General features: G+C 41.6%; 2 protein-coding genes across 2 annotated transcripts; one reads left to right on the top strand and one right to left on the bottom strand.

Moving 5' to 3' along the window:
* Window positions 1-70,546: 70,546 nt before the first annotated feature.
* Window positions 70,547-71,783, bottom strand: LOC123390832. The gene is made up of 2 exons (XM_045075666.1): window positions 71,638-71,783; window positions 70,547-71,536 (listed from the first exon to the last, which is right to left on the bottom strand). Exon 2 carries the CDS (start codon window positions 71,499-71,501, stop codon window positions 70,686-70,688), a length of 816 nt encoding a protein of 271 aa, XP_044931601.1. The 5' UTR covers window positions 71,502-71,536; window positions 71,638-71,783; the 3' UTR covers window positions 70,547-70,685.
* Window positions 71,784-90,774: 18,991 nt separating this feature from the next.
* On the top strand, window positions 90,775-142,362 carry LMNB1 (lamin B1). Its single transcript, XM_004737438.3, has 11 exons — window positions 90,775-91,440; window positions 115,041-115,197; window positions 115,814-115,939; window positions 118,783-118,953; window positions 120,308-120,433; window positions 126,716-126,936; window positions 127,774-127,999; window positions 129,816-129,920; window positions 133,434-133,553; window positions 138,962-139,069; window positions 141,573-142,362. The coding sequence occupies exons 1-11, from the start codon at window positions 91,082-91,084 to the stop codon at window positions 141,612-141,614; spliced, it is 1,761 nt and encodes a 586-aa protein (XP_004737495.1). The 5' UTR covers window positions 90,775-91,081; the 3' UTR covers window positions 141,615-142,362.
* Window positions 142,363-144,179: the final 1,817 nt, after the last annotated feature.

Genomic DNA, 144,179 nt, shown 5'->3' with positions numbered 1-144,179 from the left:
CTTGAACCACAAACCCAGAGCCTGATGCTCAGTCTCACCCCCTCCCACATCACAGACCCTGGATAAGTTGCCTCTGTCAGGGCTCTCAGGGGAGCGACCAGGCCTGGCTAGTGGACCGCATGGCCACAACACGCACCTAGTGAGAAAGCGCTCCAAACACCAGGCAGACGCCCAGCCCGAATCACCGCCCAATGCCAGCCAATTCTCATGAGCTTTCTGCCCAAATTGGGCAGAAAGCTCATGAGAGTTGGCTGGAATCCCCGGGACAACTCGCTCCCGGCAGCGGGGGCCTTTGTGGGAGCACCTGGGCCTGGCCCACAGTTCCACTTGGTGGGAAACAGAAGCCTGCAAGAGAGCACTATAAATGCTGAGCCCACACAGAGCCTGGATCTCCTCCAAATGCCTACCAAACCTCCCTCAGATCCTTCCTGTACTCCCATATTCTCATGAGACTATTCACAGGGCATATTCTGGGAACAAAGGTCGTGTAAGGGACATAGGAACCTCTGGCACTTGTTCTAATGAGAATGTGGGAGGTCAATGGAGTCCCAAGCCATAGGCCATCTCAGAGTTTGTCTGCAAAGACACAGTTGGAGGCAAACCCAGATGCTGACAGAGGGTAGAGGAAGGTGGGAAAAGCTAGCCTTTCCCATTGCAGCTGCACAAGTGGCCTAGGCCAGGCCCGTACCAGTGCCACAGAGGACTCAGGAAGCCAGGTGCTCCAGAACATTGCAGAGGGCTCAGTCAGACTCATTCTGAAGTCCACACATGCTAGATCCTCCACTAACTCAGGAGAACCCTAAAGTGCTCAGGTTCTTGGCCTGAACAAGATGACTCTCTGTGTGGTACAGAACCCACAAGATATACCCACCAGGCAATGGGGACTGACTCAGTCAAACAATACCTACATGGAATTCAACCACAGACAAACATGTGGTGGGAAGCTCAAGGCCTCCAGAGACATGAGTGGGGGGGGGGGGCGGAGGGAATTTCTGAGGCCTTAACGATTGGCCAAGCTCACTATCATCTTTTCTTCCTTTCAAGTGCAGGGGTGGGGGTCAGGCAGGCATCTGTGAGAGAGATCTACTCCAAGCAGAAAGGACAGACAGAGAGACAACGAATGACAACCTTGTGTGACAAGTGCCACAACAGGGGGCACTCAGGAGGACACGGGATGTGCAGGCTTGCCCAGACCGGGGCGGGAGGGGGGCAAGGCAGGGGGACCAAGGGTGCTCCAGGACGAGGTCACAGCTGTTTCCTTGTGTGGCTACACGTGTCAGTGTGACCAGGCACTGGCCAGACCGGAAATGACAGCACAGGCGAGGTGTGGTGTCCCTAAACTGTCTTCTGCAAGGCAAAAGCTCAATAATGAGATTTCTTTCAGTACGATTTCACGTCACATGCATCCATGAGTCCATAAAGCTGATCATGTAGAACATGAAGTATGTAGTTGGCCATGGCTGTCAAACCTGAGGTACCGGGGCGGAGCACACTTGGTCTTTCTTTTGGCTGCTTTCAGAGTAGGATGAGCTTTCCCACCTTCATCTCTGACCCCAGGACAGGGAACAAGGGCAACACAGATCCACACATCAAAATGTCAGCAGAAATCTGCAAACCCAAGTTCTCCCAGGAGCGAAAGGTTCAGGACCAGGGTGACAGAAAGGGGAGGCCAATAGCAAGGAACCAAAGGAACCCGTCATGTGCATGGGAGCTGGCTCACTTCTCTACCTGTCTGAAGCAAGCCGTGCCTGACAGGAGGGAGTCCCACCTGCGCCTGGTCCGTCTGTTTGCTGCCCTTGAGCAGAGCGGACGATGGGCTGAGCTGGGTGTGGCTTTTGGGGGCAGATGGCCAGCTGGCCAGAAATGCTACCTGCCAAGTCCCCGGAGAGCTACGATGATACAATAGTTACGTTTAGTGATCTATTTCCGGGGACAGGTCATGTGCTCAGTGCTTTGGTGACAGTATCCTCTCCCATTATGTTTTTTAGAAACACTTTAGGCAGCTAAGATTGACATACAAAAAGCTGTCCCTAGTTAATGTATGTAACTTGACCCTGACCCAAACCCTAATATCTAGTTAAGAGATAGTCCATGTAGAATGCCGCTCATAAATTAGCGGATGGCTTTTAGGAGCTAAGGAATTCAGGGGCCAACCTTTTTTGGTCTTATTTTCCCTTGAATCCCGTCAATCAGAACCGATGCGGCCACGAGCTATCCGGAGAGTGGCCACATGGGGGCAACACTGAGTACACAGCGCCCCAAACCCCACCGCAAAGTCCATTCTTCCTTCATCCTGTCAAACCTTCTTCATTCAACGTTTACATAACGTGGGAGAGAGGAGGAAGAGTGTCACTTGGTGGAATGTTTTAAAAACCAAACTAATTCTTTTGACCTGTTGAGAATAGAAGATATTTCCTCAAATCTCAGACTTGGAGAGCACATGAAGACCCGGGGCCTAGGAAAGAGCTATGACTGTGGAATCTATTCAGGTCTACTTAGGAAATAAGCCTGCTTCTATGACACTTCTTTTCAGGAAGAATTTGTGTCAGTTGATAGGCCTGAATCCACACAAAATAGTGTAGCACCAAGGAAACCAAAGGAACCAGGAAGACAAACCACTAAGGCTCTGCTCAGGTCAATTTGCATTTCTGCAGAACCTCTGGGGCTAGAATCCCCCAGGGCCCCAGGGGTCATGGGTCAGGCCCAGCACACACCCTGTCGCTGCCCTGTTGGACCCCGTGACGAACCTCCTGGTCCCTTCTTCCATGAGACACCGCCTATCCCCTGATGACTCCAGCCTGCTTCTTGGATCTCCCATTCCCCTTTCAGACCCATCATTCACTTTTCCCATCACTGCCATCATACAGAGTACATGGAACTACTTAACTGTTCTGTCATTTAAGTGTTTTTTGTCATGTTTGCTGGGAAAGGATACCTTGCATCATCTACCCTGAGGCAGAATCCCTTGTCACATTGCATGACTTCTCTGTGGACTCCGAGTGCCCTCACAGTGTCATGGGGCTAGTGTCCCAGGCCAAGGTCCTCAGTGAGCTGGCTCAGCTGTAGCAGTGAAGGCCTGATCCAGGCACTGCTATCTGTGTGCAAGGAAGGCAGCACAGCCAAAAATTTGGTCTGGGTTCAGAATTGCTCATGGCCCCTCGGCCACAACACATGGCCTGGGGCACACCTTGAGGACATGGGCCAGCCCAGTGTTGCCCTGGAGAATCTCTACAGAACAGCCCTTGTGTCCAATGGGGGAATTCCATAGGCGCGGGGACCATGGGAGTCCGAACTCCTGAGGTAGGTAGGGGCCTAGGAAAGAGCTATGACTGTGGAGACTGCCCTGAACTTCCTAGGAGTTCATTCCATTGTCTTGAATCAATCAATTCATCTAAACACATTCCCTCATGTGAGAAATAATGAGCCTCAAGCTGCAGGGTAGGGACTCTCCTAGGTTGTCTTGGTACAATCAGCAAAAGAGCTGGACTGAGATGGGAGATGGCCTCCAGCATGATCCCCCGGAGTGGCTTTAGCTAGAGCCACAATCACCCATTGATCTTTCCTACATGCCCAGACTCTCCGGGGACTCTTCATGGGGCATATTCTGGGGACAAAGGTCATGTCAGCTCTGACACTGGGTATAACGAGACTCTGGGATGTCAATGGAGTCCCAAGCCATAGACCATCTCAGAGTTTGTCTGCAAAGACACGGTTGGAGGCAAACCCAGATGCTGACAGAGGGTAGAGGAAGATGGGAAAGGCTAGGGAAGGAGGGGATGCTCACGTCCCATCTGGCCCCTGAGTACACGGTTCTGTCCAGCAGGGCAAGCCCTTTAAATTCCCCCAGCACCTTCAGTTGTCTCACCCCTGAGGTTTGAAGCTGAGCTTCATACTTGGGTTATGAGCACTCTGGCTAGGTCACAAGTGTGACACAGGACTTAGTAGAGCCAGAGCCTTGACAGATGTCTGTTCATGGAGCAAAAACTTTCTCCAAATATATTCTGAGGGTAAAGAATTCATTGATAAAACATGGATATTTTTGATTAAAAAGGAAGCCATATTTTTTTAAAAAAAATATTTTATTTATTTGACAGGCAGAGATTACAAGTAGGCAGAGAGGCAGGCAGAGGGAAAGAGGAGGAAGCAGGATCCCCACTGAGCAGAGAGCCCAACGTGGGGCTTGATCCCAGGATCCTGGGATCATGACCTGAGCCGAAGGCAGAGGCTTTAACCCACTGAGCCACGCAGGCGCCCCAGGAAGCCATACTTTTTAAATTAATAAATATTTATGGAGTATTTACTTAGTGTAAATTTATAACTCTAGTCCCACCTAGGAGCTTGCAAGGATGGTGGGACATAATCAAAGGATCAAGGATAGGAAGGAATGCAGGCTAAGGGCTCAGAGAGCCATTCTTTTCAGAGAGGCCCATTAAGTAAGCCACTGAGAAGATGCTTTTATCCAAGAACAGAAAGACAGAGCCAGCGAATTCACTTGGAAGAAGACTCACAGAGCAACTCGATTTTTAATTATTTTGACCATAAAACATAATGTAAAAAAATATTGTCTTATGTGTTGTTTTGGAATATTTGGTTCTTCTCCATAACTATTTGGCTTACATGCTAACCTTGACTCACTATAAAATGTTCTAGGAAAATGTCTTATTTAAACACGGACATCTTATATTAAAAGGCAAATAAATTCACCCTAGCAAGCCCCTAAACCATAACCCTAATCGCTGACCCTAACCTGTGACCCTAAACCTGACCCCAACCCTGACCCTATTTTGGGCTCGGAGGTTTCTATCCCCAGAGACCTTGTGCCAAAGCTCCAGGGACTGGGGACGCCTGAGCAATCCAGATTCCTCTGCCTGCCACCCATTTGGAACTCTAGAAACAGTTCAGAGCAGGAGAAATCTGCATGCCCACCTGAGGCCACCCCCACATTCAATGGCTGCTGGGGCCTAAAACTCACCCTGGCCAATGACCTCAACTCAACCCTCTAGGAGTCTTGCCACACACCTGGCAGGTTGAACCTGCCATGATCCTAGGCCCCAATCCTAACCCTAGGTAGGCTTTTTTTTTTTTAAAGATTTTATTTATTTATTTGACAGAGAGAAATCACAAGTAGATGGAGAGGCAGGCAGAGAGAGAGACAGGGAAGCAGGCTCCCTGCTGAGCAGAGAGCCCGATGCGGGACTCGATCCCAGGACCCTGAGATCATGACCTGAGCCGAAGGCAGCGGCTTAACCCACTGAGCCACCCAGGCACCCCTAGGTAGGCTTTTTAAAGGACCACTCCTGGAGGTCTGGCTCCAAATCCCCAGGGAATGCTGCCACCTGAATGAAGCAGAGGGCTCATCCTACAACAAAGTCAGAAATCATGCCTTTTGGAACTCTAGAAAGTATTTAGAGCAGGAGAAATCTGAAGACATCTTGAACCAATCCCTCCCTGTTTATTCTTTCATACCATACGGAACACCAAGCCTAAACCTGATACTCTCTTTAACTCTAGCCCCCAATTCCGATGTCTCTGAAGGTCTCCATACCTAAGAAGATCACACCTTTTATGCTCCTGGGACTACATAGGTGAAAACATGTACACAGCTTTCTCCCAAAAGGACATACAAGAGACCAAGAGGCACAAAAAAAGCGCTCCACATCAATAGCCATCAGGGAAATACAAATCAAAACCTCAATGAGATACCACCTTACAACAGCTGGCATGGCTAAAATCATCAAGGCAGGGAACAACAAGTGTTAGTGAGGATGTGGGGAAAGGGGAACCCTCTCACACTGTGGGTGGGAATGCATGCTTGTTTAGCCACTCTGCCAAATGTTATTGAGTTTCTTCAAGAACTTAAAAATAGAGCTACCCTATGGCCCACAATTGCACTAGTAGGTATTTACCCCAAAGATACAAAGTAGTGGCACCTGCCCCCAATGTTTACTGCAGCATTATCCAACTGTAGACAAACTATGGAAAGAGCCCAGATGTCCACAGACAGATGAATGGATAAAGAAGATGTGGTTCATATCTACAACGGAATATTATTCAGCCATCAGAGAAGATGAAGACTTACCATCACATCCACCTGGCTGGAACTGGTGGGTATTAGGCTCAGGAAAGTAAGTCTATCAGAGAGACAATCAGCACATGGGTTCATTAATATGTGAAATAGGAGAAACACCACAGAGGTTCAGAGGGTAAGGGAGGGAAAACTGAATGGGAAGTCATCCAAGAAGGAGAGGGAGAAAAACCACGAGAGACTCTTCATTACAGAAACAAACTGAGGGTTGCTGGAGGGGAGGTGGATGGGGGATGGGGTATCTGGGTGATGGGTATTAAGGAGGGCACGTGATGTAATGAGCACTGGGGGTTATACACACCTGATCTATTACTGAACACTACATCTGAAACTAATGATGTACTCGAAGTTGGCTCATTGACATTCAGTTAAAAAGAATTCAAGCAGACACTCCTAAAAATCTGTATGGAACCACAAAAGATAACAAACAGCTAATGTATTGTTAAGAAAGAAAAACAAAGCTGGAGGAGTCACAATTCCAGATTTCAAGTTATACTACAAAACTATAGTCATCCTAACAGTATGGCACTGGCACAAAAATACACACAATGACATAAGGAACAGGATAGAAGCTCAGATATAAACCCACAATTGTGTGGCCAGTTAATTTCCCCCAAAGCAGGGGCACCTGGGTGGCTCAGTGGGTTAAAGCCTCTGCTTTCGGCTCAGGTCATGATCCCAGGGTCCTGGGATAGAGCCCCACGTTGGGCTGAACACTCCGCGGAGAGCCTGCTTCCTCCTCTCTCTCTCTCTCTGCCTACTTCTGATCTCTGTCTGTCAAATAAATAAATAAAATCCTAAAAAAAAAAATTTTCCCCAAAGCAGGCAAGAATATTGAAAAGGAAAAGGACAGTCTCTACAACAAATGGTGCTGGGAAAACTTGACAGCTACACACAGAAGACTGCAATTACTCTGCTTCCTTACGCCATACAGACACATAAACCAAAACAGTTTCAAGACCTCAGTGGAAGACCTGAAACCATAGCAATCCTATAAGAGGACACCAACAGTATCTTCTTGACATGAATCAAAGCAACATTTTTCTAGACTGTCTCTTGAGGCAAAGGAAATAAAAGCAAAAAATCCCAACTGGGACTATATCAGAATAAAAAGTTTCTGCACAGCAGAAGAACTAGGAAGAAAGAAGTAATAATAATAAGACAACCTACTAAAAGGGAGAAGATATTTGCAAATATCATATGCAGTAAAGGGATAGTGTCCAAAATACATAGAATGAATACAACTCAACACCCAAAAAACAAATAACCCAGTTAAAAAATAGTCAGAAGACACAAACAGACATTTCTCCAAAGAAGAAATACAGATGGCCAACAGACCCATAAAAAGATGTTCACCATCACTCCAGCTCAGGAAAATGCAAATCAGAAGTATAATGAGATATTAGCACTGTCGGAATGAATCCCATCAATGGCACAAGGAATGACAGAGGCTGGGAGGATGTGGAAAAAGGGGAGACCTTGTGCACTGTTGATGGAAAAGCATTCTGCTGCAGCCACTCTGGAAAACAGTTTAGAGGGTCCTCAAGATGTTAAAAATAGAGCTACCCTAGGATCCAGCAACCACACTACTGGGTATTTACTCAGAACATACAAAAACAATAAGTCAAAAGGATACATGTGATCCCTATGTTTCTTGCAGCATTATTTACAAGATCACAATATGGTGATCAAGTGTCCATTGATAAAGTGATAAATGAGCTGAGAAATGTGTACACACACACACACACACACACAGTGGAATATTACTCAGCCATAAAAAGAATGAAATCTTGCCATTTGCTGCCACATGGATGAATATACAGAGGATTATCCTAAGTGAAATCAGTCTGTCAGAGAAAGACAATACTATAAGATGTCACTCTTGTGTAGAATTGAAGAAACAAACATACATAAAGGAGAAAAAAGAGACAAACCAAAACACAGATTCTTTTTTAAAATTTTTAAAAAAATTTTATTTATTTGACAGAGAGAGAGATCGAGATCACAAGTAGGCAGAAAGAGAGAGGGAAGCAGGCCCCCTGCCAAGCAGAGATCCCAAGACCCTGAGATCATGACCTGAGCTGAAGGCAGAGGCTTAACCCACTGAGCCACACAGGCACCCCCCAAATACAGATTTTTTTTTTAAAGATTTTATTTATTTATTTGACAGACAGAGATCACAAGTAGGCAGAGAGGCAGGCAGAGAGAGAGAGAGAGAGAGAGAGAGAGAAGCAGGCTTCCTGCGGAGCAGAGAGCCCGAAGCGGGGCTCGATCCCAGGACCCTGAGATCATGACCTGAGCCAAAGGCAGCAGCCCAAACCACTGAGCCACCCAGGCGCCCCCAAATACAGATTCTTAACAACAGAGAACAAGCTGATGGCTAGCAAAGCAGAGGTGGAGGAGGGATGGGTGAAACAGATGAAGGGGACTCAGAGCACCCTTATCTCAGTGAGCAGGGAGTGATACCAGAATTACTGACTCATGCTACTGCACACCTGAAACTAATACAACACTGTATGCTAACTTGACCGGAATTAAAATAAACAATAAACAAGATTTTCTTTCAGTAACCCATCTGAAAAAGCTTTGGTACACAATGTTCCTATGTCCTACTGGGGAGTATTTTCTTGACAATATTTATTCACTCTGTGCCTGGAATTCAAATTTCACTGAATTCCTACATTTTACCTGTTAATCCCAGCCCAGAGGAGCCATGGTCCCTTTCCATCCAGGGTCAGCACCTATGCATTCAACAGAGTGTAAGTAGAGAAAGATGCCATGTCATAATCCAGAAAGCCATTACTGTGTCTGTGTTAGTAGGAGATGGTCACAGAGTGTGGGACAGGTTTCAGAGCTGGTTTGTTCTCTATCCTGGATCACTAATTCAATGATTGATACTTGGATCCATTTGGCTACTAAATTTCCTGTGGGCAAGCTTGCTTCCAAGCACATCCATGGAAGACATAAAGGTGGGTGGGCTCAGTGCGGGATAGGAAGAGGGTCAAGTAAAGACAAGGGTACGATCCCTCCCTGATCCAGGAACTGCCATGGGTGCAGGTATGGGACAAAGAACCAATGGGAAACCACCAAGCTCACCAGCTGAATGCAGGAGGCACAGGTCAAGGGATCTCATGATGTGGGTGTGGAGGCTGCTCTGAGCTACCTCTGGGAGTGAGAGGGGGAAGGAATAAGAAAGAGGAACTGCCTGCCCCTGGCCCATGCCACCTGCCCACCACTCCTGGCACACATCAGTCTACACAGCTGACACAGTCTGGGCTCAGGATGGGCTGGCTCCGGCCCTTCAGCACTCAGTTGGGCAGCTGTCTCCAGGGCTCAGGGACATGTGGTGGCAGGAAAGGCTGGCCCTCCAAGGTCATCCCCTCTTAGAGAAGACAGCCCTGCAGGACTCCTGAAAACCCACTGAGAGATTTGAAAGACATTCCATGGAAGAACTAAGGCATGGAGAAACACAAAAGAATATTGGTTTTTAAGGTAAGAGCTGTCACTTGACAAAGTATTACAGCTTCCCTGAGGAGGACTGAGGGGAGGGCAGGCCAGCCTGAAAAGGAAGACGTGGCTCTCCTGACTGGGAACCTGCTGCCTCCCCTTCCAGGGCAGGCATTGTCCTCACCTTGCAGGGATCCGATGGATGTGTTCCATCAGGGGACTGACAGAGTTGCCTCTTGAGAAGGCTACCCTGGCATCAGCTTGCACAAGACAGAGGATGAGGGCCAGATGGAGGGAGATCAATACTTCTGGGGGCTATGGGACAAGAGCAGAGGCTCATGACGATGAAAATGATGAAAAATAGGAGGTGGTAGCATGGGAGATCTAGCATGAAAGTGCCACGGGCACAGTGCCCACAGCTACAGTGACTGGGCGCCTTCTGTGCCAGGCATGGTTCCCTTCAGTGGACTCCAGTTTAGTGCTGACCACAACCCTAGGAAGTGTGCACTGCCACCTCCCTCCTCTGTCCGTGCTGCTGCTAGGAGTCACAGTCACCAGATCCTGATCAGTTTTCATGGAAATAGAGCACTGGCTCCCACCACACACTGCCCCTCCAATGGCGGTCTAGTGTGACGTTTGTGCCTGGCCAGAGACTGCTGTCTACCTGTCTCCACACAACTCAACAGATGGGAGGGTGTTCCTGAATTCTACAGGTTCTGATGAGACAGACAACAGGCCCAACTTCCCCACCCACCACCAACACCCCGTGGGTCACTTAGGACCTTAGTTATTGTCATGAAACTTACCATGCCCTGTTTCTGTCACTTCCTACAGAAAGTCAGGTTCTGATCCCCCAATTTACCATACCTCCTGCTTTATGACTTGGGGCCATGCCATGAACCCACATGGCACCTTTCTGTTGGAGAAGGCCACCCTGAACCTCCTGGAAAATGTTTCTAAGGAAGTACAAGTCCATCAGGGCTACAGTGTGAACAGTAGTACACAATCTGCATGGTAGTAATCAGTAATTCTAACAAGGGTTCACCATCCCCTCCAGTCTCTCAAAACCTCCCTCTGTCCCCATGGAAGTTGTGGTCTGCCCTCAGAAAAGGAGGGGCACCTGGGTGGCTCAGTGGGTTAAGGCCTCTGCCTTTGGTGCAGGTCATGGTCCTGGGGTCCTGGGATCGAGCCCTGCATTAGGGACTCTGCTTGGTAGGGAGCCTGCTTCCCCGCCCCACCCCCCACCTGCCTCTCTGCCTACTTGTGATCTCTCTCTGTCAAATAAATAAATAAATCTTAAAAAAAAAAAAAAAAAAGGAAATACCCAGGAAACTAACCTTTAAACTGAATGCTCCCTTCATGCTCTGGGTCAAATCTTGTCCAACCACAATAGTATGAAAGTGGGAATCAGTCACAAGAAGATAATGGAACAGTCACAAGTATGTGGAAATTTAACAACATGCTAGTAAAAAACCAATAGTCAAATAAGAAATCAAAAGAAAATTTAAAAGTACCTTGAAACAAAAGAAAAAGAGACCCTATTAAAAGTTATGGGATGCAGCAAAAATGGTTCTAAAGGAGAAGTTCATAGAAATTCAGGTCCTCAACAATCCATCTGAAAGTTCTCCAATAACCAACCTAATATACACAGGAAAGAAGTGGGGGAAAAAAACCAACAACCCTCAAATAAATATATAGAAGGAAATAACAAAAAGGAAAGTGGAAATAAATCCAATGGAGACTAAAAAGACAAATTATCAATGAAAATACAAGATGCCTTTTTTTGAAAGATAAATAAAACTGACAAACTTTTAGCTAGACTCACCAAGAATGAGAAAGGGCTCAAATACAATCCTGTCTCATATCAGAATCCTAAAGGAGAATAAAGATAACAACCTCTTCAATCTTGGGCACTGCAACTTCTTGCAAGACATGTTTCTAAAGGCCAGGGAAACAAAGGCAAAAATAAGCAATTGAGATTCCATCAAGGTAAAAAGCTTCTGGACAGCAAAAGAAACAATTAAGAAAACTAAAAGGCAACCTACAGAATGGGAGAAGATACTTGAAAATGGCATGACATATAAAGGTCTGGTATCCAAGATCTATAAAGAACTGCTCAAACTCAACACTCAAGAAACAAAGAAACCATTCAAGAAATGGGCAGAGACAGGATGAGACACTTCTCCAAAGAAGACACACAAATGGACAGCAGTTCATGAAAAAATGCTCCACATCAATTGTCATCAGGGAATTCAAAACCACAATGAGCTACCACCTTCCAGCAGTTAGAATGGCTAAAATTAACAGGACAGGAAACAACAACTGTTGGTGAGGATGTGGAAAAAGGGGAACCCTCTTACACTGTTGGTGGGAATGCAAGGTGTTGCAGTCACTCTGGAAAACAGCATGGAAGTTCCTCAGAAAGTTAAAAATAGAGCTACCCTATGACCCTGCAATTGCTCTCCTGGGTATTTACCCCAAAGATGCAGACGCAGTGAAAAGAAGGGGCACATGCTACCCAATGTTCATAGCAGCAATGTCCACAAGAGCCAAACTGTGGAAGGAGCAGAGACGTCCTTCAACAGAGGAATGGATAAAGAAGATGTACATTCATACCATAGAATAGTATTCAGCCATCAGAAGAGATGAGTGCCCATCATTTGCATCAACATGGATGGAACTGGAAGGGGTTATGCTAAATAAAATCAGTCAAGCAGAGAACGACAATAATCATATGGTGTCACTCACATGTGGAACACAAGGAATAGTGTGGAGGACCACAGGGAAGGAAGGGAAAACTGAATGGGAAGAAATCAGAAAGGGAGACAAACCATGAGAGACTCTTAATCATAGGAAACAAACTGGAGGAGAGGTAGGTTAGGGGGGCGGGGTAGTTGGATGATGGGTATTAAGGAGGGGACATGTGGTGATGAGTCCTGGGTGTTACATACAACTAATGAATCACTGACCATTCCATCAAAAACTATATCTTGTCTAATTGAATTTAAATTAAAAATGTGAAAAATTTAAAAAAAAGAAAGAAACTTGAGTTATTACAAGGAATTCCACAAAAATACAAAGGATCGTTAGAGAGTTCTATGAGCAAGTAGAAGGCAACACCTTGGACAGCCTAGAAGAAATGGACAAGTTCCTGACAATAACATAGAATGAACTGTGAAGGAAAAAAAAAAATCTGAACAGACTTGTCACCAGTAAAAAGATTGATTTGATAATCAAATCCTCCCAACAAACAAATGCCCAAGACCAGACACTTTCACTGAGGAGTTCAACCAGATGGTAGAAGAATTAATACCAACCCTTCCCAAACTGTTTTTACCAAAGGAGAGAAGGGCATAAGTCCAAACTCATTATGTGAAGGCAGGAGTACCCTGCTACCAAAACAAGGTAAGGATGCTGCAAGAAAAGGAAAGGCCAATATCCCTCATGAACAGAGAGGCAAAAATCCTCAACCAATTATTGGCAACATCAGTTCAACAATCCACCAGGAGACTCACACAATGTAATCCAATGGAATTTATTCCAGAGATGCAAGGATGATTCCACATCTGCACGTCCACCAATAGCACACATCAGCTTAACAAAATAAAAGATAAAAACTCTATATTGTTACAATAGAACAGAAAGAACACTTGACAAGATTCAATATGCATTTATGATAAAGACTCTAAACTATCTGGGTACTGAGGGAACACACCTCAACCAAACAGAAACCCTATGTGACTAGCCCACAGCTGACGTTATACTCAAGGGTGAAATGCTGAAAACTCCCACTACCAGCAAGAACAAGATAAAGATGCCCACTCTTTTTTTTTTTTTTTAGAATTTTAATTTTTTATTTTTTATAAACATATATTTTTATCCCCAGGGGTACAGGTCTGTGAATCACCAGGTTTACACACTTCACAGCACTCACCAAACCACATACCCTCCCCAATGTCCATAATCCCACCCCCTTCTCTCAAACCCCCTCCCCCCAGCAACCCTCAGTTTGTTTTGTGAGATTAAGAGTCACTTATGGTTTGTCTCCCTCCCAATCCCATCTTGTTTCATTTATTCTTCTCCTACCCACTTAAGGCCCCATGTTGCATCACCACTTCCTCATATCAGGGAGATCATATGATAGTTGTCTTTCTCTGCTTGACTTATTTCGCTAAGCATGATACGCTCTAGTTCCATCCATGTTGTTGCAAATGGCAAGATTTCATTTCTTTTGATGGCTGCATAGTATTCCATTGTGTATATATACCACATCTTCTTGATCCATTCAAAAGATGCCCACTCTTAACACTTTCATTCACCATTGTATTGAAAGCCCTTGCCAAACCATTTAAACAAACAACAAAAAATCTAAATAGGAAAAGAAAATGGTCACTATTTGCAGATGACAGGATACTATATGTAGAAATCCCTTAAAAAGAAAGAAAGAAAGAAAGAAAGAAATCCCTAAGGAGTTCACAAAAAAATAAATTGTTTTATTAAAAAAATAAACACATTTGAATAAATTAGAACAAATAAATTCAGTAACGTTGCAGGATACAAAGTCAATATACAGAGACATGTTGCATTTCTTTTTTTTTTAAAGAATATATTTATTTGACACAGAGAGAGAGAGAGAGCATAACCAGGGGGAACAGCAGAGAGTCAGGGAAAAGCAGACTCCCTGCTGAGCAGGGAGCCTAACGCCAGACTCATTCCCAGAACCCCAGGATCATGACCTGACCTGAAAGCAGACACTTAACTGACTGAGCCACCCACATGCCCCAACTTGTATTTCTATATACTGATGACCAACTTCCACAAAAAGAAATTAAGAAAGCAATGCCATTGACAATTGCATCAAGAAAAAAAAAATCAAGGAATAAAAGTAACCAAGAATAAGGAAGACCTGGTATACTGAACACAGGGTGGAAAAGGAAGGAAAAATATGTGCATGTTGGTAGGTAAATGTATGGGCCAAAGATTTAGAAGATGAAACAAATGAATGGAAGCATGTTATACTCATTAACTGGAAGACTTAATAATGTTAACATGTCCACCATATCCAAAGCAATCTGGAGAAAGAGGAGGAGAGAGAGAGTCCAAGTTGGCAGAGGAGTAGGACACCTTCATTTCATCTGGCACAAGGAATTTATCTAGAGAGCTATCAAACCATTCTGAACACCTGCCAATTCAAGCATATATCTGAGAAAAGAATAGCAACTCTACAAACAGAAAAGCGACCACTTTCCACATGGTAGGAAGTAGAGAAAAGGGAGTCTAAGCTGATACGTTGGAAGATAAACCCTGGGAGAAGGGAGACTCTGTCAGTGGCTACTGCCAAGTGCTAGGGGCAGCAGAACACAAAATTGGAACTTCTGGAAGTCTGCCCTGGTGATGGATGTCACTCTGGCAGCTGGGCAGGGGGTGGGACCCTCGATGGGACAGTGTGGTCTCAGGCTCCTTGGGGTCCCAGGAAGACCAGGGGCACTTGAGAGCAGCACAGCTCCCAGGCATCAGAGCACAGAAGCCGGCTGCAAAAAGTGAGCTCAGGAGTGGGCTCGAAGCTGAAGGTTGCCAGAAACTGTGATCCACAGCACAGTCTGGCCACTGCTCTTTGAGAAGGGGCCCAAGAAGCAGCAAAAATGGGGAGAGCCCCCTTCCTCCCCCAGGAAGAGTGGTGTCTGAGCATGCTGCGGGAGTCTGCTGGGTTTGGGGACTCCAAACAGGGTTGTGTGCCAGAGACTGAAATGCTTGGTCACAGGACCAGTGAGCATGGAATGTGGACAGAGACCAGGGAGACATGAAGGATTGAATGCTTTTCTGTGAGGGTGCACTGATGAGTGCAGCCTTGAACTCTCAGCTCCAGGGCCAGATATTGGGAGGCCACCATGTTCATTCTCATCCCAGAAGACTGATATCATTCCCCTGCATATTTTCAGACCACAATGCTTTGAAAATGAAACTCAATCACAAGAGGAAATGTGAAATGAACTCAAATACATGGAGGCTAGAAAGCATCCTACTAAAGAATATATGGGTCAACCAGTCAATTCAAGATGAATTTTAAAAATTCATGAAAACAGGAGCACCTGGGTGGCTTAGTGGGTTAAAGCCTCTGCCTTCCACTTGGGTCAGGATTCCAGGGTCCTGGGATCAAGCCCCACATCAAGCTCTCTGCTCAGCAGGGAGCCTGCTTCCTCCTGTCTCTTTGCCTCTCTGCCTACTTGTGATCTCTGTCTGTCAAATAAATAGATAAAATCTTTTAAAAAAATTTTCATGGAAACACAGGAGAATGAAAACACAACAGTTCAGTATCTTTGGGATGCAGGAAAGGTGGTCTTAGGAGGGAAGTATATAGCACTACAAACCTTTCTCAAGAACCAAGAAAGATCTCAAATACACAACCTAACCCTAAAGGAGCTGGAGAAAGAAGAGCATAGAAAGCCTAAACCCAGAAGGAGAAGAGAAATAATAAAGATTAGAGCAGAAATCAATGAAGTAGAAACTAAAAGAATGGTAGAACAAATCAATAAAACTAGGAGGTGCTTCTTTGAAAGAATTAATACGATAGATACATCCCTCGCCAGACTTCTGAAGAAGAACACAGAAAGGACCCAAATCCATAAAACCATGAATCGAGAAGGAGAGATCACATCCAACACCAAAGAAATACATACAATTATAAGAACACAGGATGGCAACTCTATGTCAAAAAATCAGGCGGTCTTGAAAAAATTGATGCATTCCCAGAAACATAAAAATGACCAAAACTGAACTGGGAAGAAAAGGAAACCTGAAGAGACTCATAATCAGCGACTATATTGAAGCAGTCATCAAAAATCCTCCAGGAAACAAGAGCCCAGCGCCAGATGGCTTCCCAGGGGAGTTCTACCAAACATTTAAAGAAGATTTATTACCTCTTCTTCTGAAACTTTTCCAAAAAATAGAACTGGAAGGAAAACTTCCAAACCCTTTTGATAAGGCCAGCATTACCTTGGTCCCAAAACCAGACAAAAGCCCCACCCAAAAGGAGAATTACAGACCACTCTTCCTGATGAATATGGATGCAAAAATTCTCACCAACATACTAGCCAATAGGATCCAACAGCCCATTAAAAGGATGATACCCAAGACCAAATTGAATTTATACCTGAGCTGCAAGGGTGGTTTGACAACTGCATATCAATTGATAGAATCCACTACCTTAATAGAGAAAAGAACAAGAACCATAGGATCCTCTCAGTAGATGCAGAAAAACCATTTAACAAAATAATGCACCCCTTCTTGATCAAAACTCTTCACCGTGGAGGGATACAGGGTACATACCTCCACATCATAAAGACCATCTCTGGGAAACCCACAGAAAACATCATTCCCAATGGGGAAAAACTGAGAGCTTTTCCCTTCAGTTCAGGAACATGACAGGGATGCCCATTCTCATCACTATTGTTCAACATAGTACTAGAATTCTCGGCCTCAGCCACCAGACAACAAAAGGAAAGAAAAGGCAACTGAATCGGTAAAGAAGAAGTCAAATTCTCACCCTTTGCAGACAATAGGATACTTTCTGTGGAAAACCCAAAAGACTCCACCCCAAAATTGCTAGAACTCATCCAGGAATTCTGCAAAGTGGTAGGATATAAAAACAATACACAAAAATCACTTGTTTTTGTCTGCAGCAACAATGCGACAGAAGAAAGAGAAATTAAGGAGTCCATCCCATGTATAATTGTACCCCAAACAATAAGATACTTAGGAATCCTTCTAACCAAAGAGGCAAAGGATCTGTACTCAGGCAACCATACCAAAGTCATGAAAAAAATGGAGGAAGACACAAAGAAATGGAAAAATGTTCCATGCTCATGGATTGGAAGACCAAATATTGTGAAAACGTCTATGCTACCCAAAACAATCCACAGATTCAATGCAATCCCTATCAAAATACCATCCACATTCTTCATAGCACTAGAATAAATAATCCCAAAATTTGTGTGGAAGCAGAAAAGACCCTGAAAAAGGATGTTGGAAAAGAAAACCAAAGCTGGTAGCAATGCAATTGCAGACATCAAGCTCTATTACAAAGTTGTAATATCAAGACAGTATGGCCCTGGCACAAAAACAGACACACAGATCAAGAGAGAAACAGAAATGGACCCTCAACTCTAGGGTCAACTAATCTTCCTCAAAGCAGGAAAGAATATCCAATTGGAAAAGAAAAAGTGTCTTCAACAAATGGTGCATGGGACATGGGACATGGAGCATAGGAGAGCCATATGCAGAATATGAAACTGGACCATTTCCTTATACCATATACAAAAAATAGACTCCAAGTGGATGAAAGACCTCAACGTGGGACAGGATTCATCCAAATCCTCGAGGAGAACAGAGGCAGCAACCTCTTTGACCTCAGCCACAGCAACTTCTTCCTAGACACGTCTCCAAAGGTGAGGGAAATGAAAGTAAACATGAACTGTTGGGATGTCATCAAGATAGGAAGCTTTTACACAGCAAAGGAAACAATCAACAAAACCAAGACAACAAAAAGAGTGAGAGAAGGTATTTTCAAATGACATATCAGACAAAGGGCTTGTCCCAAAATCTAGAAAGAACCTACCAAACCCAACACGCACAGTACAAGTAACCCAACCAATAAATAGGCAGAGAACATGAAAAGGTATTTCTCCAAAGACATCCAAATGGCCAAAAGACAAATAAAAAACTGATTAATATCCCTTGACATTAGGAAAATACAAATCAAATCCATAATGAGATACTCCAGTCAGAATGGTTAAAATGAACAAGTCAGGAAATGACAGTTGTTGGAGAGGATGTGGAGAAAGGGGAACACTTTTATACTGTTGGTGGGAATGCAAGCTGGTGAAGCCACCCTGGAAAACACTGTGGAGATTCCTTAAGAAGTTGGAAATAGAGCTATCCTACAACCCTGCAATTGCACTGCTGGGTATTTACCCCAAAGATACAAATGTAGTGATCCAAAGGGTCACCTGCATCCCAATGTCTACAGCAGCAATGCCCACAAGAGCCAGAGTATGCAAAGAGCCCAGATGTCCATCCACAGATGAGTGGATCTATATGGATATATATATAGCATTGAATACTATGCAGCCATCAAAAAATGAAATCTTGCCATTTGCAATGACGTGGACGGAACTAGAGGGTATTATGCTAAACGAAATAAGTCAATCAGAGAAGGACAATTATCATATGAACTCACTGATTTGTGGAATTTAATAAACAAGACAGAGGATGATAGGGGAAGAGAGGAAAAAAGGAAGCAAGATGAAACCAGAGAGGGAGTCAAAGCAAAAGAGACACTTAATATCAGGAAACAAACTGAGGGTTTCTGAAGGGGAGGGGGGTGGGAGAATGTGGTGGCTGGTGATGGGCATGGAGAGGGTCTGTGCTGTGTGTGTGAGCAGTGCTCACACAGTGTGAGCACTGTGTGCTGTGGAAAACAGAAGGATTTCACCTGTACACCTGAAACAAATAGCACAGTATATGATCATAAAAAAAAAAGTGAAAGAAAAACATTTAGAATACAAATGTAAACCAAGTAAAAATAAATAATCTCATTGATACAAAGAAAGAAAGAGAGATAGAAAGAAAGAAAGTGACTAAGTGAGCTGGAGTCACCACACTCCAATTTCAAGCTAGACTACAAAGCTGTTGTCGGGGCGCCTGGGTGGCTCAGTGGGTTAAATAAAGCCTCTGCCTTCGGCTCAGGTCATGATCTCAGGGTCCTGGGATCGAGTCCTGCATTGGGCTATCTGCTCAGCAGGGAGCCTGCTTCCTCCTCTCTCTCTACCTGCCTCTCTGCCTACTTTGATCTCTGTCTGTCAAATAATAAAATCTTAAAAAAAAAAACAAAGCTGTTGTCATCAAAACAGTATGGTACTGGCATAAAAACAGATACATGTGTCAATGGAACACAACAGAAAGCTCAGAAAATGATAATCATAGTACTCTTGGCCAAGTTTATTCATTCATATATTAAAGGTATATTTAAACTTAGTTCTGATAGAATTGTTTTTTTAGAGATTATTTATTTATTTGAGGGAGAGAGAAAGAGAAAGAATGAGAGAGAGAGAGCATGAGAGGAGAGATGACAGCTGGAGAAGCAGACTTCCTGCCAAACAGGAAGCCTGATGTGGGACTTGATCCTGGGACTCCAGGATCATGACCTGAGCCAATGCAGTCATTTGACAGACTGAGTCACCCAGGTGCCCACTCTGATAGAATTATTAACTCTGATTGGGAATTAATAATATTGATGTCCTGTTCCATTTGCTTCCAATAAATGCATTTCTTTAAACATGCTGTTTTATATACATATATATTATAAAATAAGGATGGTTTAGAATCCACATCTTTAAGAAAAATTGATTTCACTCTAATAAACCTACCACGGAAAAGGAAATATAGATATCCATCATCACAACTGAGAACGTCACAAAAGAAGACAATCAGACACAATCTGGTGTCTGATGGAAGAACAGAATACCACTTCAGTAGTTCTGCCCAAATGTTCAACCTGTTGAAAGCTATAGATCCAGCTACTCATTTATAAAAACACAGTTTTCAGAGAAAAGTCCTAACAAAGAGTATGAAGATGTCGCCCATGAAGTCCACAATGCATATAAGCCAACAGGCAAATTATTTTCCCAACAAATAAACTGTAAGACCAGAGAGAAGGAAGGAAGAGAGGAAGGAAGGGAAGAAAGAAGGGAGGAAAGAAGAGAACAAAAGAAGAGAAAGAGAAAGAAAGAAAGAATGGACAGGAAGGTAGATAGAAACCTCAGAAACTAACCCACATGTATGGTCTTAACTTATGAGACAGCAGAAAATACACAGTGGGGAAAGGAATGTCTCCTCAGTGAATGGTATTGGGACATCTGGACACTAAATGCGGAAGAATGTGACTGGATCACTTTCTTACACCGCACACACAAATCATGAATGGATGAAAGACTTGAACGCAAGAACTGAATCCATAAACCTCCAAAAAGAAAACACAGGTAGTAAGTTTCTCGATATTGGTTTTGGTGAAGAGTCTCTTTCATCAGACACCAAAAGCAAAGGTAACAAAAGCAATAATAAACAAGTGGAAGGACATCAAACTGAAATTTCTGTTTGACAAAAGAAACCATTAAATCTTTGAAGGCAACCTCCCCAATGAGAAAAAAATATCTGCACATCCTCTATGTGAGAAGAGGCTAATATCTAAAATACACAAAACACTCCTTCAAATCCAAACAAAAACTGAATAAAAACTGGGGAGAATATAGGAATAGATACTTTCCAAAGATGGCATCTAGGTGAGCAATAGACACAGAGAAAGTTGTTCAACATCACTAATTGTCATCAGGGAAACAGAAGTCAAAACCACCATCAGCTATCACCTCACAACCGTGGGAATGACAATTGTCCCAGAGACAGACAACCGGTGCGGTCAAGGATGTGTACACAAGGGGACCCTGTGCACTGTTGGTGGGAATGGAAATTGGTGCAGCCACTGTGACAAATGCTGTGGAGGCTCCAGGAAAATATTAATACAACTACCACATGACCCAGTAACTGCTCTACTGAGTATTTCTTTGGAGAACACAAAAACACTCCCTCCAAAGGAAAGATGCACTCTCATGTTCATGGCAGCATTATTCACAATAACCAGACATAGAAACACTGGGAGCCTTATGCTAAGTAACTCAGACACAGAAAGACAAACACCAGAGACTCTCATGGACAGTCCACATGGAAAATAAATTAGAACGCATAGATAATGAGAACTGATGGGTGGTTGCCAGATTTGGGGATGGTGGGGGGAAATGGGTGAAGTTAGTCAAAGTGCCATGTTTGAGTGATAAAATCCACAAGTCATGGAATGTTCTGTGCAGCATGAAGATGAAAACTAACCCTGCAGGATGGGGTACAGGCTCCACCACTACTTGAAAGTACAGTGTTCCTAGGAAACCTTTCACAGCAGAATGGTGTAAATGGAAAAAGGAATGACCATTCATTGTTACAGAAAAATGAGCATGCTCAGACACCAGAAGTCCCTTCTCTTTGGCTCTCCTTAGGCCTCAGGACACAACATCCTAACAGATGCCCAAAATAAATGGGGATAAAGCACAACACATGCTCACAGACATGATTCAAAGCTCTGGTGGCTGGATGCGGAGAGCAGTGCCCAGGAAGGAACTGGTTGTGGTGCTGCTGCCTCTGTGGTGGTTCCCCACAAAACAGACGCTGAATGCGATGCCTACTTCTTCACTTTTTCATAATAGGGACATTCTCTTCAGGTTTCTTCCTGCTACTAGAGCTGGGTAATTATATAGGTCTCTCCAAAAAGCCAAGTGTCTTACTATAAACTTTGTGAAAAGTGGGAGACATGTACTTGAAAGTTGCTGAGGGGATAGAAGTTCAGAGTTCTCCCAGACACAAACGTCCGCAGGTCCACTGTCAAAGGCGCCTTCCTCAGCAGGTGGAACATAGTCTACCTCCTACCCCCAGAAACCTCCTCCTTCGCCTCACTCAGGACAACCCACAAGAGCTCGGAGTTACCTCAATTCCTCCTTTCTCCCATTCCCAATATTGAGCACATCAGCAAACCTGTGAGCTTCATCTTCAGTAGGTACCCAGAGCAGCACTAACCCCTCCTTCCAAGGCTGCCTGTCTGGTCCACACTGGAGCCCATCTCTTGCCCAAGTTCCTGAAAAAGCTTCCTCATTGACCTCCCTTGCCTATCCTCAACCCTGTGTCATCTGTTCTCATCACTGTAGCCAGGATGGCCCAGGGAAACAGGGTCCCATGGAGTCATGGCCCTGCAATGGCTTTCTGTCACCCTACCATCACCTCCCTGAGGTCGTGTCCTAAGCTATCTCCTGTGGCCACAGGGCTTGCTGCCCCTGTATATACCTGGTATACTCCTGCCCCAGGGACTTTGCATATGCTTTCCCTTCCATTTAGAAGGCTCTTGATGTGAGATCACTCACCTTCTTTTGATCTTGACTCAAGCATCACATTCCTAGTGAAGACCCACCTGGCCCCTATGTGAATAGCAAGCATCACCACCACCACCTCTTCAGCACCCCAACCCTGTCTCCTGCTTTCTATTTCCAGAGCAGTTATCATAGTTACTATGCCATCTCAGCAAGAGGGAAACAGAGCCCTACTTGGCTGGTTTCACCATGGACGCCCTCCTCCCTGGGGTGGTCTGCACAGCCAGAATGCCCAGGAAAATGGGTCCCCTGAAGATCATCAAGAAAATGAGCCATAAGAGGAATCCTCTTGCACATGAAACTTGAAACCAGACACTTTCCTCGATTCCAGGTGAGGACACACATCCCTCCTTTGCCTGATGTGCCCATCTGACAAAGCTGAGCAGAGAAGCATCCCAGGGTCTGAATCTCCCTCTGGCCAAGGTCCTGGGAAACAGACATCTCTCCTCCCTGCACCAGCCACCTGTGACTGATGGCCGGCATCCGCCCGTGCTGGGGCAGAATGGTGCACCTGTTCCTCTTTCCTGGGACGTCACCACAAACCAGGCTTTGCTGCACACTTTTCAGGAAGGAGCCTGCAGCAGCAGCAGCAGCCACCACCACCCAGGATCAGTGTCAGTCTCACATGTTAGGCCCCAGGCGGAACTAGAGCTTCAAGGAGGCTGGTATGTCATGTGGCCTTGGAACCTCATGGCAGGAGCTGAGATTTCAGGTCCAAATGAAAACTGGCCTCTTCCTCACAGCACAGGAAAGGGGAGGATTTCTCAGGGCTGTGGCTCTGGAAGAAGAGCTTCTGCCGGCTGAATTCACAGGCACCAGGCAGAGGACACCTGTGGTGCCCACTCCGAGGAAGCAAGGAGCACACTGGGCAAGAATCCATAATGCTGCCTGTGGGCTGCTTCCCACCAAGCCCCCTGCTGAGACGAGGGCTGGGGAACCCAACAGGAAGCAAGTTTCCTATCACATCTGCAGCATCAGGAGGGCTGGCTGAGGAGCAGAGCCCTGTCCCTGGAGCAAGCTGGCCTGTGTGTCAAGAGCAAAGGCCACCGCCATGACCTCACAATGTTCCAGCGATCTGATCTGACTCCCCTGCCAGGCTCACACTTGCTGACAGGGTGACTCCCAAGACCCAGAGTCTGCTTTCCTCCCCAGTGCACTGCTGCGCTCAGAGAAGCCAATCCAGTCTCAGAAACGCATGCATCATTAGCTCTGGAATTCCCCGGGCTTGTCTACACTGGCCCACCCAGGTGTCCTTTCCAGATCATTCCTCTAGTGCCCTAGGGTTTTGAGTCACCTTCAAGCTTCCCTTCAAAAGGCAGGAATGGGTCCGTTTAGGCAGAATAGCCGAGCGACTCTGTATGCAGGAAACTCGGACGACATCCTCCCTGAACACCAACGCTTCCAAGTCAAGCTTCAAACCCTCCCTCACTCACTGGGCACGGAGCACCACGTCAGCACTAACACTGCTCTTTCAAATCTCTTGTTTCCCATTCCTGCATATCAGAAACCAAACTCCTGTCACCCTCTATTTTCCCTTCAGAGAAGTAAGGAAAAGGATAGAATAAAACACTACGTGGGCACAGCACACTTCTATCCAAATAGAATTCTGTGTTCTTTCTCATACAAGTAGCCTGACGTTGCCCATAATAATGATAGGCACCACAAGTTCTGTACTCATATATATATAGTTGACCTTGTGATTTTCCTTTTGATATTTGGATCTCAAAGTCAATGTCTACATTGCTTTCTTAAAATAACAAGAATAATAATGACATGGCCAAGTAAAGGTCTGGGTCTCCATAACCAGACAACATGGCTCTGGTTCAGATAAGGATGAAAACACAACCTCTCCCCAGGAATCAAAGCCCACAGCCTCAGGGATCCTGACACACCTCACAGGTGATAACCTCCTCTGCTCCATGAAGTTGTCCAAGTGCAAAGATGCAGGCACCCTCCAGGGTTCATTCTGTTTTCTTCATAAATTCCCCAGTTCAAGTTGCAAGTGATTCACCGGGTCAGGTTTCAGAGCCCAGGATGGGCCATCAGGTGAGCAGCCACACACAGACACCGCCTTCCCCGTCCCCCCCACCCCCCCACCCCCCGCCCTGCTTTGAAAGGCTAATAGGGACTTGGTTCCATTGGGAGCACAATGAGCCACTCCCCAGGCTCCTAAACAACCTGCATTCCTCCTCCATTTCTTCCCGGCACAAAGGGCTCCATACCCTGTTACAGCTCTGAGGCTGTGCTTTACTTTAAAAGACAATGTCTTTTTTAAAAGATTTTATTTATTCATTTGACAGAGAGAGACACATCAACAGAGGGAACACAAGCAGGGGGAGTGGGAGAGGATGAAGCAGGCTTCCTGCCAAGCAGGGAGCCCAAATGTGTGGCTCAATCCCAGGACCCTGGATTCATGACCTGAGCCAAAAGCAGACAATGAACAATTGAGCCACCCAGGCGCCCCTCAAAAAATAATTTCGAATATCAGAATGTGGTTCACAAAAGAGAAAAAATGAACCCCCACAAAGGATTCTTTGCCTATTTCAGAAGACTGTTTTCCCATTGTTGAAAGAAAACAACACAGACTGTCCCTTCCACTAGCAGGTCTGATTTGCTTCAGTGATTTAAAGAAGAGAAGGAAATAAAAGAGGAACAGATGTTCTGATGACCCATCATTCCAACGATTGAGCTTTTGAAACTTCACCCCACATGCAAAGAAAAGAAGCCCAAACCAACGTCTTGGCCTGGCAACATGGAGGAGTCTGAATTGGAGGGACAGGGACAGACAAAGAGCTCGTGTGTGTTGGCTAAGGCCAATGGCACAGAAGAAAGGGCTCTGCCATCTCACCACCTGGGCCTCCCCTGTCCTCAGTCAGGACCCTGCTCACAGCCCTGACCTGTCACAACTGTTAAATGAGAGACACTCAGCCACCCCTGGAGCCAGCCCTGCCCACACCCTCCTGCAGAATGCACTCCGCTCTCCTCCGGGACCCCTGTCAGCTCTGGACAGACCTGGAACTCCCCTGTCGGCTGCAACGCTCCAGGATCCTCTCCCCTTCCAAAATTACACTGGCCCAAGACTTTCATGAGAAAAGGAAAAGGCTACCTCCTGAATGCTTAACACCTCCTTTCCTCTTCTGTCATGTTTCTCTCCAATTACCTTTGTACCTGGGCAAACCGTAAGGAACATATGAATGGAACATGGACATGCTCTGAGATCTAAATCTTTCATGGCAGCTCTCTGAAGGCTCCTTATGCAACAAGAAACTAGCATATCCTATGACAGTGTGTTTGAAAATGATCATCTACAGAATAGGAGAGCGAAAATCACTCCATTTTAACCTCACTTTTCATGGAACAAAACATGGTTTTCTTCTTTTCTTCATTGACTTTAATTCCAATTCATTTCCCTGCAGTGATAATTCCTTTGCTTCAGGGATAGGATTTCATAATTCCTCATCTGCATAGAATACCCAGAGCTCATCACAACAAGTGCCCTCCCTAACAGCCATCACCCATTTAACTCCTCTCCCTAAACCCCTACCCTCTAGCAACCCTCAGTTTGTGCTCTAAGGTGGAGTCTCTTTCCTCATAGGCCTATCTGTCTCCCCTCACTATGTTCATCTGTTTTCTTTCTGAAATTCCATAGGAGTCAAGTCATAGGGTATTGGTCTTGTCCTACTGATTTTGCTGAGCTTAATCCACTCTAAGTCCACCCACATCCTTCCAGATGGTAAGATTTCATTCTTTTTGAGGCTGGGTCCTATTCCATTGTGTGTAGATAGAGATAGAGATTTATGTCTCCCACATCCTCTTTCTCCATTCTTCAGTGAATGGACATTGGGACTCCCTCCATCATTTTGCTATTGTTGATAATGCTGCTATAAACATCATGGTGCTTGTACCCATTGAATGTGCATTTTTGTGTCGTTTGGGTACATACCTAGAAGTCCAATTCCTGGACCCTAGGGTAGTTCAGTTTTTAGCTTTTGGAGGAACCACCATACTCTTTCCCAGAGTGGCTGCAACAGCCTGCATGCCCACCGACAGTGCAGAAGAATTCCACTTTAAGTGAAACATTACTTGCCAACAATTTCCTAAGGAGGAAATGGAAAATGTGTGGGATAACCTGACTCACCCAGCATCAGGCAAGCAGCTACATAAATTCACCGCAGGTTTCCTGACACCAAGCCCCTAGAAGCCACCACCATACCTCTACCCAGGTGAATTCCCAGAGTCTCTCCTGACTTCACCACCAATGAAAGTACAGAGAAAATATGGCATGTCCAACTATCTAGACGATCCATTTAGTGAAACTAGAATGTCAAGCTTCACTTTTAAATCGTCCAAGGCTCCTTGGAATCATTTTGAATTTTCCCTCTGCCCTCACTGTACCTCTTTGGATGAAAAGACTAATCAATTAGGAAACATCACCTTTGACAAAGGACAAGACATCATCCAAGTCTCTATCTGACCGCCAACAGCCACCTAACTCTAGATGCTAGCCATTCCTGTTAGATGAGGGAACACATTCTGTTAGAAACACACACTGAGTAAATCTCATCTTCCCTTTCAAATCAAAGGATTGCCTAGGAAAGAGATGTTCCAAATATCTTTGTACGCCAGAATTGTACAGAGAAAATGGGATCCCCTGCCCAGGTGCTCCCTGCAGGAAAACTCAGGAACTCTGGCACCCACTCTAGATTGCTGACAGCTGCTGCTTCAGTCTGACTTTGTGGCTCCACTAGAGACAAGAGAAAAGCCCAGGAGGTTTGGGGTTAAAGAGAAGTTTTACCTGCCGTCCTGACATGGATGTGACATTGCGCCCAATGTACCTGCTACTTTCTCTGAACACTGATATCCTGTGACAAGATGCATGACTGACTCAGAAGCTGCTTAAAAAACTTTGGGTCTCCTGGAGCCAGAGTGGAGAAGGGTTGTCAGGTGGGGATAAGCAGGCACCTCCGACCTAAGCCCTGCACACCTGCTCCAATCCCTGGGCGAGAGACACGTGCTTGTTTCTTAATTGGTAATTAGCCTCATTCTAAAATTGCCCAGTGCCATTGTCCTTTTTGGAGAAGCGAAGTTACTCTTCCAAAAAAATGCTCAACTCATAGGATCCAAATGCAACATGAATCGGGTCTGGTTTCCCCCCAGCTCCAGACCCCCACCAGGAGGCCCCTCCTGCACCATCCTGACAGCCCATTACCACCAAACCTGTGGAAACGAGGACAATACTGAGTGGGGGCCTGGCTTCAGGGGTTTTTACCACCACTCTTGAGCCTGGGGAAACAGAGACTACACAGCTCAACACTCCCTCCTATAGAAACAAACTGCAGTGCCTCACCTTTCAGGGCCTCTCACCCAGCACCTCACCATCGCCCTCAGTGCCAACAGGCTGCACTGAATCCTCTTCCAGCGTGTTTCACAATGCAGCTTGCCACTGCCTCCAGTGGTGGTAAGCAGCATTGCCATGGCTTCCAGTGACTCTCGCACTGCAGCTCACCACTCCCTCCAGTGGCGGGAACCGGCACTGCCCGGCCTTCCAGCATCTCCCAATGCAGCTCACAACTGCCTCTACTGGTCTCAAGCCACACTGGCACGTCTTCCACCATCCCTCAGCGTGTGACTCAACACTGCCTCCAGTGGAAGGAATCCACACTGCCTCGCCTTCCTATGCCTTGAACTGTCTGTCCCCTGAATCCCATTGTAAGGAAATTCCAGCGGCATGTCTTGCACTGTGGGCAGAAAGCTCGCAGAATTTGCCAGAAACCCATGGTGAACCCACTTCCGGCAGCGGGGGCCCTCAGGGAAGCCGCCTGGGCCTGGCATGTGTTCCCATGCTTGCGGCCAGAACCACATAAGAATGTGTTCCAAACACCAGGTGCCGGCTTGGCTGGAGTCACCCCAGAAGGCCTGACACCACTGCCAGGCTCCACTGGCTCCACTGACACCACTCCCCGGGGGAGCCTATCTCAGTGCTGGTAGACCAGGCCTGTCATGACCCTAGGCCCTAGCCCTAACCCTAGGTTGGGTTCTCAGGCTTCTATCCCTAGAGGCCTGTCCCCCAAACCCTGAGTCACACCCCAGGAGTCCGCCTGCCACCCAGAAGAAAACCACACCATTTGGAGCAGCACAAAACCTCAGAGCGTGAGAAACCTTCATACCCCCGGGAGACCACCCCCACCTTTGGCACCCTCCCTCCCCTTCCCCCCATGACAAACCCGCAGCCTGATGCCCCATCTGACCCTCACCCTTCACCCAGCACCCCCCCCACCCTGTGAATCCACCTCAGCACCGGCAGATCGGTCCTGCCATGCCCCTAGGCACTAACCATAACCCTAGAATGGGTTCTCAAGCTTCCATCCCCAGAGGCCTGGCCCCCAAGCTCTCCAGATTGGGGACCCCTGAGCCACACCTCAGGAGTCTGCCTACTACCCAGGAGGGAACCATGCCCTTTGGAGCTTCGCAGAACCCTTAGAGCAGGAGAAACCCACATGCCCCCCTGAGACTAACCCCACCTTGCCCCCCGACACCCACCCCCATCACAAACCCAGAGATTGAGGTGCTGCCTGACTCCCTCCCTCAACTCTTCCCCAGGGGAGCCGCGTGGGCCTGGCTCATGGTCCCAGACCGTCTCAACATGCAACGACCGAGTGAGAAAGCATTCCAAACTCCAGGTGCTTGATCCATATTGCTGCACAACACTGGCCACTTTTCAGGAGCTTACTGCCCAAATTGATTTGGGCAGAAAGCTCTTGAGAATTGGTTGGAAACCCCCGGGGAACTGCTTCTGACGTTGGGGGCCTTCAGGGAAGCCTCCTGGGCCTGGCCTGTGGTCCCTCGCTGTCATGGCCTGAACTTCTCAAGAACTTGCTCTAAATGCCAAGCCCAGGCATGGCTCAGATCCCCTCAGAATGCTGGCAAACACTGCCCTTTTCTCAGGCTCCCAGGGGGCCTGCATCAGCGCTGGCAGATGGGGCCTTCCATGCCCCTAGGCCCTAACCCTAAGCCTAGGTTGGGTTTTCAGGCTTCCATCCCCAGAGGCCTGGCTCCAAGCCCTACAGACTGGGGACAACTGAGCCACACCCCAGGAGTCCGCCTGCCACCCGGGAGGAAAACGAGCCTTTTGGAGTACCAGGGGACAACAGTACCAGAAATGTTTGGAATGGGGGGTGGAGTTTTAAGTATGGTGATCACAGAGGGGCCAACTGAAAAAGTGACACTTGAGCAAAACATTGAAAGGGGTGAGACAATGATCTGTGGGTCCTGAGCATCCTAAAGATACGCACAAGATAAACAAATGGCCTAAGGCAGGAACTTTTGGTGTTTTAGGAGTAATTAACAAAGGCGAGAGTGAATCAGGCAGTGTGTGGTAGGAGATGAGGTTGGAGGATCTCAGGAGACTATAAGCCATTGGGAAGACTTTGACCTTTACCCTAAACCAAATAGCTTCAGACTTTGCACAGTGCTGAGTGGAGGAGTTCAGTGATTATTATATTTTCAAAGAATTTCTCTAACTCCTTGAAAGTCAAATGTATGGGCAAGAGTAGAAGCAGGGAAACCATTTAGGTTCCTCTATGATAATCTCTGATGGTGACTTGGACTAAGGTAATAGTGAAGAGGTTTTTAAGAATAGGGCTGTTAGCTCTCTCAGAAATAGACAGATCATCGAAGCAGAAAATTAATAAAGAAACAAGAGCATTGAATGACACATTGGACCAGATGGGTCTCATAGATATATACAGAACATTCCACCCTAAAACAACAGAATACTCATTCTTCTCAAGTGCACATGGAACCTTCTCAAGAATAGACCACATACTGGGTCACAAATCAGGACTCAACCGATACCAAAAGACTGAGATTATTCCCTGCATATTCTCAGATCACAATGCTTTGAAACTGGAGCTCAATCACAAGGAAAAGTTCAGAAGGAACTCAAACACCTGGAAGCTAAAAACCACCTTGCTTAAGAATGCTTGCATCAATCAGGAGATCAAAGAAGAACTGAAATAATTCATGGAAACCAATGAGAATGAAGACACTTCGATCCAAACTCTATGGGATACAACAAAGGCGGTCCTAAGTGGGAAATACATAGCCATCCAAGCCTCCCTCAAAAAATTTGAAAAATCCAGAACACAGCAGCTGTCTCTCTACACCTTAAAGAACTGGAGAATCAACAACAAATCAAACCAACTCCATACATAAGAAGGGAAATTATCAAGATTAGAGCTGAGATCAATGAGGTAGAAACCAGAGATACAGTAGAACGTATCAATGAAACTAGAAGCTGGTTTTTTGAAAGAATCAATAAGATCAATAAACCATTGGCCACCCTAATCCAAAAGAAAAGAGAGAAGGCCCAAATTAATAAAATTATGAATGAAAAGGGAGAGATCACAAGTAACACCAAGGAAGTAGAAACAATCATCAGAAGTTATTATCAACAGTTATATGCCAATAAGCTTGTCAACCTAGATGAAATGGATGCATTCCTGGAAAACTATAAACTCCCAAAATTGAACCAGGAAGAAATCGACAACCTGAATAGACAGATATCTAGTAACGAGATTGAAGCAGTGATCAAAAACCTCCCAAAAAACAAGAGCCCAGGACCTGACAGATTCCCTGGGGAATTCTACCAAACTTTCAAAGAAGAAATAACACCTATTCTCCTGAAGCTGTTTCAAAAAATTGAAGCAGAAGGAAAACTTCCAGACTCTTTCTATGAAGCCAGCATTACCCTGATCCCCAAACCAGGCAAAGACCCTACCAAAAAGGAGAATTTCAGACCAATATCACTGATGAATATGGATACTAAGATTCTCAACAAGATCCTAGCCAACAGGATCCAACAGCACATTAAAAAGATTATCCACCATGACGAGGTGGGATTCATCCCTGGGGCTACAAAGATGGTTCAACATTCGTAAATCAATCAATGTGATAGAACAAATTAATATGAGAAGAGAGAAGAACCACATGGTCCTCTCAATTGATGCAGAAAAAGCATTTGACAAAATCCAGCATCCGTTCCTGATTAAAACGCTTCAAAGTATAGGGATAGAGGGAACATTCCTAAACTTCATAAAATCTATCTATGAAAGACCCACAGCAAATATCATCCTCAATGGGAAAAAGTTTGCAGCCTTCCCGTTGAGATCAGGAACAAGACAAGGATGCCCACTTTCACCACTCTTGTTCAACATAGTGTTAGAAGTCCTAGCAACAGCAATCAGATAACAAAGAGAAATAAAAGGTATCCAAATTGGCAATGAATAAATCAAACTCTCTCTCTTCGCAGATGACCTGATTCTTTATATGGAAAACCCAAAAGACTCCACCCCCAAACTACTAGAACTCATACAGCAATTCAGCTATGTGGCAGGATACAAAGTCAATGTACAGAAATCAGTGGTTTTCTTATACACTAACAATGAAAATACAGAAAGGGAAATTATAGAATCAATTCCATTTACTATAGCACCAAGAACCATAAGATACCTGGGAATAAACCTAACCAAAGAGGTAAAGGATCTGTACTCGAGGAACTACAGAACACTCATGAAAGAAATTGAAGAAGACACAAAAAGATGGAAGACCATTCCATGCTCTTGGATCGGAAGAATAAACATTGTTAAAATGTCGATACTGCCTAGAGCAATCTTTTTAATGCCATTCTGATCAAAGTTCCACCGGTATTCTTCAAAGAGCTGGAACAAATAATCCAAAAATTTGTATGGAATCAGAAGAGACCCTGAATCGCTAAGGAAATGTTGAAAAACAATAATAAAACTGGGGGCATCATGTTACCTGATTTCAAGCTTTATTACAAAGCTGTGATCACCAAGACAGCATGGTACTGGCATAAAAACAGACACATAGACCAGTGAAACAGAGTAGAAAGCCCAGATATGGATTCTCAAATCTATGGTCAATTAATCTTTGACAAAACAGGAAAAAATACACAGTGGAGAAAAGACAGTCTCTTCAATAAATGGTGCTGGGAAAACTGGACAGCTATATGTAGAAGAATGAAACTCGACCATTCTTTTACACTATACACAAAGATAAACTCAAAATGGATAAAAGACCTCAACGTGAGACAGGAATCCATCAGAATCCTAGAGGAGAACATAGGCAGTAACCTCTTCGATATCAGCCACAGCAACTTCTTTCAAGATATGTCTCCAGGGGGCACCTGGGTGGCTCAGTGGGTTAAGCCGCTGCCTTCAGCTCAGGTCGTGATCTCAGGGTCCTGGGATCGAGCCCTGCATCGGGCTTTCTGCTCAGCAGGGAGCCTGCTTCCCCCCTCTCTCTCTGCCTGCCTCTCTGCCTGCTGTGCTCTCTGTCTGTCAAATAAATAAATAAAATCTTTAAAAAAAAAAAAAGATATGTCTCCAAAGGCAAAGGAAACAAAAGCGAAAATAAACTTTTGGGACTTCATCAAAATCAAAAGCTTCTGCACAGCAAAGGAAACAGTCAAAAAACAAAGAGGTAATCCATGGAATGGGAGAAGATATTTGCAAATGACAGTACAGACAAAAGGTTGATATCCAGGATCTATAATGAACTCCTCAAATTCAACACACACAAAACAGGCAATCATATCAAAAAATGGGCAGAAGACATGAACAGACACTTCTCCAATCAAGGCATACAAATGGCTATCAGACACATGAAAAAATGTTCATCATCACTAGCCCTCAGGGAGATTCAAATTAAAACCACATTGAGATATCACCTTACACCAGTTAGAATGGCCAAAATTAACAAGACAGGAAACAACATGTGTTGGAGGGGATGTGGAGAAAGGGGAACTCTCTTACACTGTTGGTGGGAATGCAAGTTGGTGCAGCCTCTTTGGTGAACAGTGTGGAGATTCCTCAAGAAATTAAAAATAGAACATCCCTATGACCTTGCAATTGCACTCCTGAGTATTTACCCCAAAGATACAGATGTTATGAAAAGAAGGGCCATCTGTACCGCAATGTTTATAGCAGCAATGGCCACAGTCACCAAACTGTGGAAAGAACCAAGATGCCCTTCAACGGACGAATGGATAAGGAAGATGTGGTCCATATATACTATGGAGTATTATGCCTCCATCAGAAAGGATGAATACCCAACTTTTGTAGCAACATGGATGGGACTGGAAGAGATTATGCTGAGTGAAATAAGTCAAGCAGAGAGAGTCAATTATCATATGGTTTCACTTATTTGTGGAGCATAACAAATAGCATGGAGGACATGGGGAGTTAGAAAGGAGAAGGGAGTTGGGGGAAATTGGAAGGGGAGGTGAACCATGAGAGACTATGGACTCTGAAAAACAATCTGAGGGGTTTGAAGTGGCGGGGGCGGGGTGGGAGGTTGGGGTACCAGGTGGTGGGTATTATAGAGGGCATGGATTGCATGGAGCACTGGGTGTGGTGAGAAAATAATGAATACTGTTTTGCTGGAAAAAAAAAAAAAAGAATAGGGCTGTTAGGGGTGCCTGGGTGGCTCAGTGGGTTAAAGCCTCTGCCTTTGGGCTCTCTGCTCAGTGGGGAGCCAGCTTCCCTCCCCCCACCGCACTTCTCCCCCTCCCCCACCTGCCTCTCTTGTGATCTCTGTCTGTCAAGTAAATAAATAAAATCTTAAAAAAAAAAAAAAGAATAGGGCTTATATGGAACTGCTGATGGGCTGAATGTGAGATGTGAGAGAAGGAGAGAGTCAAGGATAATTCCAAGGCCATCCTTGAGCAAACAGAAGGATAAAGTTGGCACTTACTGAAATGGGGCTATGGGAGTAAGGAGTTTTTTGTTTTGTTTTTTTAACTTATTATTTGACAGACGGAAATCACAAGTAGACAGAGGGGCAGGCAGAGAGAGAGGAGGAAGCAGGCTCCCTGCAGAGCAGAGAGCCCGATGCGGGTCTTGATCCCAGGACCCTGAGATCATGACTTGAGCGGACTGCAGAGGCTTCAACCCATTGAGCCATCCAGGCGCCCCAGGAGCAAGGAGTTTTAAAGGGAGAGGTGTACAGGGAAGATCAATATGTTTATTAGGTTATTGGTAATAATTTGTTTTGTTTTGTTTTATGTTTTTATTTTAATTCCAGTTGGTACACATACCGTGTAATATTAGTTTCAGGTGTACAACATAGTGATTCAACAACTTCGTGCCTCACCCAGGGCTCATCACAAAAAGTACCCTCCTCAATCCCCAACACCTACTTCACCCACTATTCCCCCAGAATCATCAATGTGTTCTCTACAGTTCAGTCTGTTTCTTGGTTTCTCTTTCTCTTTTTTTTCCCTTTGCTCTTTTGTTTTGTTTCTTAAATTCCACATGAGTGAAATTATATGGTATTTGTCTTTCTCTAACTTATTTCTCTTAGGATTATACTCTCTAGCTCCATCTATGTCATTGCAAATGGCAAGATTTCATTATTTTTTATGGCTGAGTAGTATTCTAGTGTATACATGTCACATCTTTATCCATTTATCTATTAATGAACACTTGGGCTGCTTCCATAGTTTAACTATTGCAAATAAAACTGCAATAAACATCGGGATGAATGCATCCCTTTGAATTAGAATTTTGTGTTCTTTGAGGTAAATGCCTGGTAATGCAATTGCAGGTATCAGATAGCTATATTTGTAAATTTTGTGGAAACTTAATACCATTTTCCACAGTGGTTGCCCCAGTCTGCATTCCCACCAACAGTGCACAAGAGATCCTTTTTCACCACATCCTCACCAACACCTGTTGTATCTTATGTCATTGATTTTAGCCATTCTGACAGGTGTGAAGTGATGCATCACTGCAGTTAGTTTTGATTTGCATTTCCCTGGTGGTGAGTGATGATGAGCATTTTTTCGTGTGTCTGTTGGCCATCTGGATGTCTTTGGAGAAATATCAGTGATAATTGCAAATAGTTTTGGTCTTATCCACAGATTTTTTTTTTTTTTTACTTTTTAAAAGATTTTATTTATTTATTTGACAGAGAGAGAGAGAGCAAGAGAGGGAGCACAAGCAGGGGGAGTGGGAGAGAGAGAAGCAGGCACCCCACTGAGCAAGGAGTCTGATGCGGGGCTTGATCCCAGGACCCCAGGATCATGACCTGAGCTGAAGGCAAACACTTTAACGACTGAGACACCCAGGCACCCTTGTCCACAGTTTTATATATTTTTTTAAGATTTTATTTATTTATTTGAAAGAGAGAGAGAGAGAGAGAGAGAACATGAAAAGGGAGAAAGTCAGAGGGAGAAGCAGATTCCCTGCAGACCTGGGACCCCAAAGCAGGACTTTGATCCCGGGAGTCCTGGATCAGGACCTGAGCCGAAGGCAGTGGCCCAACCAACTGAGCCCCCTTATCCACAGTTTTAATTAGACGGTTCCTTTCTAGGATATACTGGGTTTTATCTCAAAGTATTTTATCTCTAAGTATTTTTCTCCCAGTACTCTTTAACACAAATCTAAGACACCAGAGATAAGTGATAAATTAAACTACATTTTAAAAATTAGCATGACAGAAACTACCAAGAGCAAAGTTGAAATACAAATAACAAACCATGAAATAGTATTCATAGCTCATACTGTATCATTGCATTTCCTAATATATAAAGAGCTCCTACCAAAAGATAAGAAATGATAAAAACCCAATAGAAAAATTAACAATGGATATGAACTGACAGTTCAGGGGGAAAAAAGCTCATTACAAATGTTTTTTAAACCAAGGTACTCACTATGACTCAGTAGCAAGTGGTGGCGGAGTCCCATGTGTTGGCATATAAACTTGTCCTACTAAATTATTTTAGTAATTAATTTGGGCACGTGGAGGCTTCAGGAATGTATGTCCCCGTCATGCTGGACTGCTTCTTCCAAACAAAACCCTTCCTGAAGCCCATTTCTAACAATAACTATGTTCACATGTTAAGCCCTCTGTTGCTTTCTGAGTTCAGATCAATTATACTATATGAAATGGTGCTTCTCAAGCTTTTTGGTCTTCAGAACACTTTCACATTCTTTTTGTTTGTTTGTTTGTTTGTTTCAAGTGTTCATTTAAATTTCAGTTAGTTAACATTACAGTGTAATATTAGTTTCAGGTGTAGAGTTTAGTGATTCAACACTTATGTATTGGGGCGCCTGGGTGGCTCAGTTGGTTGGGCCACTGCCTTCGGCTCAGGTCATGATTCTGGAGTCCCCAGATTGGGTCCCATGTCAGACCCCCTGCTCAGCGGGGAGTCTGCTTCTCCCTTTGACCTTCCTCCTTCTCGCGCTCTCTCCCATTCTCTCTGTCTCTCAAATAAATAAATAAAATCTTAAAAAAAAAAAAAAGCCACTTATCTATAACACCAGTGCTCATCACAGCAAGTGCCCTCCTTAATCCCCATCACCCATTTAACCCTATGACGTATTACCCCCGGCCTCCCCTGCGGTAACTGTCAGATTGTTCTCTAGAGGTAAGACTCTTATCTTTGGTTTTCCTCTTCCCGCCCTCCACCATATTTACTTTGTTTCTTAAATTCCCCATATGGGTGAAATCGTATGGTATTTGTCTTTCTCTGACTAACTTATTTCTCTTGGCATAATATTCTCTAGTTCTGTCTACATCCTTTGAATGGCAAGATTTCACTTCATTTTTGGGGGAGCTAAGTGATATTCCACTTCATATACATACCACATCTTCTTTATCTTTTGATCAGTTGGTGGACATCTGGGCTCCTTTCATAATTTGGTTATTGTAGACATTGCTGTTATAAACACAAGGGTGCATGTATCCCTTGGAATTGGTATTTTTTGTATCCATTGGGTAAATACTTAATAGTGCAATTGCCGGATTGCAGGGTAGTTCTATTTTTAACTTTCTGAGGAACCTCTATACTGTTTTCCACAGTGGCTCTTCTATTTTTACACTCCCACCAACAGTGCAATTTTTACATTCTTAAAAATTATTGAAGACCTTTAAAGAGCTTTTGTTTGTGTGGGTTCTATTGACACTGTATTAGACATTAAAACCAAAATGAAAATTTAATTTTATTTATTTGAGAGAGAGTGTGCATGAATGGGGGGAAGGGGAGAGCGAGAGACAGAACGCCAAGCAGACTCCCCACTCCATGGGGAGCTTCACCTGGGGCCCAACAGACTAAGCCACCCAGGTGCCCCTGAAAATGAAAGGTTAATTAATAATAAACTTGCATGCTAACATAATGTTTAAAAAATTATAGTTAAGAAAAATAACAGTATTTTCCTAAAACAAAAAGCAATTTCATTAGTGATAGAATGCATGCATCTCTCTCTCTCTCTCTCTCTCTCTCTCTCTCTTTTTTTAAGATTTTATTTGTCAGGGAGAGAACACAAGCAGGAGGAGTGGCAGAGGGAGAAGCAGGCTCTCCACTCTAGCGTTTGGTCCTGGGACCCTGGGATCTTGACCTGTCTTGTTTAATTAAAGGCAGCTGGAGTTTTCCCTCTGCTGTGATACTACCTGTTATAGAGTTTTCAGGAAATGCCGTTGTACACTAGTGCAAGAACAGGAACGAAAAGGCTGGATAAGTGCTTATACAGCAAATAGTTTTGACCTTCTAGACCTCCCCCAAAGGTCTCTAGGAACCTCAGGCATCCCGGGATCACACTTGGAGAACCGCTGCTAGGCAACATGCATGTATTTAGACAAGATGGCCCACCTGCTAGTGTTATTATAAAGAGAGCAGACCTCCGAGGCCACTGAGACCCCACGATCTTGGGCTATTGGCCACCACAACCCATAACTTTCACAACTACTGCAAAAAAAAATTCTTTAAGAAAGGAGCTCAACATAAAAACTTTACCCTTGCTGTCCTAGTCTGTTTGAGCCGCTCTGACAGAATAATATAGATGGGGTGGGTGGCTAATAAATGTGAGAAATTCTGAAGGCAGGGAAGTCCAAGATGGAGGCACCAGCAGATGGCGTCTCAGGGGAGCCCCTTCCTGATTCATGTCAGAGTCTTGTCTTCCTGCTGTGTCCTACCCGGAGGAAGGAGCAGGGAGCCCGGTGGGGACCCTTTCATTAAGGCACTAATATTAGTCATGAGGGCTCCACCCTCATGATCTAATCACTTCCTTAAGTCCCTCCCACCAAGACCTGCCACATTGGGTAATTCACATTTAATACATGAATTTTGGGGGAGGAGGGAGAACGACAGGATACAAACATTCAGTTGATAGAACGTACTTGAAAAATAATACTGTAACTAAAAAAATATTAAAGCTTTTTAAAGCTTATTTACCTAAAATTTTTATTTTTAAGCAATCTCTACACTCAACGTGGGGCTGGGACCCACAACCCTGAGATCCAGAGTCACTTGCTCTTTGAATTGAGGGAGCCAGATTCCCCTTAAAAGGTTTTTAAAGAGAGATTTAAGGTGCTCTCACAACACAAAGTGTTTTGAAAGAAAAGGGAGTTAGCTTTAAACTTAATCCTTCATAGTATAGTTTTTGTTTATAGACTGCATTACGACTTTTATTGCCAGATGTTTTATTTGCCCAACTTCTCAAACCTTCATTTTCCCAGGTAATGCTTGGCCCGATTGGTTGTTTTAATCTTCCCAATTCATTATCTTCTCTTCGCTTCTTTTTATAGGGTGGGTGTTTATTTCCATTCAGGAAGGTGTGTTTAAACAACTTTGGGTCAACGTTCTGCTAGTAATGCATTATATTTTTTTAAAATAACTTACTCCTGGGCGCCTGGGTGGCTCAGTGCGTTAAGCCGCTGCCTTCGGCTCAGGTCATGATCTCAGGGTCCTGAGATCGAGTCCCGCATCGGGCTCTCTGCTCAGCAGGGAGCCTGCTTCTCTCTCTCTCTCTGCCTGCCTCTCCTTCTACTTGTGATTTCTCTCTGTCAAATAAATAAATAAAATCTTTAAAAAAAAATAACTTACTCCTTTATTTCTAATTATAAAAGTAAAACATATTTAATGAAAAAAATTTTAGGGAAAAAACCCAGCAAGGGGCATTTGTGTGGTTCAATCAGTTGAGCGCCAGACTCTTGGTTTTAGCTGATGATCTCAGGGTCATGAGGTCAAGCTCCATTTCTGGTTCCTTTCTGGGTGTGGAGCCTACCTAAGATTTTCTCTCTCCCTCTCCCTCTGCCCCTCCCCTTCCCCCACTCCTCAATTTGCATGCATGTGCCCTTTTTCTAAAAAAACAAAAAATGTTTAAAAATGGTAAAGATATAATCCCAGCTTCCAGAGATAAACACTCTAAATGTATTGTGGTTTAGTCCTTCAGATTTTATTCTATATACACAGTGCACAAGTAGATATCTTCCTGTTAGATTTAGCAAACCATTACAATGTGACACATTTGTTTCAATGTCTGGAATAAACTGAAGCCAGTGGGTGACAGACATTGCCAAAACACATGAATTTGACTTTTATTAGAAGAGCAGTTTGTGAATCTAGGAAGTTAGAGTATTTTTTCATAATTTTACTAGCTGTGAAGAGTTAGTTTATTGATGCTACTAATCCATCTAGATTGGAGCTCAAGGGCAAATAAACCAGAGTTTACCAATCTGTTGGCAAGACTATAGCTTTGCAAGTGATGGTGCCTGATAAACACATCACATAATTTCATACAGATGCTATGGTAAGAGAAGTGTCTGATGAAATATTGCAAATGAACTAAATACGGCTTTGTAGTTCTTATCGTTGTTTGGCTTACCACATTAATTACCCTTTCACATGTTTTCTCTCAAGTGTTCATCCAGTTATTTTCTGAACAGATGGTCCCCTGAAGTCACCTCATTCAGAGTGGGGTAATTAAGCATGAAAATCATGATATGAAATATGACCTGTCTTCCATGAGCGACACTACAAAGTCTTGCAGGCGGGGTGAGTTTAAACAGTGTCTTCAGGTATGTTGTGTTTGAACAGAGAGTGAAGGAGGCACATACTTGGGTAAAACAGGTTGTAAAAACAATGGAAGCGGTAGTTCCTGTAATTCCGGTTAGTAAGGGAAAAACTTTCTGGGCTCACTGACTATCCAAAGACCTGTAGTTTTCAGCAACAAATCCCGAGTGAGTACGTCAGATTTCTCTGGGGCTTGACCTTTCTGCATGAAACTTTTGGATTCTAAAACAGTTGGGAAGCACTCACCGTTTTTGGTATATTTACTGTCTTGGTTTTTAAGTCAGTCATTTGCAAGTTGGATTCATTCTTTAAGAGGTAAAATTTAGTTTAGTCCAGTTCACCGGCTATGCAGTGATGGTCAAGGTCTTAAAGTGTATTTTGGTATTTGCAGGGAACCTTTCGTGCCTCATAAAGATTGGAGGCTGCAGCATTAGTATTTAACGGGTGGAAACCAGGAATGCTAAACCACCTGCAAGGTGTGGAAATGTCTCACACAAAAAGAATGAGCCTCATTTTGTCCAATTCCCCATGTTCCACCAGAGTGAATCCACTACAGATATAAATTAATGGTAATTTGGTAGATGTTAGAGTAGAGTTTATTGTTGTTTTACAGGAAGTTACAAAAAATCCTGTAATTTAGGGGAAGGTGGTATGGACAAGGAAACCCAAATGAATTAAAGAGAAAGTCTTTGGGGCGCCTGGGTGGCTCAGTCAGTTAAGCTACTGCCTTCTGCTCAGGTTGTGATCTCAGAGTCCTGGATCAATTCCTCCTAGGGCTCCTTGCTCAGCGAGGCGTCTGCTCCTCCCTCTGCCACCCACTCCCCTTCTGCGTGTGCCTGCGTTCTCTCTCTCAAATAAATAAGATCTTTAAAAAAAAAAAAAGGCATAGTCTTTGAATAATTTACTAAATCTGAGCCTCCTCTTTATGTGATGTATGATTATAACACTAAAAAAATTGGCAGTAAATAAACCGGAAAGGGAGCTATTAGTGCTGACTGAATAATTTCCCCTTTTAAAAACATTGTAGGGGCGCCTGGGTGGCTCGGTGGGTTGAAGCCTCTGCCTTCGGCTTGGGTCATGATCCCAGGGTCCTGGGATCGAGCCCTGCATCAGGCTCTCTGCTCAGCAGGGAGCCTGCTTCCCTTCCTCTTTCTCTGCCTGCCTCTCTGCCTACTTGTGATCTCTCTGTCAAATAAAAAAACCCCCAAACATTGTATTTGGGATCACTGATGATACATGATGGGCATCACATTGTGTCACCTGTAGTGTTGAAATTATGCAGTGGCATGGAAAAGTATTTTGCAAATTTGCAGTTAGGGAAATCTGACAGCACTGGTGGGGTATATTAACGCTATTTTTTTATTCCCTTTGGGGGGGATATGATATCTCCTCATTTTCTCTGCTAAGACGGTATATTGTCTTGGCATGGTATCCTTACCTCATCTAAATTTCTTTCTCTGATCAGTTACAAATGTGAATCACATTTGTTCCCCTGCAGTTTCATTTTTCTGGTTTTCTTGTGTGGACTATCTTCCGATGCAGTTATTTCTCAAATCCAAACCTTTTGATAACAAGGAGATGCAAGAATCTGGCTACTTCTTATCTTGTCATGCTTCCCTACTCTGCAGGGTGTGGTTCCCCCCCGGGCAAAGCCTCAGCCTCAAGTGGAGCTGGATAGTCTTACGGAATCCATAGCCCTCCTGGAACTACTGAATCACCGTCTGCATTTTTGACAGGCTCTGTAAGGGCATTCATAAGTGCATCTAAAGTTAGAGAAGCCCTGTGATAATGTAGCCATGCTCTGTGGTTCATACAGGGCAATACTGAAAAATTACCTAAAATTTAAATTTTTATTTAAATTCAATTAATTAACATAAACTGTATCATTTGTTTCAGAAGTAGAGTTTCAGAAGTAGAGTTCAGTGATTGATGAGTTGCATAGAACACCCAGTGCTCATTCCATCTCTTCCCTCCATCATGCCCATCGTCCAGTAACCACCATCCCCACCCCCTTCCTCCCAGCAATCCACAGTTTGTTTCCTAAGAGTCCCTTATGGTTTGTTTCCCACATAATGTTTTAGTATAAATTTTGTTACAGGCTGAATTGTGTCCCCTCAAAATTCATCTGTTGAAGCTCTGACGCCCTGGACCCCAAGACCATGACTGTGTTTGGAGATAGAACCTTTACAGAGATGATTAAGTTACATTGGGGCCCTTTCCCTTGTACTGTTTTAGAAAGTAGACCTGGTGTTTATTTTTCTCATTGGTAATTCCTAAAATTTAAGTACTTATTTATTATTTGACAAAGTCAAAAATTGATGATTTTGACTGATATGGAATTCAAAGATGGGTGTTTGCCTAGTATTTCAATATATCCCTCTTGATCCAAGATAGAAGAGAATTTTTTTTAAAAAGATTTTATTTACTTATTTGACAGAGAGAGAAATCACAAGTAGGCAGAGAGGCAGGTGGGTCGGGGGAAGCAGGCTCCCTGCTGAGCAGAGAGCCCAATGCAGGGCTCCATCCCAGGACCCTGAGACCATGACCTGAGCTGAAGGCAGAGGCTTAACGCACTGAGCCACCCAGGTGCCCTGAGAATTTGTTTTCTTTACATGGTTGGGTAGAATTTTTTTGTGTGATATTTTATTTTGTGATACTTTATTTTGTGATAATATTAGTAAGCCTAGCTTTGTTGTATTGTGATTCAAGAATGTGGCCTGCATTATGTCTACTGTTTGAAACGGTTCAGGTTTTTTCGTAGACTCATATCTGGTCAATTTTCGAAGGGCATGCAGATGTATTACCAATTCTGAGGGAACAAAATATACCATGTTTTATTGGATCTAAGTCACAATGTCTTACTTTTACATTTTAAAAACCCTGATTGAGATTCATCTTTCCATTTTGGCATCTTCTAATTACTTTTGGCCAGATGGCACTTGAGTGTGGTTGTTATTGCTGGCACTAGGACAGGCTCGGTCCCAGCTGTGTGTGTCATTGACTCTTCAACTGAGTTCTGTTTGCATTGCTGGCTCTGTACATGTTGGGTTTAATTACCATTTGGAACGTGGGTGAAAAGATTATAGTACGTTTTGGCACTAAAATGAAAAGTTACTGGGCACAGAAAAAAACTTGGAAATAAGGCAGAGAAGAATAAATTTGATGTTGGTAAGACAAATACTGTTGATGGAAGAATGGCTGTAATCCCACATTTTCTTGCAAGAACAACCGAAGATCTTACAGAACCTTCAGACAATAAGGGACAGTAACTATCAGTACATGGATCTATGTGGTGTTTTGTTCCTGGGATACATACAGGAGTATACTTATTGTACACCAAACAGAGCAACCAAATTTAGGAGAAATAGCCGAATCCCTCAGAAGAGATGAGATACATGTCACAATGAACAGAGGATAGTGAGACTTGCTCATGTATTTTTTAGGGCTATAATTAAGGCATTGTGTCATACGTTGATGGCATTTATTCTTTCCATGCTACAAAAAAAAAGTGTTATGTTTTGCAACTGAGGGCATTTCACATTTTTTTTTTAAAGATTTTATTTATTTATTTGACAGAGAGAGATCACAAGTAGGCAGAGAGGCAGGCAGAGAGAGAGAGAGGAGGAAGCAGGCTCCCTGCTGAGCAGAGAGCCCGATGCGGGACTCAATCCCAGGACTCTGAGATCATGACCTGAGCCTAAGGCAGCCGCTTAACCCACTGAGCCACCCAGGCACCCAGCATTTCACATTTAAAGGAATGAGATACATTGACCAGGTCTACCTTTTCATGTTATTTACATCCTCACATCCTTTTAAAAAAACCTATTTGATCTGCTTTGGACCCAGAGGTCCAATTAGAGTCTCCTAGACTCTCCTAGACACACCTAGAGTAGGTATGTCAAATTCTGTCTGTATCTCCTGTGCTATCTGCTCTTTGACTGTTGCCAGCATGCTTTTGATGCATCTATCCGTGACTGTTACATCGTCGTTGTAAATTCTATCAATTAGTATTGCAAGTAGCCCCACTTGGTCTCATTTCATATGTTTTTGGCATAAATTCCTATTCCCGTATGTGAAGATTGCAATTCCTGCTTTTTTTGTGCTTTGCATTTGCCTAGGTTACTTTTGCCCACCCTTCTATTTTCAACTTTGTGAATCACTTCGTTTCAGGTGTGTTTCTCATACATATGATAAAGTTTGGTGTTTGCTTTGTTTTCTAATCTGAAAATCTGTTGATTTGTAAAAGGTGCATAAGCACATTTTCATTTTTTTAAATGTGACAGGCATATTTTATTTTTTTAATGCTCTTTTATATTTTCTGTTTTTAGAATTTTAAATTTTTTTTGTGGTGTAATTTGTATTCTTCACTGTTTTGATAATTCTGATATTTGGTGAAGTTGGCATTTTTGGTGACACTTTTCCTTAAGAATTTATTTTTAGGCCATTTCAACACCCAATTTGGGACTCAAACTTATATCCATGAGATCAAGAATCAAGTGCTGTACTGACAGGGCTAGAGGTGCCCCCATTTTTCATGACTTTTAGAATTTAAAATGTTTAGTTTAGAAAATATATGCTTTAGCAAATCATATATCTGATAAAGGAATTATATCCAGAATACATAAAAAAAAAAAACTCTCACAAGTCAATTATAAAAAGACAAGACCCAATTTAAAAATGGACAAAAGATTTGAATAAACATTTCCCTAAAAAAGATACATGAATGGATAATAAAACACATGAAAGGATGCTCAAATGATTATTATCAGGCAAATGCAAATCAAACCCACATTGAGATACTATTTATATTTTCTATGTTATGGACTAAATGTTTACATCCTTCCAAAATTCTATGTAGAAGCCCTAATGTCCTGTGAGACTGTATTTGGATACAGAGGTTTTATGGAAGTAATTAAGTTAAATGAAGTCATAAGGGCAGAGGCCTAATCCAATAGGATTAGTGTCCTTATAAGAAGAGAAACAACCATAGTGCGTGGTCTCTCTCTCTCTCTCTCTCTCCACACATAAAGAAGTCATGTGAGCACACAGCAAGATGGTACCCCCCACCTACATGTCAAAAATAGAGATTCACCAGGAACCAAATTGGCCACCACCTTGATCTTGGACTTTCCGCCCTCTAGAACTATGAAAACTCTTTCTGGTATTTAAGCCATTAAGTCTGTGGTATTGCATATGGTGGCCCAACCTCACACCCCCTTGAATAACTTCAGTCACAAAGATGAATCACTACATGTATCGTTGAAGATGTAGAGAAATTAAAATTCTCTTACATCGCTGGTGGGACTGTGAAATGATATAAGCTGCTTAGAGAACAGTTTGTTCCACAAAACGTTAAACCTACACTTCCTTTAAGACTCAACAGTTCCCTTCCTAGGCATCTACCCAAAAGAAATGTACATGTGGATAACACATATCCATACAGAACTTGCTCAAGAATATTTATAATGGCATTATTCACAATAGGTAAAAAATGGAAGTCACCCCAATGTCCATCACCTAATGAATGCATAAAAAAATGGGGTGTGTGCAGACAATAAAATATCCATCAGTGAAAAGGAATGAAAGATGTATTATAACGTGGATGACCCTTGAAAACATTATGCTAAGTGAAATGAGCCAGTACCCAAAGGACAATACCGTATGATTCCATTTATGTGAGACAGCTGGGAGAGTCAAACTCCTAGAGAAGGAAAGTAGATCATTGGTTACCTGGGGCTACAGGGTGGAGGGGGGACAGGCAGAAAATGTGGAGTGACTGCTGATGTGCTCAGTCTCTTTGGAGTAACAAAAATGTTCCAATATTGTGGTGATGGTGGCACAACTTTGTGAAAACCACTTAATTGTATACTTTAATTGGGTGGCCTTTATGGCATATAAATTAGATTTCAATAACACCGTTAAAAATCAAGGGCACCTGGGTGGCTCAGTCAGTTAGACTTCTAACTCTTCATTTCAGCTCAGGTCATAATCTCAGGGTTGTTAAGATCGAGCCCTTAATGGGGCTCCATGCTGGGTGTGGAGTTTGCTTGGGATTCTCACTCTACCTCTCCGCCTCCCCCACTGCTTGTGTGCATGTCCACACATGTGCACATATATTCTCTTTTTTTCTCACAAAATCATAACAAAACAAAACTGTTAAAAACCAAACAGAAAGTTTTTTTTAATATATATGTATGTAAGTTTAGTGTTAGGGTTGGGGTTAACATATACATATGTCATACACATACATGTATATATGTGCGTATATAACATGTTATACACACATATGCACATATATGCTAGTATACACAGGATTATGTATATACACATATATAGTATATATACAAACATATAGTGTGTGTATATTTATGTGTACATACATGCATAGTATTATATATACATCAAATATATACATATATACTTCAAATAAATGCGTGTGTGTGTATATATGTATATATATATACACATATATATGTGCATGTGTATTTTTTTAAAGTAAACTTGAGCTCCAAAGTGGTGCTTGAACTCACAACCCTGAAATCAAAAGTCACGTGTTCTCGTGACTGAGCCAGCCAGCCACCCAAACTTTTTTTTCCAATAAGAGACATGATTTGAAGTTCCATGCGTTTCAAATATGGAAAAATAAATACAAATAATATGTAAAAGAGAGAAAGGTATAATAATATCAGGCTATACTAATAAGCTATATGGGAAAAAAGCATTACTGGAGTTACAAAGGATTACTACATGTTAAATATAAGACTCGATTCAGATAAAAGTTTAGAATTTGTGTATCTTCTATCCATTTACTAACATAGCAAAAAATATAGAAAGCAAAATTTATTAGCACTCTCAGAGGAAATGGTATAATTCCCGATGCAAAAAGGAGATTTTAATCTCTCTCACTAAATGATCCTTCAAGTAGAAAAAGATCATCAGGGTATTAAAGATTTATACAACACGATTAACAAGCCAGACCTGATGGACATATAATCAGATATATTCTTGTCAAGCACATGTGGAACATTCTTAAGATCTGTTAATGTGGTAGCCACAAAATTAAACACAAACTATCCAAAAAAAAAAAATCACAATCTCTATCACACACATAAATTTTACTGTGATATTTTAAAAACTAGTAAATTTCTAAGCTTAGAATGTAAATTTCAAAGACAATTCTTTGGAAAGAACAAAAATTTGACTAACATTTACAAGAAAGATCAAGGAAAAAAAGGAAGACACAATATTATGAATGAAAAGGGAGATGTCAGTGTAGATGCAGGACAGATTAATAAGAAAGGACAAATTAGGGACAATCATCACAATATATTTGAAAACTTTCATGAAATAGACAAATTTATGTAATATATGACTTAAAAAATACTTCAAGGTGAAAGAGAGAATCCATATAGTCTTCTAATGATTAAATAAATTGAATTAGTGGGTTTAAAAGTTTTCCCTACAGGGGCACCTGGGTGGCCCAGTCAGTTAAGAGTCTGCCTTCAGGGGTGCCTGGGTGGCTCAGTGGGTTAAAGAGTCTGCCTTCAGCTCAGGTCATGATCCCAGGGTCCTGGGATCGAGTCCCACATCAGGCTCTGGGTTCAACAGGAAGCCTGCTTCTCTGTCTCTTCCCCCACAACCCCAGTCATGCTCCCTTTCACTATCTCTGTCTCTCTCCCAAATAAATAAATAACATCTTAAAAAGAAAGAAAAGAGTTTCCCTATAAAATAAATCTAACAACTTGGTCCACATAATTTGACAAGCAGGTTTTACCAAAAATTTAGGGGCCAGATAATTTCTCTCATTGTCTCTCTCTCACTCTCTCTTAAATAAGCAAATAACATCTTAAAAAAAAAAAGCTTTCCCTACCAAATAAACCTAACAATTTGTTCCACATAATTTGATAAGCATGTTTACCATAAATTCAAGTGCCAGATAATTGTAATCTTATTGAGCATAGAAAAAGAATAAAACTTTCCCAAATCATTTTCATAAACTGGTATAACCTTGATACCAAAAGGAAATCTAAGAGAAAAATACAATTTGTCCTCACTCATTAAATAAAGATAATAAAAATTCCAGGCAAAATATCTGCAAATTGAACTCAGCAGTATATAAAAAATACCTCAGAGTGGATTTGGGTTGATTCCAGATGTGCAAGATCGACCCAACAGGAGACAATGTGTTAGAGCACTTCACCATACTAAAACATTTCAATATGTGCAGAAAATTTTTTCCAGATGCAATTCCAGATGAAATGTAAAGCAATAAAGCTTTTAGAGGAAAACATCTGAGAATACCTTCTTGATCTTGGAAGAGGGCAAGATTTCTTAAACAGGATGTAAGATACAGTAACCATAAAAGAAAAAATTGGAAAATGGACTATATTAACATCTGAAATTTTAGTTCATCGGAAGATACTGTTAAGAGATGATGAAAACAATTCACAGAGTGAGAGAAGATATCCAGTAAACATATATTTGATGAAGGCCTTATATTTAGAATACTTAATAACTCCTACCAATCAATAGGAAAAGGACCGACAATCCTAATAGAAAAAATAGGGACATGATGTCAACAGTGAAACTGCATAGGAGAATGTCCGAGTAGACAATAAGCATGTGAAAAGACAATCAAGTTTATTAGTAGTCAGGAAAATGCAAATTTGAACTATAGTAAGATACCATTACAAACCCACAAAAAGGCTAATATGAAGGAGGCAGAAAACACCAAGGCTGTAGAGGGTCCGGGATTCTCATCCAATCCTAGCAAGACAATGGAAATCAGTCCAACAATACTGGAAAATGTTTTGGCGGTACCTATTCTCTCTGAATGCATTGCATCTCCTATCAGAAATTTTACCCTGAAGTACATATGCAACAAAGGTTCTCTATTGCAGGCATACAGCACCATACATCACCAAAAACATGCACTACCATTTTCAAGGCAGTGCTGTTTTAGTAGCCCCCAGTTGGAAATAACCCAAAAACCTATCAACAGTAAAATGAAAAAACAAACTGTGATATGTTTTTACAGCAGATGACCATACAGCAGTAAAGAGGATGACTCACTCACATACCTTTCCTCAGGAGGCTACAAGACAATGTGGCTTTAATTAAAGGAGTAAACCAAGATGAAGATAGGGTTCTGAGAAAACAAGGATCCAATGCAATGGACAGATGAAAGGATTCTCCAGAAAATTGTTGACGAGAGATCCCAGCCCAAGAGCCGTTCAGCTGGTCTGGAGAGCCCCCTACCCCGACTGGAGCCCACTGGGAAGCTCCGGGAGGGATTGCCCCACAGAGAACAGACTGAATATTTCTGTATCTGACCTTACAGAGAAAAGAATTTCAAAACTGAGTGAAGGTTCAGGTTTGCTGTGGTCTCAATGTTTGTGTGTCCCCCCCTTCCCCCGAGTTTGAAATTCCGTTGTTGAAATCCTAACTCCCAAAGGGGAAGGGATCAGTAGGTGGGGACTTTGGAAGTGGTTAGTTTATGAAGGTGGAGCCCTCAAGAATGGATTCGTGCCTTCATGAGGAGAGACCCCACAGAGCTTCCCAGCTTCACCATGGGAGGATCCAATGAGAAGTCTACAGTCCAGAAGGCTCTCTACTCCGACCAGCCTGGCAATCTGATCTTGAACTTCCAGCCTCTGGAATGATGAGAAATAAGTATTTGTGGTTTATAAGACACCCAGTCTGTGGTACTTTGTTAAAGCAGCCCAAATGCTCTGAGAGAGAGCACATGAGAGAGCGGAGGCAAGGAAAGGGGCAGAGGAAGAAGGAGAACCAGGCTCCCAGCTGAGCAGGGAGGTGGACACAGGGATTGATCCCAGGACTCTGGGATCATCACCTGAGCTGAACACAGACAGTTAACCAACTGAGCCATGCAGGTGCCCCCTAAGTATTTTTATAAATTTGGAGTCAAGGGGATGAGAAGTATGCTTACTGCCAAGTGCAATGTGTATGGGATGTGTGTGCTTGTGTCTATGAGAGTGTGTAAGTAAGAGAACAGAAACAGACTGACAGACTGACCAAACCCATATTAATTCCTCATCACCCATAGCATGAAATCAGTAGATAATGCCTAAAATGGGAAATTCGAGAAGCAGTGTTATACACACATTAAAGATTTGGAGCTTAGTATCAAAAGAATGGGCAAAAATAGTTCAAAGCTCTGGGAAGTGGGAAATGGAAGTGGGATATGAGTGGGGTGACAGGTTGCGGGGGGGGGGCAGTAGGAACAGCTGGGATTGAAAACAAATTTTTTTAATTTAAATTCAATTAGCCAACACATAGTACACCATTAGTTTTAGATTTAGAGTTCAATTAATTCATCAGTTGTGTGTAACACCCAGTGCTCATCACATCACGTGTCTTCTTAATGCCCATCTCCCCCACCTACCTCCCCTGAAAAAAAAATCTTTAATTTAATTTTCAAAATAAACCTTTTGGATCATTTGACTCTTTATGCCGTGTGTATATAATTTTTGGTTAAAAAAAAAAGGAAAGAATAGGATGTATGTCAATTGCTCCCATGCACACAGAAAACAGAAAAGAAGTGTTTTTTTGGCAACATGGGCTCATTGATGACCCCTAAAAAGAGCAATTTCATTCTACTACAGATATTAAGGATGGATCTGGGCACCTGGCTGGCTTAGTCAGTGAGCATGTGGTTCATGATCTCGGGGTTGTGAGTTTGAGCCCCATGCTGGGTAAAGGTTACTTAAAAATCAAATCTTAAAAAAAAAAAAAAAAGAGGATAATAAACACTGAAAACACTTAGCTGATATTACTTTTCTGAAGAATGGCACATATTTTCATTAAGGATTTTGTTTGTTTGTTTGTTTTTATGGGTTTTCTCTCACCGCACTTATGGGCAGAACTTAGAAGAATTACCCACATAAATTACCCACATACTTCTAGTTTCTTATTAATTACAGGTTATCCATTGCCTTTCTCTCTCAAGTCATTTGGTTGCAGAAAACATCAAAAGGATAAATAATGTGTAAGCTTCACACTTTCCCGCCCACCCTGTGCTCATGGTAATTCTTTCCTTGCACCTGAGGGCTTCTCCCAGGTGAACTAGTTATGAGTCATTCTTTGCTTTCTGGGATGGGTTCCACCATTGGCATGTGGAAGTTATCAAGCCATGGGTCTCGGTGAAGGCTGAAAAATTAAGATACACAGTTACATTTCCCGTCGTTTTCTCTGCAACAACGCCTTCTCACCTTCCAACCAAGTTAGGATGCCACTGGAGAAAAGGAGAGGAGGAGGAGGGATAGACCATGCAGGAAGAAGTGGATGGAGAAAGGTCTCGGCGTTCAGCCTGAGCAAAGAGGACCAGAGTCAGGGCAGGTTGGTTCCTAGAGGCCCTAGAGGCCCAGTCTCCAACCAAATGAAGCTGTTTCATTGCTCTACTGTGGGGTTCACAGAGTATGATCTAAATGCAATCTCCACCTCTAGAAATTCCATCCAGAGCCCTAGACTCTGGGGATGGTGGAGTGGGCAGGCCAGTCCTGTATGTAACTTTGTCCATCTGCCTGCCAGGGAGTTGAAACACCTTTTTGTAAGGTGACCACAGCAATATTACGATAGTTTTATTCTTTATTCGGCATTTTTTCAATGAGTTTGCAAATGAAACCCATTACTTTCCTTTGCTTTTAGAAAAATTAAATATTTCCAGAATATCAACAGCAAAGTGTGCCAAAACCATCTCGGACTCTTCTCTTTTCAGCATTACACGTTAGATAAGGCCATGAACGGCTGCAGGCCAAGTGTGATTTAAAATACATACAATTCCAAGGAATGATGAAGGATGAAGTAATTTGTTTTGAACTAATAAACTAGTTTCAGCTGAAGTATTTGTGAGATTTTTTTTTTAATGACCCAAATACTATTTAAAAAAAAAAACAAAAAAACCCCAGAAACTTGCATACTTGTAAAGAACAGGGTGAATTCCACGTGCTCGGCTAGACAGATACGAAGGCCTGGCAGTTCCAAGCACTGTAATCTTGCAACGACACTCGGCTGTGTAACAATGATTTCTGAGGTTTTAAGTACTTATCTACGCTAACCGTAGATAAAAGGGCAACAATCTCGTGCTTGAAAAATCCTGTAAGGTTTCCCAAACATTGCCAACACTGCCTTTCATTTTAATCTTTTTTTCAAACCCTCAGAGACTAAAAAGTGAATTCTCATTTTAGATTTTAAGAGCTGGGCTTTATGGTGATAAAAGTCGCCATTTCCCTGCCGGTCTGAAAGATGAGACTCTAAGCTTCATCCAAATGCTAGCGTGTTTTCCTAAGAATCCATTGTTTTAGAACAGAAAGAGTAAAGATATTTCTAAGTTAAACCTACATTTTATCTGAAAAGCAAAAAAATGCCTATCATCCTTAGGCTGTTTCCACATTTGCATAGCGAAGCATCAATGGCTGAAACATTAGGGAATTCAGGCACCCTCTCTAGCTTTCGATGAGATACTAAATCATTGTTTTAGAAGAAGATGCGACGAAATCATGAGATTGTCTTGCATCTGGAAACACAGATTTAATAATATTGGATGGACTCTTCCTTCTGCTGCTGGAACATACCCCTGAGGGCATTTGAGTGTCACAGGAGTACAGCAGCTGCTTTGAGCAAAACAAAAAGCAGGGTTTAGAAATAACTCATGTGAAAATGATTTAGGGAATGTCACCAGAAGTTATATCAATTTCCACCCATTTTGAGGTTTTCACCAAAAAGAAAAAAAAAAAAAAAGAAGGGGAAGCCGGTGTGTTCTTGTCTGCATTAATAGATGGGCACAGTCAACGGTCCCTGCTTCAGAAATATGACATTTAATGTTTTGTTTTGGAAGGAACTTTGCCAAGTCCTCATGGAGAGAGATCAGGAAGGGCCTGGACACATGTCGCACCAGGAAGAGTAAAACAAACTAACCTGAGCGCAGTTAGCTTTGGGAAAAGTGTTGTCTCCTTTGTGATGGCTGCCTGTACATTTTTGAAAGGAGTTTTGTGGAAGACTGATTAGACCTAGACCATATTGCCTCAGGGCATAGAACCCAGCCCAAAGGATGGCCATTATAGGGAGATGGATTTTGGCAACATTTTCCGAAGACCATTTTTATTAATGTTTTCCAAACACAGGAGGAGGTGCTTCAAAAAATATTGAATTGCCGGCTCAAGATCTGTGGAAATAGCTTGGCAAGGAAATACTCTCAGCAAGGAGATTCAAATATTGGGTGGGTTGTCAATGAAGCCATCTTTAAAGTCAACGCCTATGCCGGATGTCAGATTTCAGAACTTCAGAGCAGTTGACTAAATGTTCTTTTCCCTTCAAAATGTGACTGTGGGATCCGGTAGTATAATTTGCAGTGCAATGCTTTTCCTGGGCATAGCCTCCGGGGATCCCCCATCCCCACACCCAGTGCGATTGGGACTGTCTCGAGTTGGGACTGTCTCGAGGTGCTTCTTTGTTCAAAAAGGCGGTCCTTGTTTGAGTCTCCCTGCCAGAGCCAAAACTCAGAGACCCAAGCTCCACCCTCCTCCCTCCTGCCTTAGGGACACCCATGTCTAAAGAATTTGCTCTAGAAGAGATGGAACCTCCATACTGTTATCACTACAGCCTGGAGGAGGGAGTCTGGTATTCATGAAACCGGGAAATCAAAGCAATCCTCAGCTCACATCTGTTGCTGTGACGTGGCCTTGCTTGCCCTGCCCAAGGCTCCATGGCTGAAACAGTGTCCTTACCACAGGTCCATCTTGCACTATGGGCAGTTCTGCAAGGCGTTTCAAAGAGCAATGAAGAGCCGGGCCTGCCCTGGACAGTCACAGGCCTGGACTCCCAGTGGGACAACCTTTTAGACTCAGTCACACAGTCAGCCCTCCAGAATGCAAGCTAAGTTCTTTTCTATGTGTCCCCAAAGCTTCACCTCTGTACACTATACCTTGGGTGGCTAGGAGAGAGGTATCGTTAGGAAACGTGGGAAGATTTGATGTATCCCCATGAAATTTAGCCAGTAAAAAGGACAAGGGTTTCTGTAGCATATTACCAAACAAGTTAGGATGATGGGAGGCAACAAATAACCAGTTTCTAAGTGTCCTCTAGATTTCCTAGCCAACTGGGATATTGCCACTTAGTGGTGAGGAAGAAAGGTTCTGGTACTTGTCTGCCTGGGTTCACATCCCAATCATTACTTCTCAAAGCCTTCGCTCCTCATCGTTCTGTTCAGGATCATAGGAGCCTCCATCTCATTAGGCAGTTGTGCAAATTAAATCAAGTGATCCACATAAGAGCAAGATTTTAGAAAATAATGAGCATTCAGTAAGTTCTGGCTACTATAAGCCAGGTGCCTCTCACCAAGGTCCAGGGTACTAAAAATTCGAAGATTCCCAGGTGCAACAGGGAATGCCTGCACAGAGAGGGCTTTATGCTAAAATCACAAAATAAGTACTAACTTATAATAAGTTGGTATAAATCCAGTGCTTTAGTTTTCCATAACATCTAGTTATCTCTGTTTCCTTCCTTCCCCCCTCCCTTTCTTCTTTCCCTTTTTTTTTTTTTTTTTTTAAGATTTTACTTATTTATTTGAACGAGAGAGAAAAATCACAAGCAGGGGGAAGGAGCAGAGGAAGAGGAGGAAGCAGACTCCCCACTGAGCAGGGAGCCCCACACGGGGCTTGATCCCAGGATCCTGAGATCCTGACCCGAGCTGAAGGCAGAGGCTTAACCGACTGAGCCACTCAGGCGCCCCTCCTTTTTCTTTATAAATATCTTTAGGATTCTATTTTCTCTTCCTACTTCAGTGTATCTGTTCTCAGAAGCACTAAGCCTTCTTTTTCCCCCCACCTACTCCTTTCGACTGGCCCAGTGCCTTCTCTCTTACGACCAGGAGGCATATGAAGGTCTGAGGAAGTTAAGAGAGACAGAAAGGAGGAAAAGAGGGAGGAAGATGAGGAGAAAGGGGAGGAGGAAGAAGAAAAAGAACTGGAGGGGCTGGGGGGGGGGAAGGTGGCGGAGAAGAACATAGAAATGAGGTAAAGGGGAGTGAGGAAGGAAAAGAGAAGAAAAAGAAAGCCGTTTCCTACTTGGACAGACTGCTTGTCATCTGTTGAAGCCAGGTGCAGATTTCTTGCTTTTCACACACAAGTCTTTGTTCCCAGGCCCGATTATTTTCTTAGGCTGAATCCCCAGAAGTAAACTGCTGAATGAGGGAATGAACATGTTAAGCTTTTTCAGACACATTATCAATTTCCCCTGCCACAACTCCTTTGGCCTGGTTTCTGGAAATCTCTCCGTGACTGGATTGAGGCATTCTACTGGCCACTCGGCTTGCCTCGCCCACATTTGTGTTTGCGAGGTTTGGGCAGTATAAAAGTTCGTCCCTGTCACCCTCCACATAAAATTTTTTAAAAATCTAGAGATTTCTACGGTGGATAGTTTAAGAGATCACATTTGCTTATTGCTGGCATGCAGGGGTTTCTGGTGTTTCACCATTAAATATAATGTGGGCTTTCGGCTTTAGATAGACACTCTCAAAATCAGGTCAAGAAGATATTCATCTTGCACTAGTCAGAATTCATGGTTTCAAGGTTCTTTCCCATCAGAAACAGAATCTGGGTGACTTACTGGAAGAAAATTTCGCAAGAGTATTTGATCTTTCATGGAATCTCTGGGAAGACTAAAGATCCCAACTCAACCTATAAAAACAAGAAAGGCTGGGAATCATGAAATTACGGATTCAATGGGAATCATTGAAGTTTGGGAGGTTTGCTTATTCCTTGCATAGCCTATGGGAAGCATCCTTTAATAAATATCAGGCTTGCAAATGACCTGAAATCATCTAGTTCAAGGACCCATCTGATATTCGAGTCCTACCAAGTGATGACCCATTGTCTCTGTGCAAATGTCAGTCATGGTCTTGCCAATTTTCTTTGACTTCTAGTCTTTACCCATCATTTCTCTTTTCATCCCTTAGGTCATCAGAAAAAATGTAATGCGTTCTGTTTTCTCTATTGACATTGTTATTCTACCACTTTTATAAAATACAATCATACTGATCCTTAAAAGTAAATTCAAATTTTATCTCTTATAAAAGATAAAAAGCTGGGAAGCTTGATTGTAGCCAAAATTTTTCCCCAAAACTAGTTAGGTTGAGATGCCTTTGCCCCCCTCTGCTGTCTGCAGATTCTACCATCTCTGCTGTCTGCAGACAAAGTTCTAACTGCCCTCTGCTTCTTCTCATTACCCACTTCTGGCTCAGAGTCCTAGGTGAGGGTCTCGGGTTGATCAGGTTTAGTGGGTGTCTGCCCTGTGGTTCTCAGGGAGAGGAAATCAAGTGACTGGCTTATCCCACCAAGATTCACAAAACTCCAAGCCCCATAATGGGCTGCTGACACCGGATAATCACAAATAGAAATGTCAAAGTCTGCGACCCATCTATTCTGACTTTACTAAAATATTTCACTGGGAGTCAATAATGATCACCCTTCCAGCATTTGAAATGACCACATGATTTTTTTGCTTTACACCAATTGCTATAGTAACTATATTTGTAGATTTAGTTGAATCATCTTTCCATTCTTGGAATAAAAGCCACTTGGTTTTGCCATTGTCTTCTTTGAACGTACAGCTGGATTCTGTTTGCTACTATTTTATTTCTTTAGGCTTTTCATGGTTGGTTAATTCGTCGGTGACATAGGTATGCATAATCCTTTTTAGAGTTTGATACTGATATTTTGATTCCACTATAAAATACTTTGGAGGATTTCCCTCTCTGTTTCTTGAAGCACTTTAAATACTTGCAAACACTTCTATTTGCATATGATGTACTTAGAAGTACATCATATATGTGTAATGTAGTGTGTGTGTATGTAGTGTGGTGTATCATATATATTAACTCATTTAATCTCTGTAAGAACCATATGAAGTTAGTGCCATTATTTCCATTTTACACAAGAAAAAATTGACAGGGTGGTTAAGTAACTTGCCAAAGGCCACAATGTAAATCAGTGTCAGAATGTTATGTTCCTGAACATTAGAAAATCTTTACCTGTGAAATATATCCAGGAATGGTATTTATTTGGTTAAGATGCTCTTCGACAATTTAAGAAATAAAACTCGAGAACAGTGGTCCTCAAAGTATGGTCCTCCAACCAGCAGCATCAGCATTACTTAGAAAAAGACCTTGTGAGTCAGCAACTCTGGGATGGGTCCCAACGATCTGTGTTTTAAGAAGCCTTCCAGATGTTTCTGATGCTAGCTAAAGTTGAAGAACCACGAAGCCAGAAATGTAACCATATTAGACATTCAGTGGAACACTGCTGAACCAAGAGGTAAGGGCAGATTTCAAGTTTAGGACTGGAAGTCTTCAAGAATGTTTTTTGTCGTTGTTTGCATAGCTCTTCTTCCTTTGGGGAATTGGTTCTCCCCTCAGCAATGTAATCGTGTGATTTGGGTGGGGCTGCTCAACCAGGACCCTGCTCCATGGGCACAGAACATTCCAAACATTCCTAATATCATATTTATCTGGTTTTAGTAGGCAAAGGCACGCAATCCAAGTCAGGCCAATGAAAATTCCTCCTGGGGTTTAGAGTTAGAGCTATTTTGCTTTTTGCATTATGGAGGGGAGGACAGGTGATAACTGAGGGATATTGTCTGATAATTTCCCTGTCATGTGTAGAAGGCCCACCTGTATAGAAAAGAATAGGTCCATAACAGTGCAAAAAAAAAAAAAAAGGTTTGAGTTGAACTCTGACGAGCTCATCTGAGACCCGGATATGTTATCCTGAAAGCCCTACCCTGAATTTACTAGTTACACAAGCCAATAAACTCTCCTATGCTCAGGCCACTTTGAGTTGCCCTCTGTCATTTGCTATGGAAAGCTCCCGGGCTTCTGCACTAGAGGTAGGGAGTATATAGAGAGAGTTAACCTATTTCATCATGGCAATATTTTGATTTTCAAATCAACTAGTATTTTGACAACTCCAAAGGGCTTACCTAAATTATACGTTTGAACTCCTTCATACCTTAAACATTGTGTAGCCAGTTAAAGTAATTTGGCCTTTGTATGCAGTTGGTCCATAAATTTGCATTTTTGTTTGAACCCAAGCCATTGGTTCCATCTGTCACCAGTCATCTATGACACTTCTGTTTCCCCCACAGCTGGTAGCCGCCACAGAAAATATCAATTCTCAACTGCCGACTCCTTTGGGAGTTTGCTCACTTGGAAAGAAATTCAAAAGGGCAAACCTTGGCAGCTCTCTTTCCTCTGTTTGGCTTAACCATAAGGGAAGCCCTAACACATAGGAAGCACTCAATAATTATTTATCAAATAAATGAAATGAAACCCAGGAGAAAATTTTATTAAAATAATAATTTTTTTAAAAAATTTCAAAAATAAAATTTTTTTAGAAAATGATTTTCTTTCAGCAGCTCAATTCAGCAGTCATGCACGAACGTAGGGGATGTATTCACTTTGGCAAAAGTGAAGTCTTGGGGCCGAGTGCAATTACCGTAACAAAGGCTGGGTCATGGAGCATTTAAACCTTAGGCTGGCACAACCAGGACACCTGCGCCACGCGGCCCTGGGCCTTGGCTCTGTCAGGTGGTAGGTGAGCCCGTGAGCCTTCAGCCGGGGTGACTTATCTCTGACCCAACTTTACCTCCTCCGCTGTCCAAGTGGATTACTGTATTGCCTTGGCTCCCAGCCAAAGCTGGCTTAGACGTGTATTTCTGAAATGTTTATGGCCAGTGAGATTCCTGCCTGGCTTGTGCTCAGCATGTTACTCTGGTGAGATATCCCTAATGGGATATAAATTCCATTGAAAAATAACCTCAGGGAGACCTGTTCTTTCCAGTTAGAGTCCTAGAAGAATCCCTGTAAACATGGTTGTAGTTTTCTTTGTGATTCTGGCTTTTTTTTTTTTTTTTAATTTATTTATTTGACAGACGGAGATCACAAGTAGGCAGAGAGGCAGGCAGAGAGAGAGGAGCGGAAGCAGGCTTCCCGCTGAACAGAAAGCCTGATGCGGGGCTTGATCCCAAGACCCTGAGATCAAGGCCTGAGCCAAAGGCAGAGGCTTTAACCCACTGAGCCACCCAGGCACCCTCTGGCTTTTTTTTTTTTTTTTTAATTGGCCTTCTTAGAGGGAAAAAATTAGGTCTCCCGATAGATCATCTTTATTTTTTTTCCCAAAAGGAAATTTGTTTAACCTCCAAAGAGAAGCATCCTTTGGCTATCTGAATCTAAAAAATATACATCCTTTGGCTACCTGAACCTAAAAAAAAAATAAAGAATGAACTTTATTTTTAAAAAATTTTTTAAGATTTTATTTATTTATTTGAGAGAGAGAGCACAAGCAGGGGGAGCATCAGAGGGAGAGAGAGAAAAACAGGCTCCCCGCTGAGCAGGGAGCTGGAAATGGGTCTTGATCCCAGGACCCCAGGATCATGACCTAACAGAAGGTACATACCCAAACGACTGAGCCACCCAAGTGCCCCAAGCATGAATTATTTTTTTAAAAAATCGACAGAATTACAAATTTCATATATTCCAGCTATAGTTTGCTAATCTTTTCTGGGTATCCTTGACATTTATAGAACAGAAAAATATATCTCACATTTAAAATCAGTAGTCTATTTTTTTTCCCTACGATTTTATTTTATTTATTTGACAGTGAGAGAGGGAACACAAGCAGCAGGAGAGGGAGAGGGAGAAGCAGACTCCCCCTGCAGAAGGAAACCCGATACGGGGCTCCATCCCAGGACCCTGGGATCATGACCTGAACATAAGGCAGACGCTTAACGATTGAGCCACCCAGGCACCTTCAGTAGTCTGTTTTTGATAAGATTCATTTATTTCAGGGATGCCTGGGTGGCTCAGTCGGTTGAGTGGCTGCCTTCCGCTCTGGTCATGATTCCAGTGTACTGGGATCGAGTCTCACATCGGGCTCCTTGCTCCACCGGGAGCCTGCCTTTCCCTCTGCCTCTGCCTGCCACTTTGCCTGCCTGTACTCTCTCTGTCTCTATGACAAATAAATACATAAAATCTTAAAAAAAAAAAAAAACCCAAAAGATTTATTTATTTGATAGAGAGAGCCTGCGATCGGGGGAGGGGCAGAGAGAAGCAGACTCCCTGCTGAGTAGGGAACCTGATGAGGGGCTGGGTCTCACGACCCTGAGATCTTGACCTGAGCTGAAATCAAGAGTCTAATGCTTAACTGAGCCACCCAGGCACCCTTTTGTTTGAGTTTTGAAAGGACACAATTTCACCTCCCTTGAGTGGTTGAGAAATAAACAGAATCACATTGTTTATTATGGAAATATACAAGTCCCAATTTGCCAAAATAAAGTGTCTGACACATACCTGGGAGGTTTTGGCATGCCCTAAAGATGCTGTTTGTCTTTTGTCATTATACATTTACCAAAGAATTGTGGGTTTGAATAATGCAGCAGGCATTCCCATTTGGGGTTGGAAAGCATTGAGATTACAAACTAAAAAAAATAAAAACAGCACTTTCTCTTAAAAAGTATTTTTTATGGATATGGACTTTTATAAGATAGAGGTCGGTTCCTTTTAAAAACCCAAAGTCACATAGTACTAAGGATGATGATGAAAAATTTCAAGGATGTTTAAGAGCAAAAAAATAGGTACTTTAAATACGAACATCCCAATATCCTTACTTCTTTGATCCTGTAAACCAGCCATCAAGTCTAGTTCAAGAGTTTTAGAATCACATAAACAATATTTTCCAAAACTTATTAGGAGGCGCTGACTCAATTAGCTCTCCCAAAGAATGAATGTAATTTGGGGGGTGGGGGATTGTCAGAGCCACCTGGCTCCCTCTGGTCAATCATGTCCTATGTTTTGTGACATTGACCTAAACTCTCTTTTTAAACTTTCTTTTTCCTTCCATGCGCTCCGTTCTGTAAGAGTCCAAAGCATCTAGCCTGCTTCAGCAATATTCTGTTAGCATAATGTAAAGCTCAACTTTAGGCAATAACTGAAGCCTCCGAAATTGCTGTTCTTCTGTCCTCTTGGAAGTTCTCTATTCCTTATCTTCTCTGGCTCTGCACCTTCTATTATTGGCCTGGGGACACTCGCTCACTCTAATTCATTTTGGACACACCTCTCTCACTGACACTCTCTGGGATTGATTGGCGCTGTGCACCCTCTAGTCCCCAACCTGACCCCAGGACCAGCAGAACCAGAAAGCCAGCCAGCCCCGCCCAGCTCTTTCAGGTGCTCCACCTACGCCCTTAGTCATGTCTAATTAACCCTTTCAGGCTTTCCAGGAGTGATAGACTCAGATGCTCCCTTTTAAACAGTAAGGCTGAGGCGCCGCGGTGGCGCAGTTGGTTAAGGGTCTGACTCTTGGTTTTGGCTCAGGTGTGATCTTGGGGTTGTGATCTCAGGGTCATGGGACTGAGCCCTGCTTACAGTGGAGTCTGCTTGGGTTTCTCTCTCTCCCTCTCCCTCTGCCCTGACTCCCACCTGTGTGTGTGTGCAGGCGCGTGCGCTCTCTCCCTCTCTCTCTCAAATAAACAGATCTTAAAAACAAAAGCTAGGCCAAAGAAATCACTCTATTTAACATAAAAATAACAAATTAAATGTAGATTTCTTCAAAATACTTTTTACTTTGTCAAAAAGAGCGAAACTCTACTCCAAAAGGCATTGAGTATATGTTGATGAAACTAACTTAAAATTTTTTTAACCTCTGAAATTCTTTAAATCTTTTATTCACCAGGCTCTTATAAAACACCAAATGGCAAAAGGGACTCTCTGTCTTATGCACATACACCTCCGTTATGCCTCTCCCCAGTTTTTTAAAAAGATTTTTTATTAATTTATTTGACAGAGAGAGAGATCACAAGTAGGCAGAGAGGCAGGCAGAGAGGGAGAGGGAAGCAGGCTCCCCGCTGAGCAGAGAGCCCGAGGAGGGCCTTAATCCCAGGACCCTGAGATCATGACCTGAGCCGAAGGCAGAGGCTTAACTCACTGAGCCACCCGGGCGCCCTTCTCCCCCAATTTTTAACATATGGCCCTAGAAGTTATGTCATCAAAAGCAAACTGTTTTTTCAAGAGAAAACTATGTTTTTCTGCTTGGGGCATGCATCTTCAAGGTAAGGAGAGAGGCCTCAGAAGAAACCAAACTTGCCAACATCTTGATTTTGGCCTCCTATTCTCCAGCACTAGGAGAAAATACATTTCTGTTGGTTAAGCCATGCCTTCTGTGGTATTTTGGTGTTTTGTTACAGTAGCTGTTGCAAGCTAATATGATAAGTGTATCAGCAATTTCACTCCTAGTTATGTCCCCAAAAGAACTGAAAGCCTATGACCACACAAATAATTTTTACATAAAGGTTCACAACAGCATTATTTATAATAACCCAAATCCCAAATATCTACTAAATGATGAATAGCTAAAACGTGGCATATCCATACAATGAAATATGATTCAGTAATTAAAAAGAATGAGGTACTGATAAATGTTACAACACGGGTGAATCTTTAAAACATTAGGCTAAATGAAAAAAGCCAGACACAAAAGGCTATTATATGATTCCATTTATTTTTTTATTTTTTTAATTAAAAAATTTTTTTTATTAGAGAGAGAGAGAGGGAAGGAGGCAGAGGGAGAGGGAAAGAGAGAATCTCGAGCAGGTTCTACACTAAGCCCAGCGCCAGACCTGGGGCTTGAGCTCACGACCCTGAGATCCTGACTTGAGCCAAAATCAAGAGTGGGATGCTCAAACGACTGAGTCACTCAGGTGCCCCTATATGATTCAATTTAAATGTCCAATGTCCAGTGTCCAGAATAGGCACATCTAGTTACAGAAAGTCATTGCAAGGGGCACCTGGATGGCTCCGTCAGTTAAGCATCTGATTCTTAATTTTGACTCAGGTCATGATCTCAGGGTTTTGGGATCAAGCCTGTGTTGGTCTCTGCACTGGCCATGGAGCCTGCTTAAGATTGCCTCTCTTCCTCTGCTTCTGCCCCTTCCCTGCCACACGTTCACACTCTTTCTTTCTCTCTCGCTCTCGGAAAAAAAAAAAAAAAAATAGGAGCCAGGCAAAAGATTGGGGACAGGAGGGAACGGGGAATGGCAGCTGATGAACAGGTTTTTTTTAGGGGAGATGAAAGTGTTTTGGAATTGGTGGTGATAGTTGTGTAACTAAAAACCACTGAACTGTACATTTAAAAGGACAGTTTTCTAGTATGTAAGTTATACTGCAGTAACAAATCCAATCTGGCCCATCTTATTACAAATATTATTTATTATTTATCTAATATGTCACCTAGAGAGGAGGTCGATAGCCAATGATCAAAAACATGTTCAGACAAATTTGAGTTTATGTTTTAGCATTGGGAGGCTCTACTTTTTTTTTCTCATTTTTTATTTTGGTATAAAATCAGAATTACTAGTAAGTTTCAGCAACAGATCACAGAATCCCCAAATATCTTTCACCCAGATTCCACAAATGTTAACATTTTATCACATTTGTTTTACCCCTTTTTTTGCATTTGTGTATGTACTAGTATAACATAATATATAATATAGGTAAAAATATAACACAATATACTGTATAATAATAGATATACACACACTCTTTCTAAATTGAGAATAAGTTGCAGATATGATGCCCCTTTATTCCTAAGTACTCTAGTGTGTACTTCCTAAAAATAAGAGCATTCCTTTACATAACCACGAAGTCAGGAAATTGACATTGATACAATATTACTGCCTAACCTACAGATCTTATTCAGATCTTTCCAATTTCCTACATCATGTCCTTTATAGCAAGAGAAGATTCTAGAACAAATGCCGTATTCTGTTTTCTGTCTCTTTAGTTCCAATCAGCGGGGAACGGTTCCTCTGTATTTTTTGTTTTGTTTTGTTTCCTTACGGTTAAATGGAGATTAGGCATTTGTGGTAGAAATTCCACAGAATTCTCAGTGCGTTATATCAAGAAGCACATTATATCAATTCGTTATTTATCTGGTGACTTTAACTTGGTCCTTGGATGAAGAAGTCTGCCTGTTTCCTCCCTGGTAGAGTAACGACTTTTCTCTTGGTAGCTAAGACTGTGGGAGCTGCATGTCACAAAGTTGCCTCATCTACCTGGTGATGGTAAGGGTGCCAAGGGGCTTGTTCCTACCGGAACAAGCTTTGCCTATGGCTTTGCTCAGGCTTTGCCTGTGCTCTCTGCCTTGCTGGTGGGTCTGCCCCTCATGCCACATCCTCTGATCCAGTTCTTTCTCAGCTCTGATCCATTTCCTTCTCAGCTCTGATCACTAAGGACTCTTTCCTGGCTGTGTTATGATTTGTAAATGGTCAGTAGACTGCCTACCTCTTGTGGATGGGATTGGGTTTCATTCACAGTTGTGTCCTGGAAGGTGGTAAATTTTTTTTTTTTTTCAATGAATGAGTTCCCGGGTGAGGAGAGACCCGGTGAAAATGATTTGTTTGGGTTTTAATGGTTTTGTCCCTTCCCTAGACATTTAGACTTAACTCACATGGAAAAGAAGCCCTTTTGAAGGACAAAAATAAAGCCATAAATTCCTCTTGCTTTGAAATCAAGCAGTTTGCTTTTGAAAGAGACCTGGATGATCACATATTCTAATTCTGGTAGTTTAGAAAAGAATTTGTAAAGATTCCTTGAGGGGTGCCTGGGTGGCTCAATGGGTTAAGCCTCTGCCTTCAGCTCAGGTCATGATCCCAGTGTCCTGGGATAGAGCCCCACATTGGGCTCTCTGCTAGGTGGGGAGCCTGCTTCCTCCTCTCTCTGCCTGCCTCTCTGCCTACTTGTGATTTCTCTTTGTCAAATAAATAAATAAATAAATAAACAAACAAACAAATAAATAAAATCTTAAAAAAAAAATATTCCTCGAGATGGGGCACCTGGGTGGTTCAGCTGGTTAAGCAACTGCCTTTGGCTCAGGTAATGATCCTGGAGCCCCAGGATCAAGTCCCAAGAGCGAGTCCTGGGATCAAGTTCCAGCATGAGGCTCCCAGCTCCACAGGGAGTCTGCTTCTCCCTCTGACCTTCTCCCTTCTCATGCTCTCTCTCACTTTCTCTCTCTCAAATAAATAAGTAAAATCTTAAAAAAAAAAAAATTCCTCAAGATGAAACTGAGTTGGGACCAAAATTCAAGTCCCTGTCCAGGACTTCTTCACAAGGCTAAATTACCTTTAGTCTTGGTCCAACACCTACACACACAAAGTAGTATGAACAAATTTCATGACCTTCGCTAATTAAGATGGCAAATTAAGGTTGCTCCGTTCTTTTTTTATTGAGGTAAAATTCATATAACATAAAACTATTAGCCATTTTAAAGCATACAATTCAACATCATTTTTTTTTTTTTTTTTAAAGATTTTATTTATTTATTTGTCAGAGAGAGAGGAGCGAGAGCCAGCACAGGCAGACAGAGTGGCAGGCAGAGGCAGAGGGAGAAGCAGGCTCCCTGCGGAGCAAGGAGCCCGATGTGGGACTCGATCCCAGGACGCTGGGATCATGACCTGAGCCGAAGGCAGTTGCTTAACCAACTGAGCCACCCAGGCGTCCCTCAACATCATTTTTTGCATTAGATTTTTGTTTCTGAATTCCTTATTATTCCCTATTCCTTATTATTCCCCTGTTCTAATCTCTCACGTGATGCTCTATTAGACCCCTATTTCACTTAAACTCCAGGTAAAGTTATTTTCAGAGGCAGACTGGGCAAAAGCTTGAGCAAATAAGGGATGAAATCAGTCCTTCTCTCCCCATCCCACACCGCCCACCCCATATACTCCAGCTAGGGAGATGCTTAGTTAACCCTTTAGTGGACACTTACCAAAGACTATAAATAAGTGACTCCTTTAAGTGCACTATTTTATTACTGAGGTTTTTGTTTTTTTAATTTTCCCTGTTATGTTTTGGATACAAAAAAAAAAAAAACCAAAAACCAAAAACCAAAAAAAAACAAATCCAGAGGGGGGCAAAAAAAAGGCCTAGCTGCTTTGATGACAATTTTGGTTTGACTCATCATCCAACTGAAAGGAGTAGGGTGATGACTATTTAGGAACCCCTGTGGAGGTGGGAGTGGCTTTGTCTCTCACCCAGTCTTTGCAGCCGGAATGGGCTCTACATCTCACATGAATCTTTCCCCCAAATTTCCAGCCCACTCTGGATCCCCCCTCGGAGCTTGCTTTCAGGGCAACTCATCTGATCCCAAGAGCAAAGCCCTGAGTTTTTTGAGGGGTCTTTTTATACATTTTGCTTAATCTCTACAACTTGACTGAAGACTTTACATTTGAAATCTCTTTGTATTGACTGTTTTGCTTTGATTGAATAAAGATGTATTAAGATGTATCTGAAGTTCTTTCCTCTGTGCATGCAGTTTGTCAGACTTGTGTTCCACCTGAAGTTCAAATCCATGTGGCTCTTGCTCCTCCTGAGAACGAAATTAGAAGAGGAAAGATAAATAAGATATGCTTATTTGGCCAAGGTTTTTGGAGCTTACATAATGGTAGGTGTTATGGATGCAAAGATGAATTAGACAAGGTTTTGGCACTCAGGGAGTTAAAGCGTGGTGAGAGTTGTTACTGTGGGTTCACATGAACACTCATTCACTGAACCACTGAGAGACCTCTAGGAAATGTTTGAAATTCTCATTTAGCAGGGGAAGTTGGTCTTAAAAGACATCCTTAGGGAAAGGTAAGCCTATGAATTTTTCTTTTTTTTTTAATTTTTATTTATTTTGGGGAGGAGGGGTAGGAGAAGCTGACTCCCCACTGAGCAGGGAGCAGAATGTGGGGCTTGATCCCAAAAGTCTCTTTGGACCTGAGCCAAAAGCAGATACTTAACCAACTGAGCCACCCAGGTGCCCCATATGAATTCTTTTAGTATCTTCTCTTGTAAATAATTCCTTGAAGGATAAAGAACACTAATTAATTGGTGGATGGGGTAGGAATCAATAAAAGGATGTTCTAGTTAGGTACAGATTGGAACTCTAACCAAATCAACACATTTAGTCTTCCCCAGACAGCCCCCTGTTTTAGGCCATTTCTTTTGGGGCACAGAAAAGATCAGACAAATTCCACCCATGCCCTTGATGGAGATTTTTAGGTACAGCTAGATATTGCTGTTTGCAGAAGAAAAGGAGGGGCAAAACCATTCAGTTCATTTTCATGATAGTGATCATGAAGAAGACACCACAGGTGTTTACTAGGATTTTAGTTTAATGGGGAACACACCCTGAGTGTCAGACAAAACCAAGATTGCTGGTTTCATCTGAACTTGAGAAGCCGGAGTCTCCCTGGGTATAATGATGCTGTCCTGCCTCACATTAGACAATATGCACCTGTGAAGTTCTTTGAGCATTGACTGGATCCATGAGACCATATCAGCCAGCCCAGAGAAGGTGCTGGAAGAGGACACCACACTCTCTGGCTGCTACTGTAATCTGCATGCGTTGCTAAGAGTTCAGCTCCATTTCCTGCTCTCTACATTTTCTTTGAAATTTCACTGCCGTCTAATGACTTAGGACTTTTACATCCTGAGTAGGTCAGCGTGAGCATTTGTATCTGGGGCTCAACCAGAGAAAAGTCTCTCATTTGGTTATAAGAAACTGAATGGTAACTTTTAGAGAAATTCATAGTCTCTTGTGTGATGTTGGGATTCTAAAAGGAAGTCGAACAGACACTTTTTTTTTTCCAGCCATTCTTTACTCAAAAAAAAAAAAAAAGAAAGAAAAAAAAGTTTAGTGTTTAAGTTAACAGGCCCCACATTTTTCTGCAAATTCCTCAAATCATTTTCTAACACACAGCTTTAACTTACCTTCAAATTCCAAGCATGTCAGTTGTGGCTATTCTGAGTTCTTGTACTCCAGCAAGGATAGAATTAGCCAGAACATGAGCCGGTGATCTTCAGTTTACCAGAAACCATAAATCCCATGTTAGCACTGAAGTAACATCCTGTTAGACATGTATATCTTTTTATGTTAAATTCAGTTTTTCTCTGGTTACAAGTGACCAAAAAAACCCAAACCCAAACAAAACAAAACAAAAAACAAAAGAAAGAAAAAGAAAAGCGAGAGAGAGAAAGAGTTTAAGCCAAAAACCAAGGGGTTGAGGCACTATGGGAGAACTCTGGAGGATCTCCTCAGTGCACGGAAGAGGGGCACCAGGCCTTGGGAGGGCAGAAGCAGGGTGTCTCTGGGGACCTTGCTGAACAAGAACACCTTCAGAGACTTTCTCCATAGAGTGCTTGCTGCCTCAAACATTTCTAGATCAAAATGTCCACTTTCTGGGAGAGAGACACTCACTGTTCCTTCTTTGCTCAGAATTCACCTCTGGCCCAGTCAACCTTGATGATAGGGTAGAACCAAACAACTGAAGCAAGACTTAGGAGAACCAAGAATCCACTCCAGGGGCGCCTGGGTGGCTCAGTGGGTTCAAGCCTCTTGCCTTCGCATAATCTCAGGGTCCTGAAATCAAGCTCCGCATCAAGCTCTCCACTCGGCGGGGGAGCCTGCTTCCTCCTCTCTCTCTGCCTGCCTCTCTGCCTTGTGATCTCTGTATGTCAAATAAATAAATAAAATCTTAAAAAAAAAAATCCACTCCGGTGGGCTCTGTGGAGGCTTTCAGAGAGAAGGGGGCTGTCCACTGCCACCCATGCACCGACTTTAATACTGTAACCACATAGTATGGTTAAAGGCAAACCTTGGTTATTTTCCATTGTAGAGTGATGAACACATTGAATGATGCATTCTTTCCTCATATTTAATTTTGTGACTTCTTTTATTAATTAAATGAGGCCTGGTGCAGTAATAAGAGGCAGACATGTGACTAGTGGAAAATCCAGGATGAATCTGTCATCTTGGTACGCAATGGGAGATATGTGAGAGGCAAAAAACTGGCAATTGCTATGAACACACAGACAAGAACCAATTTCTTATTTAGTTGGGTTTTTAAGTAGAATGTAACTTTTGGGGTGCCTGGGTAGTTTAACTGGCTGACTCTTGGTTTTGGCTCTGGTTGTGATCTCAGGGTCATGGGATCAAGGCCTGTGTCAGGCTCCATGCTCTCAGAGGGGAGTTTGCTTGAGATTCTCTATCCCTCTCCCCACCCTGCCCCTCCCACTGCTTGTGTGTGTGTGTGTGTGTGTGCTCTCTCTGTCTCTTTCTCTAAAATAAGAATAAAGAAAATTGTAAATAGAATTTAACTTTTAAAAAAGGCCCAAAAATATATCATTATTGTGATATGTCATAGGTGTTAATTGGCTTCTCGTCTTAAATGTGTGTATCTATATAGATGCAGGCATGTATTTTCTGATATCATCGTACTTCATCACATCCAAACATTATGCTATCTATAGTCTTTCTAAATATGTAAATGAAAGACCATCATTAACTGTGTCTAAATTATGTACATGTAATTATAACTGTTGGAGTCACTATTTTGGTACACTGTCTGTATTTCTATGTCTCTCACTAATGCCCTAAGTCTCTTTTCCATGATGTATTGGACCTCACACAGCAAACGCAAAACCCAGGTGGAAAGATGGAGGAAAGGCTTTTCTGGAAGGTCAGAGGACTACTCATTATGCCTTGGGTGACCCCCCGGGTTGGACAAACAGTTGGTTGTGTCAGTCCTTCCCTGTCCTCAGCTCATGGTGTTGTCAGAAATTACAAAATGCAGGCCAAACATGCACAGATCAGCTGTCTGCCTGGTTAGTATATTATTTTCATTTCTAGAGAAGCATATGAGCAAATATTTCTCCCTCTTCTAGAACTCAGTATATATGGAAATCCTGAAAATTCTCATTCCAGACTGCAACAACTATTCTATTTCCTATGAATCAATGAAGATATCATCTGTTGAACTATTGATCATCCTACCCCATAAGCTGGGTTTTTTGTTTTTTGTTTTATCTTTTTAGAGTCCTCTAAAAAATAAACTCTGGGGGATATTTTCCTTCTTGTCATTATTCAGGAATGGAAAAGATGCCTATTTTACTCCCTTTGTCAACCTCAGCCCACAGACTGTGAAAACACATTAGTCACTCAATTTACACTTCTAAAGGAAAACAAAACACACACACACACAACTAACAAAGTAAGCTCAATGGTTCTCAGATCATCAGATGTTTCCAAATAAAGTTTATCAGTTTGTATCTCAACTGCCATACCCAAATTCCTAAAAACCCAAGGTAACAAAACAAAAGAAAGGGACCTGTGCTCTTGTTGGAATCAGCAGCATTCACAGGGCAGGCGGGTCATGGAGCCCTTAGCCAGGCTCTTCCATGTTCCCCCAAAGAAGCAAGGCTAATCTCTTTAGCCTTTATTTCTAGTGCAGCCTTTGTTTCTGCCTCTTGTTCTTGAAATATTTTCCAGGAAAGCATAGGAGATCGTGGTTTGCAGTCAAGCAGTCCTGAGTTCCACTTAATTCCCCAGACCCTTGGCTGTGAGGTCTGGACCCGTTCTGGCCTCATTCGCTCTGTCCTTAAATGGAAAGAGGCAACCTTTGCTCCCCGGACTGCGGCAGAATGATCAGCAATACCTACTGTTCTGGTGGAAGAGTGATTACAAAAGAGATTCCCCATGACACTGAACCAGCAGCTCTCCCTCGTTCCACACAATCCTGCCACTTGAGTCATTTTTTTCAGAGGATAGTTGCCATGGGGAGGGGATCCCACTCCGACATTCCTCATCTGGGTTGTGACACGGAGAAATGCCTTGTGATGTGAGCTGACATTCCGCCTCAGGGAGGCTGGAGGGCCCAAGGTTGTCAGAATCCGTGGCCTGTTTTCCTTATCTTTCACCGTGGTGTACCGTACAAATATTCTCATTTCCATGCCAAGTGTGAGTGCCTGCGTAGGCCTGTGGGAAACCTCGTGCACCTGTAGACTAGCATAGGCAGCAGTCTGGGGAGCAGTGGACAGTACTTCTTCACCATAAATGTCCGTATCTCCTGTGATCCAACAGATCCTTCTCAGGTCCATGAGGGGCCACATGCAAGACTGTTCACCATGGCCGGCATCCGCAGAGGCAGGTGCTGGCAGTGGGTGCCAGACACGGGCGGTGTCCACCATGAAGTCCCACGGATTAGATGTAGACACAGCAAGACCTTGTTCAGGGAATAAAGAAACAGAGTGAATGAGATCTACAACCTGAGAGCACTTATACAAGTGTATCATTGTATACAAAATGCATACATTTTATACTTACACAGTAAACAAAATAATATACACTAAACATCTGGAATGGTTGCCTATAGGAATTGGAAAGAAGAGTGGAGAAGGGAAGTTACAAGGAATGGAGAAATGGGTGGCTAGATAGATAAATGAATGAATGAATGAAGAGCTAGGGCCCTATACAGAGTATTTGGGGTTATGATTGACTTAGCCCAGGGGCACCTGGGTGGATCAATTAATTAAGCATGTGATTCTTGATTTCGGCCCAGGTCATAATCTCAGCATTGTGACATTGAGCCCCACAACAGCTCTGCACTCAGCACAGAGTCTGCTTAGGATTCTCTTTCCCTCTCTCTCTTGCCCTTCCCTCCACTCAGGCATGCATGCTCTCTCTCTCTCTCTCTCAAATAAATGAAATCTTTTTTTAAAAAATGGGGTGCCTGGGCGGCTCAGATGGTAAGTCATCTGCCTTTGGCTCAGGTCATGATCCCAGGGTCCTCAGATGGAGTCCCATATCAGGCTCCCTACTTGGCAGGGAGCCTACTTCTCCCTCTGCCTCTGCCTCTCTCTCTCTGTCTCTCATGAATAAATAGGTAAAAATCTAAAAAAAAAAAAAAAAAAAAAAAAAGATTGACTTAGCCCAATGCTTCTGTATTCCTAAATGAAAAATAATTATCATTATTTGCGTTTGTGTGATCTTTAAAAAATTGGGAGGCAACTGTTCAGGTTAATGTAAACATTTCCTTGGAAGCCACCAAGAATGGAAATTAATAGCAATTTAACAAAAGTTAAATGTCAAACTAGGAAGGAATAAATATGTTTGTCACCTGTTTTCTCTATAATAATTATAGAAGAGTGATTTGTAAAGAGGCCATTACTTTGAATTAAGATACTAAAATCACAAGGTGGATTACATTAATAGTTTTAAAGAAATGCATTTTTTGATATTGAAAGATCGCTGGGTGATCTACAAGGCCTAAACTTGTAGTTTTCATGCAGATTCGTTAGAATGGTAGGGGGTAGTAGAGAGGGTATTTTTCCTTAGCCAATTCTGTTTTGCTTGCCTTACCCATGCCAAAAATGAGAAGCTGTTAGACTCTTCTGATTTCCATCCCCTATTTCTTTCTTGGTCAAAAATATCTGAGCACGGTGTCTACAATCATTTTGGAAAACAATTTGGTTTGTCTCGAAGGTGGCTCTCCAGCGGGGCACTAGGAAAGGAAGGAGGTGCTATTTTGGCTGACCCTGGAGGTCTGGGTCAGATTCGGACAAGTGGAAAGGACACTGCAGGTGGAGGGAGGAGCCTGGGGATAAGAATGAGCAGGGCAAATTCAGTCACCTGTCTAGAAATGAAGAGACTGTCCCCATCACAGCTGCGGGGCTGGCCATGCCCAGGCTCCCAGGGCAGCTCAGACCCTGCAGCTGTGGGTGATTGAGCACAGGGAGCCTTCTGGGGTGCTGTCCTACACCGGGTGGGCCAGGAGCCCACAGCTTCTCATGAAATCTAGTAGATTAAAACAGAAGGCCCATTATATCCAAGCACAGTTTTCATTTTTTTTTTTTTTTAAGATTTTATTTATCAGAAAGAGAGAAGGGGAGAGAGCGAGCACAGGCAGACAGAATGGCAGGCAGAGGCAGAGGGAGAAGCAGGCTCCCCGCTGAGCAAGGAGCCCGATGTGGGACTCGATCCCAGGACGCTGGGATCATGACCTGAGCCGAAGGCAGCTGCTTAACCAACTGAGCCACCCAGGCGTCCCACGGTTTTCATTTTTACCAGGTAATTTTTAACCTCCTCCTGTCAGGGCTGTAAATTTCTGGGTGAGGGTGTCTATCTCTGTGGCATTCTTATTTGTTCCCTTCTATTTCTTTTCAGTGGTGAACCCCTGATGTATTTCAAACCCGGAGACATTTGTGTTTCTCTTGTCCCTGATATAGCCGCGTAATATGTTATGAAGGGAAGAGACTAGTTACCCATTAGATAAGAAGAACAATCTGTCAGTTCCCAAAAAGGTTGCAATGTTTAGCACCAAGTGTCAAATGCTTTAAAGTGAAAATCCTAAATGCTATGAAAAATTGTTAACTGTTTTGTTGAGGTGTCAGTCAGATACAATACAATCCCCCCCCAAATTGTATAAATCCAAAGGTTTTTGGTATATTACATTCTTAATATTTTAAATTGTGGTAAAATATATATAAAAAATCTTGTCATTTTTCCCTATTTTTTTAAAAAGATTTTATTTATTTATTTGACAGAGATCACAAGTAGGCAGAGAGGAAGGGAAGCAGGCTCCCCAGTGAGCAGGGAGCCTGAAGTGGGGCTCGATCCCAGGACCCTGAGATCATGACCTGAGCTGAAGGCAGAGGCTTTAACTCATTGAGCCACTCAGGCACCCCTTTCCCTTTTTTTATTATGATTCCGGTTAGTTAACATACACTGTAGTACTAGTTTCAGGTGTAGAATTTCGTGATTCAACACTTACATACAACACCCAGTGTTCATCACAGTGAGTGCCCTCCTTAATCCCCATCACCTATTTAACCCAGCCCCCGCCCCCACCTTCCCTCTGGTAACCACCAGTTTGTTCTCTACAGTTAAGTGTCTGTTTCTTGGTTTGCCTCTGGACACCCTGCCCACGTTCATTTATTTTGTTTCTTAAATTCCAAATTTGAGTGGGTGTCTGGGGGCCTCAGTTGGTTAAATGTTGGACTCTTGATCTCAGCTCAGGTCTTCACCTCAGCTCAGATCTTGATCTCAGGGTTGTAAGTTCAAGCCCCTTGCTGGGCTCCATGTTGGACACGGAGCCTAGTTAAAAAAAAAAAATTCCGCATATGAGTGAAATAATATGCTATTTTTCTTTCTCTGACATTTCATTTAGCATAATACTCTAGCTCCAGCTATGTCATTGCAAATGGCAAGATTTTGCTTTTATGGCTGAGTAATATTCCATTGTGTATACATGTGTGTATACATAATGTACACACACACACACACGCACACAGAGACATATATATATATATATACCACATCTTCTTTATCCATTCATCAGTCATGGACATTTGGTCTCTTTCCATAATTTGATTATTGTTGATAATGGTACTATAAACATCGGGGGGGTGGTGCGTGTGTCTTCTCGAATCAATCTTTTTGTATTCTCTATAGGGTAAATACCTAGTAGTGCAATTGCTGGATCATAGAATAGTTTTGATTTTAACTTTTTGAAGAACCACCCTACTGACAAACCTTGGCGTTTTATGTGTACAATTCAGTGCTATTAGTTACTTTCATGATGTTCTGTAACCATCACCACAATCTATGACCAACTCTTTCATCTTCCCCAAACATGGTACTGAGGATATCTTATACTAAAATTAGGCTTAGTTGGGAAGAGTTTTGTTTATAAAAAAGGGTCTTTAACGTCATCATCCTCTGCCCCACAGATCTGCATGGAACATGTTTGGACAACCCCCTGCTGCCTATTTGCTCCTGGGCTGGGGGGAGCAGCCTGGGGCTCAGTCCCTCCCCAAAGGCAGTTTTCTGCTTTGCTCATCTCCATGCCTGAAGGTCACAGCTGGAGAGTTTCTTTTTCTTCTGGAGATCACAGGGGTGAAGGAAACTGCACCAGAAGCCTTCAGACGCAAGCCCTGTATTTTGTACCAGAGTTGCTCTAACCATTCCCTCTATCTCTGTCCCCTGTTCCTATTTCCAGTCCCCTCACTTGCATTTGTGTGTTTAATGTACTTTATTTTGTTTTCTGTTGTTTTTCTATATAATTGTGAAATGCCTCAGTTAATTTGTACTCCTGCACTTTTAACCATGTAAGTTATCTAGGCCTGGACCTAGATGAAGGGATAAGGCTTCCCTTCCTTCTTTCTAGATCATTACTGAATCTGGTCTTTCCCCCATATATCCCCCTGGACACACCTCCCTGACTCACCTTAAGGAAAAAATACACACATGGTTCTTTACTAATGCTCTTACCTTCAACTACATGTCTTTTGTGAGCAGTGTATAGCTTATATGAGAAACTGTATTCCCTGGTTCCTCTCTTTTTAATTCTAAGTCACTTTCCCACTGTATCCCTTAGGGTTCCTGGATGCAAGCACAGAACCTGATTCTCACTTATGCAGAAAAGGAGGGGACTGAAGACCATCAGGTAATTCACAGGATCATGGGATGGCTAGAGCCCTAGGCTAAAAGAAGCCACTTGCCAAGGATCCCAGAACCTCTCTGGGAAGGTCATTGTTGCCGCCCAGGAAGGGTAGATTCTGTAGCTGGAGCTGTGATCCCCACCAACACTGCATATAGGCTGGTGTTCTGTCCCCGCTGCCTTTGGAAACTGGACGCAGCTACCTGAACAAATCTGCCACTCTTTCACTGCTTTGCGTCAAGTTCTGGGGCTGGTGCCTCTGCCTGGCCAAACCTAGGCTTGCAAAAGAAATGGTTGGCTGGTTGGCTTTTTTAGCATCTAGAATAGGAGGAAGACCCTATCTCTTGCTAAGACTCATATGGTGAGGAGTTCCCCAAATGGAGGAAGACAGTTCAGAGGGTGAGAACCCAAAAAAGTTACAAGTCTTCCCTACAGGTAGGAAGCATCTGGTGTTCTGTACGGGACGGAGTCAGAGCTTAATTTTCTCCCATTTCAGAATATTTGAAAGTGAAGTTTGTTGCTCTCCCTTTCATTCTGTTACAAAAATGAAAAGACACTCTTGGACAATTTCTTTTAGCAGGTTTGTTTAGTAAGGCAAAAATTCTGACATCAAAACCTCATGGTATCCCTGCCCCCACCCCCCATAAAAAAAAAATTTACACTGCTATGTTTGAATTTTTTTTTTAAGATTTATTTATTTATTTGTCAGAGAGAGAGAGAGACAGAGAGCGAGCGAGCACAGGCAAAAAGAGGCGGAGGGAGAAGCAGTTTCCCTTCCGAGCAAGGACCCCGATGTGGACCTCGATCCCAGGACACTGGGATCATGACTTGAGCCAAAGGCAGCTGCTTAACTGACCAAGCCACCCAGGGGTCCCTATACTGCTATGTTTGAAATACAGCTATGGAGCAAGTCTTTTTCATAGTAAGCTTAACTGAAGCTTATCTCCAATATTCTAATCATCTTATTTTGAGCCAATATTTACATTTTATAATTTTCAAAGCTCTTTTTCTACCGCCTTTCATCCTTTATGTGGACACTGTTAGATTTTCTTTAAAAAGTATTTTGCTTGTATTACTATAAGGTAGGAAAAAAAGAAAAAAATAAGCCAGAATAGGAACAAAATACAGAAAAACAATACTGTTGTTATTGTAACTAAATCCAAGTAACCTAGTAACAAGGATTTTTGTTAATGAAACATCAGTTTATCCACAGTGCATTATTTCTCAGGTAAGTAGGTAAGTAGACTTGTTAATAGTAAACAAATCTATATTTGTTTACTAGTTAGAAGTTTCACTCTTTTTATTCCACAAAGTCTCAAAATCTTAATCTGCTTCACCGATGTCCTATTTTTCTGACATCTTTTATTAGTGATGACATTTGCGTTGTCATTGCTGCCTCATACCAAAGTTACTTCTCACCATTTCCTGTGGATTTATGGTGAAATGTACTATATTTACTTAATGATTTTATATCCCACTGCTGTCCCCCAAACCCCATTTAAAGAGGTGAAAAGAGACTCAGTGCAGGAACTAGGTGCTTGCGTATCCTTAGACAATTGTCAATTACAAAACAGATTGGATTACCAACCTAATGATTTTCTTGGGCAGAGATGTTTCCAGTAAAATAACAGGCACCAGTGAAAAGAGAGCATTGCTGGTGGGAGGGGAGACGAGGTGATTTGTGCAATTTCCTTTAAAATTTTAGAAGTTCATGGTCCGGGCGGCTGCCGAAGCCTATTCTTATCTCTTGCTAGGAGAGGCAAACGATTCTGACCTCTCCAAGCTAGAGGATGCAGAAAGAAGCTGGTGCGGTAGAGGAAAAGGGAGGCCAGCCAGATGGTGGAGGCATGGAGAGTAGGGAGGAGTAAGGGTGAGGGTTGGGGTGCTAATTAGCTTTTCTTGTCTCACCAGCAGTCTGTGGCAAGCAGATGGCTACACCCTTAATACTACCCTTTTCCTGGCCAGCATGCAGTAGTGGTTGATCTTGTGGTCAGGCAGAGAGTGTGCATTTTTTTTCTTTGCCCTCTTCAAAATGTGGAAGTGGTAGAGGGACATGCAAAGCAGAAATCTAGGTTTAAGTATTATAGGATCTAAGAAAAATAGATCTCCTCTCCTTCTATCTTTTGCAAGATGCCCATTAACTAGGTGCCAGTTGATGTTTTGAGAACATTATCTGAAAGTCATGTATTCTTTCTATTATAAAAATCAATCCAAGCCAATCAAAACATACCTGAATATTTAAACAATAATCAATAAAATGATAAAAACTGGCTAAGAAGTCTAAACTCAAGAGGCATAGCATGTGTTTGGAGAGAGGTTGGCTTACAGATAATTATAAAAAGATTCAGGCGAGCCCATGTCAGAGGTCCTAACATTGGCTTTTCCTTACATACTCTGTCAGTTTCTCTGGGGTGGGAACTGTGTCTTGATTACTTTGTGATTTCTCTAGAGCTAGCTGTACGGGCATTCACTGAAAGTTTGTGAAAGAGAATCAAATTCTAGTAAGTCAATCACTACATGTGCTATTTGTGTAGATGTTGACTCTCTGCCAAGATAAACGTTAACATGACAAAGTAAAACCGTTAACATTTTGAAAATGCAGTGTTGTAAGGGGCACTGATTTTTCTCAGGTCTGGTATAATGTTTTACACGCTAAGTGGAATAGACGCTTTTAAAATTGGGAAGCAAAAATTCTAATATCTCTTTTTGTAGAGGAAGGAAGCGGAATAAATACTTACTGAGTCCTGAATAAGTACCAGATAGACTGTGTGTACATTAATGTAGTCAATTCTGTTAACATCCCTGTGAGGCAGTTCTTTCTCTGGTTTTTACAAATGAGGAAATGGAGTTTCACAGATGTTAAGTAACTTGCTAGAGGTCACACAGCACGTGACTATGCAGGATTCACACTTGGATATTCCTGATTCTAAAGCCTGCACTGTCCTGACTTTATGCTACCTGAACCCTAACATATCTTCATTGGTCCCGCAAATATTCTCGGTTTTATTTGTCTAGCGATCAGTCAAATCAGTGCCTGAAATATTCTCTGTGGTCTTTCTCTCCACCCGTCCCAATGGCAGAAAGAGATCAGGCATCTTGGTCTTCAACTGCTTAATCTCCTAACTGAAATCATTTGGGGACTTTTAGAGACAAATTTGAGGGAAGTAGTGTATTTCTCTATTTTCTGGTGATCCAGAACAGAGCGCTAATCCTGATTCTAACATGCAATCCTGTAACTCCCTTCCACTGAATTTCCAAGCTTTCACATTTCCTTGTGCTTGCTAATACATGATACACATATCTTATTCTTGTGTTTGATATTTGTCCTATTGGCTGAATATCTTTTAGATGTCACAGCATATCTGATGTTAACCAGATTCCATTTGGGGTGGATGAAACATCTATGGTTTGCTTTCTCATAGCTTTAGCAGGCAACACTCTATTTAAAAAATATCCATTTAAAAAAATGCATTTTCAAACAAGTGGTTCATTTCCTGAAATTTCTTCAACAATAATCATGATCAAATTTGGAGGAAGCATGTGAGATGACATAGTAAACCTGAAACTGAAATAGGCTATTGGTATTTAAGGAGAAAAAGCTTTCCATTGCCTGTTATTATTTATGACACTTAGTACTATTTTATCAATAATAAGTGGTGACTAAAATAAATGTTGCAGATCAGATTCTTACCTTCAGACCAGAATAATAAAAAAATAAGTTTTCTAAATGGAAGTCTTACAAAGTTGTTAAATCGTTGTTTGAGACATTTTAAGTGTATCTCTTGGCTCATGACTACCAGTGCCCTTTGCTCAAAGGAAGTATGCAGAAGTGGCTCTTAAATAAAGTAGCTTGTCATGAAATCAGTGAAGGCCAGGGTACTTAGGGCATCTCTTGCTATATATTGCTCTACTCAAATATGGGGGCCTATGGACAGAAAAGTAACCATATTTCATCCTCTGCAGTGTCACCCAAGAATGTTCATCAGCCTTAAAGAGTCTTACGGTTTGGTTGAAATGACAGACCCGAAAGCAATATGCTAGGTTCCAAATGACTGCTCTAGATGATAACGCCACAGGAGTTCATAGGAGGAATGACTTTAAATATTTGGGGGTGAAGCCCCCATTTTGGATCCATTTTACTTTTGAAAAGAAAAATGCGAGGCTCTCTCCTGTGTGACTTCCCTATGACCATGGAGACCTCTTTTCTCCCTTCCTTGCTTTGAGTTCAGCCCAATTTAAATCCCTTTCAGGAAATATATAGTAAATGACAAAAAACTCAGGGGTCAAGATTAGAGAAGTGAAACCAATTTCTTTTAAATGACAACGGTTTTCTGAAAACCTCGTGGAGCTGATTCAAATCACTACAGGGTGGTTTTTCTAAGGGGGTGTCAGAGCAGAACTTCTCTGCAGTCGTAGATGACATGGCGAGCTGTCTGACCTAGTTACTTCTGGTAGGTAATTGTATATTCACTTATATGGCTCTGGCTGTAACTCAGGAGCCCCAGAGAGACTAAGGGCAGGAGCCGTGTGCTCTATTTCCTGTCTGTTCTCCACGGCAGTGTCTAATAACGCTGTCATCCCTTGAGCTCCTGTGATAAACACAAAATTCTCAAATCTAAAAAACCCCTTAGAGGCAGGAGGATTTCTGTCTTCCCCCACCACAGCCAGTTTAAAAATGAAAAAAACAAAAACAAACTTTAAAAATTTTTAAACAAAGCCCATTTGGCTGAGAAAATTTAATCGAAGTTTAAAATATGTATTATTGAAATGATAGGTGATTTTTGGCTTTTTAAATATAAAGTATAAAATTTGAATACTAGATCTCTTTTGTAAGTCACAATGCTACCCCGGATTCTGATAAGTCCCTTTTTTTATCTCCCTTCTCCTCATCCCCTTATTAAAAATTCCTTCTCCACTCTTACTGAATTAAACTTATGGTGTGCCTTCAGTTTAGAATGTTGTTGTTATTAAAAGAACTCAGGTCCCTGTATTGCTAGAGATCAGTATTTGTATGCCATCGATAGCATGATCAGTGTCTAAATATGCAATCTTACAAAGCAAAATGAATATAATAGTGCAAATCAGAATTTCATAAGTAGAATTTTATTTTTTCTTTATGAAATTCTCAGTTTTGTAGTATTCATATTCCAACATATTCCAATCTGTCCAAATCAAAAATGGCAAAGTACTCTCTACAAGTAACTCGTTTCAGCCTGAACACCTCTGTCTTCATACTCAAACACATCTTATATTATTTTCTTATTTAAAAAATTTTTTTAAAGATTTTGTTTCCTTCTTTGAGAGAGAGAGATAAATGGAGAGAGAGAGAAAATGCACATGGGGGGAGGAGCAGAGGCAGAGAATCTGGAGCAGACTCTATGCTGAGTGCTGAGCCTGACATGGGGCTTGATCCCATGACCCTGAGGTCACGACCTGAGCCGAAATCAAGAGGCAGACGCTTAATCTACTGAGCCACCCAGGCACCCCTTATTTAAAATTTTTTAATTGAAAAAAATAATAAAAAATTTAATTGAAGGGGCACCTGGGTGGCTCAGTGGGTTAAAGCCTCCGCCTTCAGCTCAGGTCATGATCCCAGGGTCCTGGGATCAATCCCCGCATGGGGCTCTCTGCTTAGCGGGAAGCCTGCTTCCCCGCCTTCTCTGCCTGCCTCTCTGCCTCCTTGTGATCTCTGTCTGTCAAATAAATAAACAAAATCTTTAAAAAAAATTTAATTGAAGTATAATTAACATGCAATGTTATATTAGTTTAATGCATCTTTTAAATCTGATCAAGTCACTGTCTTAAAAAAATGACTGTATAAAATTTCTGTCTCCTGAAGAAATCACACAGGTATTAGAGTCCACAGAATATTTAGAATTCAAATAACAAATAAGATGGAAACTTGTCTATTTACAAAAAAATAGTTATGAAGTACATCTCAGGAGTTTAAAAATCTAATCTATAAGAGACCAGAATACATTTATTTTTACTGTGGTAAAATTTACATATAGTGAAATGCACATATTAAGTGTATACTCTAGTGAGCTCGTATAATTGTGTCCATATACCCGTGACCCTATCATTCTAGAAGGTTCTTTAATGCCCCCTTCCAATCAATTCTCCCCCCCTTGGACATCCACTGTTTTGATTTCTTTTAAAAAGATTACACTTATTTGTCCTTGAATTTCATGTAAATGGATCATATAAAATGTACTTTTTCTATTGCTCAATATAATGTTCTGAGATTCATCCACATTGGTGAAGGTATTTATAACTCATTCTTTTTAATTGCTGAATGGTACTTACACCGTGATTTATTTGTCCATTCTCTTGATGGGCATTTGGATTGTTTCCAGTTTGGGCTTTTATTAAAGAAAAAAAACTTTTTATAAAAAAACTTCTTCTGCAAGTCTTTCAGTAGCCAAGTGCTTTCATTTGTCTTGGGAGTAGAATTGCTGACCTGCAGAATAGGTGCATTTTTAATTTTATAAGGAAAAGCCAAACAATTTTCTGAAGTGGTTGTACTCCTATCAGCAATATAGGAGAGTTTCAGTCGCCCCTTTACTCAACATATATGCAAATAAGAGAGGTCCCTAATTACTTCACAATGTCATGTCTTTTCAGAGACTTTAACAGAATATTTCTGGTAGAATTACATCCCAGGCACTCATATTCAGCATTCATAAATACATACATTTTATGCAAAATATAGAGTCATCTAACATTACAGAATAGTTCTATTCCTGAAAAATTGGTTCCTCTCATGCTGTCCTGACCTGTGGGGATTAATTCATTCTCCAGACACTTGTCATCAACCTCACTCCTTTGGACCTACATCATTCATAGCTTGATTGATTCACCTACTTTTTTGTGTATATATTTCATTTAAGATTCTATTTACTTACTTGAGAGAGAGAGAGCGAGCGAGCGAGCGAGGATGCATGAGCAAGGGGATGAGCAGAGAAAGAGAGAGAAGCAGGTTCCCTGCTCACTTGGAAGCAGGGCTGGATCCCAGGAACCTGAGATCATGACCTGAGCTGAAGGCAGACACTCAACCAACGGAGCCACGTAGGCACCCCCTGTATATTTCATTTCTACACACACAATACCTTTATTGAGAGAACGAATCACACTTCACACTTTAAAACTTTGTTTCATAGGATGTAGTGTAATGCCTTGCATACAGGAGTTACTCAACAAAATTTCCTGCTTAATTGGTTTTTTACCTTAGTTTTGCCTTAGGCAAGGTATCAATGCAATTTGAATAATCTACTTGTTTTAATTGTACGGCAATTTCCTTAATTTTCCATTTTTCTTGACCATGGTAAGCTGGGCCTCAAGTTAATTGTTGACTAAAATCTGCCTCCTTTACCACCTTACTAATTCTTAGTTTCAAGCACTCTGTCCACAGCGTGGTCTGAAATAAAAAGCACACCATAGGAGATTAGGGAGTCCCTCTGGAGTTTCCCTCGAATTCTCCCTGAGGCCTGTGGTTTGCCATTTACAGGTCTGCACAGAGTACTGGATTCATCTTCCATTCCCTGGAGGCTGAAATTCTTCCAAGCACAGCTCAGAGATCATCTGTTTCCAAGAGGTGACTTCCTCCACAGTACAGAAACCTCTCTGGTTCTTGATGCACCTGCATCCTTTTGTTCACGTCTCCTTGTTAGTATCTGGCACTGGGAGGCAGAGTTTGTTTATGATTGCCTGTCCACAGCTGGGCTGTTGGGCTCCTGAGAGCAGGGACTGTGTACATTAGTCACCTGTGTTCTGCATGTAATGAAATCCTCCACAAATGTTTGGTGAATAAATGCATGGATTAATAACTAGACGAATATGACTTTGAGGTATCCTAAGCCTTTTAGAGGTTGTATTTTTAACTTTATGTATGCAAATATGCATGTAAGTAAGCTCTGTGCCCAGTGTGGGGCTTGAAAGCATAACTCGAGATCAAGAGTTGCATGGTCTACTGACGGAGCCAGCCAGGCACTCCTGTATTTTAACGTTTTAAGTTTCTTATTTTTTAAAAAGATTTTACTTTAGAGCTGAGGGGAGGAGCAGAGGGACAAACAGACTCCATGCTGAGTGCGGAGCAGGATGCGTGGTTCCATCTCATACCCTGAGCTGAAACCAAGGGTAGGCTCTTCAACCAAATGAGCCACCAGGCTTTCAAAAATAAGCAAATCTCTGGAGAATTTTGGGCAAGAAAGGAACTGCTTGGGTTAATTCTCTCTCTCTCCTTTCATGAGGTAGACACATACTGTTTTTGTTTTTCCAGCATTCCTTCATCACTTTTTGGCACGCATTCCTCATTCTTTATGGAACCCATCCCATGTGGTTTGGTGATGATAGCCTTGACCTCCGAGACTCCCCACACGCTGCTTATCAAAGTCGTGGATTTTGGCCTAGGCATGACTGGTCAAAGGATATAGTAATTGGTTCAGGGCTGACGACCAGAACAATCAAGCAAATCAGTTTTCCTGAGATTTGTTATATTGCAATCTACTAGGAGAACTTAGGCTTGCCAGGCCCAGAAGCCAGCTTTTCCCCCTTGTGGGGAAGAGCTTGTATTGGAAAAAAGTTACCAGTGGAGAACAGCCACGTAAGAGATGTAGGGGGCCATTTGGTTTTGGGGATTGCAATCTCCTAGTGGCCTGGACAAATTTAGATTTATACTTCAATCACATTCAAGTTTAATACCCCTCACATTTTTCATTTTCATACTTCCAGTCCTTCCTGAGATTGAGTCTAAATTCGGGGATTTTTTAAAGTGTCTGATCCACCCCCCTTTTAAAAACATTGTATTTATTTGACAGAGAGAGAGAGGAGAAGCAGGAGGAGCGGCAGGCAGAGGGAAGGGGAGAATCAGGCTCCTTGTCGAGCAAGAAGTCCAACTGAGAACTCCATTCCAAGATCCTGGGATTGTGACCTGAGCTGAAGGCAGCTGCTTAACTGAGTCACCCAGGCACCCCTACCTAGGCAGATTCTTAACTGCTGTAGGGAGAGTCGCCTGCTTTTTGGTTTTGCTGTTTCTACTCTGTACAGGCCTTTTCTAGATGTGAGTTCTTATGATTCTGGAGCACAATGGCCTCTGTCACTTTTGCCCCTTGTGCTTCTGCTGAGTTGTGTACTGTTCCACCATGCCTCGGGTGACCTGTTCACCTAGGTTGGTCTGCGGGTTCCCTCTCCCACTGTTCCCTCTTTCAATCTGTTGGCTTTTTTTTTTTTTAAACCTCCTCAACATCCTTCTAATGGGACATAGGGAAGATGTCTTAGGATTCTCGAAAGAAACAGATTCAATATTATATGTATATATAGACAATTTTAAGGAATTGGCTCATATGACTGGGAGGTGAGCAAGTCCGAAATCTGCAGGGTAGGTCAACAGGTTGGAGAGCCTTGTTGAGGCTCAAGGCTGAAGGCTGTCTTCTGTTAGAATTTCATCTTGCTTTGGGGAGGTCAGTCTTTTGTTCCTTTCAGGCTTTCAGTGGATTGGATAAGGCCCACCCACATTACACAGGGCAATCTACTTTACTCAAAGCTCATTGATCTAGATATTAATTTCATGCATGACAACCTCACACAAACATCCAGATAATGTGTGACCACATATCTGGGCGCTGTCATCCAGGTCTGTTCAACACACAAAATTAACCATCACAAATGGCTAGCCTCTTCTGCCTACATTCATTCCTCGTATTTCTTCTCCTACCCCTGTTGCCATTTTCCCCCCCTAGGCTGCTAAATACCATGGTTCTAGAGAAGGCTGGTCTTGGATTCTGCTCTGCTGCAGAGAGATGGAAGAAAATAGGGAATGTTATTGTGAGGCAAAAACCATCTGTATTCTTGGATCTTCAACTCCTACCCTCCACTCAGCTCAGGGGTGGGACAAGAGATGGTGACTCCCACAAATCGCCTTCCTTCCCCAGTCAAGAGGCTCTTATTGGAGCAGAGGTAGTAGGGATGGGAAGACGGGATGGAGGGGATTCGTTCAGCCAGACTACCTTTCTTTTAAAATCTTTTCCTCTACCTATTTCAAAATTATTAAACTTTAAAACTGAGAGTGGTGTTATTGTCTTTAGTCCTGGTTTTACAATGCCATCCTGAGAAGAATGGTACCCCAAAATTGTGGTAATGAAGAACACGAAGACATCTGGTTGAAAATTCATTGTTTTATTCTAGTACATCAACTATGAAAATATTATTTTCCTTTTTCATCTGTTGTCTTGAATTCAGATGTAGGGTCAGGAAACAAAGATTTTAGATGAGAAAAGTCTCATCTCTATAGTTTGAAGTTAGATGAATACATTTAAGTGTTACTGAGTAGGGATAAAACCATCCATCAAAGACTAAAGCCTTCATCATGAGAAAGAAAAGCCCTTAACTTTTGAGCAGGGTCAGTTCCAATCAGAGTAAACAGCTGAATTCTGTATAAATAAGTCTTACACGTTGACTTTAGACTTTCTTATTTTTACCACTCTAAAGGTAAAGAGGTAGAATACAGGAGGAAGGGTCATACTTTTGTAGGATGAAAAAAGAGGAAATGTTGAAAACCAGATGCATAAATACTGGTTTAAGAAATGCTTTAAAGATGACTTTTATAAGTAAAGTAGCATTATGGTCATATTTTGGCATGAAATAAAACTGAAATGCAAGAATGCAAATTGGTTTCTCCTTTTAACTAAATCTTAAGTTATCACTAAGACAGAATCACTGGGTTAAAAGAACTCTGCCAATTCTACTTTTATCAAATATCCGGATCTTAATAGTTTAGAAAACAACTTGGAGCAGTATATAAATTTCATGCAGCTTTGCTAAGAGAATGATGCTTTAAAAAAAATTATTTATTTTTATTTTTTATAAACATATATTTTTATCCCCGGGGTGCAGGTCTGTGAATCGCCAGGTTTACACACTTCACAGCACCCACCCCAGGACATACCCTCCCCAATGTCCATAACCCTACCCCCCTCTCCCAACCCCCCTCCCCCCAGCAACCCTCAGTTTGTTTTGTGAGATTAAGAGTCACTTATGGTTTGTCTCCCTCCCAATCCCATCTTGTTTCATTGATTCTTCTCCTACCCCCTTAACCCCCCATGTTGCATCTCCACTTCCTCATATCAGGGAGATCATATGATAGTTGTCTTTTTCCAATTGACTTACTTTGCGAAGCATGATACCCTCTAGTTCCATCCATATCGCCACAAATGGCAAGATTTCATTTCTTTTGATGGCTGCATAGTATTCCATTGTGTATATATACCACATCTTCTTTATCCATTCATCTGTTGATGGACATCTAGATTCTTTCCATAGTTTGGCTATTGTAGACATTGCTGCTATAAACATTCCAGTGCACGTGCCCCTTCGGATCACTATGTTTGTATCTTTAGGGTAAATATCCAGTAGTGCAATTGCTGGGTCATAGGGTAGTTCTATTTTCAACATTTTGAGGAACCTCCATACTGTTTTCCAGAGTGGTTGCACCAGCTTGCATTCCCACCAACAGTGTAGGAAGGTTCCCCTTTCTCCACATCCTCGCCAGCATCTGTCATTTCCTGACTTGTTAATTTTAGCCAGAGAATGATGCTTTTGAAGATGATAAAGACACCTTTAAAACTCTTATGCTCTTTTTAAAACACAAAAATAAAAATTAATTTGAAAGGATGCTGGATATTTCAACCTTCTGAAACATGATTTATTGTTATGCTTTCATGATAACTGGAAATAGTATTAACTTTGCAAAGTGTATTAAACAGAAACACTGTGGCCTTAGTAGAAGACCATGTATTATTTCTTCTTGCATTTAGTTAGCAATCATATATTAAGGAAATACCACTTAGCAGCCCTAAGTGAAGCCCTTGTACTTCAGCCCTAGATAGCCCATTTGTTTGCACAGTATGCTCAGATCTCACTCCTCTCTCCCCACACAAATTGGGTTACTGTAAGATTTCCATATCTCCTTCCTTTCTTCCTGCCTCCCTATCCCCATCCTAGTCTGGGCCCCTCTGCCAGGTATGATAGGTATCTTGTATTGTGCTGTCTCAGATCCAAACGATATACAGAAAGTAGGGCAAATGTCCAATAAGTTGTCTCTAGGTCATGAAGTAGCTTTGTGCTGTGGGGGGAGTACTGAAGAGGGAAACAATGTCCCGGCAAGTTGAGTCTTGGTGGAGATATATATACACATATTTGTGTGTGTGTGTATATATATATATATATATATATATGCACACGCACACGCACGCGCACACACACAGCTCAACCAATAATCAGAACATGTGCTTTGACAAGAAAGGGAAGGTTTAAAGGAAAAATAGGGCAGCACATTTGAAATCATGATTGCCCTTATAAGTGAAGAAGCACTATCACCAAACTTACATACTATTTGTTACCTCTTTTCTAATTAATTGGGGAAAACGTTGGCAGTGATGGGATTACAGGACTTAGTTATTTAAATCTTTTTTTTTTTTTTAAGATTTAGTTATGTATTTGACAGAGAGACAGTGAGAGAAGGAACACAAGCAGGGGGAATGGGAGAGGGAGAAGCAGGCTTCCTGCTGAGCAGGGACCCAGATGTGGGGCTCATTCCCAGGACCCTGGTATCATGACCTGAGCCGAAGGCAGATATTTAAGGACTGAGCCACCCAGGGGCCCCTATAGGGCTTATTTAAATGAAGAGGGCTGGACAAACTTATTATGAAAGAATAGAGGGAAAATACTTCGGGTACAGGGCTAGGCATGGGAATAGCCAAGGGAATAAGGGAAGTGTATGTTTAGTCTGGCTAAAAGATTTTCTATTTTTCCTCCCATTTTTTAAAATTGCTTTTGATTGGAGACAGAATTACTGCTAGGAAGAATTACTAGAGGTGTCTGGGTGGCTCAGTCAGTGAAACATCTGCTTTGGGCTTAGGTCATGATCTCGGAGTCCTGGGATGGAGCCTTGCACCTGGTTCCCTGCTCAGCAGGGACTCTGCTTCTCCCTCTCCCTCCGCTCACCACTGGTACTCTCTCTGTCAAATAAATAAAATCTTAAAAAAAAAAAAAAGAATTACTACTCATCCTAGATTATATATTTAAAATTTAATCTTTACAAGCCCCCCTGCAAGGTAGGAATCCATTTTCCTCTGAGGAAACCAAGGAATAACTTCCATTAGTCACACAGCTAACAGTAGCAAATCTTCAACTGTTTGACTCCAGTGTCTTTGTCGTTTCAGATAAGAGCACATAACCTGAGTCTTCTACACATAATCTGAAATTGAGGGATTCTATCAAGAGAAAGCTTCATGGGCGTGAGAGTAACACAGATAATGCCCGAAATCACTTCACATCCAGTTCGAACACTTCAAAAGTGGAAAGAAAATACTTAAAAATTCAAAATATTTTTTAAAAGGCTGAGGCAGACGGGAGTATGGTGTGAAAACCAAACTCTGTAGCAGAACGGCTGGATTCCATCACCTCGGATCAGCACTCACCTTCCTTAGGTCTCATTCCGTCACCACTAATTTGGTTTTTCAAGACCTTAAGTTATTAAAATTGTCTGAATATTTCCTTTTCAGCAAACACCAACTTCAACTCTCAGCGTAGTATTTTAGATAACAGGGCAGAAAAGAGAAGCATCAATAAGGCGATCATCTTCACTCCGGGTGCCCAGATATCGCCCCAGGGTGATACGCAGCCTGGTGCCCTTCACTAATTCTTATGTACATGACTTGATTAATATTTAAAGAACATTCTGGTCTTCATTACTACCATTATTAAGGTAGCTAACCTGTCATTACTCTACAGATGGGCTCCTACTAGGTTGTGAGGTGGCCTAGATTATAGTTTAAGGGCGAAGCTCTGGAGTCAAAATGAAACTGGGTTCAAATGCTATCCTGCCCCTCCCAGGCAGCCTTAAGGAAATTCGTCTATTAAATGGGTGAATTCTCAAAGGCAAAAGATACAGTTCCCCCACCTCAAAGCGGCCGCATGTAGGCATAACCCACGAAAAGCCCGGTGCAGGGCACAGTAAATTCCAGCAAACGTCAGCCTGAGCGCGAAAACTTTTCAAAGCGATAACGGACATTGTACTAGCCTTCGTTGTCAGTTACATTTGAAGGATCATTTTTTTTTTTCTTAAGAAGTCATTTCTACTTAAATTTACACAAGTTTAGATTTTGATGCATTGGTTTTTAGTGCAGCAAAACAATTAGCCGCTTGTACGGGTTCCTTTACACGTTAATGTCACTTGCGACTCCCAAGTCAGGGTTTCTGGCTTTTCTGCGGGCTCGGTCGCTTCAAGACACGCAGGCATACGTCGGTTTGACAGCGAGGAGGTGTTGGCATACACCGTTTTCCCTCCGAGAGAAAAAGAAAGGTTTGCATTTGGCACCGGCACGCAGCGGGTTTTGAACCTCGGACACCAGAGCCCATTACGTAACTCTACAGCGGTCAGGCCTCCGGTCGGCTTCCGAGCCCTCTCCGCCGGGCGGGTATAAGATTACAACGTCCGCGGTCGTCCTGGCCTCTAGGAGCTTTGCGTGTGGCTGTTATGGCCGTTTACGTTTGAATTTCCCTGAACCGCTGGGTGGGGGCGGAGGCGCGGACCCGCCCCGGAAAACCTCCGGGCTTCTTCCCGCCACCCGCAAGCCCGGCCCCTCCGGGGGTCCTCGCGGGGTGGCGGGAAGGTCCGGCCAACGCTGGGCCCTGGACAGCCAGGCCAGCAGTCCCAGGCGCCCCACTCCGCCTCCCTCAGCCCTTCCCCAGCCACGCCCAGCCCCGCGCGCCAGGCCGACGGTTGCCCGAGGCCCAGATTTTGAATTTACAGGCCCGGCCCCCGAGCCCCGGACCGCGCCGCGGGCTCCCTATTGGCCGGTGACGGTCACGTGGAAGTGGCGGGAGGCGCCGGCCATGTTGGAGCGCGCAGCGCCACTGCTCGCGCCACCTCCGCCCCCCGCCGCCCTCCTCCCTCCCCCCCCTTCGCCCCCCCCCCCCACCCCGCTGCTCCGCGCCGCCTGAGAGGAAACAAAGTGCGGCGGGCGGGAGACTCGGCGGCGGCGGCGGCGCGCGGACCCTGCTCGGCCTTCCTGGTCACCCTCGCCCCGAATCTTCCCGAGTGTGTGTGTGAGTGTGTGCGCATTTTCTTACAAAGGGCATTTTACGGTTGATTGGCAGTCTTCTCCCTTTGCCCTTTGTGCTGTAACCCGGCTCCCGCCAACCCAGGTGCTTCTCCCTTCCCACGCCGCCTTCTCCGCGGGCGCGGGTCGTCGGCTTGTGACTTCGGTCCCCGCTTCGCCCTCTGCAGCCCTCTCCGCTCTGCTTCGCCCGCCAGTCGCCCCGCCGCCCGCCATGGCGACCGCGACCCCCGTGCCGCCGCGGTCGGGCAGCCGCGCCAGCGCCCCCGCTACGCCGCTGAGCCCCACGCGGCTGTCGCGGCTGCAGGAGAAGGAGGAGCTGCGCGAGCTCAACGACAGGCTGGCCGTGTACATCGACAAGGTGCGCAGCCTGGAGACGGAGAACAGCGCGCTGCAGCTGCAGGTGACGGAGCGGGAGGAGGTGCGCGGCCGCGAGCTCACCGGCCTCAAGGCTCTGTACGAGACCGAGCTGGCCGACGCGCGACGCGCACTCGACGACACGGCCCGCGAGCGCGCCAAGCTGCAGATCGAGCTGGGCAAGTTCAAAGCCGAGCACGACCAGCTGGTCCTCAAGTGAGTGCCCGCCTGGCGGCCGCGTTGGCTCACAAAAGGGGCGGGGGGCGCCGCTCGGGGGCGGGAGAGCCTGGCCTGGTGCCTACGCCCTTCGGAAAGAGGATCGACTGTTTCTTAACGGGGACAGGGGTCTCAAAGGGGCCTCGAATGGTAGCGACGGCGCGACCAGGATGCACATTTTCTTCTCCCGGCTACCGAGCAGGACCGGGCGAAGCGCGCACCTGAGGCCTCCAAGGAGGAGCGGCCGGCTTGGGGCCTTGCGCCCGAGATCTGGAAGGGTTCTCCGGCGGGGCTGCCCGGCGGGCCCCAGGTGCGGGGTGGCGGCGTCTCGGCGCGCGCTCGAGTGCGCGCTCCGGTTTCCGGCCGGGCCGGAGACAAAGCCGCTGGTGGGTTTGCGGGGCCGGGAGAGCCGGCCGGGGAAGATGGGCTGCCCGCCTCAAGAATGAATGAGCTCTGCGCGGGCGGAGAGAGGAAGGGGAGGGACCTGCCTCCGGCGTCCCGGTCTCTCGGGGGTGGGTCCCGCTTTGGCGCGCTCAGTCTGGGCCCCGTGACATTTTGCAATCGTTTTACGCCTGTCTTGGGCGGGGTCTGAACTGCGCGCCTCTGCCCGCCCAGGGCCAGTTGGGCTTTTAAGCTCTTTAGCTTTCTTTAGGGGAACAGTGTCTTTTCTTTCTACGAAATCAGGCGCGGGTCCCTTTGGGTGCTTTTGTGGACCCGACGACAGAAGCTCGGTTTTTGCATGTCATGGCCACCGTTCTCTTATCCGCGGACTGCCCACCCCCCAGCAGCAGTCTCCTCCCCGAGTTTTTGCACCCCTTTAATGTAGTCAGTTCTTTGTGGTACTGGAGATACCTTTTCAGCCTCCGCGTCTGTCATTGTCATTAATGACAAGCCAGGGCAGGTGAAAGTGAAGTGTGGAGAGGTTGAGTTTGTGATTATTACACCTAAAGCGGTCCGGGGCCTAAGGATAAACTTGTAAGGCTTTGCTGAGCCTACCTTGACTTTCCGATGAGCAAAATGCCATAACTGTAATAAGTACGAAACTAGTGTTGATGTCATGTTTTAGATATTTGCTAAATTTGTTCCCAGAAGTCATGGTCTTCATCCTCTATTGTCCGTTGAAATTTCTGGAGATGCTTGACTCTTGACTTTGACTCTGCCTGTGAATGTCTTTCTGTCTGTATCTGTGTGAATGTCCCTGTCTCATTCTCTGTGATTTTGTATGTGTGCATCTTTACTTCCCAACCTTATTAATATATGAAAAATAGTTCATAAAAACTAAGTGCATTTGATAAAAAAAATAATTGTAGCGTGGCTTATAGTGAAAGACGTGTGACATTCTGCTTTTTCCAGGAGGCAATTGTGTTTAGCTCTTTTTGTTTTTATTTATTTGGATGTTTAGTTTCATAACTCAATGATAAGCTTTTGTATTTCTTGGATTTACCAACCTTTGGAGTTCTCTTTTGAAATGGGTCATTTCAGTCACACCACTGTCCATTTTTCTTTTGTACTGTCCCAATTTTTTGTAGTTTTTTTGTTACGGAGTTTCTTCAAATCTTAGATGCCATTGCTTGTAATGACTTGCCATGACTGTATGTACCACTAAGGAAAAAACATTAGAACCAGCTGTGTAGGATCCATTCTGTTGGACCCATTCCTATTTCAGAGATGTTAAAATGTGACAGATTAACTATCTGTTATGTGCCAGTCACTGTTCTATGTGCAGAGACTACAGAGATTTTTAAATACATTTTAAATAAATAAATTACTGACCTTATTTTGCTGACTACAGCTGGGAGATAACCAGCAAATGGATGAAGATCCTGTTTCATCTAATCTGAAGCATTTTGGTGCTGATGCTTTTATAATCTTTTCAAAGGTTAACTACTGGGGTGCCTGGGTGGCTCAGGTCATGATCCCAGGGTCCTGGGATCAAGCCCCGCATCAGGCTCTCTGCTCTGCGGGGAGCCTGCTTCCTCCTCTCTCTGCCTGCCTCTCTGCCTACTTGTTATCTCTGGCTGTCAAATAAATAAGTAAAATCTAAAAATAAAAAAAAAGTTAACTACTGATTGTTTTTCACATGGTAACAAGACTGTTACCTGGCCGACTATAGTTATAAAATGGTATGTATGAAGGGGGAGGAAGGAATGGAGGAAGAGAGTCCAAACATACACATAGTTATGAGATAAATTAGTACTAGATATGTAATGTATAACATGATGCATGAGGTCATCATGCCATACAATATATATGAAAGTTAAGAGGCTAAATCCTAATGGTTCTCATCACAGGGAGAATTTTTTTCCCTTTTTCTCTTTTGTATCTATATGAGAAGATGGATGTTAGTTGAACCTGTTGTGTTAATCATTAAATGGTATTTGTAAATCAGACCATCGTGCTTTATGCCTTAAACTTGCACAGTGATGTGTTTCTGTTTGTCAGTTAAAGAGGAAAAAATGCTGTATATGGATTGTGAGATGTATGCTAGTTTCAGCAGAATTAAAAAGTGAAGAATACATATGTTAGAATCAATAAAATAATGTTTGTGGTATGATATTAGGTAGTAACAGATGTTAGAGGAATAGAAATAAGGCAGGTTAAGGTTAAGTTAGGTTAAGTGTCTGAACCTTGATTTTGGGTCCTGTGATCTGGTGGTGAGATATAGTCCTGCTCCGCAAAGAGTCTGCTTGGGTCTCTCCCTCTCCCTCTGCTCTTCCTCTTAACATGTGCATGTGAACTCTCTCTCTAAAATAAATAAATATTTTTTAAAAAGTAAAGGAGGTGAAGGGTTGGTATGGTTAAGGAAGGCCTGCTTAGGGTTTGAAAATAATATCTTCTGAGATATCCTTTAGTGTGCTGGGATTAAAAGTACATTTAAAAAAATCTGTACATATATTCCTTTTGTCCACATCAGATTCATTTTCTTTTCTAACATTCCATCAGTTGTTCAAAACATGCCACATTTTACTTCATTTGAGGTTTCAACTCTGATATTAAAAAAAATTGTTTTTAAAGATTTTATTTGTGTATTGGAGAGAGAGCACTCATGCATGAGGGTGTGGAGGGGAGTGGCAGAGGGACAGCCAGACTCCCCATTGAGTGTTCGAGCTTGGAATCAGGACCTGAGCACAAGTCAGACACTTAATTGACTGAGCCACCCTAGTGCCCTAACCCTGGTTTTTTGGGTACAGTTTTGTCCATAAATGGTCTTTTATTTTTCTTGTTGACTAAAGAAGACTTTTAAAAGATAGTAATTACAATATCTTTTACATAACTATTCTTTATTCCCCTGAAGCTTTTAGCTCTTAAGACATGCTGTGCAGCTGACATCCTAGGAATCAACCTGATTTGAACCCAGTTTCCCCCTAGATCACGTATCTTCCTTTCCTTAGTGTCTTCCCTCATTTTATTGGACAACATCCTTAAGAAATTTATTCAGAAAAGTTGTCAAGATGTTAATTTCCTGAGTCCTGTTTGTCTGAAAGTAGCTTTTTTCGTTTCATGCTTGATTGATAGTTGGGTTAGGTATAGAATACTGGTTCAACATTTTTTCCACAGAACTTGGGAATTACCATATTGCTCCATTGTCTTCTAGCATCTAGTGTTGTAATCTCTATCTGATGCCAGTCACAGTTATTTTCTTTTGGTAATTGCTTTTGCTTTTTCTCTGTGTAAGCTTTGGAATTTTCTTTTATCCTAATTTTCTGAAATTGCATGGTGGTGAGACTAGGAATGGGTATTTCTATTATGCATTCTTTCTTTTGTCAGTGGTTTTTTTCTATTTAAAGTTTTAATCTTTATTTAGCTCTGGGAACTTACTTTATTCCATACATTTCTGTGCTCTATTTTCTTTGTTCTCTGGTGGGGATGTTGAACACTGCTGCTCATAATTTTTTTTTCATTCTGGGAAATTACTTTGACTCTTCTCTAGCTCAATAGTGACATTGTAAAGGCTGAAGTCATACTTTTAATTCCAAGAAATCTTTTTGTACAGGTATTTTCTTTTGCTCACTTTGTTTCTGTGTTAAGGATGTATTATTTTCTTTATTCTGTCTGAGGATGATACTTAGGATTTTCTTTCTAAAATTCTTTTCTGTTCACTGGATTATCTCTTTTTCCCTTCTTGGTCATTTGTTTCTTTTGTTTGGTTATTATTTATTTATTTATTTATTTTTGCAAGTGATTTTTTTTCAAGTACATGATCCTTGGATGTCAGCACCTACAAATGAATGGTTGAGCATCACTGCTTTTGTTGTTTAGGTTGCTCCTTTGCTCCCTTTTCTTTTTCTTTTTTAAAAATTTTTTATTTATTTATTTGACAGACAGAGAGGCAGGCAGAGAGAGAGGAAGGGAAGCAGGCTCCCCAAGGAGCAGAGAGCCCAATGTGGGGCTTGATCCCAGGACCCTGAGATCCTGACCCAACCTAAGGCAGAGGCCCAACCCGCTGAGCCACCCAGGAGCCCCCTTCCCTCCCTTTTCTAATGCAAGGACAAATTAGGACCTTTATGTATGAATGGGCTGCCTCCTTGGTTAACTTGTTGGAAAGCCTGCAGTTAGGGTAAGATAAGCTGGTGGGGATCAGGTGCAAAGCTGTTCCATGAGTTAATGGCCCCATTTTGAGTCTCCCTCACTTTCTCCTGTAGTCCTTCTGTGTATGTTTTGTGATATGTACTTTTATATACTTTTCATCTTCTAGAAATTTTTTGGAATGTCTGCTGATGATCCCTTCCTAATTCATTTTGATGCTACAGGTTTTTGTATGGGACATACTTTTTTTAATGGGACATGCCTTTTTATTAGGGTGTAGTGAGGTGGCTAATGCCTATATAGGAATCTTAGAAATAATTTCTTTTGACTAATAATTGAAGTATAATTTATAAGATGAAAAGGAAGAAATTTTTCATCTTTTGGGTCCATTTAGCTCTTTTATTTGAGAATAATTTTTTGTTTTTAATTTTTTTTTTTTAGAGATTTTTATTTATTTATTTGACAGACAGAGATCATAAGCAGGCAGACAGGCAGGCAGAGAGAGAGGGGGAAGTAGGCCTTCCACTGAGCAGAGAGCCTGATGTGGGGCTTGATCCCAGGACCCTGAGCTCCTGACCCAACCTAAGGCAGAGGCCCAACCCACTGAACCACCCAGGCACCCTGTTTTAATTTATTTAGAGTCTTTGTAATTAGTGTATCATGTAGGTGGATTAAGAAAATTATAGATTCCAGGAGTGCCAGGGTGGTTCATTAGGTTAAATGTCTGCTTTGGGCTCAGGTCCTGGGATTGAGCCCCACCTTGGGCTTCCTGCTCAGTGGGGAGTCTGCTTGTCCTGCTCTCTGCACCCCACCCCCCTTTCATGCTCTCTTGCACTCTTGCCCTTTCTCTATCAAACAAATAAATAAAATCTTAAAAAAATATTACAGATTCTAAAATTACTTTGTCCCTTTTTGGTTCCTCAGCAGACAGCATACCTCAGAGACAGAAGAATTTATGAAGATGCTTGGTCCTGCTGGAGAGATTTTGATAATACTTCTTTTGTCAATACTTTTGACAGTAGCTTCTATACACTTGGTCTCTCACAGAAAAATATCTCAGATCTAAGATATAGGTACTCTGAGTCAGTCCAAACTTATATGGATTGGAAACATTTTTGGGGATTGATTTCTAAGAATGATGATGAGTGTCATCAGTCAACACAAAAGGGGAAGATTAACATTTCAGAATTTCAGTATTTATAGGGAAGCTAGATATAAGAGAATTAAGTTAGTCTGTCAGTTGTTTAGTAACTAATTTTGTGGATGCATTTTTTTTTCCCCCCAGTGATATGGATCCACAGTTTTTTATATAAAATCTTATGGCTAGGTGTGTTCTGAAAGTAAAAACACTTTCCATTTTAAGAAGGTAATGTGCATATACTATTAGGATACCCCCAGTGGGGCTTGGGGGTGGTGTTCCATTGTGAAACAGATATTTCTGCAAGGAAAGATATTAATAGTTACAGTAAGTAGAGAAAGACAACTAAAAATAGCCTCATGTCCATTTAGGTCAGATTTTGTCACCAAATGAATTAATGAAAATATTTGGTTTTAGAAATTCTGAAAGTGCATAAAGGAGAATATGGATTTGTGTTTTTATTTGTTTTTTAAAAAGATATTATTTATTTATGTATTTTAGAGGGAGAGCGCATGAGTGGGAGTGGTGGGAGGGCCAGAATAGGAGTGAGGGAGTGAGCTTGATCCCATGACCCTGAAATCATGACCTCAGCCAAAACCAAAAGCTGGATGCTCAACTGATTGAGCCACCCAGGCTCTGGATCTGAGTTTTTAAATTGACTTCTTTTTATTAAGTTCACTGGATTCATCAGGTTCTAGAAGTTGTCCTTTATTCCTTGTTTGTTTTGTGGTAGATTTTAAAGCTTGGAAAGGTGCAAAATTAACTCTCAGGTAAGTTTCTCTTTTTGAGAATTATGAATTAGAAAAGTGGTGATGGGAGCTTGTTGGTATATAACATATATAGTGGATGCTGTAGGATTGTTTAAGATGCTGAGCCAGTTTTACTGTCCCTTTGTTTAAAAAAAATTCTGAAAAGACTGTCTTATTAAAAAGTTTAAGGTTTTATAGATATTAGGCCTCAAAGCCAGTGTTTTCAAATTAATCTTTGCAATAATGTACAAAATCTAATGATTTAAAGCATAATTTCTTGCCTTTTCAAAACAAATAATGCTTCTTTTAAAATATAATTTAGTGAAAATAGGAGTTTGTTTTTTGTCCAAAGAATATATTGTTGATTGTATTTCTGCATGGTATTCATATACCTGAAGATTTGTAGACTGTCTCCATTCCCAAGCACCATTGCTTTGAGGAAGATGGATTTGCAGTTGAGGGATTAAACCTATTTGTATATTCCTTTGGGGGAAAATAACATTCTTTTGATTTTGCTTTGTTATATTAGTAAGGAAACTTCTAGTGGGAAATTTGGATTCATGTGTTTTCATTTAAAAGTGCATACTGGTACTTATGTGCTGCTAACAAATGTATTTGGGACACTGTCAATCACACTAGTATGAGATAGGTAGTATCAGGAGTACTGTATAAGTTGCAGCTTCTTATTTTTTGTGACTTAGGGCAGGTACTTAAATTCTTTTAAGTCTGCATTTCCTCATCTGTATAATTATGATTAGGAGTGAGTAGTAGTTTTCTGAATCTCAGGAAGAAATGAGAAATTTAGACCATTATTTAGCGTAGTGTTTATTTGTGTCATAATGATGAATTTTATCCAGCAGTATTTGGATAAAGTATTGCTAATATTTTAGCAAGGAAAATTGCTGAAATTTTAGCAGTTTTAAAGAGTACTGAAATGTAAATATGGTAAAATAATTTTTCCTAATACTTTCCTAGTGGGGAGGGGTGTTGGAATTTACTATATATTTAGACTTAGTACATGTATATACTTACTTTCTTGGCTTTCTATGTATTTTAGTCACCAATAGAATGAAATTTAGGAAATGTTATAAGGTAAACAGCACTGCAGGCTTATTTTAACATTTTTGTTCAGTTTTCACACCTAATGTACTAAATGCTAATCTGCTTTAGGGAATTTTCTTTGTATATAGGATGATTAGTTGGAAAATAGAAACCTTTATTTTTTACTTGTCTTTTGTTTATGTCCTTATTTTGTTCTGGTAGAAACAAGTTGACCTTAATACAAGAGCTATAAACCTGCATGTTAAAGTTAATTTTCAGGGGAATAAATGGAAGAGTGAAGCCCCTAGAATTGGTGTTAAAGTCTAGGAAGCAAATCCCAAGTAATTAAACTGTCATAACACTTTCTTCCTATGCTTTCAAAGGATGTTTGGTATGGTAGAGCAAGATATCTTTTGGAGTTGTTGGAATTTAATCCCTAGGTTTAATCCCTTTAACTGGGTAAGAAGGTAAACATGGAATGAAAAATAAAGCATTATAATATGCTGCTGATTTCTTTTTTACCCCCTTTGCACAGTCTGTTAATATCTGTCCTTTAATTTGTATAGATGGCATCACCTCTGGTATGTCTGAATTAGAGACCTTTAGAATTTTATATCATAAGTGTAGGTCTCTTTCATTCACACATAGTGAGATTGATTGAGACTGAGGCATTGAGTGAGTGATGGAAGCCTAACTGATGTTGGGATCTAAGGAAGTTTCCTAATCAGGATTTTTAACTTCTTTTTTTCACTGTAGCTCTTTGGCAAGGGGATTGTGTAATGGCTGTTCTATTTGGGGAAATTTAAAAAATGAGCTTTTTAAAAAAATTTTTTTAATTTTTTTTATTAACATATAATGTATTATTAGCCCTAGAGTAAAATGAGCTTTTTTATTACATAAAAATTATTATGTTTGTTATGGAAAATTAGAAAAGAAAGGTGAACAGCAAGAAGAAAATTAAAATTGCCTCTAGTTCCATAAAAAAGTGCTTAAGTTTTTCTCTTAATATCCATATTACTAATAAAAAAGGTTCTTTTTTCTTTAACAAAATAGTTCTTGATAAATACTGATATGTAATCTTTTTTCATGGAATACTACTTTACATGTCAGTAGTTTACATTTATAATAGTAAATATACTATTCTATCATTTAACACATTTTAAAGATATATTGATAACTTTATCAGTCACTTAGCTTACTGTGACCAAGGATGTATGCTTCACAGTGACTGTTTATCTTCCCAGTTTCTCAGAGGCGGTTGGAGTACAACAATTATCCTCTTCTCTTGCTGATAGTATAACAGGTTTTTTTCTTCCGGTTAACTTAGTGGTTAAAAGTTAACTAGTTTACTGGTTAAATGTTAGCCACTGGATAAAGTAATTACGATTTTGCCAATTTTTGATGCCATCAACAGCAGATGGATTCCCATTTCCTGTTTAGAGGAATTTAATTTTAATTTTGGAGATTCTTTTTAGTTCTTTTTTTTTTTTTTTAAGAGGGGGATGGGGGGAGAGAGAGAGAGAATCCCAAACAGGTTCCACACCCAGTACAGAGACTGACAGGGGGCTTGATCTCAGGTCGTGACTAGAGTGGAAATCAAGTCACACGCTTAACCAACTGAGCCACCCAGGTGCCCCAAGTTCTTGATCATTTTTATATTGTAATGCTAATGTTGTTGGTATAAAGGGGTCAATCAAAATGTACATTATAATCTTCTGTTTTTGCTGATACTTTCGGTGTAGCCCTAGATGTTAAATACTGTTTTCCCTAGCTAGTCTGTTTACCTTGTCCTTTTAAATTTTAACTTTTTGCCTTCATGGCATTTGAATTTATTGATCATAGGTAGAATTAGAACCCTTTTGCTGCTAGAAGAGGTCTTGGATCATTTGATCTAACCAGCTTATTTTGTGGATACAGAAATTAAGACCTGCGGAGATTAAAGTAGTTGTGCAAGATATGGAACAGAAAGTGCTGGCATTGACTTAATACTTAACATGTTCGCCAGGCACGATGCTAGATGCTTTATGGACACTGTCTATTAAGCCTTATGATAACCCTGTTTGATGAATGAGGAAACTTGAGGCTCAAAGAACTTAGATAAATGGTAGAACTGGAGTAAGTCCTAGTTTTGTCTTCTAGCATTGCCAGAGAGTTTTTACATTGATCATTTCAATTATTTTTTAAAGTAAACTCTGTGCTCAACGTGGAGCTTGAACTCATGACCCAGTGACTGAGAGTCACATGCTCCACTGACTGAGCCAGCCAGGTACCCCCCGCCCCCCTTTGTCATTTCCTGTAATCCCAACATCAGAACTGTTTTGTGGGCAAGGCAGAAAACAAACACTATGCTATTGTGATACTGTAAATGTAGTACATTGGTACAGTGTAATAAGTGTTATGATGGCAGGTATTCACATGGTGCTCTGGAGGAAACGACTACCAGCAAAGCAAACCAGGAGCCTTTTGAAGTTTTGGAAGACATCCCAAGGGAACTGGGGAGGCATTGAGGTCTGAGCTAAGTGTTGGGAGCTAAGTAAGTATGAATTGGCTGGAAAACATTAGGAGAGGGTGTTTTCCTGAATGGCAGGTAGTTTCATCTAACTAGAGCAATATGTATGTATGTATGTGGTAGAGGACAGTTGAATTTTAATAAATGAGGAACCTCAAGGAAAAAGTGACATGAATGGATGAATGTTCTGGCCATTCTGTGGAGGAAACAGAGTAGAGGTAAAATATCCGTGAGGACACTTGGGAAGTTATGAGGTGATCCCTGAATTCAGAAAGGCAGTGGGAAAGGACAGAAAGTGGATTTAAGAGATGCTAAGCATGGGAGATTGGGGAGAAAAGTCTAGGGTGACTCTCCTCTCCCTGGGCACCTCAGGAGTGTTGCTCTTAGAGTGTGATGGATAGGGAGCTGGTTTAGAGGACCCGCTCCGGGTTAGTGGTAAATTAGTGGTGTTTGTCAGACTTGTTAGCTGGCAGTCTAGAGTACTTTCCTGGAGTACTTTCTCTTTCTCTTCTGAGAAGAGACTTTGAATGGAAGTATAGTTTTAGGAACATGGTGATATTTGCGGATAAAGACAAAAGAGAGGAGGGGCAAAGACATGGAAAACGTATACATAGGATTACGGAGGTGGAGGTGGTGCGTAATAGAAAAGTAGAACAAGGGTTGAGTCATAGGACAAGGAGATTTATGAAGGAATGCTAGTGTAGTTTTGGTCGGAGAGGCCTAAAAGTATCTATTAACTTGGGTGGCTGGAAGATTACTGTTGATTGTGAGGAGTGCCTAATGCTAGTAAAGGGCAGTAGGATCAAAGGAAGTGGGGTAATTAAGGAAGGAGTGGGAAGAGATTGTGAGATCACTTGTACAAGAATGTTGGCTCTGAAGAGGAGACATTCTTAAAGGTTTATTTAAAGTAATTCTCAGTTGAACTTTATGTCATAAAACATTGGGTAGGGGACCAGAACACTTATCTTTCTGATAATGCACTTCACCTCCTTTGCTTAAAATTAAAGCACTTGAGTAGCTTCTAGAATAAAGACTAAAACTACCTCAGTATTACCCAATTACAGGGTGACCATGAAAGTTAGTGTCCAAATAGGGGTACTTGTATGTGTGAAAGGGGGAGCTATAAATTATGCTGGGACAACTGGCATGAATGGAAGTTGTCCTGGGCAAACTGGGACTTAGTGGTCATCCTCCCTCAAAGTTCTTCCCTGCATGAGCTGGCTCCTTTCTGATTCCAGCTTCATCTCTCACCATACTTGGTCTTGCTCTCTTCCCTCACTGTGAAGTCCTTTATTCAACCCTGTTTACCATGCTCCTTCTTAATAGCAACTTTGCAAAAGCGCTTTCTTTTGCCTGGGCTTCTTTCATCATTGGATTAATTTCTTATCTCGCAGATGTCCACTGTATCCACTTTTTAGGGAAGTCTTCCCTATCAGATGTTTTTGCTATGAGCCTTAAAAAACCAACCAACCAACCTACGACTACCCAGCAGTAAGTATGTGTGTGCATAATTTAAGGACTAATAGTTCACTCAAGGCTTCTCATGAAAAAAGGTTACCTTCATTTATTTTCACTGCTCCTTTGGTATTTATCTCTATCTAAATGACATTATTGACTTGGTGCTATGGAAGATGAGAAATTGAGTTCTTCATTCTATTATCCATAATATATTTGCTTCCCATTATCCTCCTAGTAATTACATTTTAGCTTAGATTGGTTTAGATCCATTTTTGGTTTTTAAAGTATTAATTCAGTGTGTTGCTACAAATGCTTCTTTAACACCAGTTAGCTCAAATATGGCTTATAAGTACAGAGATGATATTATTGTAATTGTAGGTTGTACTGATTTATACATGACTTTTTCTAGTAAAGGGGAACTGGAATATCAAGAATAGAGTTCATGGGGGCCTTAGTGGCTCAGTGGGTTAAAGCCTCTGTGTTCAGCTCAGGTCATGATCTCAGGGTCCTGGGATTGAGCCCTGGGTGGGTCTCTCTGCTCAGCGGGGAGCCTGCTCCCCCCCCACCCCCCCCCCCCGCCTGCCTCTCTGCCTACTTGTGATCTCTGTCAAATAAATATATAAATAAATCTTTAAAAAAAAAAAAGAATAGAGTTCAAAGGTAAGAAAGCCTTCAGTTCCACTTTCAACTCTATTTTGTTATTTTATTTTTATTATTTTTAATTTTATTTTGAAGATTTTTTATTTATTTGAGAGAGAGGGCACAGGTGAGAGGATGAGCGGGGAGCAGCAGAGGGAGAGGGAGAAGCAGACTCCCCACCGAGCAGGGACTCCCACGTGGGGCTTGATCCCAGGACCCTGAGATCATGACCTGAGCCGAAGGCAGACACTTAACTGGCTGAGCCACCCAGGCACCCCTTACTATTTTTTATTTCTTAATCGAAGTATACTTGACACACAGTGTTCTATTAGTTTCAGGTATACAACATACTGATTTCACAATTCTGTGCTTAGTGCTATGTTCACTACAAGTGTAGCTACCATCTGTTACCATATAACTATTTCAATACCATTGTACAACTATTATAGCACCAGTGACCTTATTTCCTATACTGTACCTTTCATCTCTGACTCATTCATTCCATGACTAGAAGCCTCTATCCCATTTCCCCTCCGCCATTTTGTCCACCCCCGCCCCATGCTGCCCTCTGGCAACCTTCAGTTTCTTCTCTATATTTATGGGTCTGTTTCTGCTTTTCAGCTTTATTTTAAGAAAATCCAAAGTGAGTGCCTGTTCCCGGGTTTCCTTTCCCAGAGAGGTACATCCCCTTTGCTCTTATAGGCAGTGGTGTGTTCAGAGCTCTACTTCTGTCTCTATTGTCTCCATTCCTGCAAGACAGCATGACTCCTCCTGTGTATTTATAAGCATCTCTCCAGGTAGTTGGAGCCATGCTAAACTCCTTACCAGGGTTGTCCAAGTTCTCTCCTGAGGTACTAATCATTAATTATTGATGTTACTGCTGGTGCTCTGGCTACAAAACTGCATAGGGTTTGAGAGGGTTGTTCCAACTTTATTTTTCCATTTGATCTATTACTCTAGTGTCTGCAAAATTTGAGTTCTCAGGAACACACATACTGTGTTTGGCAGCCAAGCCTGTATGTACTCTGAACATAATCTCCAACAGAACTCATTAGAGTATTATCCTTAGTTTTTCTTCCCTGTACCACCTTTCGATTACCTATGAAAATAGCATTTTTTTCCCACTTAGTTTTGTCTAATTTACATAGAAAGACTTGATACCGTTAAAACATCAAGTTATTTAGAATCATGAGGGTTTTTTTTTTAATTAGTTTTATGTTATTGAAGAAATAGCATTCAGAGCCTTGTGCTCTTCTCTAGGCTAGTTGTATTGCCTAAACATTGATAGTTTGGATATAGAATTTTAAGTTGTAAAGTACATTTCCTAAGGATTTTGAAGGCATGCTTTATAGTTCTCTAGCTTTTGTTGTTGCTAAGAAGTACTGAGTGAAAAATCAGAAAGTTTGTAACTTCTTTTTTTTAAGGTCCAATTCTAAAATTTCTTTCTTTCTTTCTTAAGATTTATTGATTTGGGCACCTGGGTGGCTCAGTTGGTTAAGCGTCTGCTTTAGGCTCAGGTCATGATCTCAGGGTTCTGGGATCAAGCCCCCTGTTGGGCTCCCTGCTACTCCCTCTACCTCTTCTTCTGTCCTCTGCTCATGCTCACACTCTCTCTCAAATGAATAAAATCTTTTTTTATTCATTTGAGAGAGAGAGAGAGGCATACCAGCACACAGGCAGAGGAGGGGCACAAGGAGAGGGAGAGAGAATCTCAAGCAGATTCCATGCCCAGTGTGGAGCTGGATACAGGACTCAATCTCATGACTCTGAGATCATGACCTGTGCAGAAACCAAGAATTAGATGCTTGACTGACTTTACCACCCAGGTGCCCTCAGTTCTGAAATTTCTTAAGGATGTTTGTTGGTGTGGATCTTTTTTTCTTCCAATTTGCTGGTCACATGGTGATAGTTTTCAGTCTGGAAATTCATGTCCTTAGTCCTTGGCAACTTCAAAAAATGATTTTATTCATGATTTTCTCCTATTTTATTACTTTCTGAGACTCTTATTATTCAGATGTTGGACTTCTTAAATTGATTCTTTAGTGTTCTTATTTAAAAATTTTTTTCTCCTTAATATTCTCAATTTTATCTTCCAGTTTTTGCTGTTCTGTTAACAAATTTTTCATAACTTTGTAGTCTCTTGATGTTTCTTTATACTGTTGTGAATAAATTTCATGGATGCAGTACTTCTCTTACTTTTTCAGAAGTCTTTATTTCCTTCCCTGTTCCTTTGTGCTCCACGTTAATTTTTTTTTCTATTTATTTAGGTCCTTGCATGTGTTAGTGCAGGAAATGGAAACTACTAGATATTTTAAGCAGAAAAGAAAACGATATGGAATGCAGGTGCTTGGAAAAAATCATTAGAGCGGTTAGAGGTGTTGGAATGATGCCTAGGATGCTATTGGTTTTGGGAACTTTTATGTCTGAGACCACCACTGGAGCCACTGAACTTCAAACAAACAAACAGTGTGTACTACAGTTCAGGATCAGGAAGCTGCCACTACTGTTGGTACCAATACCTGCCCCATGACCCAGCAAACTGGAGAATGAACATTGGACCACTGTTTTGGAGAAACTTCAGACCGCAAAAATGTCACAAAGCAGTGTCTTTTATGAGGAGCAGTGCAAAATTTCCATGAATGAAATAGTAGCAAACCAAACCTATCCCCTTGTAAAAGGACTACATACTATCACCAAGTGGGTTTTATCTTGGGAATGCAGGGTTGGTTTAGTCTGTGGGTCAGTACTGCAAAAAACCATATTACTAGAATAAAGGACAACAACCATCTCAATAGGTGCATAAAAAACATTTGACAAAGTATGTTGCTCTTTCATGATAAAAATACTCGGATGAAAGGAATCTTCTTAACCTGACAAAGAGTATCTATAAAAAAATTTATGGCTAGTATCACACTTAATGGTGAAGGCTGGGTGCTTTCTTCCTAAGATCAGGAACAAGACAAGGATGCCCAATCACACCACTTAACATTCAACATTGTACTGGAGTTTCTAGCTGGGGCAGTTAGGCAAGTAAAGGAAATTAAAAGGCATCCAGATTAGGAAAGAAGTGGTAAAACGGTCTCTATTTGTAGATGCCATGATTTCATAGGAAATCTGAGGAATCTAAAAAAACAAAAAACTTCCATATCTCTTACATATGTATTAGAGTACTTCATTTTCCTCCAGAATCCCACCTGCAAGAGATTCTGGAAAATGGCATTTTTTTAGCTTTCCAGTTTGGGAAAGCAGAGCTGGGAGGGTAGAATGGACGTTGGGTGAGTTAATCCACAGTGAGAGTTTTTCTCAGAAGTTTGATGACTCCTTTATACCCAGGAAGGGTGTTCAGAATCTGATGGAAAGCTGTGTGCATGAGTGGGGCTTCTTGAGCAAGCTTCACTGTGGGTGAAATGGCAGGATCATTTCATTGGGAACACCTACTGTCAGTGTTTTCGGTTTTCTGGGGTTTAGCTGCCTAGCTTTCTGGGAGCTTGAAAGGGGATATCAGCATCTGTACAAGTCCACCGAATTCCCTTATTTTTGTGGTATGGTACTGCTGCCTTTGGGTGTGTTGTGTGACTGCCTGATCTAAGATTCTGCTTACTTTACTTAGTAAACTTTTCATCCTTTGCCATGGTGGATGAGGGTCTTTGGGCCCTGGGGCGTAGTATGGAGTAGGTGTCTGCCTCCTAATAGATTTTCAGCTAGTTCTGCCTCAGAGTTACCAAGGTATATCTTGTTATCAACAGCATCTGTAGTATAAAGTAGGTTACTTCTCAGGTGTCCCTGTGTCTGGCTTAGGATTGAGCACTCTTGTGTTGGTCAAGCTCATTTTCACTCATTTAACTCATTTCACATCCGTGTTCAGCTTCCACAATTTTGTCATTTTCTCTTTACTTTTTTCATAATGGATTTGTGCCTTTGCTGTTTTAGTTGGGTTTCTAGAATGAAGAATGAATAGAATAATGAAGTTGTGTTGAATGTGACATTTCTATTCAGAAGCTATATCATGTACTCCTTTTTTTATTTTTAAGGTTTTTTTTTTTTAAGATTATATTTATTTATTTGACAGACAGCAAGGGAGAGGGAACACAAGCAGGGGAAGTGGGAGAAGCAGGATTCCCAGTGAGCATGTGGGGCTCATTCCCAGGACCGTGGCCGAAGGCAAATGCTTAATGACTGAGCCAGCCAGGCACCCTATATCATGTACTCTTGTAGCATTCTGTACTTTTCTTCTCTTTCCTAGCATTTGCTGAGGAGGTTTGCTGACAAATTTAATGGTTGATTAAGATAATTCTTTATGATTAATTTCCTTATGAGAGTGGAATCTCTTTGTGGATGGGGTTAGTGTCTGACTTTGTTTCCTATTGTATCAGTACATTTTTCTAGCACTCTCTAGGCTCTCCTAAGATAATTATTGACTTAGTGATTACTATTTTTGTAGGAGGCTATTTTCCTGTGAAATTGCATGAAACCCATGGAGGAGTGGTAAAATAACTAAACATACTGTTAATTTCTAACTGATTATTCTGGTTTAATTTTCTTCAAAATATTGCTTACCTCTTCCATATATTAGTTTGTTTATTATGTGCCTCTACCCACTAGAAAGTACCTTCCATAAACGCAGGGACTTGTTACATTTCTTCACTGCTGGTTTCCAAGCCCTCAGATCAATGGCCTGGCACACAGTTGTGGTTATTGATTTTACTGATTGTTTTTTTCCCCCCAAGAAGTCATTTTCTATTAGGATTTAAGCTCTAAGCATGCCTTGTAAGCAAGCACAGAAGTAACTATATATGCGAATCTCTTTCCAAATAAATGGTTCTGTGGTCCATTTTAAGTCTTACTTAGTATTTTTTCCTAATTATAAGCTGGTATCAGTTAGGGTTTGCTTGATTCTGATTAGGTTATTGCTAATTTGTTGACTGCTCCGTTTACTGAATGAATAGCAGAATTTTGTTACCACCAGAAATTATCCATTGCAGCTTTTGAGTTTGTGCGAAAGTATCTTGGGCTTTTTACTAGCACCAGAGGAGACCATGTTAGTAGAAATTGTGATCATAGAACTTACTAGAAATTTTGTGTGTTACATTTATCTTAATTGCAGGGGAATTCATTAAATTTCCTCAGTAAAAATATTGTGGGCCACATTCCTTTTTCCTTTGAAAGGTAGGATACTTGGAGACATAATTGAAGCTGGAGGATGAATGTTGGAGCAGATGCATATTTAATATGCATTTTGAGTCTGTAATTATGAAATAGTTTAGTTTTAAGACAGAAGGTTTGTGTTTGGGCTTAATAATAATCCTTACGTTAAATTCAAAGTGAAGTTTTGGTTTTTTTTTAAGTCTGAACCATGGCTAGATAATAAAAGTCATGTTAATTGTGAATGCTAGGTGTGAAGAGAGCCTCAGAAGCTATATTGATAGTCACTTGCATAATTGCTCTAGTGTCGAGTGGCATTCAGCTGCCACCAGACATGTGTTCAGAAGAACCTTACAGGACATTAAAGTACAGAGCTCAAACAGGTGGGCCTGATTGCCTTGGCTGTCCATGTAGAGTAGGTCTCTGCTGAGGGATTTAAAAATCCCTTGTTTTATGGTCATGATTAGAGGTAACAGTTTCATATAGTGATTTCTGTTATGTTATCTGATTGCAGGGGAAAAACTAAATGGCTTTTTCCTTTTACCCCCTGTAATTTATATGTTTTCCTAAATAAGAATGGTCCTGAAGTGAAGTATTAGTGCTGAGTTAAGAAAGGCAGCTGAACAAAGAAAGGGTGTTGTTGGCATGGGTTTCTTGTGTTCTTTTTCATTTTCTTTTATCTATCTTCTCCTTTCCATCTAGGATATTACAATATGTGCATTAGGGAAAATTCTCAATCTGTATTTGTTGAGTGTCTTATTTTATAAGATGAACCTGACAATGTGTAATAGCTTCTCACAATTGCTAGGACGTGATATAAGCAAGCAGAGGGTTGCATAGTATTTTGCTATAGGATAGTACAAGTGGAATTTAAAACTGACTGAAGAGTGGTGCGTTTTTGGTTTTCTTAAGCTGTTCTTTTGCCTAACATGTTAAAGCAGTAAAGCCCCACATAATTATATTTCCATCTTTGATCTCTATAAACATGAATATTCCTTTGTCTAGTTTATTTTTTTTTAATTTATAGCTTCTAAAATTCTATATTCTTAAGTCTATCAGTATTATAACTTGGATGGATTTTTAAAAAAGATTTTATTTATTTCTTTGACAGAGAGAGAGAGATCACAAGTAGGTAGAGAGGCAGGCGGATGGGGGGTGGGCAGGGAGCAGGCTCCCCGCTGAGCAGAGAGCCTGATGTGGGGCTTGATCCCAGAACCCTAAGACCATGACCTGAGCTGAAGGCAGAGGTTTAACCCACTGAGCCACCCAGGCACCCCAACTTGGATTTCTATAAGAACATACCTTTCCAACAGATTTTAGCAGTCATTTACTGAACTCTTGTCCACTTTTGGATTATGCAGTATAATAATCTTTGGTGAATTTCTAGGAAATGACATATACTATCCAGAAACTGTTAGACCAACTAAGGGGTCATCTATAATTTAGGTCTCTTACTTTGAATTGCTTAATATAACTCTGTACTTACATTTCTGTAATATGACAATCAAGGAACAAGGACAAAATTATTTGAGAAAATACTGAAAATTATGGCAACCATGAAAGAAGAAAACCAGAAAACCAGACCCAAGCATGTTACAGTTCCTGTCTTGAAAGTGAACACAGATGCTTTGTTAAAAGATACATTGCAGGGGGGCCTGGGTGGCTCAGTGGGTTAAAAGCCTCTGCCTTCAGCTCAGGTCGCAATCCCAGGGTTTTGGGATTGAGCCCCACATCAGGCTCTCTGCTCAGCAGGGAGCATTTGTGATATAAACTGACCTGTGTGAGCAACAGAATTTAAACAAAAGGGCAGTAATTTCCTATTGCTTAAACTATTTTGTAATGAGTTTCAGATTATGTTCCAAGTATGTGTCCCTGTAAGTTTACTTTTAGATTTCTGTTCCATACTAGTTATTTGTTCCCTGTTGAAGTGGCTAATCTAATTTTTCAAGTGTTTACAATTACAGTATACTTAATTAATTCATTTGTAAGTAGTTACTGTCATATGCTTACTAGATCTTGAGTGGTTTTCTCTGTGTTATGTATATGTAGTGTGACTTTATTTAAAAAGGGCTCTGGGGCGGCTGGGTGGCTCAGTTTGTTAACTGTCTGCCTTCTGCTTGGGTCTTGATCTTGGGGTTATAGGATCAGCCTGGCGTTGGGCTCCCTGCTCAGTGGGCAGCCTGCTACTCGCTCTGCCTCTGTGTCACTGTCTCACTCTCTCTCAAATAAAGAAAGAAATAATAAAATCTTAAAAAATAAAATAAAATGTGCTCTACATTTATTACCTAGTAATGATGTTTCCCCAAGAGCTACATTGTGCATTCGTTTTCTAGTGACTCTCTAATTGAGTGCATTTTTGAATCTCCCATTTCTTCATTGGTGGGGCTTGTCGGCATTGGGTACACTTAGGCAAATGAAGAATATTAAAGGAGTAGGAGTCTTGTTCATATGGAAGGGGTAGTACAAATATCTAAGCCAGTTCCAGCACTGAGTTCCAGAGTCACGTAGTTCAGTGCAGAACCCAAGGTTGAAATTATAATCCTAAAACAAGTCAAGGTCAAAGAGGTGGTAGACTAGAATACCAAGATGACGAAAGCAGTGAAGTATAGTGGTGTTGCTGGTCATAGGGGATGGTCAGGAGTAATTCAGAAAGTGACAAGTAAGCAGATGTATTTAGGTTAGCCCTTTAGGCCTCAGGAGATAGTAGGGATGGGTCCCAAAGGTTATTGGTAGGTACCAGGTTCTTTTGGGAAGGTATCCTCCAAGCTATGGCTGTTACTCTTGAGTCGCTATTATAGAATGTTAACCGAAATATAAGTGTAGGGGCACCTGGGTTGCTCAGTGGGTTAAGCCTCTGCCTTCAGCTCAGGTCTTGATCCCAGGGTCTTGGGATCAAGTTCACATCAGGCTCCCTGCTTAGCAGGGAGCCTGCTTTTCCCTCTGCCTGCCTCTCCCTTTGCTTGTACTCTCTCTTTCTGATAAATAAATAAAATCTTAAAAAAAAACCAAACAAACAACAATAACAACAACAAAAAGAATTTCCAAACAAAAAAAATTTCCAACAACAACAAAAAAATTTCCAAAATAGGGCACCTGGATGGCTCAGTTGGTTAAGTGCCTGCCTTCGGCTCAGGTCATGATCCTAGAGTCCTAGGATCCCTCTTGAGCCAGGGCACATGAAGTTAGCTTTTATTTGCAATTTTAAATTTTAAGTACATTTTCAGCTTCTGATTCGTATCTGTCTACTTTGTTCTCTTATGTGAAAGAGCTTTAAAGAATTCTGTTCTTTAACTAAAAATATAATTCTTTATATTCTTTATAGAATATAATTTATATATTATGTATAATTATAATTTAATTATATTCTTTAAGAAATTCTTTAAAGAATTTATAGTAGAATAACATATTTTTACAGATTGATAGTATAAGCAACTAAGAACTTGACAGCAGTTTCAAGTGGTGTTATTGGTGGCTCAAGGTACCACAAATTAATAGCATATCCTACTCTCATCCCCTTTATTCCATCACTCCTTAATCTTTTTTTTTTTTTTAAAGTAGGTTCTGTGACCAACATGGGGCTTGAACTCACTACCCTGATACCAAGGGTCAGATGCTCTACCGACTGAGCCAGCCAGGCACCCCCACCACTCCTTGGTGTCATTTGGTCTTGATTGTTGTTGAGGAAATTACCACGTTCTAATTATTCTTAATGTTCTTAATTTTGGCTTTATGTATTTCCTGTATTCTTCTAGATGTGTGGTGTCTTAGGCTTGAAGAGTAACATTCTGAATTTCAAAATGTGCATGTTTTATTATCCATTAAATCAATGATACCAAAGAGAACATGCAGTAGCCTCTAAAATTGATGGGAGTTTTAAAAATTCTGTATCCTTCCTGGTAGGCCGTTTTGGTTTCTGGGAAGCACAGGTTGACCTTGCCAAGAGATACGGCATTTGTAAGTACCACATTATGATCTGAGATTTAAATATTGGGTAGTGGTGGATTGGATAGTGGATAGGATTTTTTTGTACTTAACTTTTGTTAAGTAATTTTAAGCCAGTAGCTTTTGTGAATAATGTGTAATACTCTATGAAATATGATTTTGTTTTAATACTTTTTTTTTTAAAGATTTTATTTATTTACTTGAGAGAGAGACAGTGAGAGAGAGCATGAACGAGGAGAAGGTCAGAGAGAGAAGCAGACTCCCCATGGAGCTGGGAGTCCAATGCGGGACTCGATCCCGGGACTCCAGGATATGATTTTGTTTTAAATCATATGTTTTATGATATGTATTCCTGTCCAGCTCTGCTCATTTATGTAGTGGGACAGAATTGTTCCTCACAAGCAATGATTATTCTAATGAATTCCCAGCTTCAGAACCCAGCCCTTCTATGAACTGGACATTTTTTTTTAAGATTTTATTTATTTTTTATTTGACAGACCAAGATCACAAGTAGGCAGAGGCAGGCAGAGAGAGAGGAAGGGGAGCAGGCTCCCTGCTGAGCAGAGAGCCTGATGTGGGGCTCCATCCCAGGACCCCAGTATCATGACCTGAGCTGAAGGCAGAGGCTTTAAGGCCACCCAGGCACCCCCGAACTGGACATTTTTGTTATAAATTAATGACTGTATAGGGTTGCTTCTTTTTTTTTTAAACAGCTGATTTTTTTCTCCTCCTAATTGAATCATCAGTGAAAGGATGCCATCTTGTGGTTTTGAAAAATATGGGAATTAAGAAAAATACTGATAGAGGACTGCTGAGATTTTATGTATATAGTTGTTTTATGATGCCAAAACGAGTAAGAGAGGAATACTATTAATTCTTTTCTTTAAATTATATGTGCTTATCTTTTGAGACAGTAGTTTTCTTCATTTTATTTGGATAATAAAATATTATTTTGAGAATTCCTGTTAACTGAGGATTCTTGTAGCACATTCTCAAACATAAGTTGTAGAAATACTCTTCTGTAATATCTGTTTTAATTAAGAATTGTTACTGAGAATTTTGGTATTAAGGCTCTCCCAAGGCCACCAATTAATGATAACAATTATTTGGAATGAAAAAAAATACTGTCCTTTAAACAATTACTTGTTTAAAGAATTATTTGACAAAATATAGCCAAAGGAAATTTCACTCTATAATATAGAACTATATTTAATAAAAATTGATACTTTATTTTTCTGTTTGTTCATTTAAAGATTTATTTACTCATTTGAGAGAGAGAGAGCTCGCATGCTTGAATTGGGGGAGGGGTAAAGGGAAAGAGAAAATCTCCAGACAGACTCCCTCCTGAGTGCAGAGCTTGCCACTGGGCTCCACCTTACGACCCTGAGATCATGACCTGAGCCAAATTCAAAAGTCAGATGCTTAACTGACTGAGCCACCCAGAGGCCCCAAGAAGTGGTATTTTGGAAGAAAAAGAAACCTCAATTCAAACCTCATTTTTGTAATTAATAGTAGAAACTGAAATAATTTTTCCTCAACATATTAGGAAGGCCCTTATCTGTAAGTTAAGGAAATCTTAAAATAACATCTTAGGTAAGAAATGGAATGTATTTTGCAAGCTTGGGTCCAGTGAGTTCTTATGTAATATTAAGGGAGCTTATATAAAGTCAACAGAAACAGACTCCGATATGGAGAACAAATATGGTTGCCAGAGGGGGTTCAGGTTGGGTAAAACAGGTGAAGGGGATTAAGAAGTACAAACTTGTGGTCGTAAATAATTCTTGGGGATATAAAGTACAGCACAAGGAATATGCTCAGTAATATTATAATACCTTTGTATGGTGACAGATAGTAGCTGTATTTATCAAGGTAGTAACCATTTTGTAAATGTATATGAATGTCAGATGGCTAGGTGGTACACTGAAAACTAATGTAATACTGTGTATCAACTATACTTCAAGTATTCTACATGATAGAACTCTAAATTCTATACTAAGAAGAATACTACATTCTTCTTTCCTTTTTTTTAAAGATTTTATTTATTTACTCGAAACAGAGAGATCACAAGTAGGCAGAGAGATAGGCAGAGAGAGGGGAGGGAGGCAGGATCCCTTCTGAGCACCTGATGTGGGGCTCAATCCCAGGACCCCGAGATCATGACCTGAGCCAAAGGCAGAGGCTTAACCCACTGAGCAACCCAGGTGCCCCGAAGAATACATTGGTTCTGTAGACTTCTTTCATTTAGAGACATTAGTAATCTTGGAAGGAAAATCATTGAAGGGTAAAGTTGTTATCCACCAAAACTCTAGATTTAATGCTCCCGAATTGCTCTGCTAATTCTAGTAGACTACAGCAGCCTTTAAACTGCATCTTTTGTTTCCCTTCGGCGGGGAGGGAGAAGGTTTCAGGTCAGGGGTATAATTTGATGTCTTGCACTTTTTCAAATGTCTTACAGTTATGCTAAGAAAGAATCAGATCTTAATGGAGCCCAGATGAAGCTTCGAGAATATGAAGCCGCACTGAATTCTAAAGATGCAGCTCTGGCCACTGCACTTGGTGACAAAAAAAGTTTAGAGGGAGATTTGGAGGATCTGAAGGAACAGATTGCCCAGGTAAGGCAAACGCTGGTCTTAAGCCCTGTTGGGAGGTTAATTCCCCATCTGACCGGGTCGAGTGCTTTGATTTCTGAATTCACTTAAAACATTTTTTATTTAAAAATTAAAAAAAAATTTATGGTTTCCCTGAAGGGTAGTCTTCAGGCAGCTAACATGCGAAGTATCTTCACCTCTCAGTCATTTTATCTGGGTCAAGCAGATCTTACTGCTGCTCTTCTTCCTTTCTCTTGTGCTTAAGCTCTTTTTGTTTCTTGCTCTCAAAACCTGATTCATTACTGTACCAAAATGTAAGAAAAGAAAGGAAAAGAAAAAGTCCTAACATTGCTCCACACACAGGAACAAGTGAAAGTGGTAGCTAAAATCCTTCGTAGGTCTTTGTCCATTACTTGTTGCCAGTTACCAGATCTGAGAGGTGTTTCAGTGTGGCACTCTTGGTGGGACCAGCATTTGGACACATGGTTCTGTGATAAAGGTTATAGTAAGAGACTTTCATCCACAGATAAAAGATACAAAAGTTTTAATTTATGATTTGATTCAGTCCATAGGTATCTCTTAAATTCGTTACTAAATAATTGCTATGTGATTTTTTGTCAATTCTTTCTCCACATATTAGTTGGAAGCCTCCTTAGCTGCTGCCAAAAAACAGTTAGCAGATGAAACTTTACTTAAAGTGGATTTAGAGAATCGCTGTCAGAGCCTCACCGAGGACTTGGAGTTCCGTAAAAACATGTATGAGGAGGTAACTATACAATTTTATTTTTTTAAGGAAAGGAGGAATCCTAAATATTTTGTTATAACTATATAGTAAAAAAAGGGGAGAAATTTTATAGGTAAGTTATTCAAGGTATCATTGCTAAAAGGTTGTATACAAGAATTCAGGCTCTTACAATGAAGAGATGTGATTTTACTTTAATTCCTAAGGGCTTGGTCATAGCGGTTAAATACTCTCAACCTTTTTGAGTATTAGTATCTCTTGCTGCCTAATAAATTACTCTAAATTTACCAACTTGAAACCACAAATCTTCATTATCTCACAGTTTCTGAAGGTGGAGAATCTGAGAGCTGCCTTATTGCATGAATTGGATATGTTTTAGGGTCTCTCATGAGGTTGCAGTTAGGCTTTCAGCCTGGACTGGAAGAACTGCCTCTGAGCTCATTCACAGGTTGTTGGTATGAAGAGTCAGTTCATCATAGGCTTCTCCCTAGGACTGCTCATGCTATGGCTTTCCAGAAGAATGATGAGAGAGAGAGGGTGGAGGAGCACAAGACCGAAGCTGCATTGTCTTCTGTTACTTTTCTAAGCCTAGAAGTGATGTACTGTCACTCTTTTTTTTTTTTTTTTAAAGATTTTATTCATTTATTTGACAGAGATCACAAGTAGGCAGAGAGGCAGGCAGAAACAGAGAGGGGGAAGCAGGCTTCCCGCTGAGCAGAGAGCCCGATGCAGGGCTCAATCCCAGGACCCTGGGATCATGACCTGAGCCAAAGACAGAGACTTTAACCCACTGAACTACCCAGGCGCACCGTACTGTCACTCTTTATCACATAGACCAACCATGATACACTGTGGGTGGGGATTCTACAAGGGTGTGGCTGTCAGGAGGCAGCCATCATTGGGGGCAACAGCACTTATAGTTAGATATATATTTTTTAAAATAGTTTCTGTGGTCAAGCCTTGGCAGATGAAGGTAGCAATTTTTGCCAAAAAAATAAGTAATAAAATTGAAGAAATGGGAATGTATATTTTCTCAAAATTGAAGAGAATTGGAATTAACCCAGGGTATGGAACCTGCAGTTAAATACTTAATGATTTTAGAAGTAATATAAATTTGAGAACAGCAACTAACAATTACTTTAAAAATGGGGAATTATTATAGAACTTAAATTTCCTTTTTGTTAATTGGAGAAAAAATAAAATAGTAATTTGACTATTTTTACAACTACATTCTATTAAAACATACAGGTGTTGGGGCACAGTGTACTTACTGGACAAACAGACTTTGGATAACTCTTGAGTCATTTATTTAAAAATGAACTAATACCTGCTCTTTTCTTTTGGGGGTAATAGTGACAATCAAAGTGGAATATTTTGTGCAGAAGTTCCCTGTATAGTGAATACTATCACATAATTGTTAACTACAGTTTTGTTTTATAAATGGAGGCATTTTTGTATTAAGTTGTCTTATATTTTTGTTTTGTTTTGATAAAATTGCTTGTGATATATCATTACTTAGTTTTTATGCTATGTGTGGACTCCTGTATCTTTAAACCAAGAGTAGGGTATTTTTTTGTTTGTTTATTTGCAAGTCACTGATTCTTTATGAAATAATAAAAAAAAAGTAGTTGAGTATTTTTAGGTTGCATAGCATCTTTGAATATTTTGATGTTTGCCTTTCTGAGAATGAACTTAAAATATTCCTCTTCTTTTTTATTTAACATAGAGGATATAATTCTATTCAATAAATATATTTCAGTTTCTTATTATGAGCATTTAAGGGAGTGAGAAAGAGGAAGAAGGAAAACAGGAAGAGGAGGAAAGGAGGTAGATAAAGGGCAAAATTACTTGTTGAACTAACCTTTTATTTACATGATTTACGTGTCATTTGCTTCATTAAATATATATGAGCCCTGGGAGGTTGGTAACAGAACTGGAATCTGAACCCTGGTTTTCGGATTCTGTCAAGTGCATTTTCCTCTGCAATGAGCAGTTAAAAGAAAGATGAAGAAATGCCTAGAGAGACATATGCAGGAGGAGGACACAGGAACAAACATCAGTGGGTAATATCCCCCTCTTGTGGGCTCTTTAATTATTGCCATTAAAGACAAATTGTTGTATTTTCAGAGCTAGAAGCTGGAATGGAAATTTCATTCTTGGACTGGGGTTCCTAGGCATTTTAGTTTTGGATAGTCCTTAAAACCTGAATTGAAGGACTATGCCTACAAATTCTGTTATTTAATAGTGAATGGTCATATGTACTTAAGAGAATAAAGTAATATTGGTAATATGTTTCCAGATCTATTGATACTGATGATACCTTAGCACCAGCTGTTAACATAAGGCACATAAATTAACTGGCTCTGCCTATTGCATTCTTAGTATGTTTAAGAAAATAGTTTTGTTAAGCATAAATCTTCTAGTTAATTTTTCTGAGCAGCAGTTTTAACTTTTCATGTGCATTTTTTCTGGAGACATTCTTAGGATCATCATCATACCAGTTTAGAAAAACAGCGACCATTCAGTGTACATAGTTAGTGTATGATTTCATGGTAGTGCTGTAAGGCTTCCAGGCCATTTCTTGTCTTCAGAGAAATACATAACTATGCCACTGATAAGAAACATAAAATTCTTAGGTCTTTAGCTGCCACCCCCAGGGCTTTAGCTGCCACCCCCACTTGTGTTGTTGGTTCTAGCTCAAAAATCTTATCATTTGAAAACAAAGGCAAAAATAGGTCTGTTCACATGGCTGCTCTAGGACACACCCAAGGAGGTGGTTTTAATACTTCATATGGCCCTGATGTTGCGGAGACGTGTCCCAGGGCAACTGTGGTAGGTAATTTGGTTTTCTGTGATCTTTCCCCCAGGAGATCAATGAGACCAGACGGAAGCATGAAACTCGCTTAGTAGAGGTGGATTCTGGACGTCAGATAGAGTATGAGTATAAGCTGGCTCAGGCCCTTCATGAGATGCGAGAACAGCACGATGCCCAAGTGAAGCTGTACAAGGAGGAGCTGGAGCAGACTTACCACGCCAAAGTGAGTGGTCTCCCCGGTGCCCAGAACCCTTACTAAACTCACTTGCAGGAGCATGACTTGATGTCTGCTTGGTTCTAATTTTCTTCAGTGAGTTCCCCTATTCTCTCTGAGAATAGAAAATGGACTTAAAAAAATATTCTGTCAAGTAAATGTTACTAGAAATTATTCAAAGAAAGTGGAGTTATTTCACTTTTATCAGAGGTTAAGGTGTGCCTTTCTGTCCAATCGATCACATGTGTCATGTCATAGTAGTGAACCCTAAGCCTCTGAAAATTCTTTTCTTCCCACAGCACGTGCTGATTCCGCTGTCCTGTGCATCCAGTTAACCATGAGTGCCGGGCAGCACCACATCAGACTTCCATGGCGTCACTGTACATAGTTTGTGACCGCCACACTTTGGGCCAAGTGAAAGTCTCTGAGATTTCTTCCTCTGCCACTTTTACTCATTTAAAAAAATATTCTAGAAACTTCTCACGTGTGTACATGCAGATCATGCAAAAATCTTTAACACCAGTGAGTACAGGCTTTCCTAGTAAAATTTTTTATCCCAGTGTGTTAAATGTGGCATGATTTGATTAAAGAGAGTTAATCAGTGAAGACTTAGAAAATTAAGGTCATAGAAGTGTTGTAAATAATTTCTATGAATGGCCTCAACTGTTGATGTTGCATTTAACCCATGTTATGAAGTAATTGGCTAATGAAGCCCTACATCGGATTGTCTAACACTTACTTAGTGCTAGGCATTGTGCTGGGCAGTGAAGGAGGTCAGTCACCTAGACTCTGGCCCCAAAGGAAGCCAACAAACAGCCAACAAATGTGCCTCATACACGTGCATAATGGAATGTTATGGGCATCTGGAGAAATAGGATGTTTCTATCTAAGGGGCTATTTTTTGCTTCTGAAAGGAAGTGTTTCTCTTGGGACATAATCTAAAATTCGTACTTTCTGTTTTGACTTTATCTTCTGTAATTAGATTTGGTGGGTTAGAGATATGTGATGTTTATTTTCCTATAGACATCACCCACAGTTAAGTTGCTACTACCCATTCCCCTTACTTGCAGTATTAACTGACACATTGGAGATATAATGGGTGAAATACTTAAGTAATACACTTTGGAGAAAGACCCATGTATAATACCAACGTTAAGCACAGGTACTGGGAATTGAACCTAAAGTCAGAAAGACTGAAGAGAATTTGTACCACATCAGCAACTTCATGATGCTTTTCCTGTTTCATCAGCCAGTTACCAACAGGGCTTAGGTTTGAGTTGAAATGCCTTAAAGAGAATCATACTTCCTTATTCATTTGTTCTGAGTCACTAGGTAAGACTGACTGTTGGTTTGTTTCTTTTAGCTGGAGAATGCCAGATTGTCATCAGAGATGAATACTTCTACTGTCAACAGTGCCAGGGAAGAACTGATGGAAAGTCGTATGAGAATTGAGAGCCTTTCATCTCAACTTTCTAATCTCCAGAAGGAGGTAAGTAATTGTCTTCCTCTAAGAAGAGTTCAAGTTGCATGTGAAGGCCACCTTCCCCACTGTCGTCTCCCTGCTTTGCTCTGCCTGGTGTCACTTTTCAGAGAGCACAGTATTTTCTGCACTCTGGTTGCCCAGCGCTTTCCCGATGTTTTCATTTTGCAATGCATAAATGTCCTCTGAGCATGACCATCATTCCTAAATTAATAGATTATCCGGAGCTCAGGAGGTTTCCCTTAGGAAGTAACATGCCGGCTTATTTCTGGGGCTTATCCCTGGGCCCAGATTTTCTGAGCCATGTAGTAGCCTCATCTCTACACTCTTCCTGACGTACTCCTTTTTAATCACATTTGGAAACCATAATAGGAAAAACACACAGAAATTGTTTGTGAGTAGTAAATGCTTTGCTATCCTAGACAGTTCCCATAGTGTTTGGACTCCTTACTGATTAAGGTCATGGGAAAGTAGCATTAATGGTGCATTAAGAAATTAGTAACTACTTTAGTCTTTGGTACACCCTAGTGACAAATGATTGCGTTCCTGGTTGTGCTGACTGAGTGTGAGTGTGTGACAGCGCTGTCTAGGTGCAGCTTGGGCAGTGTGCATGTGGAGATCCGTGTCTGTCCAATGGTCACGTTGGTGTGGACACAGAGCGCACGAGCAGCTACCTAGGTACTCTGAAGGCTTTCACAATCTACTTCTCACCTTAATTACTTGAGAAAAATCTCCAGCTTCCTTTTCCCTTCAGGGAGACTTTTATCTTAAATTTTCCATCTAAGAATAAACTTTGCTTTATTCTTGACTAAGTTTTTCTTCCTTTTTGTTTTTTCTTTCCTTTTTTTTTTAGTAAAACATTTTTCTGATTATAAAACTGAAGATATTGTAGGAATTTACAAAACAAGGCAGACAGGGAACTGCATAAAATCGGGTAATGTAAACAAAATTAAAATAGAAGCTTTTACATTGCCTCTATCACATGTGCTTTATTATTTGTAACATAATCTAAAAGATTATTTTAGACCTATTTTGTCCCGGTAGTATTTTGAACTTTTCCTGTAGCACTAGAGCTGGAAGGAACTTTTGAGTTCACTCAGACACAGAGCTAGGTGAATTTAATTACTTGCCCAGAAGCTACAGGTTGATAGGTGGGTTTCTCTTCTAGTTGGCAGTTTTTCCCTTTACCTCTCACTCTCTTCAAAGATAATCTTTTTTACATGGCACCATCTTAATAACTACCTTTCCAAAAAATAGGCCCCTGTGTTCTTACTTCGAGTTGACATTTACTACTTTTCTCTGTTTAATAAATCATATTCTAGTTATCCCCTTTCCCTCAATTTCCCATGTCCCTACCTTTTGGGGGGGGGGCTGCTTCATATTCCCCTTGATGATGCTAGCTGTAGAGGTTTTGTAGACTGGGGCGGGGCAGGGGGTGGTCTGAGACTTGCCTGCTGTTGGACAGTGAGAAGCTGGGAAACTTGATAGTCATGTTTCCTGACTCAGGTTCAGGGCTGTTTCCCTGTTGGCTCATAGGTTCTCTTCCCATCCTTGTAAGGTTTTTTGATTAACTTCTGGTTAGTGGTGTTTAAATGATGTTAGGTAGGGCCCTGGGAGTTTCTAGGAGCTAAGACCTTATGAAATAGGAGAAGCACCTTCTTCAGCCAGAATAGTTTTAAATTTCTCTGTCTTTGGAGAGTTGAGGGGAGGGGGAGATGTCCTTTCCTCTGTTCATTACTAAAACCAGATTTTATGATAAATAATATATCTTGAGGAGTCTCTTCATTAGTTGATAAACTTTAGCCTCTTAGATCATAAAAAAGAAAAAGCCACCCCTCTCGGTATTATCCCATTGTGTATCTTAAAAGCATTTGGTGTTGTGTCATACCAGTTTCATCATGCTACCTCTTAGGCCATACAGTTTCCTTTTGGTTATATGACTCATGTTAGTGAAGTACCCCTAAAACTTTATTTAAAATAGACATAGCCTTGGGGCACCTGGCTGGCTCAGTTGGTAGAGTGTGTGACTCTTGATCTCAAGGTTGGAATTTCGAGGCCCATGTTGGGTACAGAGTTTACTTAAAAATAAAAAAATCTTAAAAGTAAATTTAAAAAATCGGCATAGTCTTTAAAATGCTGACTCCTGAAAATATTTTTAAATAAAATAGAGATGGTAGCAATATTTTGTTTTGGAGTTAGGAATTTCATATATTGCTTATAGCATTTCTTTTATTTCTGTCTGGATTTCTGACTGGTGAAATTAATTGGTTGGTCACAGTCTGTTTGGCTTGTGGAAGACTCCACTGGCATTTTGAAAGCACCTCTCAGTTTTGTTTAACACCCAGACTAGAAACTTCTATTGTAGCTAGACTCTAGTAAACTAGTACAGTTATGTTACTTAAGTTACTATAAAATAAGAAAACCAGGACTGTCAAGTCAGTCATAAATTACTCCAGAGTGAGAGGTGAGATCTTACATGTAACCTAATTAGACCTCTTCATTTTTCAGATGTGACATTGTCTTAGTGAGGTTAGTTACAGCCTGCCCAGAGTCTCAGAGCTACTTGGTGGCAGACTTGGGAAGAAGGATCTAGGTCTGTCTCTCAGGCTGTATTCCTTGTGTTTCACTACATAACAGGTGAAGTGCAGCTGTTGAAAATACAATTCAGATATTTCTAAATGAGTCACAGTAACTTTAAAACTTTTTTATACCTTGATTCTATTTTTCTCCCACTTTAAGAACTCTGTAACATCAGAGGCAGACCAAGGGACATTTTGGGGTAAACAGATCTAGGCTCAGATGTTCCCTCTGCATCTTGAGTACTTCATGCCTTTCGTCAGCTCCCCTTTACATTCTACCTTGTTGCTCATGCTGTCTGCCTCCCACATCAGAAGTATAGTGAAGAGGTTGATTGAGGGAGAAGCATTTGAACTTAAATTTTATTAGAATACTGTGAGGAAAAAAAAGTGGATTTCTTAGTTTATAGCATGGTTTTAGCAAGTGCAGTTCAAGTGCAAGTTCTCGAGGCAGGAATTATGTTTAGCATCACGCTTAAGATGAATGCCTGCTTCTGATATAGAGTGTCAGTGGCTACTCTGATTTTAGTTAATTGAGTGATTATTATTATTTTTTAAAGATTTTATTTATTTCTTTATTTACTTGACAGACAGAGACCACAAGTAGGCAGAGGCAGGTAGGGAGAGAGGAAGGGAAGCAGGCTCCCTACGAAGCAGAGAGCCCAATGTGGGACGCGATCCCAGGACCCCGGGACCATGACCCGAGCCGAAGGCAGGGGCCTTAACCCACTGAGCCACCCAAGCGCCCCGAATGATGATTTTTTAAATAGCCTTTTATTTTGGCATAATTCTAGTTTTACAGAAAAGTTAGAAAGACAGTATGGCAATTCCCTTCTGTCCCTCCTATAGTTTTCCCCCATTGTAAGCGTCTTACGTTCTCATGGCGTGTTTGTCAACACGAAGACACTGCTGTTGGTACATTACTACTAACTAGACTCTGGATTCTTGGGATTTTACTACATGTCTCTCTAGTCTCCCCTGGTCTATGACAGTTTCTTAGGCTTTCCTTGTTTTTTATGACCTTAGGAGTCTTGAAGAGAACTGGCCACTTACCTGTGTACTGTCCCCCAGTCTGAATTGTCTGGTGCTTTTCCCATGAGACTGGGGTTATGGGTTTTAAGTAAGTGCCCTTGTCACATTGTATCATGGATCACATGACACCCACAGGGGATCAAGTGGTGATCTCACCTTCATCACTGGTGAAGGTAGTGTTTGCCAAGTTTCTCTACTGTCAAATAACCCTTTCTCTCTTTCCATACTCTGTTCTTGGGAAGCAGGTCACTGTGTCCAGTTCACTCTTGAGGGTTGATGATAGGAAGGAAGCTCCACATCTTGAAGGGAGTATCTACCCTGATTAAGTGGAATTCTATGAAAGATTTGTCTCTATCTTTCTTTCTTTCTTTTTTTTTTTTTAAGATTTTATTTATTTATTTGACAGAGATCACAAGTAGGCAGAGAGGCAGGCAGAGAGAGAAGAAGGGAAGCAGGCTCCCTGCCAAGCAGAGAGCCCGATGCAGGGCTCGATCCCAGGACCCCGGGATCATGACCTGAGCCAAAGGCAGAGGCCTTAACCCACTTAGCCACCCAGGCGCCCCTCCCCGCCCTTCTTAAAAGATTTTATTTATTTATTTATTTGACAGACCGAAATCATAGGTAAGCAGAGAGGTAGGCAGAGAGAGAGGAAGGGAAGCAGGCTCCCTGCTGAGCAGAGAGCTCAATGCAGGGCTCAGTCCCAGGACCCTGGGATTCATTACCTGAGTTGAAGGCAGAGGCTTAACCTGCTGAGCCACCCAGGTGCCCCTGAAAGATTTGTCTCTTTCTTATTTATATTTTATTCATTCATTTGTCTATATTAGTATAGACTCAAGAATATATATTTTATACTTTGGGTTATAATCAAATACTACCTTCCTTTATTGGCTTAGATGATTCTGTCAAAATGCTATTATGTCCCCCTTTTTTGAGCAACTCTTGCTCTATGGTGCTGTAATAGGCTCCAGGCTCATCCTATGTTTTCCCGGCTGTAGCCCTGGGATCAGCCATTTCTCCAAGGAGCCCTGGTTCTTCTTACTGGAGAATGGTACATAGAATTTAAGATCTGGATGCTGAGTGCCTCACTGGTACTGGGGAGTCATTGCTTCTAGGCCTTCTTGTGGTTGGAGCTAGGTCATATATGGGGGTGTGCCAAACCTTGTTTACACACTTTCTGTAATTCTATCTCTGTCCACTTGTATTTATATTAAACTAAACCCACATTCATACAGATATTTATGACTAACCCCATACCACAGGGTTCATTTTTTGCATTCTTGCTTATCTATAAACTTTTCTCTTTGAGAGTGAAAAACCCGTTTTCATCCACCCTGTTTACTTATTTGTTTATTCCCAGTGTGGATGTAAAGCACTTTCAGAATTTGTAAGCCATACCCCTGTGAGAAACGCATGTACTACCTAGAGTGTAGTGTTATCTGCATAGTGTAGATTCCACTTTTGATTTTTAGCCTTCCAGATTTAATTTTCGTACAGTATATGCCTTTCCTTCTCTGATGCTGCTGCTTGTAATTCTAAGGGTGTGAGCTATCCATCAGTCCTTTTGAGTTGATCACCTTTGTCATTTTTTTAAAGCTTTTATTTATTTATTTGACACAGAGAGATCACAAGTAGGCAGAGAGGCAGGTAGAGAGAGTCAGAAAGCAGGCTCCCTGCTGAGCAGGACCTTCAGGGTCTCAGGACCCTGAGACTATGACCTGAGCCAAAGGCAGAGGCCTAACCCACTGAGCCACCCAAGCGCCCCAACCTTTGTCATTTTCTGAGGCTACTGAGATGAATTCTGTCTTGGGAGGAACATAGAAGAGTAATTACCTACCCAGACACAAGGTTTCTCAGATGAACTTTCTGTTGCAGGTTGTGTGATTTCTCATTTTTTAAATACCAGTTACAAAGTTTTTGTATTTATAGTAATACCTTAAAGACTGTACTGCATTGTGTAGTCTTTTTTTTTTTTTAAAGATTTTATTTATTTATTTGATAGAAAGAGATCACAAGTAGATGGAGAGAGAGAGATGGAAGCAGGCTCCCTGCTGAGCAGAGAACCCGATTCGGGACTTGATCCCAGGACCCTGAGATCATGACCTGAGCCGAAGGCAGCGGCTTAACCCACTGAGCCACCCAGGCACCCTAGTCTCTTTATGCTTACTGAGCATGTGAGCACAGGCAGTCCTATGAGGACCCTATCCCTGAAGTACCTGAATCCCTTCCTCTGGTTTCTGAAGAGTCCCGGCATTTCTCCACAACGTACTCTTGCCTGCTCTTAGATTTCTTTAGTCGGCAAGTTTTCTATCATTTTTAGTTAATTTATACTTTCGAGTGAAATGGCTGGTAGGGGGCTAGACTTTTACTAAAACTGAAACTTTTAAAATTTTGTTTTATTTGGCCAAATAGAGAAGAATTATATATGCATTTATGGCACTTGTATTTGATAAATTTATCTCTTTCTAAAGTCTTCTTATAAGCCAAAACTTTGCTGAAGCTGTATTTTATATTGGAGAAGTTTTAGTTTTTAAATTCTTAGAATCAAAATCTCTTCGGCATTCTAAAGTTAGAGATTCCTTCAGGTTCTATTTATTTTCCCATCCAGGAAATGTTTTAAAAATAGCTGCTTCTTGCTAATGTTGGAATGTTCCTAGAAAGTAAATGTGTTCCTTTGACTCTACAGTCCAGAGCATGTTTGGAGAGGATTCAGGAGCTGGAGGACTTGCTTGCTAAAGAAAGAGACAACTCTCGGCGCATGCTGTCCGACAAAGAGCGAGAGATGGCGGAAATAAGGGATCAGATGCAGCAACAACTGAACGATTATGAGCAACTTCTAGATGTAAAGTTAGCCCTGGACATGGAAATCAGTGCTTATAGGAAGCTCTTAGAGGGCGAAGAAGAGAGGTAAGCACCTTAGGTGTCACTCTACCTCACAGTCTACATCTTGCCCCCACCCTTTTTATGTAAAGAGTAGTAACTAGGTTTGGGCCTTTGCAAAAATTTTATTTTAACATTTAAGGCAACTTTAAATATTTTCTCTGTTATTTTTTAATACCTAGGTGTAGCGGTAAATAGGTATGGATCATATTTCTACCAGAACAACAACAGATATTGTTTAAGCAGTCTTATTATTATTATTTTAAATGCTGGACTTTTGCAAGATATATAGTCTTTTTCTTGAGCTTTTGATTATTTAATATGTTGTAAAATATTTGATTTGCTGAAAGAGACTTTACAGTCGTTTTTCAAATCAGGTTAGTGTATAAGTCCTTTGACACCTGTTAGAAAAGTTTCAAAGGGAATGTGTCTGATTGAGAATGAGAAGCCATTGAGTTTCATTGTTACCTACATCGTGATTGTAATTTTATAAAAAGAAAACACAGGTATGAAAAAATTAGGACAAGCCTATGAAACTTAACAGTGTTTGTGGTGGGGCTGGTGGTCAGTGGACTGGTTCCTTCCCATTTTTTCCACACTTCCTGCATTATGATTATATTCTGTTCCTAGGGAAAAGTAAAATTCAAATTATTACTTTTTAAAAGAACACTGTAATGCACATCCTAGCACAAATAAACTTAGTTAAGATGTATATTGGTCTTGTGCAGCACATCTTTAGTAAGTTTTACTTTAGAAATGTATGTGCAGGAAAAAAAATGCATGTGCAGGATATTAATATCCTTGTTTCTAAAGTAGGAAAGTCACAGGTGTCTCATAAATGAAATGTTTGTTTTTTCCACGTAGACTGAAACTCTCTCCAAGCCCTTCTTCTCGTGTGACAGTGTCCCGAGCATCCTCAAGTCGGAGCGTGCGCACAACTAGAGGAAAGCGGAAGAGAGTCGATGTGGAAGAGTCAGAGGCGAGCAGTAGTGTTAGCATCTCCCACTCTGCCTCAGCCACTGGGAACGTGTGCATCGAAGAGATAGATGTTGATGGGAAATTTATCCGCTTGAAGAACACTTCTGAACAGGTGCAAAACAGACCCCCTTTTTTCCAGGAAGGCTTTGCTAGCTGGTAGATCATTTTCCAATTGTCTTAATTCCTCAGACTTCATTTGGATTCAGTAGTCTTCACAAGAATGAGTATCCCTCCTCCTTTTTACTTACAGTTTCTTGAAGCAGAGTATACATTCAAATAGGAAGAGGAGATAGTACACTTAGTGGTTTAAAGTGTTTCTCCTTAGCATTTCTTTATGGAGCCAGAGCTGTATTTCACACTTGGTCATTCTCGCACAGTGGCCTTCCCAAGGATGAGGTCCTATTATTCCCTGCCCTAGCCCAGACTTGTAGAAAAGTTGGAGTTGTGAGTGTAAATGGGAGATACTCTTTCACAGCTGTTAATGTTGGTAAAGGAAGGAAATGTGAGCCCAGACTTGGATATGTGCAGGGAGTATTTTTCTCTCTAAATGATTGAATGAACACTAATGATTTAATTTGTATGAAGAACAGTATGGAGCCCTATCTTGAAATTATTTGTTTAAAAGTAAACAAAATGTTCATTGGGAATTCTGAGGTTTCAAGCTGGTGTCTTTGAGAGTACAGTAGTGAAGGTCCTCCCTGGCTAGGCCTCATGGAGCTGGAGGAGTGTGGAGGTGGAGTGAGATGATGGAGGGGTGTGAGATGATGCTGGAAGGCAGGTCTGAGGGTTCTGTGGAGGTACGGTGGGATGGATGTCACTCTGAAGCACGTGTTCAGGATTTTCACATGTTTGTGAAAATTATACCTTTTCTCCACTGTCCTATGTGTGGATGAGTAAATGATTTGGCTGGGCAAAGGAAACCTAGCAGTTCACATACTAAAGAGAATAGGCTCCAAGCCCTCTTAGTCATGACTTTAAAAGTAAGAGTAGTCTCTGCTGCTCCATTGTTGTAGTTTGGCTCTTTTCAAAAGGCGTTAACAGCCCCGTGTTGAGTTACTCTAAAGCTGGCTTTCAGCTTGGTTTATTCTTGTCTTTGAGTTAGAGATGGGTATAGATTAGTGCATCTAGTTATTTTAAATACCCTGCACCCTTCCTCAGGTGCCAGGCAGCCCTTGCCAGCATGGAGCCAGAGGTGATAACCATCCCTTGGGACTGGTCATTGCATCACCGACCCTTTTCAGCCCCTTATGCTTTGAGGAAGGGAAGTTAAGTATGGGCAGATGTGGCATAGAAGAAAACGGTTATATTTTCTTCCATCTGTTTTTAAGCTTATGTGTCTTTGTTTTGTTTTGAGATTTTGTTTATTTATTTGAGAGACAGAGAGCAAGAAAGAGAGAGCATGAGTGGGGTTAGGGATGGGGAGAAGCAGGCCCTTCACTGAGCAGGAGCTCAACGCCAGTCTCGATCCTGAGACACAATCCCAGGACTCCAGTATCATGACCCAAGTCGAAGGCAGGCATTTAACCAACTGAGCCACCCAGGCACCATTATGTATCTATATTTTTAAAGCTTAAAGTAATCAAATACTGCATGTTTATAATTGTGATTATGACTGCTAGATTGTATTGTAAATTTCAAAGACCAGCCCGATCTAGCAGTGAATATGAAACATTTAGTTTGGTTCACATCCCTTCTCTTCTAGGTTTGTCTTCTTTAAAATTAAGTACCGTAATATTAAAACTGCAGCATTGTTGAGGATAGTGTTTTGCTGAATGATGAACCATGTTTTCTTCTTATGGTAGGAAGATGTGAATCAAGAGAAGGCAGCTACAGAGCTATCGTAGCTTAACTATCTGTGTAAATTCATTTGATTACCTGTCACTTTCTGTATCCTTGATGTGACCTTGTTTTACTCTGTTCATGAATAGGATCAGCCCATGGGAGGCTGGGAAATGATCAGAAAAATTGGAGACACATCAGTCAGTTACAAATATACCTCAAGATACGTGCTGAAGGCAGGCCAGACTGTTACAGTAAGTGAATTTAGTCATCATTTAATTTAACTTCACTGTCTTAACTAACAGTTAAAGTGACTCAAGAAAATTTTTGGCTTAAAGAGAAGCATTTTAAAATTGAGCATTAAAACATCTTTGACACGATTAGGGAATTGTAAGTGCTATTAAAGATTTTAAGAATTCTATCTTATTGAGAGAGATAATTGACTATTAAAAGTGAAAGTATTGACCTTTGAATTCTTTTTATTTTGTCTACTCCAGTAGATATAAAACAGCTGTCTCTTGACTGACAATTGTTGTAGCCCAGTCTGATTCAGGAGATACCGCTTGGCATAAAGAACTATTAGGATAATCTGTCAGTGCTAAGATATGCCTTAACATGATAGTTATCAGCCATGGGTGACCCTCAGCATCATCTGGGTAGTGTTCTGGTTTCCAGACCCCACATCACCCTTAGTCACCATCTCTGGTGTTGGATTAGGGACTCACATTTTGAACAAAAATTAGTAAGTGATAGGTCCTTTTGTAAAGAATGACTTTTTAAAATCTATTTTAGAGAGGGTCACATGGTTTTTACATAGTATTCAAGTTTCTAGATTTATTTATTTATTTTTGAAAAAAGATTTTATTTATTTATTTATTTGACAGAGAGGCAGGCAGAGAGGGAGGAGCAGACTCCTTGCTGAGCAGAGAGCCCGACGTGGGGCTCGATCCCAGGACTCCAGGATCATGACCTGAGCTGAAGGCAGAGATTCTAACACACTGAGCCACCCAGGCACCCCTAAGTTTCTAGATTTAAAAAGAGATGGGCTTTTTGGCACTCTGACTCTCCTGTGAGTTCTAAATGGTTCACTGTTGCTGTGTTCTGAAATGCCACATCTTTAAAAGTCACCAAATATAGCATACTTTTTAGAGAAGTAGCTTCATTGAGCAAATACAAAATTTCTTTACTTTGACTTAGTAAGTAGATTTTACAGACAATGTGTTGACTTTGATATAGATGTAAAAGAAGTCCACATTTTTATTCCTGAAAGATACAGAAGTAATGATCTCTTTTTATCAATTCCTTTTTAAAAATTATTTTTATTAACATATAATGTATTATATGCCCCAGGGGTTCAGGTCTGTGAATCATCAGGCTTACACACTTCATAGTACTCACCGTAGCACATACCCTCCCCATTGTCCATAACCCAGCAACCCTATCCCTAACCCCCCACACCCTAGCAACCCCCAGTTTGTTTTGTGAGATTAATAGTCTTTTGTGGTTTGTCTCCTTCCTGATCCCATCTTGTTAAACACATATTTTATGTGTTTAAAATTTATGATAGATACACATCTTACTTAGTGTTAAAGATCAAAGGCTCAAACTGGTTAAGACTTCCTTAAATAATGTGTCATAGAGCTTGATACCCACTATGAAAATATCAGATGCTAATTTTGTAATGGTAAAAAATGGGAAAAATATCCTAACCACACTGTCCTTTCTTCTCTTCAGTAATTATTATAGTGAGAGAAAATTGTTCAGTCCTATTATGTGTCTAATGGAAGCGGCATAATGTGATGGAAAGCATCTGACATTTTAATTCAGAAGGTTCAGATTTGAGTGTGCTCTCTATCTCTAAAGTAATGTGAAACCATTATGCCAATCATCTGCTTTTTCCACTAGATATAGTTCCTCAGGGAACAAATAGATATATATACTATAGGTCTAGTGGAGAACTCAGTTATCATATGAAATGTAATTTATTTATTCCTTCCTTCCTTCCTCCCTTCCTTTCAGTAGCTAGCATTAAATGAGATAAGAAGCTCTCTGGAACATGGTTGTGATAACTAATCTTACTATAAAATTGTACCAGGCAATAGCAAAGATCTACATATAGATATACATATACATATATATATTTCTCTTATGTGTGTTCTGGAATTTTATATATATATAAATATATATATATATATATTTGAAATTTTCTTGTAGCCACATTAAAGAGAAGTAAAAAAAAGAAAAGTATGAAATTAACTTTAGTACTATATTCTATTTAACTCAATGTATCCAAAATATTCTTCTTTCAACATGTGACCAATATAAAAATGTATTAGCCAGATACTTGACCTTTTGTTTTTTCTTTTTTTCTTTTTTGGACTCAGTGTTCAAACTTACGGATATCCTCACAGTACATCTCCATTTTGACTGGTCACATTTCAGATGCTCAGACCATGTATAGCTAGCATATTGAATAAGGTAGCTCTGGAACAGAATAGTAGGATTGCTAACATTTATGATTATTATTAATACTAAACCAACTATGATTCCTTAGGAACCATGGTGAAAAAGTGTTGCTTAAACTTAGGAAAACACTAATATTCCATATGACCTAACAGCCCAGATCCAATTGCTTTTTGTTTTACTTCAGTAAACACTCCCTGTCGCTTCCTAGTTGGAAGATCTCTGAGCTTCAGGTGGGCATCTGAAGGGGACAGGCTCCCTTCTAATCAGAAATTCATAGATTTTCCTCCCCACCTAAAAAAAAATACTACCAATACTATTTCTAGTCTACCTGTTGCCAAGATGTGGCCATTTATATTGTGAAATAATTTGTGGGATGTAAAACTTTTCTTTTTTCATATGGTCTTTTAGAAACCTTAAGACCAGGTAGTATCCTGTAGGTAGTATCCCTACAGATGAGGACATTGAGGCTGGTAGAGTTATAGTGATTTGTCCAGGGTTCACACCTAGGTTTTCTGACTCACATTTTCTCCACTCTACCAGTACTCTTTTGCCAATAAAATACATTAAAAATATGGTAGAATTCCCTTGCTTCTGAAAAAGGAAAAGCAATTGTTTGTTTGCCTATTTCAGTAGTAGTCCTGCTTATCATTGACTAATGGGTTATTTGTTCATTCCCTGCATGCATTGTGGAGTTCAGCCGTAGACACTCCTGGGGTATTGTGACACTGCCCCTCATTAGAGACATACCAGTTTCTATAAGAATATTCTAGATGGGCTGTCTGCTGCAGATTTTTTGAGAGGAATTAGTAGGATCTCTTCATTGACTGCTCTTGACAGCTGAAAGATACTGTTGGAATGGGTCAGAGGGCTCCATTCTGGAAGAATGGCCCATAAAACCCCTAACTGGCTGCTGACAGGGAGAGCTAATCCTTGCTCAGTGATCCAGCCCTGCTGTATGGTTAATCCCTTATTCTTCACAGCAATCTCGCTTCTGTCCTATTTTATGGATAATGAGAATAACGCCACTTGGCACACATTTAGCTGACATGTTGAGGGCTAGGAGGTGAATGTAGACAGTGTCACCTCAGATCCCTGGGCATCAGCATTCCCATTTATTGGATGGGGAGGCTGGGGCCTACGTAGGCACTCTTGGACCCACGGGTAGTTCCTTCAGCGAGTCTGAAGCTGGGACACAGTTCTGAGACTTAGAATTAGGGGTTCAAGGTTCTTCATTATGTTGCTGTCATGAAGATTTGGGAGGGCTAGATTCTTGGTGGATTGATGTTCTTTCTTTTTTCTAGATCTGGGCTGCAAATGCTGGTGTCACAGCCAGTCCTCCCACCGACCTCATCTGGAAGAACCAGAACTCATGGGGCACTGGCGAAGATGTGAAGGTTATATTGAAAAATTCTCAGGGAGAGGTAAGGCCATTTCGTCAGTACCACTCCAGTGTCTGTTCCACTTGAAAGTTCTTTGTGCAAGTGTGATATCTTTCCAGCAGTCACATGAAATGTGAAGTAACTGATTGCTTACACCAGGCCAAGGCTGCTGAGTAAATCAAAGTGAAGAGGACTTCACATTTTAGGAGTGAAATGGGAATGTATTGTGGAGCACTGAACATGAGCACAGGCTCCGGTTTCTGCCTCCGTTGCCCTCTGGGTTTGTGACTTTTGGCAAGTTCCTTCACCTCTCTTAGTCTTCTCATTTCGAAATGGTGGATAATAATAAAGCAAGTCACAGAGCTGTGATAATACTAATGTAATGAAAATAATATAAAAGATCTACTCAGAATGTATATATCTGGCCTTTGGTAACTATGTTATTAGCTATTAGCTATGTTCCTAGCTCTCAGAATGTTTGTGAAACTCTTGAGTTTGAAGATTTTGGAGTGTACATCTGCTTGATGGCTGTGTTTTCAACATGTCAGTCCTAGATTCTTATCAAAGAACATTCCCTACCCTTACTGTCCCATCAAGACTCCCATGCCATATGCACGCCTGCATACCTTCCCTCCAGAAATGGGGCTTTGCCAGGGAGGGAGTGGGTGCAGGCCCACTTGCAGTTTCCCCTTTGGGTTTCTTTCTCTGCTCGTGGGATGTAAGCTGCAGACCCCTTAACTCTGTCTGGTGCTTGGCCTGTTGGCCTCTTTCACTAGAGTCCTAAGAACATCATGGGCAAGGACCTATTCTGATTTTCCCTGGCACAGAATAGACCTTCAGTAAGAATTTCCTGGCTAAAAAAATTGTAAAAATTGAACACAGACCCTCCCTTAAGTTCAGAGAAGTAAAATAACTAACAGCTTCTGCTGTGGGTGTTTGCATTCCGAGTCCCGTGCCTGGCGGTCTTCCCGTCTGTCCCTCACTAGGCGTGTCTGCTGGTCTTCGGACTGCTCTTTGTCTGGAATCCTTGTCTACTGGGTGAGGAGTTCCCTTGATCTCAGGCAGAGCCGGGAAGGGAAATGGCCTATGATTCTTTCACTGTCAACCTCAGCACAGTTTTGTGAGATTTGGGGGCGGCTCTGGGGTATTCATCCCCGATATTCAGCCTGGTTCTCAGGGAAGCAGCGTTGTTGACCCATGCCGTCAGTCACTTGTAGGCTTCCTTCTGATCTCTCTGTGGAAGCCCTTGCTTGTTTCTGTCTCTGCACGTTGGGGTCCTTCCTCTGTGGCCACCGCCGCTGCCCTGCTGCAAGGATGGTGGCTCCAGTGCTGGGTGCTCCCCTGACGTTGGCGTTGACAGAACATGGCTCTCTCCACACGTGGCTGAGTGGCGCTTTTCTCAGGTCCAGAAGCCCTGTGATGAGGGGCCCTGGCAGATGCAGCAGGCTTTAGTGAGCCCTGGGATCCAGGCCTCATCTTGCCGTTTGTTTCTCTGTGAAAATGTGTTCGGAGTACAAGTGATCCTGTAGGAGTTTAGAATGTAGCAGGTTGAAAATCCCCCAAAATATCCTGTCTGCCTCTGCCTACTTGTGATCTCTGTCTGTCAAATAAATAAATTTAAAAATCTTAAAGAAAATTTAAAAAAAAATAAAAAGGAAAGAAAATCCCCCAACATAGATGGTAGATACCATGATGGGGATGGGGCTTGAGGTGGTATTAGAGTGACATCTCTGTAATGCTAACTAGAGCTAACTGGAGCTCAGGTTTTCCTTCATAATTTAAATCTGTGAATATTAAATCATTTGGTTGGTTGGTTGGTTTGTCTGTTCTTTTTAACCAACTTCTGTCTTCCGCGAGCTGGGCTCTGTTAAGTGGCTTCTATCAGAAATGAGGAAAATATCATGAATACAATTTTGGGTGTTTTTTTTTTTTTTTTAAAGATTTTATTAATTTGACGGAGAGACACACCACAAGAGAGGAAACACAAACGGGGGAGTGGGAGAAGGAGAAGCAGGCTTCCCATTGAGCAGGGAGCCCAATGTGGGGCTTGATCCCAGTACCCCGGGGTCATGACCTGAGCCAAAGGCAGCTACTTAATGACTGAGCTTATGTCTGGTTGTCAGACAAATACATTTGGAATTTATTTCTTTAATTCTGAAACTGTTTATTAGTAGGTCCCAGGCCATATTTGCAACCATCCATAATTACCACCATAAAGACCATTGTTCTGTAGGATTGTAGATAATTAGTAAGTCAGTTTAATTTTTTATGTAAATTTTCCTCTTGCTGAGGCATTGGAAGTGTCAGAAAATGTAATTAAACTGTCTGTAATGGGACTATACGGGCTCACACAACCAAAAATCCAGAGATAGTGGACTTGATGCAGTGGCTTACCCAATGTCCTCGAGGATCTTCTGTGTCCCTGTTTTCAGAATGTCTCTTTGGTTGAGGCAGGATGAGTGCCGGATGCTCCTTGGAGGTGCCTTGTTCGAGTTTGGTTCTTTGTGGGAAAGAGCTTCATTCCCCGTGAGTTTTCCATCCAGGGCTTTACTCACATGGTACCAGCCTGGGTCACAGGCTCACCTCTAAACCAGTCCCTGGAGTCTGGAGGACAGAGTTATCTTGAGCTGCCTTCTCCCCTCCAGTAGCTCGATCTTGCTCTGCTCCTGTGACTGTGTGTCCCATCTCTCTGGGAGAGATGGGGACCCAGCTAAAACTGGGAGCTTTAACTGACAAATGAGGATGGGAATAGTGGACAATTTACAACAGCAAATGTTGACATGCTAAAATAGAATGTCTTTCTTTTTAAGATTTTATTTATTTGTCTAGTGGAGAGAGAGAGAAGGAGAGAGAGAGAGAGCACAAGGTGGGGGAATGGCAGAGGGACAAGCAGGCTCCTGAGATGCAGGACTCAATTCCAGGGCCCTCGGGTCATGACTCAATCCAAAGCCAGAAACTTAACTGACTGAACCACCCACCTGTCTCTAGAATGGTTTTTTTTTTTTTTTTTTTAAGATTTTATTTATGTATCAGAGAGAGAGAGAGGGAGAGAGAGCGAGCACAGGCAGACAGAATGGCAGGCAGAGGCAGAGGGAGAAGCAGGCTCCCAGCTGAGCAAGGAGCCCGATGTGGGACTCGATCCCAGAACGCTGCTTAACCAACTGAGCCACCCAGGCATCCCTAGAATGTTTTTGTTTTTTTTTAAGATTTTTATTAATTTGTGAGAGAGAGAGAGCATAAGCAGGGAGAGCGGTAGGAGAGGGAGGAGCAGGCTCTTTGCTGAGCAAGGAGCCTGACAAGGACCTTGGGATTATGACCTGAGCCAAAGGCAGATGCTTAACCGACTGAGCCACCAGGGCGTCCCTAGAAAGTTTTTCTGTGAGGGTACTAAGAAAGCAATCTTTCTGTACCTTCTGAAATATAGTCATAACTGAAACTTGTATATGTGAATGACAACTTACGTGTACAGAGATATAGTTTAACCGTCGGCTCTCCCACCCACAAAAACCGCTCTGATATGTATGTAACATTTGCTCATCTCTGTGGTGTGGGTATCCTGCACTACCTCTGTGGTGACTTCAAGCTGTCAGCATGTTGTGATCGCACAGAGCTGGCAGAGGTGAACATGTCAGGGGGCACTGGGTGGCTTCAGTACACTCTTGAGTTGTGTACCTTTATGTGTGCAAGGCTTTAATAGGGACCAACTGATAGTACGTTTTGTAGACAGACTATGTGGGTCTTTTAGGGCACTTGATAGGGTTCGATATCTTGCTGAGAGGAATTTTTTTGATAAAGATAATTATCTATTAGCACCTTGACTAATAACAATTTCCTGGGCCTCAACCTCCCAACGATTTTTGGTTCTAAATTTGTTTTATGATTTTTCTATCAATTTTTAACATTTAGCAACTCATTTTCTATACAGGCTTTCTGCATTACATTACTTGGTTTTTAAGTGTTGTCAAATGAAAAGTACTTAACCATATGCTTACACTAAAAGTAGTTAAATTGAATTAATTTGTAATTTGTTGGGAAAGTTGCTTTTTCTGAGTTTCGCATTTGAGGACAGTATTCTTATGTCATGTACCTTAAGAGCCCACATTTCCAGATGAGGTGTCTACACTGGTCACCGGCTGCCTGAGCTGGAATGTAGGAATTCTCTAGCAGATTTTCTTTGACTTTTCTTTCCTCGTTTTAGGATGAATTTTGGAAAACTGGGTACTCTAAGAGCTTTCTGAGAATTCTTTTTCGGTTTTGTATGCTGCTATCCCCCAATTGATACTTCAGAGCATTATAATTGACCTAGATTCACATGCTTTTTTGTCCGTGTGGGTTTGGTCAAAGCAGGCTGATATTTATGAAATGGCTATTTGTGTGTGTAGGCACTGACTGAGAGCCCAGAACTGAAGTTTCTGACTAATGGAAACTCTAAGAGAAGTCCCATCTTATTTGTCCATGCAACAATAATCAAGATTCCCCAGAAAACTAGTGTACACTTTGCTTCATTTATAAAATATATCCTTAGACATATTTAAAGTGGAGCTCTCATTTGTACGACATGGTTTTTGGTTTTCTTTCTTTGCCATTTTAAACTAGCTGGTTGTGTGTTAGATTCCAGATAAGCTTTTACTGACGTAATCTTAGCATCTTCATGCATGGAGTTCTCTTTCTTGAGTGACCTTAGGATCTGGTACAGAGTAAGGTGAGCAGCTCTACGGCTCCTTTTGGGACACACTCATGTACTTGCTGGTCAGCCTTTTGCTTACACAGAGACACGGCTGCATCGTGCGAGTTGACCTTCTCTCCAGGAGAGTCAGCTGTACACGAGCCTTTCGGCAGGGAATGGATGTCGTTCATTCTGTCTGAGCTCCAGTGAGGGATGGGCCTGTTTTCTGTGTGGAGTATGTTGGAGCTTCTCCACTAATGTGAAGAGGGAGGGCTCATCTGTCTTGATTCCATTTCCCAGGAGGAACCAGTTGCTGAATGTGGAGTGTTCCCACCATGGTCCCTGAGATCACAGCATTTGGCCTTCATTGTCATTTTAGTCAGCATTTATTTAGTACCTTTTTTCTGCTAGGAGCGTGGATCTTGAAGCTGAAGTCTTGGGGAGTGTTATAAAGAATCTAGTGTGCCACACGGTTCCCAGAGCTCTTAGTAACAGAATGGAATCAAAAGCATTGGAAATTTTGCCGCAGGTGTTTCCCATTGGACATCAGGAGCTCCCCTGCAGGGAATATTGAAGATCTCAGAACTACTACCAGTTACGCAAAATTTCCTGCCCAGTAGCTAAAGCTTCAAGGAACCACTGTTTCCTTTTTTAAAAAAATAATCCCTATTGTAGGAAAGGTGCTCTTTCTAAAAGTTTGGCAAAGCAAAGTTCCCTCTCCCCGACTGCCTTTGTGATTTTTCAGTATGGTTTTAACTTAAGTTGGAGCCACTCTTGTTTTCAGGAGGTTGCTCAGAGAAGTACAGTCTTTAAAACCACCATACCTGAGGAGGAGGAGGAGGAGGAAGAAGCACCCGAAGTGCTTGCAGAAGAAGAACTTTTCCACCAGCAGGTATTACTTTCACATATTTAAGTTTTATTGACAGAAATATGGAAAAACCAAAATCAATAGTGAGGTGGTTTGTTTGGTTTTTTTTTCCCCTGTTAACTTGCTGAACCATGTAAGTGATTGGCCAGTTGGAGTTGGTTTGTTTTTCCTGAGGGTGTTAGTCAAGATAGCACATTAGAGCATGGGAGAATACATTAGCACGTCTTTTAAAACATTTGTTTTCTAATGATACCACATTTCAGTTTTGTTTTATATTGTACTTAGTATGTTCAGGTAGGGACTGTATATCACTTATAAATATGTGTATGTGGGTTGGAATGCATGCTCAAAAAAGAGTTCTGTGAGAGAGAAGTTTAGATCACTAACTTAGAGTATCTGCATATAAACTTTAAAAACCACAGTAATACTCAACTGCAGTGGGAAACAAAATCCTTGCTATATTAGGTTTCTAATCATCTAATTACAAGATAGATTTTAGCTGATGCTTGGGCTTTTGAGAGCACTTGAAATAAAGAAACTCCAAATTTGATTTTAATTAATTAAATTGGAATTATTAATAAGTAATAAGCATTCAGTTTATGTTCTCAAGCTGTTTGAGTCAGATGATTAATCAGAATTCTTACCCTTATCCTTATAAGACTTTGTCTCTGTATCTGCAGATTTATAAATCTCTTTGTTTTACTTCACTGGCCCCAGTCCTACTCCAAAAAACATTCTTGTATGTGGTGAGCCCCCAGGGTTGGGAACCACTGGAAGTGGGTTGTATGAGGTAGAATGAAGTTTTGCATATTTCCTCATACATTTTGGAGGACTTTTTAAGAACAGATACTTCAGGTTTAGCTTGAACAAGAAAACAAGGACAAGATCCATTTCCTACCCTTACTGGGAAGCATTATAATGACTGGAAGTACAGTAACAGTGTAAGAGAGGTCTCAGTGCGGGACACGTGGCTCACAGTAGGAGTTGGAACAGGCAGATGCCAGAGACAAGGCCACCAGAAGAGTTAAGATCTCCAGGAAGTGTGCTTGTCTGGTGTTCTGAAGGACTGGCAGTGTTGGGAGTATTGAGGACAGGCATTGGTGTTCTGCAGATATTTGAGTTACATGTTGGCTGCCTTAACATATACCCCAGAGCTTAGTCCTGTAGACCAGTTTCTTACTTGCCGTGATGGTAGTTTGACTGGGCTCAGCTGGGCACTTAGTTCTTTTGGTCCACGTGATGGAGAGTGAAGTTAATGCTGCGGATGCATTCAGCTGAGATCATGGCTGGGGCTGGAAGGTTCTCCCTATTTCTCTCCATGTTCCTTTATCTTTCAGTAGTTTAGCCCAAGCTTAATTATAACATAGCAGCTGGCTTCCGGGAGGGTGAAAAGGATCTCTAAAAGGCCAAGGCTCATATTCTCATAGCCGAAGTGAGTCTCTAGTCCATCTCCAGTCCCAGATGAGAGTAAATAGTCTTCAGCTCTTGATGGGAGGACTGGCAGAGTCTGTGATGGTCCTTCGTTCACCACAGGGGATGTGTCAGGACTTGGGCACCAAGCATATCCGTCCAGTTGTGTTGGAGGGTGTGTGTCAGACATACAGGAAATGGGAGCTTGGCGTTAAGTGTGCAGTGGGGATGCCTGGGCAGGTAGCACCTGCACACTGCGGAGCCAGGGAGACCCTGAGACCGAATCCACAGTCGACTCGAGAAGGCAGACTGCAAAGACACGGGAGGGACTGTGTGAGTGGAGGTTCATGGGGATGTAGGGACTGAACTTGAGTGGGGAGAGAAGGAAAAGAGTCAGGTGGGTGAGGCTTTTAGCTTTTGTGATCAGGGTAGGTAATGACTTCAAGGTTTAAAAGAGGGAAGATCAAAGAGTAGATATTTTGACTTTGTATTAGAGAATTGGTCCAGTCGCCTTTTGAATTGATTAGAGGGGTTTTTTTGATGACCTTCAACAAGCCAGTTTCAGCCCAGTCCGGCAGTAAGTCACAAGTCAGACTGTGAGGGAGGGAGCCATTTTGACTTCACATTTGAGGGTGAAGCCAGAGCACGTGCTCTGGGGTGTGTAAGTGGAGGACCCAGCCTGCCAGGGTACCTGATGTGGTTTCCAAATGGAACCTGCTGACCTCCTGTTTCCCAAGTTATAAAAGGAGGTTATTTATTGAACAGCAGCTTTCAACTTCAGCTGCATATTATAATTACTTAGGGAGCTTTAAAATTACATATAAATAGATACACTTCCCCATTTAAATGAGAAATTCTCATTTAGTTGGTCTAGGGACCTAGATCAGATTTTTTTAAAGCTCCTCTGGATCTGAATGTGCAGCTGGAGTTCAGTGTCGCTGTTCTCAAATTTGTTGGAAGGAGTCTGTAAGAAAAGGTTAGAAAGGGTATGTGAGAGTTGATAAGGATTCATTCGGAGTCAGGTAATACGGATTTGTCCTGTCTCTGCCTTAGTTGAAAGTAGTGTTATCTACTTTCTTAGCATTGATCTATCTGTCTTTCTCCTTTGCCTCATCAGGGAACCACAAGAGCATCCAACAGAAGCTGTGCAATTATGTAAACTTCTCAAGTCAACGGTCTTCCTCCAAATAAAGAAGTATGGTAATCCTTACCAACATGCAGTGCAGAGCCTTCTCAGAAGCACAGAATATTTTTGTATTTCCTTTATGTGAATTTTTAAACTGCGAATCTGATGGCCTTAATTTCCTTTTTGACACTGAAAGTTTTGTAAAAGAAACCATATCCATACACTTTGTTGCAAGATGTGAATTATTGACACTGAACTAACTGTGTACTGTTTGGGAAGGGTTCCTCAAATTTTTGACATTTTTTTGTATGTGTGTGTTTTTTTAAGTTCTTATGAAAAGGGGATGGGAGGGTAAATAAACCACTGTGTGTCTGGGTATAATCTGAAGATTGCTCCATCTAGATTAGCAATCTGCTCTTGATTACTCTCTGCTATATATAACGGTGCTGTGAGGGCGGGCATTTTTCAATATATCGAACTTTTGTATTGAATTTTTGTAATAAACAATCAAGGCTACAAAAAATTTTTTTTAATAGAAAAGAGAAATTTTGTAAGAAGGCAATATTAACCTAATCATCATGTAAGCACTCTTGGATGAAGGATTCCACAAAACTTTGTTTTATGGTTACTTCTTCTCTTAGATTCTGAATTCATGCGGGGATGGGGGGGTGGGAGGGAAGGGTTTCTCTTAAAACGCATTAGCTGTGTTTTTAAAGATAGTGTAACTTGCTTTAATTTCCTATGTTATTACATTAACAAATAAACGCTGTTTTAATATTAATCGACTGTCTTTTTTAACTTTAGTTAAAGCCTGATTTGGGGGGAAATACTATCTTGGTTTTGCTTTTCATAAAAATAATTTGGCTGCTTGTTTAGGCTAGTTGTTTCTTTAAGCTTTGATGATGAGGAAGATAAATAGACTGTATTTGTGTTCTGGTGTCTTCCCCACCCCTTTTCAGTACTCTGTTGTCATTACTAATGGTAGTAACGATAATAAGAGCAGTGATAATAGCTAAGGTTTCGGAGCCAGGCCTTGTGCGCAGTGCTTTATATTTTTGAGCTTATTAACAATAAGACCTTTCAAAATCTCTTCACATAGGAAAGCCAAACAGGAGCAGGGACAGTGGCAAAGGATGCTGAGGAAGACATTCCTCTCAAAGGAAGAAGATGGAGATAATACCTAGAATCTAGTTTGACTGTCCTGTAAAGTAGAGAAGAGATACTGAGTAACAGGGACCTTCTAGAGGATGAAGGTGTGAGTGCGCTGACGTAGGTAGGTGTGTGCTGTGGGCCGCTTGGTTGTATGTGTGGGGGTGACTAGGCCGTCATTTGTTAGGGGCTTGGGGCGTTTTTGTCATGAGATTGCTTTAGCCAAGTATGTTCATCTTAGAGAAAGTGGAAAGTCTGGACAATCCTTAGAGCGGACAGATGATCAATTTCGGAAGGCAACCCAGAGTCAGTGTTTGGTTTTCCCTTAAAATATTCCTGTGGGAAGCTGTGCAAAGACTACCAGCTTTCCCTTGAAAATAACTCACAAAGTCTCAAAATTACTGTGCTCTGCAGATTTACTGCAGACTCTGGTGCCGTCACAGACACAAGATAAATGCTGGGGAGGATGCTCTGTCTGGTGAAGCAGATAAAATGATCACTCTCAACACAGATGGATCTTCAGAATGAGAATGTCCCTGTGGATGGCCAGCCACGGCTTGGAACTGTTTTGCCACAAGATGGGGTTCTTGTCCTCAGAATACACTCGGGATACTTTACTGCCGGGTAAACGAGGTGCTGGAAGGCACACTTGCAGGAGGTAGGCGTTAGGAAGCATTGGCGCCTGTAACCTGGACACCTGGTGCCTGCTCCAGTGACACAGATGTCTGTCTCGTGAGTTAGAGTGAAAATCCAGGTCCTGTGAGCACAGGGTGTGATGTCCCTGGACGTGTAGCAAGCCGGACACTTGGGTTTACTCAGTCTGACAAAGTTGAGACTAAATTGAGGTTTTCAGGAAGCAAGTAGCGCTTGTGTCTGTCCCCGCTGAGTGGGAGAGGCAAAGGGTCCGAGTCCCTGTTGCCCCTGCATCTTCTCTGTGTTGTCACATTTGAGGAGCTTACGGGTACGTTTCTGGATTATCGAACTATTTTACAAGCACATAATTTCCCCTTCGTTTTGTCTCTGGTGTTCCGGTTTCCACCACTATTTAGATAGGGTTGTTGTTTTTGTTCTTTGTTTATTTGTTTGTTTAAGTAGGCTCCATGCACAGTGTAGAGCGCTATGCGGGGCTTGAACTCATAACCCTGAGATCAAGACCTGACCTGAGACCAAGAGTTGGGTGCTTAACCGACTGAGCCTCTAGACAGGGATTTTATTCATTTGTTCATTCATTCATTCATTCATTCATTCATTACTCTTTGTAGGTCTCATCTCTCTGCTCTTCATTAAGAAAATTCAGGGTGTTCTTATTTTGTTGAATCATCTCTTTCCTGTTCGCTGTTCTTCCCTTTGGTGATTTCTTTTAGATTTATATTTAACCTATTCTCTTTCATATCTTTTTTGTTTTAAAGATTTTATTTATTCATTAGAGAGAGAGAGTAGGAGAAGCAG

Source organism: Mustela putorius, unplaced genomic scaffold (genome assembly GCF_011764305.1).
Source record: "Mustela putorius furo isolate JIRA1106 unplaced genomic scaffold, ASM1176430v1.1 tig00000145_pilon_pilon_pilon, whole genome shotgun sequence".
NCBI lineage: Eukaryota > Metazoa > Chordata > Mammalia > Carnivora > Mustelidae > Mustela > Mustela putorius.
Note: the sequence above shows the minus strand (reverse complement) of the source record. Positions and strands in the feature narration are given on the sequence as shown.

Excerpts from the sequence above, each read along its gene's own strand:
- LOC123390832 (XM_045075666.1), bottom strand. The coding sequence starts at position 71,501 with ATGGTGGACACCGCCCGTGTCTGGCACCCACTGCCAGCACCTGCCTCT.
- LMNB1 (XM_004737438.3), top strand. The coding sequence starts at position 91,082 with ATGGCGACCGCGACCCCCGTGCCGCCGCGGTCGGGCAGCCGCGCCAGC. Across the intron at positions 115,940-118,782 it reads GTAAAAACATGTATGAGGAG|GAGATCAATGAGACCAGACG; the intron begins GTAACTATACAA and ends TCTTTCCCCCAG. Across the intron at positions 120,434-126,715 it reads TTTCTAATCTCCAGAAGGAG|TCCAGAGCATGTTTGGAGAG; the intron begins GTAAGTAATTGT and ends TTGACTCTACAG.